The 141,070-nt window shown below is 41.8% G+C and overlaps 1 long non-coding RNA gene and 71 other non-coding genes across 72 annotated transcripts; all 72 read right to left on the reverse strand.

Moving 5' to 3' along the window:
* Positions 1-16,703: 16,703 nt before the first annotated feature.
* Positions 16,704-16,785, reverse strand: trnal-aag. Its single transcript has one exon. It is a non-coding gene; the product is annotated as a tRNA-Leu (tRNA).
* Positions 16,786-16,881: 96 nt separating this feature from the next.
* On the reverse strand, positions 16,882-16,963 carry trnal-uag. Its single transcript has one exon. It is a non-coding gene; the product is annotated as a tRNA-Leu (tRNA).
* Positions 16,964-18,010: 1,047 nt separating this feature from the next.
* On the reverse strand, positions 18,011-18,092 carry trnal-aag. Its single transcript has one exon. It is a non-coding gene; the product is annotated as a tRNA-Leu (tRNA).
* Positions 18,093-18,184: 92 nt separating this feature from the next.
* Positions 18,185-18,266, reverse strand: trnal-uag. Its single transcript has one exon. It is a non-coding gene; the product is annotated as a tRNA-Leu (tRNA).
* A 1,047-nt stretch (positions 18,267-19,313) lies between these two features.
* trnal-aag lies at positions 19,314-19,395 on the reverse strand. Its single transcript has one exon. It is a non-coding gene; the product is annotated as a tRNA-Leu (tRNA).
* A 92-nt stretch (positions 19,396-19,487) lies between these two features.
* On the reverse strand, positions 19,488-19,569 carry trnal-uag. The gene has a single exon. It is a non-coding gene; the product is annotated as a tRNA-Leu (tRNA).
* Positions 19,570-20,627: 1,058 nt separating this feature from the next.
* trnal-aag lies at positions 20,628-20,709 on the reverse strand. The gene has a single exon. It is a non-coding gene; the product is annotated as a tRNA-Leu (tRNA).
* A 96-nt stretch (positions 20,710-20,805) lies between these two features.
* trnal-uag lies at positions 20,806-20,887 on the reverse strand. Its single transcript has one exon. It is a non-coding gene; the product is annotated as a tRNA-Leu (tRNA).
* Positions 20,888-21,934: 1,047 nt separating this feature from the next.
* On the reverse strand, positions 21,935-22,016 carry trnal-aag. Its single transcript has one exon. It is a non-coding gene; the product is annotated as a tRNA-Leu (tRNA).
* Positions 22,017-22,108: 92 nt separating this feature from the next.
* trnal-uag lies at positions 22,109-22,190 on the reverse strand. The gene has a single exon. It is a non-coding gene; the product is annotated as a tRNA-Leu (tRNA).
* Positions 22,191-23,248: 1,058 nt separating this feature from the next.
* On the reverse strand, positions 23,249-23,330 carry trnal-aag. Its single transcript has one exon. It is a non-coding gene; the product is annotated as a tRNA-Leu (tRNA).
* Positions 23,331-23,426: 96 nt separating this feature from the next.
* On the reverse strand, positions 23,427-23,508 carry trnal-uag. Its single transcript has one exon. It is a non-coding gene; the product is annotated as a tRNA-Leu (tRNA).
* A 1,047-nt stretch (positions 23,509-24,555) lies between these two features.
* Positions 24,556-24,637, reverse strand: trnal-aag. The gene has a single exon. It is a non-coding gene; the product is annotated as a tRNA-Leu (tRNA).
* Positions 24,638-24,733: 96 nt separating this feature from the next.
* On the reverse strand, positions 24,734-24,815 carry trnal-uag. Its single transcript has one exon. It is a non-coding gene; the product is annotated as a tRNA-Leu (tRNA).
* Positions 24,816-25,862: 1,047 nt separating this feature from the next.
* Positions 25,863-25,944, reverse strand: trnal-aag. The gene has a single exon. It is a non-coding gene; the product is annotated as a tRNA-Leu (tRNA).
* Positions 25,945-26,036: 92 nt separating this feature from the next.
* trnal-uag lies at positions 26,037-26,118 on the reverse strand. Its single transcript has one exon. It is a non-coding gene; the product is annotated as a tRNA-Leu (tRNA).
* Positions 26,119-27,176: 1,058 nt separating this feature from the next.
* On the reverse strand, positions 27,177-27,258 carry trnal-aag. The gene has a single exon. It is a non-coding gene; the product is annotated as a tRNA-Leu (tRNA).
* Positions 27,259-27,354: 96 nt separating this feature from the next.
* On the reverse strand, positions 27,355-27,436 carry trnal-uag. Its single transcript has one exon. It is a non-coding gene; the product is annotated as a tRNA-Leu (tRNA).
* Positions 27,437-28,483: 1,047 nt separating this feature from the next.
* Positions 28,484-28,565, reverse strand: trnal-aag. The gene has a single exon. It is a non-coding gene; the product is annotated as a tRNA-Leu (tRNA).
* Positions 28,566-28,661: 96 nt separating this feature from the next.
* trnal-uag lies at positions 28,662-28,743 on the reverse strand. The gene has a single exon. It is a non-coding gene; the product is annotated as a tRNA-Leu (tRNA).
* Positions 28,744-29,801: 1,058 nt separating this feature from the next.
* trnal-aag lies at positions 29,802-29,883 on the reverse strand. Its single transcript has one exon. It is a non-coding gene; the product is annotated as a tRNA-Leu (tRNA).
* Positions 29,884-29,975: 92 nt separating this feature from the next.
* trnal-uag lies at positions 29,976-30,057 on the reverse strand. Its single transcript has one exon. It is a non-coding gene; the product is annotated as a tRNA-Leu (tRNA).
* A 1,036-nt stretch (positions 30,058-31,093) lies between these two features.
* On the reverse strand, positions 31,094-31,175 carry trnal-aag. The gene has a single exon. It is a non-coding gene; the product is annotated as a tRNA-Leu (tRNA).
* Positions 31,176-31,271: 96 nt separating this feature from the next.
* Positions 31,272-31,353, reverse strand: trnal-uag. Its single transcript has one exon. It is a non-coding gene; the product is annotated as a tRNA-Leu (tRNA).
* A 1,058-nt stretch (positions 31,354-32,411) lies between these two features.
* trnal-aag lies at positions 32,412-32,493 on the reverse strand. The gene has a single exon. It is a non-coding gene; the product is annotated as a tRNA-Leu (tRNA).
* Positions 32,494-32,589: 96 nt separating this feature from the next.
* On the reverse strand, positions 32,590-32,671 carry trnal-uag. The gene has a single exon. It is a non-coding gene; the product is annotated as a tRNA-Leu (tRNA).
* Positions 32,672-33,729: 1,058 nt separating this feature from the next.
* Positions 33,730-33,811, reverse strand: trnal-aag. The gene has a single exon. It is a non-coding gene; the product is annotated as a tRNA-Leu (tRNA).
* Positions 33,812-33,907: 96 nt separating this feature from the next.
* On the reverse strand, positions 33,908-33,989 carry trnal-uag. Its single transcript has one exon. It is a non-coding gene; the product is annotated as a tRNA-Leu (tRNA).
* Positions 33,990-35,047: 1,058 nt separating this feature from the next.
* On the reverse strand, positions 35,048-35,129 carry trnal-aag. Its single transcript has one exon. It is a non-coding gene; the product is annotated as a tRNA-Leu (tRNA).
* Positions 35,130-35,225: 96 nt separating this feature from the next.
* trnal-uag lies at positions 35,226-35,307 on the reverse strand. The gene has a single exon. It is a non-coding gene; the product is annotated as a tRNA-Leu (tRNA).
* Positions 35,308-36,354: 1,047 nt separating this feature from the next.
* On the reverse strand, positions 36,355-36,436 carry trnal-aag. Its single transcript has one exon. It is a non-coding gene; the product is annotated as a tRNA-Leu (tRNA).
* A 96-nt stretch (positions 36,437-36,532) lies between these two features.
* trnal-uag lies at positions 36,533-36,614 on the reverse strand. The gene has a single exon. It is a non-coding gene; the product is annotated as a tRNA-Leu (tRNA).
* Positions 36,615-37,661: 1,047 nt separating this feature from the next.
* On the reverse strand, positions 37,662-37,743 carry trnal-aag. The gene has a single exon. It is a non-coding gene; the product is annotated as a tRNA-Leu (tRNA).
* A 96-nt stretch (positions 37,744-37,839) lies between these two features.
* On the reverse strand, positions 37,840-37,921 carry trnal-uag. The gene has a single exon. It is a non-coding gene; the product is annotated as a tRNA-Leu (tRNA).
* A 1,047-nt stretch (positions 37,922-38,968) lies between these two features.
* Positions 38,969-39,050, reverse strand: trnal-aag. The gene has a single exon. It is a non-coding gene; the product is annotated as a tRNA-Leu (tRNA).
* A 96-nt stretch (positions 39,051-39,146) lies between these two features.
* Positions 39,147-39,228, reverse strand: trnal-uag. The gene has a single exon. It is a non-coding gene; the product is annotated as a tRNA-Leu (tRNA).
* A 1,058-nt stretch (positions 39,229-40,286) lies between these two features.
* trnal-aag lies at positions 40,287-40,368 on the reverse strand. Its single transcript has one exon. It is a non-coding gene; the product is annotated as a tRNA-Leu (tRNA).
* A 96-nt stretch (positions 40,369-40,464) lies between these two features.
* Positions 40,465-40,546, reverse strand: trnal-uag. The gene has a single exon. It is a non-coding gene; the product is annotated as a tRNA-Leu (tRNA).
* Positions 40,547-41,579: 1,033 nt separating this feature from the next.
* trnal-aag lies at positions 41,580-41,661 on the reverse strand. The gene has a single exon. It is a non-coding gene; the product is annotated as a tRNA-Leu (tRNA).
* Positions 41,662-41,757: 96 nt separating this feature from the next.
* trnal-uag lies at positions 41,758-41,839 on the reverse strand. The gene has a single exon. It is a non-coding gene; the product is annotated as a tRNA-Leu (tRNA).
* Positions 41,840-42,886: 1,047 nt separating this feature from the next.
* Positions 42,887-42,968, reverse strand: trnal-aag. Its single transcript has one exon. It is a non-coding gene; the product is annotated as a tRNA-Leu (tRNA).
* A 96-nt stretch (positions 42,969-43,064) lies between these two features.
* trnal-uag lies at positions 43,065-43,146 on the reverse strand. The gene has a single exon. It is a non-coding gene; the product is annotated as a tRNA-Leu (tRNA).
* A 1,058-nt stretch (positions 43,147-44,204) lies between these two features.
* Positions 44,205-44,286, reverse strand: trnal-aag. Its single transcript has one exon. It is a non-coding gene; the product is annotated as a tRNA-Leu (tRNA).
* A 96-nt stretch (positions 44,287-44,382) lies between these two features.
* trnal-uag lies at positions 44,383-44,464 on the reverse strand. The gene has a single exon. It is a non-coding gene; the product is annotated as a tRNA-Leu (tRNA).
* A 1,058-nt stretch (positions 44,465-45,522) lies between these two features.
* trnal-aag lies at positions 45,523-45,604 on the reverse strand. The gene has a single exon. It is a non-coding gene; the product is annotated as a tRNA-Leu (tRNA).
* Positions 45,605-45,700: 96 nt separating this feature from the next.
* Positions 45,701-45,782, reverse strand: trnal-uag. The gene has a single exon. It is a non-coding gene; the product is annotated as a tRNA-Leu (tRNA).
* Positions 45,783-46,829: 1,047 nt separating this feature from the next.
* trnal-aag lies at positions 46,830-46,911 on the reverse strand. The gene has a single exon. It is a non-coding gene; the product is annotated as a tRNA-Leu (tRNA).
* Positions 46,912-47,007: 96 nt separating this feature from the next.
* Positions 47,008-47,089, reverse strand: trnal-uag. The gene has a single exon. It is a non-coding gene; the product is annotated as a tRNA-Leu (tRNA).
* A 1,058-nt stretch (positions 47,090-48,147) lies between these two features.
* Positions 48,148-48,229, reverse strand: trnal-aag. The gene has a single exon. It is a non-coding gene; the product is annotated as a tRNA-Leu (tRNA).
* A 96-nt stretch (positions 48,230-48,325) lies between these two features.
* Positions 48,326-48,407, reverse strand: trnal-uag. Its single transcript has one exon. It is a non-coding gene; the product is annotated as a tRNA-Leu (tRNA).
* Positions 48,408-49,465: 1,058 nt separating this feature from the next.
* Positions 49,466-49,547, reverse strand: trnal-aag. Its single transcript has one exon. It is a non-coding gene; the product is annotated as a tRNA-Leu (tRNA).
* A 109-nt stretch (positions 49,548-49,656) lies between these two features.
* On the reverse strand, positions 49,657-49,738 carry trnal-uag. The gene has a single exon. It is a non-coding gene; the product is annotated as a tRNA-Leu (tRNA).
* A 1,047-nt stretch (positions 49,739-50,785) lies between these two features.
* On the reverse strand, positions 50,786-50,867 carry trnal-aag. Its single transcript has one exon. It is a non-coding gene; the product is annotated as a tRNA-Leu (tRNA).
* Positions 50,868-50,963: 96 nt separating this feature from the next.
* On the reverse strand, positions 50,964-51,045 carry trnal-uag. The gene has a single exon. It is a non-coding gene; the product is annotated as a tRNA-Leu (tRNA).
* A 1,058-nt stretch (positions 51,046-52,103) lies between these two features.
* trnal-aag lies at positions 52,104-52,185 on the reverse strand. The gene has a single exon. It is a non-coding gene; the product is annotated as a tRNA-Leu (tRNA).
* A 96-nt stretch (positions 52,186-52,281) lies between these two features.
* Positions 52,282-52,363, reverse strand: trnal-uag. Its single transcript has one exon. It is a non-coding gene; the product is annotated as a tRNA-Leu (tRNA).
* A 1,033-nt stretch (positions 52,364-53,396) lies between these two features.
* On the reverse strand, positions 53,397-53,478 carry trnal-aag. The gene has a single exon. It is a non-coding gene; the product is annotated as a tRNA-Leu (tRNA).
* Positions 53,479-53,574: 96 nt separating this feature from the next.
* trnal-uag lies at positions 53,575-53,656 on the reverse strand. The gene has a single exon. It is a non-coding gene; the product is annotated as a tRNA-Leu (tRNA).
* Positions 53,657-54,714: 1,058 nt separating this feature from the next.
* Positions 54,715-54,796, reverse strand: trnal-aag. The gene has a single exon. It is a non-coding gene; the product is annotated as a tRNA-Leu (tRNA).
* A 96-nt stretch (positions 54,797-54,892) lies between these two features.
* Positions 54,893-54,974, reverse strand: trnal-uag. The gene has a single exon. It is a non-coding gene; the product is annotated as a tRNA-Leu (tRNA).
* A 1,058-nt stretch (positions 54,975-56,032) lies between these two features.
* trnal-aag lies at positions 56,033-56,114 on the reverse strand. The gene has a single exon. It is a non-coding gene; the product is annotated as a tRNA-Leu (tRNA).
* Positions 56,115-56,210: 96 nt separating this feature from the next.
* On the reverse strand, positions 56,211-56,292 carry trnal-uag. Its single transcript has one exon. It is a non-coding gene; the product is annotated as a tRNA-Leu (tRNA).
* A 1,058-nt stretch (positions 56,293-57,350) lies between these two features.
* trnal-aag lies at positions 57,351-57,432 on the reverse strand. The gene has a single exon. It is a non-coding gene; the product is annotated as a tRNA-Leu (tRNA).
* A 96-nt stretch (positions 57,433-57,528) lies between these two features.
* Positions 57,529-57,610, reverse strand: trnal-uag. Its single transcript has one exon. It is a non-coding gene; the product is annotated as a tRNA-Leu (tRNA).
* Positions 57,611-59,437: 1,827 nt separating this feature from the next.
* Positions 59,438-61,004, reverse strand: LOC122990835. Its single transcript, XR_006405493.1, has 2 exons — positions 60,549-61,004; positions 59,438-59,737 (listed from the first exon to the last, which is right to left on the reverse strand). It is a non-coding gene; the product is annotated as an uncharacterized LOC122990835 (long non-coding RNA).
* On the reverse strand, positions 59,479-59,560 carry trnal-aag. The gene has a single exon. It is a non-coding gene; the product is annotated as a tRNA-Leu (tRNA).
* Positions 59,657-59,738, reverse strand: trnal-uag. Its single transcript has one exon. It is a non-coding gene; the product is annotated as a tRNA-Leu (tRNA).
* A 67,447-nt stretch (positions 61,005-128,451) lies between the features above and the next one.
* On the reverse strand, positions 128,452-128,533 carry trnal-aag. The gene has a single exon. It is a non-coding gene; the product is annotated as a tRNA-Leu (tRNA).
* A 436-nt stretch (positions 128,534-128,969) lies between these two features.
* trnal-aag lies at positions 128,970-129,051 on the reverse strand. Its single transcript has one exon. It is a non-coding gene; the product is annotated as a tRNA-Leu (tRNA).
* A 415-nt stretch (positions 129,052-129,466) lies between these two features.
* Positions 129,467-129,548, reverse strand: trnal-aag. Its single transcript has one exon. It is a non-coding gene; the product is annotated as a tRNA-Leu (tRNA).
* A 436-nt stretch (positions 129,549-129,984) lies between these two features.
* Positions 129,985-130,066, reverse strand: trnal-aag. The gene has a single exon. It is a non-coding gene; the product is annotated as a tRNA-Leu (tRNA).
* A 436-nt stretch (positions 130,067-130,502) lies between these two features.
* On the reverse strand, positions 130,503-130,584 carry trnal-aag. Its single transcript has one exon. It is a non-coding gene; the product is annotated as a tRNA-Leu (tRNA).
* Between the last annotated feature and the right edge of the window lie 10,486 nt (positions 130,585-141,070).

Here is a 141,070-nt window from a genome sequence, read left to right on the forward strand (position 1 = left end):
GTCCTCTTCTTCGCTGTCTTGAATGGTTTTTTGAACTTCGGCAGAGACACTGAAAACCTTTACAAAATTTGAACCATTATCTGTGGTTGTAATGGTCACCTTGTCTTTTATATTGAAATCTCTGTGCACATCTTCCAACATCTCAGTCAAAACATTCTGCGACAGACTAATGCCTCAGAGCAGATGCTTTAGGTTTCTTGGTTTATCCACTGGGTAGTCACCTCGGGTTAGCTTCTGTTACTTGATGACCATGCATCTGTTGTAGTAAATACATGGTTCTGTTTGGGCAATGACTTAGACAGTGTGCTTTTCATTAATGCTCATCTGCAAGCATTCTTCACAATGTTCTCCCTGACATCAAATGCCTGGAGGGTAAAAGCTCTCTGAATAACTCTACTCTGTACTCTGTTCTCTCCACAGTGTGAAGTGGATGAGTCTTTGATTGATGAAGTTAATGATCAACTTGTCAAATCACTCTTGGGTTATGGTGGGGGTACCACTCCTGAAAACTGTGCTACACTTATCAATTGTCACTTATCAATGCACACTTAATTCTAACATCCATGGACAATCATGCGCCTTACTACCATAACAATATCCACCTGACTTGCACTAATGTAGAGTGTACTACATTTTAGCATATTAACATAATTGAACAGTGTATACTCAGCAAGTACTAAATATAGAGTTGTCTGTCTGTCTATCTGTCTTTACTGGCAGTTTAAAATGTGGTGTTTTATTAAGCCCACTGTATACTAGTAGCTGTGTCTACATAAATGTCAAGCAAATCATTTTGATTAACCACCTTACTTTGGTTTTGTAGAGACTTGCATTTTTATTGTACCCTCTGCTGGTCAATATTAAAAACTATAAAAGTAACATTTCAGAGTAGACTAAACTTTTCAACTTTTCCTTGTAGTTAGCTAGTGGTTAGCTGCTGACAAGTTGCTAGCTGGTGTTTGCAGACTGCACTGAACTGTGATGGTTAGCTTGGTTAGCTCTGCCATCTTTCCATCAAGTAAATTCAAGCTTGCGTGTTAACTGTATTCCCCTGCAGCAGACAAGTTGTACACATCGGTCCAAGGATTGGTACGTGATATCACCATCATACAGAAGTGCTTCTGTCGGCTAGACATACAGGTCCATGTATGGTGGTGGCGTCACTTACTGATCCTTAGCGCTTGAGCTTCATCCGCTTCTTGGGAAAATGTAGCTTGTGTGGAAGCTACCGCAGCTGTACAGGCAGATTCAGCCTCTTGCATGATCACTAAGAGACAAAGTAAACAAACTTAGACTTGTAGTTTGCAAGCAATGAGCAGATAGTGTTTTGTCAGCAGTGGTGTTGAAGAAATGATTTGAACTGTGAGCTGCCGTGGACTTGTTTTCTTTGTGGACAGGCTATATAATCAGCTGACCTTTTAAGCACTGATTTCTTGACATATTCCTCTGGATCCCGCTGGTCTAAAGGAGTCCCAACCAAAGAAATGAACATCAGCGCTGAGACCTTGTTGATTTGTAGTTGTGACTGTAGTGGCATTATTATATTGCTCATTCAGAGAATCCTCTTTCAGTCAGCACTGTTAACTGTAGTGATATGTCGAAGACCTGTATAATGTGTAGGGCACAGTATAGTATGCAGCACAGAGGAATACAATAATAAAAAAAAAAGCAGAGTTCAATATGTGAACCTGTACTGCGGAGACACATTGAGTAAACATTCAGTGTGACTCTACTCTGGTTGTCTGTGTGTTGTCAATAATACTTCATGGTGGCAGCAGAAAAAGAAACGCATGCAAGTGCCACAAAACGAGCTGCTCCGTGAATAATGGCAGACATGAACATGATTGTCAGAGGATAATTTCTGTCACTGTTGAAGGTTAGCAATGCATGCTAGCAGGAGCTAATTGTGTGCAGACATAATGGCGACGCGCTTACGGACAATGAGCTGGCCTGACACTGATTTGAGTGTGGCTAATTCACTATTCTAACAAAAATGTCTCTAAAGGATGAAGAAATAACAGACGCAGACAAACAAGCAAGGTTAATATGTCGAGGCATTAGAGATGAAGGACCGAAACGGCTGAATGCTGGTTGACTAAGCGAGGATGACAAAAAAGTACTTGCCAACCTATGGGATTGTTTTGAAGGTCAGCTGAAGTGAAATCTAAACTTTAGGATCCATAGGCTCCACCTAATGCAGTACAGACCAAAACAGACAAAAGCATTGATGAGTTTGTGACCAGAGCAAGAACTTAAGCACAAAAATGCCAGTTCACTGATGAAGAGCTTAATGAATGTCTTGTTGAGCTTATTATTACCAGCATACCCCATGATGCCCTGAGGAATGATCTTTACAGCAAGCCCAGAAATTATTCTTTAGCTGATGTGCTCACAGAGGGATGGAAATATGGAGCTATAACATCAGGAAATGACCAGCCACATCAACTTGGCCTGTCACACACCGAAAAAGTCAAGCCACGTCATACAATGATGAATGTTCTGCTTGTGTCCTTAGAGGACACTGGTCAAAATGCTGCAAAAAGAACAGACAGCAGAGACAGCAACACTTCAGCTGATGCTGAAGAAGTAAGTCTCAACCACCACAAAACAAACATCACAGGCACCAGACTTCAAAAAATGACCACAGGCAACGCAATGAGTCCCACATTAAGGTTATAGACAGCAAAGAGGCTGATGATGAGTGCATGTACCAAAAACGGTTTTACTCTATCACCATCTGTGAAGAGTGCATGCATAGCATTGACTGTAAACCACCCACAGAGGAGGCATACACAACCCTGACTGTGACACCACCTGACCTACAAGACAGTGGACACACACTCCATCTGAAAATTGACACAGGGGCATAAGGAAATACACTCCCAGTACAAACATTCAGACAAATGTATGGCAACAAACCTTGCACCCAGAAGAAACTGCGAAAAAACTACAAAGTACTATCTGCATACAGTGGTCACAGGATCCCTTGCCTTGGAACTATTGACATTCCATGCCAGTGTAAAGACTCCAGGTGGGTCAATGCTAGGTTCTATGTTGTGGACATACCAGGGCCAGCTGTGGTTGGACTACCCACAAGTGAACAACTAAACCTTGTAATGTCAATGTTGACACAGTAACTGTGAAAAGAAATGACAACCAGGAAAAATCACAAAAAAAAAGCGTGGAAAAAAGACAAATCCACCAAAAAAACATCAAACAGCGCAGACCTAAAGAAAGTGCACCCAGACCAGTTTCATAAAATTGGTAACTTCAGTGGAACTGCTAAGCTAATACTGAAAGAGGACACTTAACCATTCATAGACACTGAACCATTCATAGAACCACTCATAGAGGACACTGAACCATAGAGCTCCAGGGAGAGCTGAACAAACTTGTTGAACAAGACTTGACCTAAAAACACGCCACCTTGCAAGAGAAAGTGTCTATTGGGCAAAGATGATGATCATGATGCAAGCTTAATCCAAGCTGTCACACAAAAGATGCAAACATACATGTCCTTATTTGGACGCCTTGATGAAATACTGACAGACAATGGACCACAGTACACAAAGCAAGCCTTCAAAAAGTTTGTAACAGATGGGGGAATCAAACACATTACAAGCTCACCCCACTACCCAAGAAAGTAACAGGTTCATCGAAAGGCATGTGTGATACATCAAATCAATTATGAAGAAAACTCTGGAATACCAAGGTGATTTGCAGATAGCATTACTGCAAGTCAGAGCAACACCAATTGACATTATCTTTGGAGGATCTGTCACTACACTGCTGCAAAGCTGAGCTACCCTGGGCATGGAGGAGCATCGACTGCACCTAGAGGAGAGAACAGCAGATATGAAAGACCAACATAATTATACAAGGAGAGAGGAACATGGCACCCAGCTATTGTGCTGCAAAAATGCAATGAGCCAAGAAGCTACATTGTCCAAACGCCAAATGGAAACAAGGTCAGATGCTGTAGGAGCTGTCTGCCTGAACTATACAATCCACATATGCAGAAAGGCATAAAAAAGATCCACTTTGCCGAGCCACAACTTTAAAATGAAGCTCAAAAGAGTAACAGTGACCTAGCGGAAACATCTACCACACCACCCTGTGAAAAAAACTCAGACACAGAGGAACTTAAGAGCCCAGAGCCAATACACACAAGACATGGGAGGACTGTAACCAGACCAGCCCATTACAAAGACTATGTGTAGAGTCAGAATAACATCCAGAGCAATACTATAGCACGCTATGACAAGGACTCATGTTCTTTATTTTTTATTTACACATTTCTAAATATGTTGATTTCTTTAAATAAAGAAAAAAAACAACTGTTACTCTGAAAGTCAACATATGCATTAACTGACTTCTTTCAGCATAGATACATTGATATTGAGATATTTGTTGCACATTGAAACTTTAGTTATGGTTATTACACAAAGGTTAAAGGTCATGGTCCCTCCAGCTAAACAGAGGGGGTGTAGTGATATGTCTAAGACCTGTATAATGTGTAGGGCGCACTATAGTGTGGAGGGATACAAAAAAAAAAAATACAGAGTTCAATACGTGAAGCTGTACTGCGGAGACATGTTAAGTAAACGTTCAGTCTGACTCTATCCTGGTTGTCTGCGTGTCGTCAATAATACTTCACTAACAGACAAGCAAAATAAACATTACTAACAGCAACTTACACAAAATGACATTGCATTATGAAATAAACACAAGTGCATATTTACTTGACAAGCAGCATCGGGTCCATTGATCCAGATGATGTCACACAGTTATAGACGTATGCATTTGCTGTGATCACAGAGAACCTTTTGGTTCAGATCAGGCTGGGTCTCTGTAAAGACAATAAGCACAACCCAGTGAGATTACTGGCACTAATCAGAGCAAATCACCTGTATAAAAAACATGATGCTGAACTGAAACTATGTACTCACCCAGTGTGCTATCCTTATCCTGGTACCATCAGACTTGAAGGATTAGAGGCCTGAGTGACAGCCACTGCTGAGGGTCAGAGGTGATGATGAGAAGGCTGAGCAGGTATCTGCTGTTTCTGTAGCTCCAGCTGCAGCTACTTCATCCTGCTGTCTGTGACTCTGCTTTTACCAAGAAAACATATAATCACAGATATAAAATACACTAATGCATTCACAAACATATCTATCAGTCCTGCTGCTCCACATGCTGCCTCATAGTTCTTCAGCAGCTGAATGGACCTGAACTGCACTGATTTCAGACAGAGAAAGGCAGAACTAAAGAAATCTGGATTTACTGAACCTGCAGCCTGTTATCAGAACACAGGAGACAGACAAGAATTAGGGGGTAGCGTGTAAACATGAGAGAGATTAAATGAAAATAACACATTTCAGTGTAAAAAGTCAATAACTTAGTGAAATCAAAGTGTACACATGTATTCTAAACAGGAAAAACAAACACTTTTGTCTTGTCTCAGTATAAGTCTGGAAATATTCCAGATCAGTTTCTGACACATTCCCACACAAGTCATTTATATAACTCTCACTTCAAATATCACTGAGTTACACTGTGCACACTTGTTTCATCAGAGACAATAATGCTACAGCTGTTTACTGTCAGTCAGGAGACAGAAGTACGTTCATTTGTTGTTGTCTGTTGTTGTTATTACCAGCTAATACCAATGTTATTGTGTGGAGAGATTATCAATAACGTTACATTGTGAATATGACAAAAATTACCATTCATCTGCTTCCACAGCAGAGAAACAGCTGAATAAATGTCAGGAACAAACTTACTGAAAGTCAGCAGATGAACATCAGCTCCAACAAAGTCTTGTGACTTTTATTCACTACAAACATAACAAGATATGGATATCTCATATTTTGGCAAAAGTTTTCAGCAAATTTAGTCTTTGAATCGCTGCTTCTAGAGTCTTCACCTCCCACTGAGTCAATGGACAGCACCACTCTGCCACTGCAACCTACTTTGTGGAGGGGGTTTAACTGGATGCTCATGTTGCACCCCTTCACGCAGCGCCCCCCGGTCTACAGGCCACAGCCGGACCCTTGACCACGAAAAATGTCCATTCTGGATCATTCCGGCCCACTTTAACCCCTGGCTAGAAAGCTTTAGTTGTTTTTCAAAGTCTGTGACTCTTGTGTTGTCCCTGTAGAAAATAAAGTGGGAAATGCTGTAGCAGAAAAAAAAAAAACTACTGTATTTCAGTTCAATATACTCTACTCACCAAACTTACACTTATCAAAAGCTGAGTTTCCAAATAAACTGTCCCTTTCTGAAAGAAATTTCATTCAGTTTCATAATTCATTCAAAGGATGAAAATCTGTCATGTCTCCACTCTACGACTACTTTCTCCTTTAGGAATATTTCTTTCTGCCGGCACATTTGATGTCCCCCGAGGGAAGATGCACCACTCTCTCTTCCAATGTTTTCCTTCAGTGTGTTCCCTCTATTGCTCTTCAGAGTGGTGCATTTTTCTCAAGGGGGCCATCTTTGAATAGGTGATGTTTACTGATCTTGTGGAGATAAACAAGAACCTAACCCTTTGTTAAACTCCAATGGTTGCATTCTGATAAAACTGCCACTTAAGTAAAAGCATGACAGTAAAGCACTCATGGTGCCACGTGCATGACATTTTCAAATCTTTGCCTATGGTGCAGTGCTGGGTTCAGTGTATTGTGTGTGTTAGAGTCATTCTCCGACTGTCTGCTCTGGAGCCCTTAACTGATTTGCAGTACTCAAATAAAAATTTTCATAGGAAGCAGGTGTAAAACCCATCTCTTACACTATATGTGTGCATGCTTCTATGCCTATAAACACTTGGTAAGAGTGATCAGATTTTTTTCTTACGAGTGTCAAATGGACTATAATATTTCCTGTATCTATTTTGTCCCACATTCATATATAAATCTAATAGCGATCAGATAATTGCTAATGCAATTTTAATTAAATTGCAAAGATTGGGTTGCTCAGGCTGTGGTAATGTGTTTTTTTGTCTCTCTAGTGCATTCCAACAAACACAGACGTAAGACAGTGGCGACATTATGTCATCTCTGGACTACAAAACACAATGTTTCTGCATGTAACAACAGTATTTTAAGCTTATCAAATACCTCCAGTATTTGGAGCAAGTGGCTCATAAGGTGTAACATTAAATAGGTTGAATATATTATTATAGGTAATATTAGTAGTGGTAGGCTAAAGCACTAATAAGGATACCACAAAAATCTGTAGTGCTTCTGTTTCTCAGCCAACAAATGGTGATTACAGGTGTCTGAGTTTTATGTATTTATAATTTCAATGACTTGCAAATGTTGAAAGCTAACCTAATTAGTTTCAATAAGGAATTCAAAAGGATTCAGATTCAATAAAATGACTATCACACTCCAATCCTAGAGGCAACTATACACACAGTGACATCATGTGCATACGTTCTATTTGCGTGTGCTTGTGGATTATTTATATCCACAGTTGATTCACGTGTTGGATTAGGACCTTGACATTACCATTTACATGTCTGTGTCTACATGCGTGTTTGTATGTTGGTGTGTACATGTGACGTTCCTCATGGTCACTGCGTGTGAGAATGTTTTTAAGGCTCATTGTGTGTTTATAAAAGGGACAGCCCACACTTCCTCATTACCTCTACTTATTAACAGGCATGTAAGTATGTGCTTCGATGTGAATAGACATGTGCATATATAGCTGGCACCATTTTCAACGTATCCATTATTCACCCATTTTCATGTCACTTCTCCCGGTCAGTGTCGCGATGGCAACAGGTCCGATAAGCGGGCCCACGTCACACTAATGACATCTCTCATTACTTCTATATTCATCCCATCTGTGTTTTCTTCCATTTAGATTTGAAATCAAGCAGCCATTATTCTAAACACAGGCACGCTGGCTTCAAGGACAGAGAAGTGTAAAGATAGGCGTTTCATAATTCAGCCCCTGACGCCTGCAGTCGCTCTGCTCAATGAGAAAATGTATTTCAGTCTTTATAAGAAAGCTTTTCACTCGTTTTAGCATCAGTCCTTGCAAAAAAATCTTGATGTTTTATTTGGGTTTAAGCTGAGCAAATAAGGACAAAGAAATAAAGTCTGAAAAATGTGTGAAAAATATTCTAAGTAAATGTGTCCATAAATCCTACGTCACACATAATGACCTGACTCATATTAGGGTATCATTAGCCTCCTCTTCTCTGCATACTGAAGTCAAAGTTTGGGGAGCATTTTTGTTTTAATAGTTGGTCATTTTCAATCATGTACTGTTTGACAAAATAAGAGAAGACAGGTTATAACAAGACAACGTTACATAGGTTGTTTGGATTTTTTGTCTTGTTGAATCTGTTCATTTTAATGGGGATCACACATTTGTATGTTAAAAAAAAGAATGAACAAAAAAACACATCTGTCAGTAAATTGTTCAGATTGAGAATGGAACAGACACACATTGCCCATGTTGAGGAATGGAAAAATACAGTGGAAACATGATGGTTAAGAGCAATTACTTGAAAAATGTAATACATTATGCAGTACTTTAAAAAAAGTAATTTCACGACTTAAGTAATTACTCAAGAGCAATCTAATAGCTCACTCTGGCTGCTCCTTCTTGTTCCATTACTCCCTGCTATGTTTAAGACTTATTCGCTATCGAAAATGAGCAAAATTACTGTTAATTTTGCATCGAGTTGCCTGTGAGTCCTTGACAATAAAACCCATCCGTTGAGAGAATGGTCAGGCTGACCGTTACCAATGAGATAAAATTGCAAACTGGGATGCTGGATTACACTCCGCATCCTGTCTAGTCAAATCTTCATGCGTGTGACTTGAATCCTGTGGGGAGAGTGGTGGACTCTGCCACTGACAATGAAAACTACCATACTGGTAATCACAGAATGCAAATAGAGTGAGTGGAAATTGCGGGAAAAAAAGCACTATGAATAATATCAAAAATTGAAATAACACTGACACTATTTTTGACAACAACAAAGGCTAAATGTGATTTCAGTTGGACTCTAAATCATGTACAATTACTACATTGTTGCCAACCCACCCCCCCTCCAAAAAAACCAACCTAAAAACAACAACAAAAAAAGTGTTGGAAAGTAAGATGTTGTTACCTCGGCTGTTGTAGCAGTTTTAGTTTCTCCTCCTTGTTATGCAGTGTGTTCAGGTCAGGCTTTATGTGGAAATACACTGTTAACAGCCAGCTGCTCCCTTGCATGAATCATTCCAGTCTGAGCAATCAGCCTAAATGCTGAAGTGGGACAGAGACGAGGATCTGTCTTCATTAATTAGAGTTCAGTGTTCAAGTTTTAGCTAGCTGTATGTTTGACAGCTACTTCAGTTAATTTGCCTGTTTGATGCTGTTCTGTCATTGTTTTTCTTCTCTTTCAAGTTTGATTTTTAGCATGGTGGGTTTTAAATCAGTCAGCACTACTCTTCAAAACATCACTTTTAGTTTGTTAAATATGTACAATGAAATGTTTCTGGTGCTCCTCAGCAGCCATGTTTTTTACACTACTGTTGTTGAGAGAGGAATGAATTACAGGGAATTACATGTTTCTGTTGGCATACCTCCCACCTAAATGGATACAGTATATCCCATTTATTCTAAATGTGTTTTCACAGGGGAATCTGAAAGGCAAAATGTTTGTATGATGTGCATTTTGTAGCACAACAGTGGGACATATAGTAACTGGGCTGTACTTCTTCTTCCAGGTAGCTTTCATGCTGGGTATCACTGTGTGAATGCCGTTTATAGCAATCTGCAGCCATGCTGAACATCACCATACACAGCTGGAAACACAAGGTAAGAACCCTTATTTTAAACAAAACATAATTTAAAAAGTTACAGTATGTAGTATGTCGGGTACAAAACAAGTACACAATACGATATAAGAGTGCTGATAACATATTCAGAGATATATATTCCTAAAATAAAATATAAAAACAAAATATATCAGTGAAATACAAAAAATATAAACATAAGTAAAAAGTTACGTAATTATATAAATAGAACATTTCAAAGATTTTAGTGTGCCTGCTGCTTGGTGCATATCTCAATAGGATTGGATATGGTCCTCACAAAGATAGAAACCTGCACATACACACAAACACTAACACACGCACACGCACATACACTAACACACCCGTCTAAAACTCAAATTGGTTCTCACAAAGATAGACACCCTGAGAGTTGAGCAGTGAGTTAAACTCGATCAAGACAAGAGGGGACCATAAAATGTCTATATGTGAATGAAGAATTTTCCCAATGGATTAAGAAAATGAACATATTCTAGAGACTTTTTACTCACACTGTCATAGTAACAAATTCTTAAAGATTAAACTGGTAGCTGAGTGACATTAGTGACAGAAATTCCATTATCTCACCCAAAAAAATAAATGGAAAGATGTTCATCAGTATGTCAAATTTTGACCTTATTAGGAATACAAAATTTATTAGGTAAAAGCCATGATCTATCTTATTCCTTCCAAATGTGACATCCAATAGAATTGAGCTGTCCTTTTTTTTGCTTTAAAAAGATGATGAATATGTTTATTACGTTTCTTGTCATATATATTAATGCAAAAGAAAAAAAAAACAACAAAATAGCAATAGCAGTCTGGCTCAGTGTATGAAGGGAATGACATCATCCTCCACATGCTGCCAGTGTGGGCTTCTTCTATTGTATTTCCCTGAGGCGCTCCTGAAGGCCTGAGCGTAATGCTAACACACACACATTTACTATTCACTGCATGTACACACACTCTCCCTTTCTGTCTTCCCCCCCCCCCCCCCCCAGCCCCCCGTCACACACACACACTCACACTCACACACAGACACAGATTGGTCTGCCACTGCCTTAGTCATTTAACACACACACACACATACATACTGTACACACACATACAGAGGTTAGTCATATGGCATCGGCTGAGGTTTAGAGGACATGTCACTGTGTCTGAGTCACAGAAAAACTCATCAGTCACACAGCCGGACGTGTGTGGCCTCTGCCTCCGCCTGCTCACTGTTAACTGCCTCTGAGAGGGTGTGTTGTGTGTGTGTGTGTGTGTGTGTGTGTGTGTGTGTGTGTGTATGTGAAACTGCCAAGCCATTGGTCAGCCTTCATCCTTGATTGTGCACACTCCCATCTCTGTGTTCCTGGATTTGTGTACCTGTTTAATACCTCAAAATGTGTGTGTGTGATAATGAGGGTGCCCATGCATACTTGTGTGTGCAAACACTCTGGCTTACTATTCAGTGTGTCAAATCCCCCAGTCTCCGACAGTGATACCAATTGTCCAGATTGCCATGGTGCTAATGAATCATTTAGTTAACACAAACACACACACACACACACACTCAAATATACACACATATTTGAGTGCTTGCCAAGATATCTACAGGTAGAGATGACACCTCTATTGCCACCCACTTGACACCTTTTACCTTTTTAATTATTGAACTCATCTGAACATCTGTTACTGTCACCACATATATAATTGACTGTATGTTGAGTGAGGTGGGAAAACATTGTATCTCTCCATAAATCTACAGTATGCATTTGGCATGAAAATAAATATCATTTGAAAAAGCTGATATATCATCATTAGTCTATTGGCTATTCAGTCATATTTGAGATGTTTTGGTGTGTTTGCTGTGTGGCTAACAAGGTTAGCACAGCTAAACATTCACATTTTTGTCAAAGAGCAATGAAGCAGGAGCTACAGCAGGTGTGAAGGATTTTGAAAGTAGACGTCCCACTGACTGAGCCTCATGCAAGAACCACTTGTATGAACAATTCGTTCTCAAGAGGCACATACGAGTGATTTAAAGACGCCCTCCACTTAAACGTTCATTCATCTGCTGAAGGGGAAATGTTTCTCTGTGCGGGCCAGCAAGCACGATTTGTGACATCACAACTAGTTTGGAAGCCAATCCTGGTCCAACACACAACTTACACAAATCGATGTGGAAACTTGAAACCTCCAGTGCACATACACTGAGAATTGACTTTACAGTGAATGAGGAGACATCTTGTGTCCAGCAGTTAATTTTTTTAAATTAAAATATTTACATAATAGATTCTGGATTTTTAATGAGGTAGAAGGTGTAGATGTCATTTTAAGAATTTCTAAGGTAACTGAATTTTCTTGTGGAAAAACTATTATTCAAAGCCGAGTATATTTATGTCTTAAAACATATCTGGAGGGAATCATGAAGAACATTTGTGGCATTCATCAATTTTCTTGTACTTTTTGCCCTCAGTTACGAATGGAATTTATGAGCAGTCCAGACCTGTTGTACAAGTCCTCAACAGTCTGACTTTCCTCACAGACTGTTGTGGGTGACTTTCATTCACATACATGTTAAGTCAAAACATGTATGTGAATGAAACTCACCCACAAACCAAGAGAAACATGTATCCTTATATGGCAATTTTAGGGGAGCTGATTATGTTGATGATCAGATCTCATGAATGTGCACCGACTCATGAAAAAGTGACATCCATCAGGCTGAAATGAGCGATTTATGTTGGAGCAGTTAAGAGTTTGTTAAATCAGACTTGGAACACTTGTACGACCAAACCTCACAGAAAAAAGTCAGAGTTTTAGGATAGGAATACGATGTTCTTGCATGAGGCCCATTTTCTACATGGACAGTTTTAGGTGACTGGCAGTTGGAGCACTTAAAAGAATTGGATGGACTTTAAACTCTCTGGGTAGATTTCTGAGCAAAGAAATAGCCACTGTTTTAGAAAATGAGATTTCTTGATAAAAAGTCAATGAGCCTCTGTGCATAAAAATGGAAGGAGAATGAAACTAAGCTATGGATTATAATTGGTTAAAAAACTGATAATACATTAAGCAATTTACATTTAGAGATCATTTTGGATGAATATGGCAAATGTGGCACAGTGTTTTGCTCATAATTGTAATGCCGAAGCAAAACAGTCTGAGCAGTGAAGCAAGAACTGTTGAGACTTATGGGTAATTTAGTATTTAGAGCAATCCACTATAGCAACGTAATGGAAAAAGAAGAACTTTTCTTACAAAGTATTGTAAAATTATCCAGGAGCCTTGAGTGCCTTTATTTGGGGGAACATTTAAGATATCCTGTGGATACACAATGCATTTTGGTGAGAAACACTAAATGTTAACATAATTCTTTTTGATTAAGAGAAGACTAAACAGACTGTCTACTGATATCATTAAAAGAAGACTGAAATGGGAAATCACAGTGTAGAAAAAATACATCTGCAATCCTTTTTACAAAACAGTGTGAACATTACTTTTGTAGTCTTCCACAAGGTTAGATATGATTTGAGGATCGACAGTACTGAGATTAATGACAAGCACATGTTATTGATTGTTCTAAAGATTCAATTATCTGTGTTTTAGTGCCCATTTTGTAATATGTCTTCATGTTAGACAATGCATGCCTGTCTTTATCTTGTTAAATGGTTGATGGACTATGAGAGCACCAGGGACAGGATTTAATCATTGTATCCCTGACAAGGTCTGATATGCTGTGTTTTATAATATGTTAGAGTGTAGTCAATAAACTTAAATCAGCAGCAGGAACTTCATCATCTAAGGAGAAACACATCAGAGAAAGTTTCCATTTCCAGCTTGAGCTTTTTACCCTCCAGCATTTCCACTCAATTTAAGTCTTTATCCCATCATTGTTACAAATCACACTACGCTGTTTGTATCTGTTCAAGTAAAGCTCAGGGAGCAACATGGGCTTCAAAAGAAAAAAATACTGCCAACTATCCAATGGTCTAAAAAATGATTTATACAAAGGACAAAATGTGAAATAGCTGCAACAAGCTCACATAAAGTGGATCTTACTCTGAACCACTAGACTGGATAGAAAATTACAACACTGTATCTGCATTTTCTTCCCAAATTTTGTATTTCTGATTACCTTATTAACTGTGGTTTCTTTTAAAAGATGCAGGCTGAATATATTACAAACTATGAACTGGTGAACTAAATTGGGAGCAAGTGGAGTGTAAAATATGTTTAGCATAGAAAATAAATTCTTTGTTTTGCAGTGTGGGTTCGAATATCACAAGAAAGCACAATAGCACCTCTAATAACCCAACAGGCCACAATAGCAGTCAGTGCGTGCATGTTTGTGTTGAGGTGGGGAAGTTATTGCAAAGGAAAATCTCTTATCTTGTTATTTTGTGAGGTCAGTGTCAGTGGGTATCACAGTACAAACTGTTTCTGGAGTGTGTTGGTCTGAGGGACAATTTTGAGTATTTTCACATGGGCTGAAAAACATATTTGACTAAAACACAAAGGCTCGATGGGTACATAGCTTATTTGATGTGATCAGGGCTTTGAAGCCACTCCATTTTTTACATTTATTAATGCACTATCAAGGGGTTGACTTTGTCTCAAGGTCACAATACATGTTCCACGTGTGACTACTTTATGATGGTGAGCATGTATGAGCAAAGATTTAACATGATGGTCTTGTCTGAACAAATATTATATGCTGTGACAGTAACAGATGTTAATGGGAGGACAGTAATTACGCGGTAATAGGTGTCAGGTCCGCCTGCAGATCCAGTGGCTGAGGGGGCGGCTGGTTATGATTAATTATCACGTAGATGTCATGGTACAAGATGTACAGACAGAGGTGAAAGGGATAATACATATATATATATATATATATATATATTGTGAGGGTTTCTTTAATCCCCCTCAGCTGTGTATAGATATATATTTTAATGGAGAGTACAATCAGTCCTCTCTCATCTGTTTTTTCATCCATTCATTTTGAACGACATGGAAGAGATAAAGGCTGATATTTTCATTATTAAATCATCTCTTGAATATTTTTCAATTAATAAAGTAATCATTTAGAATTTACAATTCACTGAAGGATTACACAGCTTTTGCAGCTGCTGAACCTGCACAAATGAGACAAAAAGAAAACATGTAATTCAAAAAGTACCCGCATAGGATGAAATGCACCACAAACTCCTCTTCCAAATAAATAGTATCTTGGTGCTCCTTTGCTATGTTGGATTTGGCAGGAGTGTGTTTGGTTATTAGTAATAAATAATAATTACCAGAGATCATTATTAATTATAAAATCAAGAAATTATTCATATTAATTCATAATACAGGGCACCAACTATTAGAGAGCCTCACACAGGGACACCAACTGTTGGATATGTGAGGAGCATGGCTGGTTATTAGCAATAATTAATTATTATCAGAGATAATTATTAATTATAAAAATAATAAAAGTATTCATTTGAATAAGTAATAATGGGGCACCACCCAGAAACTGGGACCAATACCCAAACAATAAGGTAGTCTCATAAAAGAGTTCACCTAGAATGCTAATATCTGAGGGATATCAACATTCACAAGTGAACTATTTTTTACAACCTGACTTTGTAGAGAGGAGAAGAGGAACAACAGGTTATGGAGAGTCCCTTGAGAGCGCTTTGCGTGTGTCAGTAGCTCAGCTTTATCTTTGGGGAACACCCCCAACTCTGGGAGTGATGTCTAAATAAGGAAATGTGCATCATGTAGCAGGTGGATGTGACTTCCCTCGTTGAGACCTGCTGATAGACGTAACAGCAGAGCAGAGGAGAGAGACTGAGACAGCAATGTAACTGACCTGTGTGCTGGTATTTGACATGTTTTTTTTTCTTCCCGAAAGCAAATAATTTAAAATATTTGTATGAAACAAATATTCGTAAAAAAAAAATTTACACTATTTGTGCTTTGCCGAGTAGTGTATTTGTATTCGGGCACAGCCCGAGTATGGAGCCTTCCTGATTGAAAACTTTGACAATTAAGAGAGGATGGTTTGAATCCACTGACTTCTGCGTCATGGCCACACTACCTGACAGGGAGGTTTCTTTAACAGGTAAGATCTTTTGTGCCTTGGACCACACTACCTCCGTTATCTAGAAGTTCTAGAAGTGGCTGGAAGTTCCAACATCCAAGAGCTGAAGGTCACAGTGGTGAGGTTTTGAACCCACACTGATAGAGACTGCAAGTAGCCTGAGACAACACTTTCAGTTGGCAAAGACTGTTTTCAAAGGTTAGCTGACAGGTGAAGTGCAAACATCCGACTGGCAGTGGTGGGATTCAAACCCACACCCCCTGGGTTATGGGCCCAGCACGCTTCCGCTGAGCCACTCTGCTCTTCGTTAAGGAAGCTAGGGCTTTCACCCGCATTTCCCTGATTTAAAAACCAATGTCAGAGCACCTGGAGACTTTCGATAAATCAAGTGGACCTCCAAAAAGGAGGACCTATGCAAATCTACTTGGAAGTAACGCACCAAAGTGGAAATGTTTCAATCTGAAATATGACCTTGTCATAAGAACGTGAATTCTTTCATTCTGAAAACACTGATGGAAAAGCGCTGAGTAGGTGCACATTCCGGTTTAAGACTTGATAGGCTTCCCTGTAATGGTATGCGCAGTCAAGCAGTTACACCCTTGCTGGGAATTTTGAATGACTTTGCCCATCTTCCGCCCCGCCGTTATCCTGTGTTTATGGCTAGAAATTCCAACTTCCAAGAGCTGAAGGTCGCAGTGGTGGGTTTTGAACCCACACTGATAGAGACTGCAAGTAGCCTGAGACAACACTTTCAGTTGGCAAAGACTGTTTTCAAAGGTTAGCTGACAGGTGAGGTGCAAACGTCCGACTGGCAGTGGTGGGATTCGAACCCACGCCCCCTGAGGGACTGGAGCCTTAATCCAGCGCCTTAGACCACTCGGCCACACTACCTGACAGGGAGGTTTCTTTAACAGCTAAGATCTTTCGCACCTTCCTGCCATGATGCCCAGTTTATGGAGAGAAACTCCAAATACCAGGAGCTAAATATGGCAGTGGTGGGATTTGAACCCACGCCTCCATAGAGACTGGAGCCTAAATCCAGCGCCTTAGACCACTCGGCCACACTACCTCCGCTTCGAAAGGGGTCATGTTTGGCCCGTGGTATTTCCAAGGGAGGAAACAGCAAATCAATCAAGTTCTTAACTGTCAGTGTCCATAGCGACATCAGAAATGTACAGTGCTGCTCTCCAACATTACTGAGCGACCAAGTGTGAAGAGCAGGAATTTCCCAGGTGTCTCTGCTTTGACCAGCACTATTTCTAAATCATGAGAACTCAAATGTTCAACTTTGGACACCACCACTGACATCGGGTTCATGATCACCAGAGGACGTTGCCTTGCATTTTGTGGTACAAGTCTAATACATACAGAGGCCCTGAAAGGGACAATTTAATCATCTTTGCCTGGCCATGTACTTGACAGGTTTACTTGAACAATGAAGGACAAAATGTCTGACTGGCAGCGGTGGGACTGCATGACATGAAGACTGCATGGAGCCTTGCTGGATGTGAAAAGGTATGATTAGCAGAGGATGGTTTCGATCCATCGACCTCTGGGTTATGGGCCCAGCACGCTTCCGCTGCGCCACTCTGCTCTTCGTTAAGGAAGCTAGGGCTTTCACCCGCATTTCCCTGACATTTAAAAACCAATGTCAGAGCACCTGGTGACTTTCGGTAAATCAAGTGGACCTCCAAAAAGGAGGACCGGATTGGCAACTGCTCTTCCTATGCAAATCTACTTGGAAGTAACGCACCAAAGTGGAAATGTTTCAATCTGAAATATGACCTTGTCATAAGAACGTGAATTCTTTCATTCTGAAAACACTGATGGAAAAGCGCTGAGTAGGTGCACATTCCGGTTTAAGACTTGATAGGCTTCCCTGTAACGGTATGCGCAGTCAAGCAGTTACACCAGACCTTGCTGGGAATTTCGAATGACTTTGCCCCGCCGTTATCCTGTGTTTATGGCTAGAAATTCCAACTTCCAAGAGCTGAAGGTCGCAGTGGTGGGTTTTGAACCCACACTGATAGAGACTGCAAGTAGCCTGAGACAACACTTTCAGTTGGCAAAGACTGTTTTCGAAGGTTAGCTGACAGGTGAGGTGCAAACGTCCGACTGGCAGTGGTGGGATTCGAACCCACGCCCCCTGAGGGACTGGAGCCTTAATCCAGCGCCTTAGACCACTCGGCCACACTACCTGACAGGGAGGTTTCTTTAACAGCTAAGATCGCACCTTCCTGCCATGATGCCCAGTTTATGGAGAGAAACTCCAAATACCAGGAGCTAAATATGGCAGTGGTGGGATTTGAACCCACGCCTCCATAGAGACTGGAGCCTAAATCCAGCGCCTTAGACCACTCGGCCACACTACCTCCGCTTCGAAAGGGGTCATGTTTGGCCCGTGGTATTTCCAAGGGAGGAAACAGCAAATCAATCAAGTTCTTAACTGTCAGTGTCCATAGCGACATCAGAAATGTACAGTGCTGCTCTCCAACATTACTGAGCGACAAAGTGTGAAGAGCAGGAATTTCCCAGGTGTCTCTGCTTTGACCAGCACTATTTCTAAATCATGAGAACTCAAATGTTCAACTTTGGACACCACCACTGACATCGGGTTCATGATCACCAGAGGACGTTGCCTTGCATTTTGTGGTACAAGTCTAATACATACAGAGGCCCTGAAAGGGACAATTTAATCATCTTTGCCTGGCCATGTACTTGACAGGTTTACTTGAACAATGAAGGACAAAATGTCTGACTGGCAGCGGTGGGACTGCATGACATGAAGACTGCATGGAGCCTTGCTGGATGTGAAAAGGTATGATTAGCAGAGGATGGTTTCGATCCATCGACCTCTGGGTTATGGGCCCAGCACGCTTCCGCTGCGCCACTCTGCTCTTCGTTAAGGAAGCTAGGGCTTTCACCCGCATTTCCCTGACATTTAAAAACCAATGTCAGAGCACCTGGAGACTTTCGGTAAATCAAGTGGACCTCCAAAAAGGAGGACCGGATTGGCAACTGCTCTTCCTATGCAAATCTACTTGGAAGTAACGCACCAAAGTGGAAATGTTTCAATCTGAAATATGACCTTGTCATAAGAACGTGAATTCTTTCATTCTGAAAACACTGATGGAAAAGCGCTGAGTAGGTGCACATTCCGGTTTAAGACTTGATAGGCTTCCCTGTAACGGTATGCACAGTCAAGCAGTTACACCAGACCTTGCTGGGAATTTCGAATGACTTTGCCCAGCCGTTATCCTGTGTTTATGGCTAGAAATTCCAACTTCCAAGAGCTGAAGGTCGCAGTGGTGGGTTTTGAACCCACACTGATAGAGACTGCAAGTAGCCTGAGACAACACTTTCAGTTGGCAAAGACTGTTTTCGAAGGTTAGCTGACAGGTGAGGTGCAAACGTCCGACTGGCAGTGGTGGGATTCGAACCCACGCCCCCTGAGGGACTGGAGCCTTAATCCAGCGCCTTAGACCACTCGGCCACACTACCTGACAGGGAGGTTTCTTTAACAGCTAAGATCGCACCTTCCTGCCATGATGCCCAGTTTATGGAGAGAAACTCCAAATACCAGGAGCTAAATATGGCAGTGGTGGGATTTGAACCCACGCCTCCATAGAGACTGGAGCCTAAATCCAGCGCCTTAGACCACTCGGCCACACTACCTCCGCTTCGAAAGGGGTCATGTTTGGCCCGTGGTATTTCCAAGGGAGGAAACAGCAAATCAATCAAGTTCTTAACTGTCAGTGTCCATAGCGACATCAGAAATGTACAGTGCTGCTCTCCAACATTACTGAGCGACCAAGTGTGAAGAGCAGGAATTTCCCAGGTGTCTCTGCTTTGACCAGCACTATTTCTAAATCATGAGAACTCAAATGTTCAACTTTGGACACCACCACTGACATCGGGTTCATGATCACCAGAGGACGTTGCCTTGCATTTTGTGGTACAAGTCTAATACATACAGAGGCCCTGAAAGGGACAGTTTAATCATCTTTGCCTGGCCATGTACTTGACAGGTTTACTTGAACAATGAAGGACAAAATGTCTGACTGGCAGCGGTGGGACTGCATGACATGAAGACTGCATGGAGCCTTGCTGGATGTGAAAAGGTATGATTAGCAGAGGATGGTTTCGATCCATCGACCTCTGGGTTATGGGCCCAGCACGCTTCCGCTGCGCCACTCTGCTCTTCGTTAAGGAAGCTAGGGCTTTCACCCACATTTCCCTGACATTTAAAAACCAATGTCAGAGCACCTGGAGACTTTCGGTAAATCAAGTGGACCTCCAAAAAGGAGGACCGGATTGGCAACTGCTCTTCCTATGCAAATCTACTTGGAAGTAACGCACCAAAGTGGAAATGTTTCAATCTGAAATATGACCTTGTCATAAGAACGTGAATTCTTTCATTCTGAAAACACTGATGGAAAAGCGCTGAGTAGGTGCACATTCCGGTTTAAGACTTGATAGGCTTCCCTGTAACGGTATGCGCAGTCAAGCAGTTACACCAGACCTTGCTGGGAATTTCGAATGACTTTGCCCATCTTCCGCCCCGCCGTTATCCTGTGTTTATGGCTAGAAATTCCAACTTCCAAGAGCTGAAGGTCGCAGTGGTGGGTTTTGAACCCACACTGATAGAGACTGCAAGTAGCCTGAGACAACACTTTCAGTTGGCAAAGACTGTTTTCGAAGGTTAGCTGACAGGTGAGGTGCAAACGTCCGACTGGCAGTGGTGGGATTCGAACCCACGCCCCCTGAGGGACTGGAGCCTTAATCCAGCGCCTTAGACCACTCGGCCACACTACCTGACAGGGAGGTTTCTTTAACAGCTAAGATCTTTCGCACCTTCCTGCCATGATGCCCAGTTTATGGAGAGAAACTCCAAATACCAGGAGCTAAATATGGCAGTGGTGGGATTTGAACCCACGCCTCCATAGAGACTGGAGCCTAAATCCAGCGCCTTAGACCACTCGGCCACACTACCTCCACTTCGAAAGGGGTCATGTTTGGCCCGTGGTATTTCCAAGGGAGGAAACAGCAAATCAATCAAGTTCTTAACTGTCAGTGTCCATAGCGACATCAGAAATGTACAGTGCTGCTCTCCAACATTACTGAGCGACCAAGTGTGAAGAGCAGGAATTTCCCAGGTGTCTCTGCTTTGACCAGCACTATTTCTAAATCATGAGAACTCAAATGTTCAACTTTGGACACCACCACTGACATCGGGTTCATGATCACCAGAGGACGTTGCCTTGCATTTTGTGGTACAAGTCTAATACATACAGAGGCCCTGAAAGGGACAATTTAATCATCTTTGCCTGGCCATGTACTTGACAGGTTTACTTGAACAATGAAGGACAAAATGTCTGACTGGCAGCGGTGGGACTGCATGACATGAAGACTGCATGGAGCCTTGCTGGATGTGAAAAGGTATGATTAGCAGAGGATGGTTTCGATCCATCGACCTCTGGGTTATGGGCCCAGCACGCTTCCGCTGCGCCACTCTGCTCTTCGTTAAGGAAGCTAGGGCTTTCACCCGCATTTCCCTGACATTTAAAAACCAATGTCAGAGCACCTGGTGACTTTCGGTAAATCAAGTGGACCTCCAAAAAGGAGGACCGGATTGGCAACTGCTCTTCCTATGCAAATCTACTTGGAAGTAACGCACCAAAGTGGAAATGTTTCAATCTGAAATATGACCTTGTCATAAGAACGTGAATTCTTTCATTCTGAAAACACTGATGGAAAAGCGCTGAGTAGGTGCACATTCCGGTTTAAGACTTGATAGGCTTCCCTGTAACGGTATGCACAGTCAAGCAGTTACACCAGACCTTGCTGGGAATTTCGAATGACTTTGCCCAGCCGTTATCCTGTGTTTATGGCTAGAAATTCCAACTTCCAAGAGCTGAAGGTCGCAGTGGTGGGTTTTGAACCCACACTGATAGAGACTGCAAGTAGCCTGAGACAACACTTTCAGTTGGCAAAGACTGTTTTCGAAGGTTAGCTGACAGGTGAGGTGCAAACGTCCGACTGGCAGTGGTGGGATTCGAACCCACGCCCCCTGAGGGACTGGAGCCTTAATCCAGCGCCTTAGACCACTCGGCCACACTACCTGACAGGGAGGTTTCTTTAACAGCTAAGATCGCACCTTCCTGCCATGATGCCCAGTTTATGGAGAGAAACTCCAAATACCAGGAGCTAAATATGGCAGTGGTGGGATTTGAACCCACGCCTCCATAGAGACTGGAGCCTAAATCCAGCGCCTTAGACCACTCGGCCACACTACCTCCGCTTCGAAAGGGGTCATGTTTGGCCCGTGGTATTTCCAAGGGAGGAAACAGCAAATCAATCAAGTTCTTAACTGTCAGTGTCCATAGCGACATCAGAAATGTACAGTGCTGCTCTCCAACATTACTGAGCGACCAAGTGTGAAGAGCAGGAATTTCCCAGGTGTCTCTGCTTTGACCAGCACTATTTCTAAATCATGAGAACTCAAATGTTCAACTTTGGACACCACCACTGACATCGGGTTCATGATCACCAGAGGACGTTGCCTTGCATTTTGTGGTACAAGTCTAATACATACAGAGGCCCTGAAAGGGACAGTTTAATCATCTTTGCCTGGCCATGTACTTGACAGGTTTACTTGAACAATGAAGGACAAAATGTCTGACTGGCAGCGGTGGGACTGCATGACATGAAGACTGCATGGAGCCTTGCTGGATGTGAAAAGGTATGATTAGCAGAGGATGGTTTCGATCCATCGACCTCTGGGTTATGGGCCCAGCACGCTTCCGCTGCGCCACTCTGCTCTTCGTTAAGGAAGCTAGGGCTTTCACCCACATTTCCCTGACATTTAAAAACCAATGTCAGAGCACCTGGAGACTTTCGGTAAATCAAGTGGACCTCCAAAAAGGAGGACCGGATTGGCAACTGCTCTTCCTATGCAAATCTACTTGGAAGTAACGCACCAAAGTGGAAATGTTTCAATCTGAAATATGACCTTGTCATAAGAACGTGAATTCTTTCATTCTGAAAACACTGATGGAAAAGCGCTGAGTAGGTGCACATTCCGGTTTAAGACTTGATAGGCTTCCCTGTAACGGTATGCGCAGTCAAGCAGTTACACCAGACCTTGCTGGGAATTTCGAATGACTTTGCCCATCTTCCGCCCCGCCGTTATCCTGTGTTTATGGCTAGAAATTCCAACTTCCAAGAGCTGAAGGTCGCAGTGGTGGGTTTTGAACCCACACTGATAGAGACTGCAAGTAGCCTGAGACAACACTTTCAGTTGGCAAAGACTGTTTTCGAAGGTTAGCTGACAGGTGAGGTGCAAACGTCCGACTGGCAGTGGTGGGATTCGAACCCACGCCCCCTGAGGGACTGGAGCCTTAATCCAGCGCCTTAGACCACTCGGCCACACTACCTGACAGGGAGGTTTCTTTAACAGCTAAGATCTTTCGCACCTTCCTGCCATGATGCCCAGTTTATGGAGAGAAACTCCAAATACCAGGAGCTAAATATGGCAGTGGTGGGATTTGAACCCACGCCTCCATAGAGACTGGAGCCTAAATCCAGCGCCTTAGACCACTCGGCCACACTACCTCCGCTTCGAAAGGGGTCATGTTTGGCCCGTGGTATTTCCAAGGGAGGAAACAGCAAATCAATCAAGTTCTTAACTGTCAGTGTCCATAGCGACATCAGAAATGTACAGTGCTGCTCTCCAACATTACTGAGCGACCAAGTGTGAAGAGCAGGAATTTCCCAGGTGTCTCTGCTTTGACCAGCACTATTTCTAAATCATGAGAACTCAAATGTTCAACTTTGGACACCACCACTGACATCGGGTTCATGATCACCAGAGGACGTTGCCTTGCATTTTGTGGTACAAGTCTAATACATACAGAGGCCCTGAAAGGGACAGTTTAATCATCTTTGCCTGGCCATGTACTTGACAGGTTTACTTGAACAATGAAGGACAAAATGTCTGACTGGCAGCGGTGGGACTGCATGACATGAAGACTGCATGGAGCCTTGCTGGATGTGAAAAGGTATGATTAGCAGAGGATGGTTTCGATCCATCGACCTCTGGGTTATGGGCCCAGCACGCTTCCGCTGCGCCACTCTGCTCTTCGTTAAGAAAGCTAGGGCTTTCACCCACATTTCCCTGACATTTAAAAACCAATGTCAGAGCACCTGGAGACTTTCGGTAAATCAAGTGGACCTCCAAAAAGGAGGACCGGATTGGCAACTGCTCTTCCTATGCAAATCTACTTGGAAGTAACGCACCAAAGTGGAAATGTTTCAATCTGAAATATGACCTTGTCATAAGAACGTGAATTCTTTCATTCTGAAAACACTGATGGAAAAGCGCTGAGTAGGTGCACATTCCGGTTTAAGACTTGATAGGCTTCCCTGTAACGGTATGCGCAGTCAAGCAGTTACACCAGACCTTGCTGGGAATTTCGAATGACTTTGCCCCGCCGTTATCCTGTGTTTATGGCTAGAAATTCCAACTTCCAAGAGCTGAAGGTCGCAGTGGTGGGTTTTGAACCCACACTGATAGAGACTGCAAGTAGCCTGAGACAACACTTTCAGTTGGCAAAGACTGTTTTCGAAGGTTGGCTGACAGGTGAGGTGCAAACGTCCGACTGGCAGTGGTGGGATTCGAACCCACGCCCCCTGAGGGACTGGAGCCTTAATCCAGCGCCTTAGACCACTCGGCCACACTACCTGACAGGGAGGTTTCTTTAACAGCTAAGATCTTTCGCACCTTCCTGCCATGATGCCCAGTTTATGGAGAGAAACTCCAAATACCAGGAGCTAAATATGGCAGTGGTGGGATTTGAACCCACGCCTCCATAGAGACTGGAGCCTAAATCCAGCGCCTTAGACCACTCGGCCACACTACCTCCGCTTCGAAAGGGGTCATGTTTGGCCCGTGGTATTTCCAAGGGAGGAAACAGCAAATCAATCAAGTTCTTAACTGTCAGTGTCCATAGCGACATCAGAAATGTACAGTGCTGCTCTCCAACATTACTGAGCGACCAAGTGTGAAGAGCAGGAATTTCCCAGGTGTCTCTGCTTTGACCAGCACTATTTCTAAATCATGAGAACTCAAATGTTCAACTTTGGACACCACCACTGACATCGGGTTCATGATCACCAGAGGACGTTGCCTTGCATTTTGTGGTACAAGTCTAATACATACAGAGGCCCTGAAAGGGACAATTTAATCATCTTTGCCTGGCCATGTACTTGACAGGTTTACTTGAACAATGAAGGACAAAATGTCTGACTGGCAGCGGTGGGACTGCATGACATGAAGACTGCATGGAGCCTTGCTGGATGTGAAAAGGTATGATTAGCAGAGGATGGTTTCGATCCATCGACCTCTGGGTTATGGGCCCAGCACGCTTCCGCTGCGCCACTCTGCTCTTCGTTAAGGAAGCTAGGGCTTTCACCCGCATTTCCCTGACATTTAAAAACCAATGTCAGAGCACCTGGTGACTTTCGGTAAATCAAGTGGACCTCCAAAAAGGAGGACCGGATTGGCAACTGCTCTTCCTATGCAAATCTACTTGGAAGTAACGCACCAAAGTGGAAATGTTTCAATCTGAAATATGACCTTGTCATAAGAACGTGAATTCTTTCATTCTGAAAACACTGATGGAAAAGCGCTGAGTAGGTGCACATTCCGGTTTAAGACTTGATAGGCTTCCCTGTAACGGTATGCACAGTCAAGCAGTTACACCAGACCTTGCTGGGAATTTCGAATGACTTTGCCCAGCCGTTATCCTGTGTTTATGGCTAGAAATTCCAACTTCCAAGAGCTGAAGGTCGCAGTGGTGGGTTTTGAACCCACACTGATAGAGACTGCAAGTAGCCTGAGACAACACTTTCAGTTGGCAAAGACTGTTTTCGAAGGTTAGCTGACAGGTGAGGTGCAAACGTCCGACTGGCAGTGGTGGGATTCGAACCCACGCCCCCTGAGGGACTGGAGCCTTAATCCAGCGCCTTAGACCACTCGGCCACACTACCTGACAGGGAGGTTTCTTTAACAGCTAAGATCGCACCTTCCTGCCATGATGCCCAGTTTATGGAGAGAAACTCCAAATACCAGGAGCTAAATATGGCAGTGGTGGGATTTGAACCCACGCCTCCATAGAGACTGGAGCCTAAATCCAGCGCCTTAGACCACTCGGCCACACTACCTCCGCTTCGAAAGGGGTCATGTTTGGCCCGTGGTATTTCCAAGGGAGGAAACAGCAAATCAATCAAGTTCTTAACTGTCAGTGTCCATAGCGACATCAGAAATGTACAGTGCTGCTCTCCAACATTACTGAGCGACCAAGTGTGAAGAGCAGGAATTTCCCAGGTGTCTCTGCTTTGACCAGCACTATTTCTAAATCATGAGAACTCAAATGTTCAACTTTGGACACCACCACTGACATCGGGTTCATGATCACCAGAGGACGTTGCCTTGCATTTTGTGGTACAAGTCTAATACATACAGAGGCCCTGAAAGGGACAGTTTAATCATCTTTGCCTGGCCATGTACTTGACAGGTTTACTTGAACAATGAAGGACAAAATGTCTGACTGGCAGCGGTGGGACTGCATGACATGAAGACTGCATGGAGCCTTGCTGGATGTGAAAAGGTATGATTAGCAGAGGATGGTTTCGATCCATCGACCTCTGGGTTATGGGCCCAGCACGCTTCCGCTGCGCCACTCTGCTCTTCGTTAAGGAAGCTAGGGCTTTCACCCACATTTCCCTGACATTTAAAAACCAATGTCAGAGCACCTGGAGACTTTCGGTAAATCAAGTGGACCTCCAAAAAGGAGGACCGGATTGGCAACTGCTCTTCCTATGCAAATCTACTTGGAAGTAACGCACCAAAGTGGAAATGTTTCAATCTGAAATATGACCTTGTCATAAGAACGTGAATTCTTTCATTCTGAAAACACTGATGGAAAAGCGCTGAGTAGGTGCACATTCCGGTTTAAGACTTGATAGGCTTCCCTGTAACGGTATGCGCAGTCAAGCAGTTACACCAGACCTTGCTGGGAATTTCGAATGACTTTGCCCATCTTCCGCCCCGCCGTTATCCTGTGTTTATGGCTAGAAATTCCAACTTCCAAGAGCTGAAGGTCGCAGTGGTGGGTTTTGAACCCACACTGATAGAGACTGCAAGTAGCCTGAGACAACACTTTCAGTTGGCAAAGACTGTTTTCGAAGGTTAGCTGACAGGTGAGGTGCAAACGTCCGACTGGCAGTGGTGGGATTCGAACCCACGCCCCCTGAGGGACTGGAGCCTTAATCCAGCGCCTTAGACCACTCGGCCACACTACCTGACAGGGAGGTTTCTTTAACAGCTAAGATCTTTCGCACCTTCCTGCCATGATGCCCAGTTTATGGAGAGAAACTCCAAATACCAGGAGCTAAATATGGCAGTGGTGGGATTTGAACCCACGCCTCCATAGAGACTGGAGCCTAAATCCAGCGCCTTAGACCACTCGGCCACACTACCTCCGCTTCGAAAGGGGTCATGTTTGGCCCGTGGTATTTCCAAGGGAGGAAACAGCAAATCAATCAAGTTCTTAACTGTCAGTGTCCATAGCGACATCAGAAATGTACAGTGCTGCTCTCCAACATTACTGAGCGACCAAGTGTGAAGAGCAGGAATTTCCCAGGTGTCTCTGCTTTGACCAGCACTATTTCTAAATCATGAGAACTCAAATGTTCAACTTTGGACACCACCACTGACATCGGGTTCATGATCACCAGAGGACGTTGCCTTGCATTTTGTGGTACAAGTCTAATACATACAGAGGCCCTGAAAGGGACAGTTTAATCATCTTTGCCTGGCCATGTACTTGACAGGTTTACTTGAACAATGAAGGACAAAATGTCTGACTGGCAGCGGTGGGACTGCATGACATGAAGACTGCATGGAGCCTTGCTGGATGTGAAAAGGTATGATTAGCAGAGGATGGTTTCGATCCATCGACCTCTGGGTTATGGGCCCAGCACGCTTCCGCTGCGCCACTCTGCTCTTCGTTAAGAAAGCTAGGGCTTTCACCCACATTTCCCTGACATTTAAAAACCAATGTCAGAGCACCTGGAGACTTTCGGTAAATCAAGTGGACCTCCAAAAAGGAGGACCGGATTGGCAACTGCTCTTCCTATGCAAATCTACTTGGAAGTAACGCACCAAAGTGGAAATGTTTCAATCTGAAATATGACCTTGTCATAAGAACGTGAATTCTTTCATTCTGAAAACACTGATGGAAAAGCGCTGAGTAGGTGCACATTCCGGTTTAAGACTTGATAGGCTTCCCTGTAACGGTATGCGCAGTCAAGCAGTTACACCAGACCTTGCTGGGAATTTCGAATGACTTTGCCCCGCCGTTATCCTGTGTTTATGGCTAGAAATTCCAACTTCCAAGAGCTGAAGGTCGCAGTGGTGGGTTTTGAACCCACACTGATAGAGACTGCAAGTAGCCTGAGACAACACTTTCAGTTGGCAAAGACTGTTTTCGAAGGTTGGCTGACAGGTGAGGTGCAAACGTCCGACTGGCAGTGGTGGGATTCGAACCCACGCCCCCTGAGGGACTGGAGCCTTAATCCAGCGCCTTAGACCACTCGGCCACACTACCTGACAGGGAGGTTTCTTTAACAGCTAAGATCTTTCGCACCTTCCTGCCATGATGCCCAGTTTATGGAGAGAAACTCCAAATACCAGGAGCTAAATATGGCAGTGGTGGGATTTGAACCCACGCCTCCATAGAGACTGGAGCCTAAATCCAGCGCCTTAGACCACTCGGCCACACTACCTCCGCTTCGAAAGGGGTCATGTTTGGCCCGTGGTATTTCCAAGGGAGGAAACAGCAAATCAATCAAGTTCTTAACTGTCAGTGTCCATAGCGACATCAGAAATGTACAGTGCTGCTCTCCAACATTACTGAGCGACCAAGTGTGAAGAGCAGGAATTTCCCAGGTGTCTCTGCTTTGACCAGCACTATTTCTAAATCATGAGAACTCAAATGTTCAACTTTGGACACCACCACTGACATCGGGTTCATGATCACCAGAGGACGTTGCCTTGCATTTTGTGGTACAAGTCTAATACATACAGAGGCCCTGAAAGGGACAGTTTAATCATCTTTGCCTGGCCATGTACTTGACAGGTTTACTTGAACAATGAAGGACAAAATGTCTGACTGGCAGCGGTGGGACTGCATGACATGAAGACTGCATGGAGCCTTGCTGGATGTGAAAAGGTATGATTAGCAGAGGATGGTTTCGATCCATCGACCTCTGGGTTATGGGCCCAGCACGCTTCCGCTGCGCCACTCTGCTCTTCGTTAAGAAAGCTAGGGCTTTCACCCACATTTCCCTGACATTTAAAAACCAATGTCAGAGCACCTGGAGACTTTCGGTAAATCAAGTGGACCTCCAAAAAGGAGGACCGGATTGGCAACTGCTCTTCCTATGCAAATCTACTTGGAAGTAACGCACCAAAGTGGAAATGTTTCAATCTGAAATATGACCTTGTCATAAGAACGTGAATTCTTTCATTCTGAAAACACTGATGGAAAAGCGCTGAGTAGGTGCACATTCCGGTTTAAGACTTGATAGGCTTCCCTGTAACGGTATGCGCAGTCAAGCAGTTACACCAGACCTTGCTGGGAATTTCGAATGACTTTGCCCATCTTCCGCCCCGCTGTTATCCTGTGTTTATGGCTAGAAATTCCAACTTCCAAGAGCTGAAGGTCGCAGTGGTGGGTTTTGAACCCACACTGATAGAGACTGCAAGTAGCCTGAGACAACACTTTCAGTTGGCAAAGACTGTTTTCGAAGGTTAGCTGACAGGTGAGGTGCAAACGTCCGACTGGCAGTGGTGGGATTCGAACCCACGCCCCCTGAGGGACTGGAGCCTTAATCCAGCGCCTTAGACCACTCGGCCACACTACCTGACAGGGAGGTTTCTTTAACAGCTAAGATCGCACCTTCCTGCCATGATGCCCAGTTTATGGAGAGAAACTCCAAATACCAGGAGCTAAATATGGCAGTGGTGGGATTTGAACCCACGCCTCCATAGAGACTGGAGCCTAAATCCAGCGCCTTAGACCACTCGGCCACACTACCTCCGCTTCGAAAGGGGTCATGTTTGGCCCGTGGTATTTCCAAGGGAGGAAACAGCAAATCAATCAAGTTCTTAACTGTCAGTGTCCATAGCGACATCAGAAATGTACAGTGCTGCTCTCCAACATTACTGAGCGACCAAGTGTGAAGAGCAGGAATTTCCCAGGTGTCTCTGCTTTGACCAGCACTATTTCTAAATCATGAGAACTCAAATGTTCAACTTTGGACACCACCACTGACATCGGGTTCATGATCACCAGAGGACGTTGCCTTGCATTTTGTGGTACAAGTCTAATACATACAGAGGCCCTGAAAGGGACAATTTAATCATCTTTGCCTGGCCATGTACTTGACAGGTTTACTTGAACAATGAAGGACAAAATGTCTGACTGGCAGGGGTGGGACTGCATGACATGAAGACTGCATGGAGCCTTGCTGGATGTGAAAAGGTATGATTAGCAGAGGATGGTTTCGATCCATCGACCTCTGGGTTATGGGCCCAGCACGCTTCCGCTGCGCCACTCTGCTCTTCGTTCAGGAAGCTAGGGCTTTCACCCACATTTCCCTGATTTAAAAACCAATGTCAGAGCACCTGGAGACTTTCGATAAATCAAGTGGACCTCCAAAAAGGAGGACCTATGCAAATCTACTTGGAAGTAACGCACCAAAGTGGAAATGTTTCAATCTGAAATATGACCTTGTCATAAGAACGTGAATTCTTTCATTCTGAAAACACTGATGGAAAAGCGCTGAGTAGGTGCACATTCCGGTTTAAGACTTGATAGGCTTCCCTGTAACGGTATGCGCAGTCAAGCAGTTACACCAGACCTTGCTGGGAATTTCGAATGACTTTGCCCATCTTCCGCCCCGCCGTTATCCTGTGTTTATGGCTAGAAATTCCAACTTCCAAGAGCTGAAGGTCGCAGTGGTGGGTTTTGAACCCACACTGATAGAGACTGCAAGTAGCCTGAGACAACACTTTCAGTTGGCAAAGACTGTTTTCGAAGGTTAGCTGACAGGTGAGGTGCAAACGTCCGACTGGCAGTGGTGGGATTCGAACCCACGCCCCCTGAGGGACTGGAGCCTTAATCCAGCGCCTTAGACCACTCGGCCACACTACCTGACAGGGAGGTTTCTTTAACAGCTAAGATCTTTCGCACCTTCCTGCCATGATGCCCAGTTTATGGAGAGAAACTCCAAATACCAGGAGCTAAATATGGCAGTGGTGGGATTTGAACCCACGCCTCCATAGAGACTGGAGCCTAAATCCAGCGCCTTAGACCACTCGGCCACACTACCTCCGCTTCGAAAGGGGTCATGTTTGGCCCGTGGTATTTCCAAGGGAGGAAACAGCAAATCAATCAAGTTCTTAACTGTCAGTGTCCATAGCGACATCAGAAATGTACAGTGCTGCTCTCCAACATTACTGAGCGACCAAGTGTGAAGAGCAGGAATTTCCCAGGTGTCTCTGCTTTGACCAGCACTATTTCTAAATCATGAGAACTCAAATGTTCAACTTTGGACACCACCACTGACATCGGGTTCATGATCACCAGAGGACGTTGCCTTGCATTTTGTGGTACAAGTCTAATACATACAGAGGCCCTGAAAGGGACAATTTAATCATCTTTGCCTGGCCATGTACTTGACAGGTTTACTTGAACAATGAAGGACAAAATGTCTGACTGGCAGCGGTGGGACTGCATGACATGAAGACTGCATGGAGCCTTGCTGGATGTGAAAAGGTATGATTAGCAGAGGATGGTTTCGATCCATCGACCTCTGGGTTATGGGCCCAGCACGCTTCCGCTGCGCCACTCTGCTCTTCTTTAAGGAAGCTAGGGCTTTCACCCGCATTTCCCTGACATTTAAAAACCAATGTCAGACCACCTGGAGACTTTCGGTAAATCAAGTGGACCTCCAAAAAGGAGGACCGGATTGGCAACTGCTCTTCCTATGCAAATCTACTTGGAAGTAACGCACCAAAGTGGAAATGTTTCAATCTGAAATATGACCTTGTCATAAGAACGTGAATTCTTTCATTCTGAAAACACTGATGGAAAAGCGCTGAGTAGGTGCACATTCCGGTTTAAGACTTGATAGGCTTCCCTGTAACGGTATGCGCAGTCAAGCAGTTACACCAGACCTTGCTGGGAATTTCGAATGACTTTGCCCATCTTCCGCCCCGCCGTTATCCTGTGTTTATGGCTAGAAATTCCAACTTCCAAGAGCTGAAGGTCGCAGTGATGGGTTTTGAACCCACACTGATAGAGACTGCAAGTAGCCTGAGACAACACTTTCAGTTGGCAAAGAATGTTTTCGAAGGTTAGCTGACAGGTGAGGTGCAAACGTCCGACTGGCAGTGGTGGGATTCGAACCCACGCCCCCTGAGGGACTGGAGCCTTAATCCAGCGCCTTAGACCACTCGGCCACACTACCTGACAGGGAGGTTTCTTTAACAGCTAAGATCTTTCGCACCTTCCTGCCATGATGCCCAGTTTATGGAGAGAAACTCCAAATACCAGGAGCTAAATATGGCAGTGGTGGGATTTGAACCCACGCCTCCATAGAGACTGGAGCCTAAATCCAGCGCCTTAGACCACTCGGCCACACTACCTCCGCTTCGAAAGGGGTCATGTTTGGCCCGTGGTATTTCCAAGGGAGGAAACAGCAAATCAATCAAGTTCTTAACTGTCAGTGTCCATAGCGACATCAGAAATGTACAGTGCTGCTCTCCAACATTACTGAGCGACCAAGTGTGAAGAGCAGGAATTTCCCAGGTGTCTCTGCTTTGACCAGCACTATTTCTAAATCATGAGAACTCAAATGTTCAACTTTGGACACCACCACTGACATCGGGTTCATGATCACCAGAGGACGTTGCCTTGCATTTTGTGGTACAAGTCTAATACATACAGAGGCCCTGAAAGGGACAATTTAATCATCTTTGCCTGGCCATGTACTTGACAGGTTTACTTGAACAATGAAGGACAAAATGTCTGACTGGCAGCGGTGGGACTGCATGACATGAAGACTGCATGGAGCCTTGCTGGATGTGAAAAGGTATGATTAGCAGAGGATGGTTTCGATCCATCGACCTCTGGGTTATGGGCCCAGCACGCTTCCGCTGCGCCACTCTGCTCTTCTTTAAGGAAGCTAGGGCTTTCACCCGCATTTCCCTGACATTTAAAAACCAATGTCAGACCACCTGGAGACTTTCGGTAAATCAAGTGGACCTCCAAAAAGGAGGACCGGATTGGCAACTGCTCTTCCTATGCAAATCTACTTGGAAGTAACGCACCAAAGTGGAAATGTTTCAATCTGAAATATGACCTTGTCATAAGAACGTGAATTCTTTCATTCTGAAAACACTGATGGAAAAGCGCTGAGTAGGTGCACATTCCGGTTTAAGACTTGATAGGCTTCCCTGTAACGGTATGCGCAGTCAAGCAGTTACACCAGACCTTGCTGGGAATTTCGAATGACTTTGCCCATCTTCCGCCCCGCCGTTATCCTGTGTTTATGGCTAGAAATTCCAACTTCCAAGAGCTGAAGGTCGCAGTGATGGGTTTTGAACCCACACTGATAGAGACTGCAAGTAGCCTGAGACAACACTTTCAGTTGGCAAAGAATGTTTTCGAAGGTTAGCTGACAGGTGAGGTGCAAACGTCCGACTGGCAGTGGTGGGATTCGAACCCACGCCCCCTGAGGGACTGGAGCCTTAATCCAGCGCCTTAGACCACTCGGCCACACTACCTGACAGGGAGGTTTCTTTAACAGCTAAGATCTTTCGCACCTTCCTGCCATGATGCCCAGTTTATGGAGAGAAACTCCAAATACCAGGAGCTAAATATGGCAGTGGTGGGATTTGAACCCACGCCTCCATAGAGACTGGAGCCTAAATCCAGCGCCTTAGACCACTCGGCCACACTACCTCCACTTCGAAAGGGGTCATGTTAGGCCCGTGGTATTTCCAAGGGAGGAAACAGCAAATCAATCAAGTTCTTAACTGTCAGTGTCCATAGCGACATCAGAAATGTACAGTGCTGCTCTCCAACATTACTGAGCGACCAAGTGTGAAGAGCAGGAATTTCCCAGGTGTCTCTGCTTTGATCAGCACTATTTCTAAATCATGAGAACTCAAATGTTCAACTTTGGACACCACCACTGACATCGGGTTCATGATCACCAGAGGACGTTGCCTTGCATTTTGTGGTACAAGTCTAATACATACAGAGGCCCTGAAAGGGACAATTTAATCATCTTTGCCTGGCCATGTACTTGACAGGTTTACTTGAACAATGAAGGACAAAATGTCTGACTGGCAGCGGTGGGACTGCATGACATGAAGACTGCATGGAGCCTTGCTGGATGTGAAAAGGTATGATTAGCAGAGGATGGTTTCGATCCATCGACCTCTGGGTTATGGGCCCAGCACGCTTCCGCTGCGCCACTCTGCTCTTCGTTCAGGAAGCTAGGGCTTTCACCCACATTTCCCTGACATTTAAAAACCAATGTCAGAGCACCTGGAGACTTTCGGTAAATCAAGTGGACCTCCAAAAAGGAGGACCGGATTGGCAACTGCTCTTCCTATGCAAATCTACTTGGAAGTAACGCACCAAAGTGGAAATGTTTCAATCTGAAATATGACCTTGTCATAAGAACGTGAATTCTTTCATTCTGAAAACACTGATGGAAAAGCGCTGAGTAGGTGCACATTCCGGTTTAAGACTTGATAGGCTTCCCTGTAACGGTATGCGCAGTCAAGCAGTTACACCAGACCTTGCTGGGAATTTCGAATGACTTTGCCCATCTTCCGCCCCGCCGTTATCCTGTGTTTATGGCTAGAAATTCCAACTTCCAAGAGCTGAAGGTCGCAGTGGTGGGTTTTGAACCCACACTGATAGAGACTGCAAGTAGCCTGAGACAACACTTTCAGTTGGCAAAGACTGTTTTCGAAGGTTAGCTGACAGGTGAGGTGCAAACGTCCGACTGGCAGTGGTGGGATTCGAACCCACGCCCCCTGAGGGACTGGAGCCTTAATCCAGCGCCTTAGACCACTCGGCCACACTACCTGACAGGGAGGTTTCTTTAACAGCTAAGATCTTTCGCACCTTCCTGCCATGATGCCCAGTTTATGGAGAGAAACTCCAAATACCAGGAGCTAAATATGGCAGTGGTGGGATTTGAACCCACGCCTCCATAGAGACTGGAGCCTAAATCCAGCGCCTTAGACCACTCGGCCACACTACCTCCGCTTCGAAAGGGGTCATGTTTGGCCCGTGGTATTTCCAAGGGAGGAAACAGCAAATCAATCAAGTTCTTAACTGTCAGTGTCCATAGCGACATCAGAAATGTACAGTGCTGCTCTCCAACATTACTGAGCGACCAAGTGTGAAGAGCAGGAATTTCCCAGGTGTCTCTGCTTTGACCAGCACTATTTCTAAATCATGAGAACTCAAATGTTCAACTTTGGACACCACCACTGACATCGGGTTCATGATCACCAGAGGACGTTGCCTTGCATTTTGTGGTACAAGTCTAATACATACAGAGGCCCTGAAAGGGACAATTTAATCATCTTTGCCTGGCCATGTACTTGACAGGTTTACTTGAACAATGAAGGACAAAATGTCTGACTGGCAGGGGTGGGACTGCATGACATGAAGACTGCATGGAGCCTTGCTGGATGTGAAAAGGTATGATTAGCAGAGGATGGTTTCGATCCATCGACCTCTGGGTTATGGGCCCAGCACGCTTCCGCTGCGCCACTCTGCTCTTCGTTAAGGAAGCTAGGGCTTTCACCCGCATTTCCCTGACATTTAAAAACCAATGTCAGACCACCTGGAGACTTTGGGTAAATCAAGTGGACCTCCAAAAAGGAGGACCGGATTGGCAACTGCTCTTCCTATGCAAATCTACTTGGAAGTAACGCACCAAAGTGGAAATGTTTCAATCTGAAATATGACCTTGTCATAAGAACGTGAATTCTTTTATTCTGAAAACACTGATGGAAAAGCGCTGAGTAGGTGCACATTCCGGTTTAAGACTTGATAGGCTTCCCTGTAACGGTATGCGCAGTCAAGCAGTTACACCAGACCTTGCTGGGAATTTCGAATGACTTTGCCCAGCCGTTATCCTGTGTTTATGGCTAGAAATTCCAACTTCCAAGAGCTGAAGGTCGCAGTGGTGGGTTTTGAACCCACACTGATAGAGACTGCAAGTAGCCTGAGACAACACTTTCAGTTGGCAAAGACTGTTTTCGAAGGTTAGCTGACAGGTGAGGTGCAAACGTCCGACTGGCAGTGGTGGGATTCGAACCCACGCCCCCTGAGGGACTGGAGCCTTAATCCAGCGCCTTAGACCACTCGGCCACACTACCTGACAGGGAGGTTTCTTTAACAGCTAAGATCTTTCGCACCTTCCTGCCATGATGCCCAGTTTATGGAGAGAAACTCCAAATACCAGGAGCTAAATATGGCAGTGGTGGGATTTGAACCCACGCCTCCATAGAGACTGGAGCCTAAATCCAGCGCCTTAGACCACTCGGCCACACTACCTCCGCTTCGAAAGGGGTCATGTTAGGCCCGTGGTATTTCCAAGGGAGGAAACAGCAAATCAATCAAGTTCTTAACTGTCAGTGTCCATAGCGACATCAGAAATGTACAGTGCTGCTCTCCAACATTACTGAGCGACCAAGTGTGAAGAGCAGGAATTTCCCAGGTGTCTCTGCTTTGACCAGCACTATTTCTAAATCATGAGAACTCAAATGTTCAACTTTGGACACCACCACTGACATCGGGTTCATGATCACCAGAGGACGTTGCCTTGCATTTTGTGGTACAAGTCTAATACATACAGAGGCCCTGAAAGGGACAGTTTAATCATCTTTGCCTGGCCATGTACTTGACAGGTTTACTTGAACAATGAAGGACAAAATGTCTGACTGGCAGCGGTGGGACTGCATGACATGAAGACTGCATGGAGCCTTGCTGGATGTGAAAAGGTATGATTAGCAGAGGATGGTTTCGATCCATCGACCTCTGGGTTATGGGCCCAGCACGCTTCCGCTGCGCCACTCTGCTCTTCGTTCAGGAAGCTAGGGCTTTCACCCACATTTCCCTGACATTTAAAAACCAATGTCAGAGCACCTGGAGACTTTCGGTAAATCAAGTGGACCTCCAAAAAGGAGGACCGGATTGGCAACTGCTCTTCCTATGCAAATCTACTTGGAAGTAACGCACCAAAGTGGAAATGTTTCAATCTGAAATATGACCTTGTCATAAGAACGTGAATTCTTTCATTCTGAAAACACTGATGGAAAAGCGCTGAGTAGGTGCACATTCCGGTTTAAGACTTGATAGGCTTCCCTGTAACGGTATGCGCAGTCAAGCAGTTACACCAGACCTTGCTGGGAATTTCGAATGACTTTGCCCCGCCGTTATCCTGTGTTTATGGCTAGAAATTCCAACTTCCAAGAGCTGAAGGTCGCAGTGGTGGGTTTTGAACCCACACTGATAGAGACTGCAAGTAGCCTGAGACAACACTTTCAGTTGGCAAAGACTGTTTTCGAAGGTTGGCTGACAGGTGAGGTGCAAACGTCCGACTGGCAGTGGTGGGATTCGAACCCACGCCCCCTGAGGGACTGGAGCCTTAATCCAGCGCCTTAGACCACTCGGCCACACTACCTGACAGGGAGGTTTCTTTAACAGCTAAGATCTTTCGCACCTTCCTGCCATGATGCCCAGTTTATGGAGAGAAACTCCAAATACCAGGAGCTAAATATGGCAGTGGTGGGATTTGAACCCACGCCTCCATAGAGACTGGAGCCTAAATCCAGCGCCTTAGACCACTCGGCCACACTACCTCCGCTTCGAAAGGGGTCATGTTTGGCCCGTGGTATTTCCAAGGGAGGAAACAGCAAATCAATCAAGTTCTTAACTGTCAGTGTCCATAGCGACATCAGAAATGTACAGTGCTGCTCTCCAACATTACTGAGCGACCAAGTGTGAAGAGCAGGAATTTCCCAGGTGTCTCTGCTTTGACCAGCACTATTTCTAAATCATGAGAACTCAAATGTTCAACTTTGGACACCACCACTGACATCGGGTTCATGATCACCAGAGGACGTTGCCTTGCATTTTGTGGTACAAGTCTAATACATACAGAGGCCCTGAAAGGGACAGTTTAATCATCTTTGCCTGGCCATGTACTTGACAGGTTTACTTGAACAATGAAGGACAAAATGTCTGACTGGCAGCGGTGGGACTGCATGACATGAAGACTGCATGGAGCCTTGCTGGATGTGAAAAGGTATGATTAGCAGAGGATGGTTTCGATCCATCGACCTCTGGGTTATGGGCCCAGCACGCTTCCGCTGCGCCACTCTGCTCTTCGTTCAGGAAGCTAGGGCTTTCACCCACATTTCCCTGACATTTAAAAACCAATGTCAGAGCACCTGGAGACTTTCGGTAAATCAAGTGGACCTCCAAAAAGGAGGACCGGATTGGCAACTGCTCTTCCTATGCAAATCTACTTGGAAGTAACGCACCAAAGTGGAAATGTTTCAATCTGAAATATGACCTTGTCATAAGAACGTGAATTCTTTCATTCTGAAAACACTGATGGAAAAGCGCTGAGTAGGTGCACATTCCGGTTTAAGACTTGATAGGCTTCCCTGTAACGGTATGCGCAGTCAAGCAGTTACACCAGACCTTGCTGGGAATTTCGAATGACTTTGCCCCGCCGTTATCCTGTGTTTATGGCTAGAAATTCCAACTTCCAAGAGCTGAAGGTCGCAGTGGTGGGTTTTGAACCCACACTGATAGAGACTGCAAGTAGCCTGAGACAACACTTTCAGTTGGCAAAGACTGTTTTCGAAGGTTGGCTGACAGGTGAGGTGCAAACGTCCGACTGGCAGTGGTGGGATTCGAACCCACGCCCCCTGAGGGACTGGAGCCTTAATCCAGCGCCTTAGACCACTCGGCCACACTACCTGACAGGGAGGTTTCTTTAACAGCTAAGATCTTTCGCACCTTCCTGCCATGATGCCCAGTTTATGGAGAGAAACTCCAAATACCAGGAGCTAAATATGGCAGTGGTGGGATTTGAACCCACGCCTCCATAGAGACTGGAGCCTAAATCCAGCGCCTTAGACCACTCGGCCACACTACCTCCGCTTCGAAAGGGGTCATGTTTGGCCCGTGGTATTTCCAAGGGAGGAAACAGCAAATCAATCAAGTTCTTAACTGTCAGTGTCCATAGCGACATCAGAAATGTACAGTGCTGCTCTCCAACATTACTGAGCGACCAAGTGTGAAGAGCAGGAATTTCCCAGGTGTCTCTGCTTTGACCAGCACTATTTCTAAATCATGAGAACTCAAATGTTCAACTTTGGACACCACCACTGACATCGGGTTCATGATCACCAGAGGACGTTGCCTTGCATTTTGTGGTACAAGTCTAATACATACAGAGGCCCTGAAAGGGACAATTTAATCATCTTTGCCTGGCCATGTACTTGACAGGTTTACTTGAACAATGAAGGACAAAATGTCTGACTGGCAGCGGTGGGACTGCATGACATGAAGACTGCATGGAGCCTTGCTGGATGTGAAAAGGTATGATTAGCAGAGGATGGTTTCGATCCATCGACCTCTGGGTTATGGGCCCAGCACGCTTCCGCTGCGCCACTCTGCTCTTCTTTAAGGAAGCTAGGGCTTTCACCCGCATTTCCCTGACATTTAAAAACCAATGTCAGACCACCTGGAGACTTTCGGTAAATCAAGTGGACCTCCAAAAAGGAGGACCGGATTGGCAACTGCTCTTCCTATGCAAATCTACTTGGAAGTAACGCACCAAAGTGGAAATGTTTCAATCTGAAATATGACCTTGTCATAAGAACGTGAATTCTTTTATTCTGAAAACACTGATGGAAAAGCGCTGAGTAGGTGCACATTCCGGTTTAAGACTTGATAGGCTTCCCTGTAACGGTATGCGCAGTCAAGCAGTTACACCAGACCTTGCTGGGAATTTCGAATGACTTTGCCCATCTTCCGCCCCGCCGTTATCCTGTGTTTATGGCTAGAAATTCCAACTTCCAAGAGCTGAAGGTCGCAGTGGTGGGTTTTGAACCCACACTGATAGAGACTGCAAGTAGCCTGAGACAACACTTTCAGTTGGCAAAGACTGTTTTCGAAGGTTAGCTGACAGGTGAGGTGCAAACGTCCGACTGGCAGTGGTGGGATTCGAACCCACGCCCCCTGAGGGACTGGAGCCTTAATCCAGCGCCTTAGACCACTCGGCCACACTACCTGACAGGGAGGTTTCTTTAACAGCCAAGATCTTTCGCACCTTCCTGCCATGATGCCCAGTTTATGGAGAGAAACTCCAAATACCAGGAGCTAAATATGGCAGTGGTGGGATTTGAACCCACGCCTCCATAGAGACTGGAGCCTAAATCCAGCGCCTTAGACCACTCGGCCACACTACCTCCGCTTCGAAAGGGGTCATGTTTGGCCCGTGGTATTTCCAAGGGAGGAAACAGCAAATCAATCAAGTTCTTAACTGTCAGTGTCCATAGCGACATCAAAAATGTACAGTGCTGCTCTCCAACATTACTGAGCGACCAAGTGTGAAGAGCAGGAATTTCCCAGGTGTCTCTGCTTTGACCAGCACTATTTCTAAATCATGAGAACTCAAATGTTCAACTTTGGACACCACCACTGACATCGGGTTCATGATCACCAGAGGACGTTGCCTTGCATTTTGTGGTACAAGTCTAATACATACAGAAGCCCTGAAAGGGACAGTTTAATCATCTTTGCCTGGCCATGTACTTGACAGGTTTACTTGAACAATGAAGGACAAAATGTCTGACTGGCAGCGGTGGGACTGCATGACATGAAGACTGCATGGAGCCTTGCTGGATGTGAAAAGGTATGATTAGCAGAGGATGGTTTCGATCCATCGACCTCTGGGTTATGGGCCCAGCACGCTTCCGCTGCGCCACTCTGCTCTTCGTTAAGGAAGCTAGGGCTTTCACCCGCATTTCCCTGACATTTAAAAACCAATGTCAGAGCACCTGGTGACTTTCGGTAAATCAAGTGGACCTCCAAAAAGGAGGACCGGATTGGCAACTGCTCTTCCTATGCAAATCTACTTGGAAGTAACGCACCAAAGTGGAAATGTTTCAATCTGAAATATGACCTTGTCATAAGAACGTGAATTCTTTCATTCTGAAAACACTGATGGAAAAGCGCTGAGTAGGTGCACATTCCGGTTTAAGACTTGATAGGCTTCCCTGTAACGGTATGCGCAGTCAAGCAGTTACACCAGACCTTGCTGGGAATTTCGAATGACTTTGCCCCGCCGTTATCCTGTGTTTATGGCTAGAAATTCCAACTTCCAAGAGCTGAAGGTTGCAGTGGAAGTAGATAGAGACTGCAAGTAGCCTGAGACAACACTTTCAGTTGGCAAAGACTGTTTTCGAAGGTTAGCTGACAGGTGAGGTGCAAACGTCCGACTGGCAGTGGTGGGATTCGAACCCACGCCCCCTGAGGGACTGGAGCCTTAATCCAGCGCCTTAGACCACTCGGCCACACTACCTGACAGGGAGGTTTCTTTAACAGCTAAGATCTTTCGCACCTTCCTGCCATGATGCCCAGTTTATGGAGAGAAACTCCAAATACCAGGAGCTAAATATGGCAGTGGTGGGATTTGAACCCACGCCTCCATAGAGACTGGAGCCTAAATCCAGCGCCTTAGACCACTCGGCCACACTACCTCCGCTTCGAAAGGGGTCATGTTTGGCCCGTGGTATTTCCAAGGGAGGAAACAGCAAATCAATCAAGTTCTTAACTGTCAGTGTCCATAGCGACATCAGAAATGTACAGTGCTGCTCTCCAACATTACTGAGCGACCAAGTGTGAAGAGCAGGAATTTCCCAGGTGTCTCTGCTTTGACCAGCACTATTTCTAAATCATGAGAACTCAAATGTTCAACTTTGGACACCACCACTGACATCGGGTTCATGATCACCAGAGGACGTTGCCTTGCATTTTGTGGTACAAGTCTAATACATACAGAGGCCCTGAAAGGGACAGTTTAATCATCTTTGCCTGGCCATGTACTTGACAGGTTTACTTGAACAATGAAGGACAAAATGTCTGACTGGCAGCGGTGGGACTGCATGACATGAAGACTGCATGGAGCCTTGCTGGATGTGAAAAGGTATGATTAGCAGAGGATGGTTTCGATCCATCGACCTCTGGGTTATGGGCCCAGCACGCTTCCGCTGCGCCACTCTGCTCTTCGTTCAGGAAGCTAGGGCTTTCACCCACATTTCCCTGACATTTAAAAACCAATGTCAGAGCACCTGGAGACTTTCGGTAAATCAAGTGGACCTCCAAAAAGGAGGACCGGATTGGCAACTGCTCTTCCTATGCAAATCTACTTGGAAGTAACGCACCAAAGTGGAAATGTTTCAATCTGAAATATGACCTTGTCATAAGAACGTGAATTCTTTCATTCTGAAAACACTGATGGAAAAGCGCTGAGTAGGTGCACATTCCGGTTTAAGACTTGATAGGCTTCCCTGTAACGGTATGCGCAGTCAAGCAGTTACACCAGACCTTGCTGGGAATTTCGAATGACTTTGCCCCGCCGTTATCCTGTGTTTATGGCTAGAAATTCCAACTTCCAAGAGCTGAAGGTCGCAGTGGTGGGTTTTGAACCCACACTGATAGAGACTGCAAGTAGCCTGAGACAACACTTTCAGTTGGCAAAGACTGTTTTCGAAGGTTGGCTGACAGGTGAGGTGCAAACGTCCGACTGGCAGTGGTGGGATTCGAACCCACGCCCCCTGAGGGACTGGAGCCTTAATCCAGCGCCTTAGACCACTCGGCCACACTACCTGACAGGGAGGTTTCTTTAACAGCTAAGATCTTTCGCACCTTCCTGCCATGATGCCCAGTTTATGGAGAGAAACTCCAAATACCAGGAGCTAAATATGGCAGTGGTGGGATTTGAACCCACGCCTCCATAGAGACTGGAGCCTAAATCCAGCGCCTTAGACCACTCGGCCACACTACCTCCGCTTCAAAAGGGGTCATGTTTGGCCCGTGGTATTTCCAAGGGAGGAAACAGCAAATCAATCAAGTTCTTAACTGTCAGTGTCCATAGCGACATCAGAAATGTACAGTGCTGCTCTCCAACATTACTGAGCGACCAAGTGTGAAGAGCAGGAATTTCCCAGGTGTCTCTGCTTTGACCAGCACTATTTCTAAATCATGAGAACTCAAATGTTCAACTTTGGACACCACCACTGACATCGGGTTCATGATCACCAGAGGACGTTGCCTTGCATTTTGTGGTACAAGTCTAATACATACAGAGGCCCTGAAAGGGACAGTTTAATCATCTTTGCCTGGCCATGTACTTGACAGGTTTACTTGAACAATGAAGGACAAAATGTCTGACTGGCAGCGGTGGGACTGCATGACATGAAGACTGCATGGAGCCTTGCTGGATGTGAAAAGGTATGATTAGCAGAGGATGGTTTCGATCCATCGACCTCTGGGTTATGGGCCCAGCACGCTTCCGCTGCGCCACTCTGCTCTTCGTTAAGGAAGCTAGGGCTTTCACCCACATTTCCCTGACATTTAAAAACCAATGTCAGAGCACCTGGAGACTTTCGGTAAATCAAGTGGACCTCCAAAAAGGAGGACCGGATTGGCAACTGCTCTTCCTATGCAAATCTACTTGGAAGTAACGCACCAAAGTGGAAATGTTTCAATCTGAAATATGACCTTGTCATAAGAACGTGAATTCTTTCATTCTGAAAACACTGATGGAAAAGCGCTGAGTAGGTGCACATTCCGGTTTAAGACTTGATAGGCTTCCCTGTAACGGTATGCGCAGTCAAGCAGTTACACCAGACCTTGCTGGGAATTTCGAATGACTTTGCCCATCTTCCGCCCCGCTGTTATCCTGTGTTTATGGCTAGAAATTCCAACTTCCAAGAGCTGAAGGTCGCAGTGGTGGGTTTTGAACCCACACTGATAGAGACTGCAAGTAGCCTGAGACAACACTTTCAGTTGGCAAAGACTGTTTTCGAAGGTTAGCTGACAGGTGAGGTGCAAACGTCCGACTGGCAGTGGTGGGATTCGAACCCACGCCCCCTGAGGGACTGGAGCCTTAATCCAGCGCCTTAGACCACTCGGCCACACTACCTGACAGGGAGGTTTCTTTAACAGCTAAGATCTTTCGCACCTTCCTGCCATGATGCCCAGTTTATGGAGAGAAACTCCAAATACCAGGAGCTAAATATGGCAGTGGTGGGATTTGAACCCACGCCTCCATAGAGACTGGAGCCTAAATCCAGCGCCTTAGACCACTCGGCCACACTACCTCCACTTCGAAAGGGGTCATGTTAGGCCCGTGGTATTTCCAAGGGAGGAAACAGCAAATCAATCAAGTTCTTAACTGTCAGTGTCCATAGCGACATCAGAAATGTACAGTGCTGCTCTCCAACATTACTGAGCGACCAAGTGTGAAGAGCAGGAATTTCCCAGGTGTCTCTGCTTTGACCAGCACTATTTCTAAATCATGAGAACTCAAATGTTCAACTTTGGACACCACCACTGACATCGGGTTCATGATCACCAGAGGACGTTGCCTTGCATTTTGTGGTACAAGTCTAATACATACAGAGGCCCTGAAAGGGACAATTTAATCATCTTTGCCTGGCCATGTACTTGACAGGTTTACTTGAACAATGAAGGACAAAATGTCTGACTGGCAGCGGTGGGACTGCATGACATGAAGACTGCATGGAGCCTTGCTGGATGTGAAAAGGTATGATTAGCAGAGGATGGTTTCGATCCATCGACCTCTGGGTTATGGGCCCAGCACGCTTCCGCTGCGCCACTCTGCTCTTCTTTAAGGAAGCTAGGGCTTTCACCCGCATTTCCCTGACATTTAAAAACCAATGTCAGACCACCTGGAGACTTTCGGTAAATCAAGTGGACCTCCAAAAAGGAGGACCGGATTGGCAACTGCTCTTCCTATGCAAATCTACTTGGAAGTAACGCACCAAAGTGGAAATGTTTCAATCTGAAATATGACCTTGTCATAAGAACGTGAATTCTTTTATTCTGAAAACACTGATGGAAAAGCGCTGAGTAGGTGCACATTCCGGTTTAAGACTTGATAGGCTTCCCTGTAACGGTATGCGCAGTCAAGCAGTTACACCAGACCTTGCTGGGAATTTCGAATGACTTTGCCCATCTTCCGCCCCGCCGTTATCCTGTGTTTATGGCTAGAAATTCCAACTTCCAAGAGCTGAAGGTCGCAGTGGTGGGTTTTGAACCCACACTGATAGAGACTGCAAGTAGCCTGAGACAACACTTTCAGTTGGCAAAGACTGTTTTCGAAGGTTAGCTGACAGGTGAGGTGCAAACGTCCGACTGGCAGTGGTGGGATTCGAACCCACGCCCCCTGAGGGACTGGAGCCTTAATCCAGCGCCTTAGACCACTCGGCCACACTACCTGACAGGGAGGTTTCTTTAACAGCTAAGATCTTTCGCACCTTCCTGCCATGATGCCCAGTTTATGGAGAGAAACTCCAAATACCAGGAGCTAAATATGGCAGTGGTGGGATTTGAACCCACGCCTCCATAGAGACTGGAGCCTAAATCCAGCGCCTTAGACCACTCGGCCACACTACCTCCGCTTCGAAAGGGGTCATGTTTGGCCCGTGGTATTTCCAAGGGAGGAAACAGCAAATCAATCAAGTTCTTAACTGTCAGTGTCCATAGCGACATCAGAAATGTACAGTGCTGCTCTCCAACATTACTGAGCGACCAAGTGTGAAGAGCAGGAATTTCCCAGGTGTCTCTGCTTTGACCAGCACTATTTCTAAATCATGAGAACTCAAATGTTCAACTTTGGACACCACCACTGACATCGGGTTCATGATCACCAGAGGACGTTGCCTTGCATTTTGTGGTACAAGTCTAATACATACAGAGGCCCTGAAAGGGACAGTTTAATCATCTTTGCCTGGCCATGTACTTGACAGGTTTACTTGAACAATGAAGGACAAAATGTCTGACTGGCAGCGGTGGGACTGCATGACATGAAGACTGCATGGAGCCTTGCTGGATGTGAAAAGGTATGATTAGCAGAGGATGGTTTCGATCCATCGACCTCTGGGTTATGGGCCCAGCACGCTTCCGCTGCGCCACTCTGCTCTTCGTTCAGGAAGCTAGGGCCTTCACCCACATTTCCCTGACATTTAAAAACCAATGTCAGACCACCTGGAGACTTTCGGTAAATCAAGTGGACCTCCAAAAAGGAGGACCGGATTGGCAACTGCTCTTCCTATGCAAATCTACTTGGAAGTAACGCACCAAAGTGGAAATGTTTCAATCTGAAATATGACCTTGTCATAAGAACGTGAATTCTTTCATTCTGAAAACACTGATGGAAAAGCGCTGAGTAGGTGCACATTCCGGTTTAAGACTTGATAGGCTTCCCTGTAACGGTATGCGCAGTCAAGCAGTTACACCAGACCTTGCTGGGAATTTCGAATGACTTTGCCCCGCCGTTATCCTGTGTTTATGGCTAGAAATTCCAACTTCCAAGAGCTGAAGGTCGCAGTGGTGGGTTTTGAACCCACACTGATAGAGACTGCAAGTAGCCTGAGACAACACTTTCAGTTGGCAAAGACTGTTTTCGAAGGTTGGCTGACAGGTGAGGTGCAAACGTCCGACTGGCAGTGGTGGGATTCGAACCCACGCCCCCTGAGGGACTGGAGCCTTAATCCAGCGCCTTAGACCACTCGGCCACACTACCTGACAGGGAGGTTTCTTTAACAGCTAAGATCTTTCGCACCTTCCTGCCATGATGCCCAGTTTATGGAGAGAAACTCCAAATACCAGGAGCTAAATATGGCAGTGGTGGGATTTGAACCCACGCCTCCATAGAGACTGGAGCCTAAATCCAGCGCCTTAGACCACTCGGCCACACTACCTCCGCTTCGAAAGGGGTCATGTTTGGCCCGTGGTATTTCCAAGGGAGGAAACAGCAAATCAATCAAGTTCTTAACTGTCAGTGTCCATAGCGACATCAGAAATGTACAGTGCTGCTCTCCAACATTACTGAGCGACCAAGTGTGAAGAGCAGGAATTTCCCAGGTGTCTCTGCTTTGACCAGCACTATTTCTAAATCATGAGAACTCAAATGTTCAACTTTGGACACCACCACTGACATCGGGTTCATGATCACCAGAGGACGTTGCCTTGCATTTTGTGGTACAAGTCTAATACATACAGAGGCCCTGAAAGGGACAGTTTAATCATCTTTGCCTGGCCATGTACTTGACAGGTTTACTTGAACAATGAAGGACAAAATGTCTGACTGGCAGCGGTGGGACTGCATGACATGAAGACTGCATGGAGCCTTGCTGGATGTGAAAAGGTATGATTAGCAGAGGATGGTTTCGATCCATCGACCTCTGGGTTATGGGCCCAGCACGCTTCCGCTGCGCCACTCTGCTCTTCGTTAAGGAAGCTAGGGCTTTCACCCACATTTCCCTGACATTTAAAAACCAATGTCAGAGCACCTGGAGACTTTCGGTAAATCAAGTGGACCTCCAAAAAGGAGGACCGGATTGGCAACTGCTCTTCCTATGCAAATCTACTTGGAAGTAACGCACCAAAGTGGAAATGTTTCAATCTGAAATATGACCTTGTCATAAGAACGTGAATTCTTTCATTCTGAAAACACTGATGGAAAAGCGCTGAGTAGGTGCACATTCCGGTTTAAGACTTGATAGGCTTCCCTGTAACGGTATGCGCAGTCAAGCAGTTACACCAGACCTTGCTGGGAATTTCGAATGACTTTGCCCATCTTCCGCCCCGCTGTTATCCTGTGTTTATGGCTAGAAATTCCAACTTCCAAGAGCTGAAGGTCGCAGTGGTGGGTTTTGAACCCACACTGATAGAGACTGCAAGTAGCCTGAGACAACACTTTCAGTTGGCAAAGACTGTTTTCGAAGGTTAGCTGACAGGTGAGGTGCAAACGTCCGACTGGCAGTGGTGGGATTCGAACCCACGCCCCCTGAGGGACTGGAGCCTTAATCCAGCGCCTTAGACCACTCGGCCACACTACCTGACAGGGAGGTTTCTTTAACAGCTAAGATCTTTCGCACCTTCCTGCCATGATGCCCAGTTTATGGAGAGAAACTCCAAATACCAGGAGCTAAATATGGCAGTGGTGGGATTTGAACCCACGCCTCCATAGAGACTGGAGCCTAAATCCAGCGCCTTAGACCACTCGGCCACACTACCTCCACTTCGAAAGGGGTCATGTTAGGCCCGTGGTATTTCCAAGGGAGGAAACAGCAAATCAATCAAGTTCTTAACTGTCAGTGTCCATAGCGACATCAGAAATGTACAGTGCTGCTCTCCAACATTACTGAGCGACCAAGTGTGAAGAGCAGGAATTTCCCAGGTGTCTCTGCTTTGACCAGCACTATTTCTAAATCATGAGAACTCAAATGTTCAACTTTGGACACCACCACTGACATCGGGTTCATGATCACCAGAGGACGTTGCCTTGCATTTTGTGGTACAAGTCTAATACATACAGAGGCCCTGAAAGGGACAATTTAATCATCTTTGCCTGGCCATGTACTTGACAGGTTTACTTGAACAATGAAGGACAAAATGTCTGACTGGCAGCGGTGGGACTGCATGACATGAAGACTGCATGGAGCCTTGCTGGATGTGAAAAGGTATGATTAGCAGAGGATGGTTTCGATCCATCGACCTCTGGGTTATGGGCCCAGCACGCTTCCGCTGCGCCACTCTGCTCTTCTTTAAGGAAGCTAGGGCTTTCACCCGCATTTCCCTGACATTTAAAAACCAATGTCAGACCACCTGGAGACTTTCGGTAAATCAAGTGGACCTCCAAAAAGGAGGACCGGATTGGCAACTGCTCTTCCTATGCAAATCTACTTGGAAGTAACGCACCAAAGTGGAAATGTTTCAATCTGAAATATGACCTTGTCATAAGAACGTGAATTCTTTTATTCTGAAAACACTGATGGAAAAGCGCTGAGTAGGTGCACATTCCGGTTTAAGACTTGATAGGCTTCCCTGTAACGGTATGCGCAGTCAAGCAGTTACACCAGACCTTGCTGGGAATTTCGAATGACTTTGCCCATCTTCCGCCCCGCCGTTATCCTGTGTTTATGGCTAGAAATTCCAACTTCCAAGAGCTGAAGGTCGCAGTGGTGGGTTTTGAACCCACACTGATAGAGACTGCAAGTAGCCTGAGACAACACTTTCAGTTGGCAAAGACTGTTTTCGAAGGTTAGCTGACAGGTGAGGTGCAAACGTCCGACTGGCAGTGGTGGGATTCGAACCCACGCCCCCTGAGGGACTGGAGCCTTAATCCAGCGCCTTAGACCACTCGGCCACACTACCTGACAGGGAGGTTTCTTTAACAGCTAAGATCTTTCGCACCTTCCTGCCATGATGAAGAACAGGGATGCCCAGTTTATGGAGAGAAACTCCAAATACCAGGAGCTAAATATGGCAGTGGTGGGATTTGAACCCACGCCTCCATAGAGACTGGAGCCTAAATCCAGCGCCTTAGACCACTCGGCCACACTACCTCCGCTTCGAAAGGGGTCATGTTTGGCCCGTGGTATTTCCAAGGGAGGAAACAGCAAATCAATCAAGTTCTTAACTGTCAGTGTCCATAGCGACATCAGAAATGTACAGTGCTGCTCTCCAACATTACTGAGCGACCAAGTGTGAAGAGCAGGAATTTCCCAGGTGTCTCTGCTTTGACCAGCACTATTTCTAAATCATGAGAACTCAAATGTTCAACTTTGGACACCACCACTGACATCGGGTTCATGATCACCAGAGGACGTTGCCTTGCATTTTGTGGTACAAGTCTAATACATACAGAGGCCCTGAAAGGGACAATTTAATCATCTTTGCCTGGCCATGTACTTGACAGGTTTACTTGAACAATGAAGGACAAAATGTCTGACTGGCAGCGGTGGGACTGCATGACATGAAGACTGCATGGAGCCTTGCTGGATGTGAAAAGGTATGATTAGCAGAGGATGGTTTCGATCCATCGACCTCTGGGTTATGGGCCCAGCACGCTTCCGCTGCGCCACTCTGCTCTTCTTTAAGGAAGCTAGGGCTTTCACCCGCATTTCCCTGACATTTAAAAACCAATGTCAGACCACCTGGAGACTTTCGGTAAATCAAGTGGACCTCCAAAAAGGAGGACCGGATTGGCAACTGCTCTTCCTATGCAAATCTACTTGGAAGTAACGCACCAAAGTGGAAATGTTTCAATCTGAAATATGACCTTGTCATAAGAACGTGAATTCTTTTATTCTGAAAACACTGATGGAAAAGCGCTGAGTAGGTGCACATTCCGGTTTAAGACTTGATAGGCTTCCCTGTAACGGTATGCGCAGTCAAGCAGTTACACCAGACCTTGCTGGGAATTTCGAATGACTTTGCCCCGCCGTTATCCTGTGTTTATGGCTAGAAATTCCAACTTCCAAGAGCTGAAGGTCGCAGTGGTGGGTTTTGAACCCACACTGATAGAGACTGCAAGTAGCCTGAGACAACACTTTCAGTTGGCAAAGACTGTTTTCGAAGGTTGGCTGACAGGTGAGGTGCAAACGTCCGACTGGCAGTGGTGGGATTCGAACCCACGCCCCCTGAGGGACTGGAGCCTTAATCCAGCGCCTTAGACCACTCGGCCACACTACCTGACAGGGAGGTTTCTTTAACAGCTAAGATCTTTCGCACCTTCCTGCCATGATGCCCAGTTTATGGAGAGAAACTCCAAATACCAGGAGCTAAATATGGCAGTGGTGGGATTTGAACCCACGCCTCCATAGAGACTGGAGCCTAAATCCAGCGCCTTAGACCACTCGGCCACACTACCTCCGCTTCGAAAGGGGTCATGTTTGGCCCGTGGTATTTCCAAGGGAGGAAACAGCAAATCAATCAAGTTCTTAACTGTCAGTGTCCATAGCGACATCAGAAATGTACAGTGCTGCTCTCCAACATTACTGAGCGACCAAGTGTGAAGAGCAGGAATTTCCCAGGTGTCTCTGCTTTGACCAGCACTATTTCTAAATCATGAGAACTCAAATGTTCAACTTTGGACACCACCACTGACATCGGGTTCATGATCACCAGAGGACGTTGCCTTGCATTTTGTGGTACAAGTCTAATACATACAGAGGCCCTGAAAGGGACAATTTAATCATCTTTGCCTGGCCATGTACTTGACAGGTTTACTTGAACAATGAAGGACAAAATGTCTGACTGGCAGCGGTGGGACTGCATGACATGAAGACTGCATGGAGCCTTGCTGGATGTGAAAAGGTATGATTAGCAGAGGATGGTTTCGATCCATCGACCTCTGGGTTATGGGCCCAGCACGCTTCCGCTGCGCCACTCTGCTCTTCTTTAAGGAAGCTAGGGCTTTCACCCGCATTTCCCTGACATTTAAAAACCAATGTCAGACCACCTGGAGACTTTCGGTAAATCAAGTGGACCTCCAAAAAGGAGGACCGGATTGGCAACTGCTCTTCCTATGCAAATCTACTTGGAAGTAACGCACCAAAGTGGAAATGTTTCAATCTGAAATATGACCTTGTCATAAGAACGTGAATTCTTTTATTCTGAAAACACTGATGGAAAAGCGCTGAGTAGGTGCACATTCCGGTTTAAGACTTGATAGGCTTCCCTGTAACGGTATGCGCAGTCAAGCAGTTACACCAGACCTTGCTGGGAATTTCGAATGACTTTGCCCATCTTCCGCCCCGCCGTTATCCTGTGTTTATGGCTAGAAATTCCAACTTCCAAGAGCTGAAGGTCGCAGTGGTGGGTTTTGAACCCACACTGATAGAGACTGCAAGTAGCCTGAGACAACACTTTCAGTTGGCAAAGACTGTTTTCGAAGGTTAGCTGACAGGTGAGGTGCAAACGTCCGACTGGCAGTGGTGGGATTCGAACCCACGCCCCCTGAGGGACTGGAGCCTTAATCCAGCGCCTTAGACCACTCGGCCACACTACCTGACAGGGAGGTTTCTTTAACAGCCAAGATCTTTCGCACCTTCCTGCCATGATGCCCAGTTTATGGAGAGAAACTCCAAATACCAGGAGCTAAATATGGCAGTGGTGGGATTTGAACCCACGCCTCCATAGAGACTGGAGCCTAAATCCAGCGCCTTAGACCACTCGGCCACACTACCTCCGCTTCGAAAGGGGTCATGTTTGGCCCGTGGTATTTCCAAGGGAGGAAACAGCAAATCAATCAAGTTCTTAACTGTCAGTGTCCATAGCGACATCAAAAATGTACAGTGCTGCTCTCCAACATTACTGAGCGACCAAGTGTGAAGAGCAGGAATTTCCCAGGTGTCTCTGCTTTGACCAGCACTATTTCTAAATCATGAGAACTCAAATGTTCAACTTTGGACACCACCACTGACATCGGGTTCATGATCACCAGAGGACGTTGCCTTGCATTTTGTGGTACAAGTCTAATACATACAGAAGCCCTGAAAGGGACAGTTTAATCATCTTTGCCTGGCCATGTACTTGACAGGTTTACTTGAACAATGAAGGACAAAATGTCTGACTGGCAGCGGTGGGACTGCATGACATGAAGACTGCATGGAGCCTTGCTGGATGTGAAAAGGTATGATTAGCAGAGGATGGTTTCGATCCATCGACCTCTGGGTTATGGGCCCAGCACGCTTCCGCTGCGCCACTCTGCTCTTCGTTAAGGAAGCTAGGGCTTTCACCCGCATTTCCCTGACATTTAAAAACCAATGTCAGAGCACCTGGTGACTTTCGGTAAATCAAGTGGACCTCCAAAAAGGAGGACCGGATTGGCAACTGCTCTTCCTATGCAAATCTACTTGGAAGTAACGCACCAAAGTGGAAATGTTTCAATCTGAAATATGACCTTGTCATAAGAACGTGAATTCTTTCATTCTGAAAACACTGATGGAAAAGCGCTGAGTAGGTGCACATTCCGGTTTAAGACTTGATAGGCTTCCCTGTAACGGTATGCGCAGTCAAGCAGTTACACCAGACCTTGCTGGGAATTTCGAATGACTTTGCCCCGCCGTTATCCTGTGTTTATGGCTAGAAATTCCAACTTCCAAGAGCTGAAGGTTGCAGTGGAAGTAGATAGAGACTGCAAGTAGCCTGAGACAACACTTTCAGTTGGCAAAGACTGTTTTCGAAGGTTAGCTGACAGGTGAGGTGCAAACGTCCGACTGGCAGTGGTGGGATTCGAACCCACGCCCCCTGAGGGACTGGAGCCTTAATCCAGCGCCTTAGACCACTCGGCCACACTACCTGACAGGGAGGTTTCTTTAACAGCTAAGATCTTTCGCACCTTCCTGCCATGATGCCCAGTTTATGGAGAGAAACTCCAAATACCAGGAGCTAAATATGGCAGTGGTGGGATTTGAACCCACGCCTCCATAGAGACTGGAGCCTAAATCCAGCGCCTTAGACCACTCGGCCACACTACCTCCGCTTCGAAAGGGGTCATGTTTGGCCCGTGGTATTTCCAAGGGAGGAAACAGCAAATCAATCAAGTTCTTAACTGTCAGTGTCCATAGCGACATCAGAAATGTACAGTGCTGCTCTCCAACATTACTGAGCGACCAAGTGTGAAGAGCAGGAATTTCCCAGGTGTCTCTGCTTTGACCAGCACTATTTCTAAATCATGAGAACTCAAATGTTCAACTTTGGACACCACCACTGACATCGGGTTCATGATCACCAGAGGACGTTGCCTTGCATTTTGTGGTACAAGTCTAATACATACAGAGGCCCTGAAAGGGACAGTTTAATCATCTTTGCCTGGCCATGTACTTGACAGGTTTACTTGAACAATGAAGGACAAAATGTCTGACTGGCAGCGGTGGGACTGCATGACATGAAGACTGCATGGAGCCTTGCTGGATGTGAAAAGGTATGATTAGCAGAGGATGGTTTCGATCCATCGACCTCTGGGTTATGGGCCCAGCACGCTTCCGCTGCGCCACTCTGCTCTTTGATAAGGAAGCTAGGGCTTTCACCCGCATTTCCCTGACATTTAAAAACCAATGTCAGAGCACCTGGTGACTTTCGGTAAATCAAGTGGACCTCCAAAAAGGAGGACCGGATTGGCAACTGCTCTTCCTATGCAAATCTACTTGGAAGTAACGCACCAAAGTGGAAATGTTTCAATCTGAAATATGACCTTGTCATAAGAACGTGAATTCTTTCATTCTGAAAACACTGATGGAAAAGCGCTGAGTAGGTGCACATTCCGGTTTAAGACTTGATAGGCTTCCCTGTAACGGTATGCGCAGTCAAGCAGTTACACCAGACCTTGCTGGGAATTTCGAATGACTTTGCCCATCTTCCGCCCCGCCGTTATCCTGTGTTTATGGCTAGAAATTCCAACTTCCAAGAGCTGAAGGTCGCAGTGGTGGGTTTTGAACCCACACTGATAGAGACTGCAAGTAGCCTGAGACAACACTTTCAGTTGGCAAAGACTGTTTTCGAAGGTTAGCTGACAGGTGAGGTGCAAACGTCCGACTGGCAGTGGTGGGATTCGAACCCACGCCCCCTGAGGGACTGGAGCCTTAATCCAGCGCCTTAGACCACTCGGCCACACTACCTGACAGGGAGGTTTCTTTAACAGCTAAGATCTTTCGCACCTTCCTGCCATGATGCCCAGTTTATGGAGAGAAACTCCAAATACCAGGAGCTAAATATGGCAGTGGTGGGATTTGAACCCACGCCTCCATAGAGACTGGAGCCTAAATCCAGCGCCTTAGACCACTCGGCCACACTACCTCCACTTCGAAAGGGGTCATGTTAGGCCCGTGGTATTTCCAAGGGAGGAAACAGCAAATCAATCAAGTTCTTAACTGTCAGTGTCCATAGCGACATCAGAAATGTACAGTGCTGCTCTCCAACATTACTGAGCGACCAAGTGTGAAGAGCAGGAATTTCCCAGGTGTCTCTGCTTTGACCAGCACTATTTCTAAATCATGAGAACTCAAATGTTCAACTTTGGACACCACCACTGACATCGGGTTCATGATCACCAGAGGACGTTGCCTTGCATTTTGTGGTACAAGTCTAATACATACAGAGGCCCTGAAAGGGACAATTTAATCATCTTTGCCTGGCCATGTACTTGACAGGTTTACTTGAACAATGAAGGACAAAATGTCTGACTGGCAGCGGTGGGACTGCATGACATGAAGACTGCATGGAGCCTTGCTGGATGTGAAAAGGTATGATTAGCAGAGGATGGTTTCGATCCATCGACCTCTGGGTTATGGGCCCAGCACGCTTCCGCTGCGCCACTCTGCTCTTCGTTAAGGAAGCTAGGGCTTTCACCCGCATTTCCCTGACATTTAAAAACCAATGTCAGACCACCTGGAGACTTTCGGTAAATCAAGTGGACCTCCAAAAAGGAGGACCGGATTGGCAACTGCTCTTCCTATGCAAATCTACTTGGAAGTAACGCACCAAAGTGGAAATGTTTCAATCTGAAATATGACCTTGTCATAAGAACGTGAATTCTTTCATTCTGAAAACACTGATGGAAAAGCGCTGAGTAGGTGCACATTCCGGTTTAAGACTTGATAGGCTTCCCTGTAACGGTATGCGCAGTCAAGCAGTTACACCAGACCTTGCTGGGAATTTCGAATGACTTTGCCCATCTTCCGCCCCGCCGTTATCCTGTGTTTATGGCTAGAAATTCCAACTTCCAAGAGCTGAAGGTCGCAGTGGTGGGTTTTGAACCCACACTGATAGAGACTGCAAGTAGCCTGAGACAACACTTTCAGTTGGCAAAGACTGTTTTCGAAGGTTAGCTGACAGGTGAGGTGCAAACGTCCGACTGGCAGTGGTGGGATTCGAACCCACGCCCCCTGAGGGACTGGAGCCTTAATCCAGCGCCTTAGACCACTCGGCCACACTACCTGACAGGGAGGTTTCTTTAACAGCTAAGATCTTTCGCACCTTCCTGCCATGATGCCCAGTTTATGGAGAGAAACTCCAAATACCAGGAGCTAAATATGGCAGTGGTGGGATTTGAACCCACGCCTCCATAGAGACTGGAGCCTAAATCCAGCGCCTTAGACCACTCGGCCACACTACCTCCGCTTCGAAAGGGGTCATGTTTGGCCCGTGGTATTTCCAAGGGAGGAAACAGCAAATCAATCAAGTTCTTAACTGTCAGTGTCCATAGCGACATCAGAAATGTACAGTGCTGCTCTCCAACATTACTGAGCGACCAAGTGTGAAGAGCAGGAATTTCCCAGGTGTCTCTGCTTTGACCAGCACTATTTCTAAATCATGAGAACTCAAATGTTCAACTTTGGACACCACCACTGACATCGGGTTCATGATCACCAGAGGACGTTGCCTTGCATTTTGTGGTACAAGTCTAATACATACAGAGGCCCTGAAAGGGACAATTTAATCATCTTTGCCTGGCCATGTACTTGACAGGTTTACTTGAACAATGAAGGACAAAATGTCTGACTGGCAGCGGTGGGACTGCATGACATGAAGACTGCATGGAGCCTTGCTGGATGTGAAAAGGTATGATTAGCAGAGGATGGTTTCGATCCATCGACCTCTGGGTTATGGGCCCAGCACGCTTCCGCTGCGCCACTCTGCTCTTCGTTAAGGAAGCTAGGGCTTTCACCCGCATTTCCCTGACATTTAAAAACCAATGTCAGAGCACCTGGAGACTTTGGGTAAATCAAGTGGACCTCCAAAAAGGAGGACCGGATTGGCAACTGCTCTTCCTATGCAAATCTACTTGGAAGTAACGCACCAAAGTGGAAATGTTTCAATCTGAAATATGACCTTGTCATAAGAACGTGAATTCTTTTATTCTGAAAACACTGATGGAAAAGCGCTGAGTAGGTGCACATTCCGGTTTAAGACTTGATAGGCTTCCCTGTAACGGTATGCGCAGTCAAGCAGTTACACCAGACCTTGCTGGGAATTTCGAATGACTTTGCCCATCTTCCGCCCCGCCGTTATCCTGTGTTTATGGCTAGAAATTCCAACTTCCAAGAGCTGAAGGTCGCAGTGGTGGGTTTTGAACCCACACTGATAGAGACTGCAAGTAGCCTGAGACAACACTTTCAGTTGGCAAAGACTGTTTTCGAAGGTTAGCTGACAGGTGAGGTTCAAACGTCCGACTGGCAGTGGTGGGATTCGAACCCACGCCCCCTGAGGGACTGGAGCCTTAATCCAGCGCCTTAGACCACTCGGCCACACTACCTGACAGGGAGGTTTCTTTAACAGCTAAGATCTTTCGCACCTTCCTGCCATGATGCCCAGTTTATGGAGAGAAACTCCAAATACCAGGAGCTAAATATGGCAGTGGTGGGATTTGAACCCACGCCTCCATAGAGACTGGAGCCTAAATCCAGCGCCTTAGACCACTCGGCCACACTACCTCCGCTTCGAAAGGGGTCATGTTTGGCCCGCGGTATTTCCAAGGGAGGAAACAGCAAATCAATCAAGTTCTTAACTGTCAGTGTCCATAGCGACATCAGAAATGTACAGTGCTGCTCTCCAACATTACTGAGCGACCAAGTGTGAAGAGCAGGAATTTCCCAGGTGTCTCTGCTTTGACCAGCACTATTTCTAAATCATGAGAACTCAAATGTTCAACTTTGGACACCACCACTGACATCGGGTTCATGATCACCAGAGGACATTGCCTTGCATTTTGTGGTACAAGTCTAATACATACAGAGGCCCTGAAAGGGACAATTTAATCATCTTTGCCTGGCCATGTACTTGACAGGTTTACTTGAACAATGAAGGACAAAATGTCTGACTGGCAGGGGTGGGACTGCATGACATGAAGACTGCATGGAGCCTTGCTGGATGTGAAAAGGTATGATTAGCAGAGGATGGTTTCGATCCATCGACCTCTGGGTTATGGGCCCAGCACGCTTCCGCTGCGCCACTCTGCTCTTCGTTAAGGAAGCTAGGGCTTTCACCCGCATTTCCCTGACATTTAAAAACCAATGTCAGACCACCTGGAGACTTTGGGTAAATCAAGTGGACCTCCAAAAAGGAGGACCGGATTGGCAACTGCTTTTCCTATGCAAATCTACTTGGAAGTAACGCACCAAAGTGGAAATGTTTCAATCTGAAATATGACCTTGTCATAAGAACGTGAATTCTTTTATTCTGAAAACACTGATGGAAAAGCGCTGAGTAGGTGCACATTCCGGTTTGGCACTCGGCCACACTACCTCCGCTTCGAAAGGGGTCATGTTTGGCCCGTGGTATTTCCAAGGGAGGAAACAGCAAATCAATCAAGTTCTTAACTGTCAGTGTCCATAGCGACATCAGAAATGTACAGTGCTGCTCTCCAACATTACTGAGCGACCAAGTGTGAAGAGCAGGAATTTCCCAGGTGTCTCTGCTTTGACCAGCACTATTTCTAAATCATGAGAACTCAAATGTTCAACTTTGGACACCACCACTGACATCGGGTTCATGATCACCAGAGGACGTTGCCTTGCATTTTGTGGTACAAGTCTAATACATACAGAGGCCCTGAAAGGGACAATTTAATCATCTTTGCCTGGCCATGTACTTGACAGGTTTACTTGAACAATGAAGGACAAAATGTCTGACTGGCAGGGGTGGGACTGCATGACATGAAGACTGCATGGAGCCTTGCTGGATGTGAAAAGGTATGATTAGCAGAGGATGGTTTCGATCCATCGACCTCTGGGTTATGGGCCCAGCACGCTTCCGCTGCGCCACTCTGCTCTTCGTTAAGGAAGCTAGGGCTTTCACCCGCATTTCCCTGACATTTAAAAACCAATGTCAGACCACCTGGAGACTTTGGGTAAATCAAGTGGACCTCCAAAAAGGAGGACCGGATTGGCAACTGCTCTTCCTATGCAAATCTACTTGGAAGTAACGCACCAAAGTGGAAATGTTTCAATCTGAAATATGACCTTGTCATAAGAACGTGAATTCTTTTATTCTGAAAACACTGATGGAAAAGCGCTGAGTAGGTGCACATTCCGGTTTGGACTTGATAGGCTTCCCTGTAACGGTATGCGCAGTCAAGCAGTTACACCAGACCTTGCTGGGAATTTCGAATGACTTTGCCCATCTTCCGCCCCGCCGTTATCCTGTGTTTATGGCTAGAAATTCCAACTTCCAAGAGCTGAAGGTCGCAGTGGTGGGTTTTGAACCCACACTGATAGAGACTGCAAGTAGCCTGAGACAACACTTTCAGTTGGCAAAGACTGTTTTCGAAGGTTAGCTGACAGGTGAGGTGCAAACGTCCGACTGGCAGTGGTGGGATTCGAACCCACGCCCCCTGAGGGACTGGAGCCTTAATCCAGCGCCTTAGACCACTCGGCCACACTACCTGACAGGGAGGTTTCTTTAACAGCTAAGATCTTTCGCACCTTCCTGCCATGATGCCCAGTTTATGGAGAGAAACTCCAAATACCAGGAGCTAAATATGGCAGTGGTGGGATTTGAACCCACGCCTCCATAGAGACTGGAGCCTAAATCCAGCGCCTTAGACCACTCGGCCACACTACCTCCGCTTCGAAAGGGGTCATGTTTGGCCCGCGGTATTTCCAAGGGAGGAAACAGCAAATCAATCAAGTTCTTAACTGTCAGTGTCCATAGCGACATCAGAAATGTACAGTGCTGCTCTCCAACATTACTGAGCGACCAAGTGTGAAGAGCAGGAATTTCCCAGGTGTCTCTGCTTTGACCAGCACTATTTCTAAATCATGAGAACTCAAATGTTCAACTTTGGACACCACCACTGACATCGGGTTCATGATCACCAGAGGACATTGCCTTGCATTTTGTGGTACAAGTCTAATACATACAGAGGCCCTGAAAGGGACAATTTAATCATCTTTGCCTGGCCATGTACTTGACAGGTTTACTTGAACAATGAAGGACAAAATGTCTGACTGGCAGGGGTGGGACTGCATGACATGAAGACTGCATGGAGCCTTGCTGGATGTGAAAAGGTATGATTAGCAGAGGATGGTTTCGATCCATCGACCTCTGGGTTATGGGCCCAGCACGCTTCCGCTGCGCCACTCTGCTCTTCGTTAAGGAAGCTAGGGCTTTCACCCGCATTTCCCTGACATTTAAAAACCAATGTCAGACCACCTGGAGACTTTGGGTAAATCAAGTGGACCTCCAAAAAGGAGGACCGGATTGGCAACTGCTCTTCCTATGCAAATCTACTTGGAAGTAACGCACCAAAGTGGAAATGTTTCAATCTGAAATATGACCTTGTCATAAGAACGTGAATTCTTTTATTCTGAAAACACTGATGGAAAAGCGCTGAGTAGGTGCACATTCCGGTTTGGCACTCGGCCACACTACCTCCGCTTCGAAAGGGGTCATGTTTGGCCCGTGGTATTTCCAAGGGAGGAAACAGCAAATCAATCAAGTTCTTAACTGTCAGTGTCCATAGCGACATCAGAAATGTACAGTGCTGCTCTCCAACATTACTGAGCGACCAAGTGTGAAGAGCAGGAATTTCCCAGGTGTCTCTGCTTTGACCAGCACTATTTCTAAATCATGAGAACTCAAATGTTCAACTTTGGACACCACCACTGACATCGGGTTCATGATCACCAGAGGACGTTGCCTTGCATTTTGTGGTACAAGTCTAATACATACAGAGGCCCTGAAAGGGACAATTTAATCATCTTTGCCTGGCCATGTACTTGACAGGTTTACTTGAACAATGAAGGACAAAATGTCTGACTGGCAGGGGTGGGACTGCATGACATGAAGACTGCATGGAGCCTTGCTGGATGTGAAAAGGTATGATTAGCAGAGGATGGTTTCGATCCATCGACCTCTGGGTTATGGGCCCAGCACGCTTCCGCTGCGCCACTCTGCTCTTCGTTAAGGAAGCTAGGGCTTTCACCCGCATTTCCCTGACATTTAAAAACCAATGTCAGACCACCTGGAGACTTTGGGTAAATCAAGTGGACCTCCAAAAAGGAGGACCGGATTGGCAACTGCTCTTCCTATGCAAATCTACTTGGAAGTAACGCACCAAAGTGGAAATGTTTCAATCTGAAATATGACCTTGTCATAAGAACGTGAATTCTTTTATTCTGAAAACACTGATGGAAAAGCGCTGAGTAGGTGCACATTCCGGTTTGGCACTCGGCCACACTACCTCCGCTTCGAAAGGGGTCATGTTTGGCCCGCGGTATTTCCAAGGGAGGAAACAGCAAATCAATCAAGTTCTTAACTGTCAGTGTCCATAGCGACATCAGAAATGTACAGTGCTGCTCTCCAACATTACTGAGCGACCAAGTGTGAAGAGCAGGAATTTCCCAGGTGTCTCTGCTTTGACCAGCACTATTTCTAAATCATGAGAACTCAAATGTTCAACTTTGGACACCACCACTGACATCGGGTTCATGATCACCAGAGGACGTTGCCTTGCATTTTGTGGTACAAGTCTAATACATACAGAGGCCCTGAAAGGGACAATTTAATCATCTTTGCCTGGCCATGTACTTGACAGGTTTACTTGAACAATGAAGGACAAAATGTCTGACTGGCAGGGGTGGGACTGCATGACATGAAGACTGCATGGAGCCTTGCTGGATGTGAAAAGGTATGATTAGCAGAGGATGGTTTCGATCCATCGACCTCTGGGTTATGGGCCCAGCACGCTTCCGCTGCGCCACTCTGCTCTTCGTTAAGGAAGCTAGGGCTTTCACCCGCATTTCCCTGACATTTAAAAACCAATGTCAGAGCACCTGGAGACTTTGGGTAAATCAAGTGGACCTCCAAAAAGGAGGACCGGATTGGCAACTGCTCTTCCTATGCAAATCTACTTGGAAGTAACGCACCAAAGTGGAAATGTTTCAATCTGAAATATGACCTTGTCATAAGAACGTGAATTCTTTTATTCTGAAAACACTGATGGAAAAGCGCTGAGTAGGTGCACATTCCGGTTTAAGACTTGATAGGCTTCCCTGTAACGGTATGCGCAGTCAAGCAGTTACACCATACCTTGCTGGGAATTTCGAATGACTTTTCCCATCTTCCCACTCTTATCCTGTGTTTATGGCTAGAAATTCCAACTTCCAAGAGCTGAAGGCCGCAGTGTTGGATTTTGAATGCACAACGATAGAGACTGCACGTAGCCTGAGACAACACTCTCGGTTAACAAAGAGAATTTTCGATGGTTACCTGGTACAATAAAGGACAAATGTCTTACTGGCAGTGGTGGGAATTCAAAACCTCGACCCTGAGAGACTGGAGTCTGATCCAGTGCCTTAGACCACTTGGCCACACCACCTGACAGGGCAGTTTCTTTAACAGCTACAGTCAAAGATCTGTCAGGTACTTAGCAATGAAAATCATGTAGTCACGGCCTGCAATAACATGTATTGCATCACCTTCATGCAACATAACTATGGTGTCAACTACACCAGCAGAGGAGCAGGACATCTGTTGAGCAATTTGTGTCATTTGTCTGAACATTTCATTATATCAGCATGCATGCTCTCTGTTCCTTTTGCAGCTGGCCGTTCCTTGTACACATGTACGGGGTTACCTCCTTTAGTAAACTGGCTCATGGAGGGAACAGAGCTTCCTCCTAGCACAGTTGCAATGGACAGGCAGAGATTTCTGTGTGCAGCCAGCACTTAAAGGGGTGGTGACGTCACGGCTGTGTCGCTGTGACCTCCTCTGATGTTTCAGCTACTCTGCCAATGGGAGACAAGAGTTTCTGAATTTAATACCAAGGTGCAAACTGACCAAAGCATGTTGGGAGATGGAGTACATTTTTGACTCCCTTTGTTTAACTTGGCACCCTTCCTTGTTATCAGGCTTTGTGACTGCATGCAGGCCTGCTTTTGTCTCATGCACATGGAATATGAAGCCCAACAGCTATTTGCATGTATGTAAATTAGATAATATGTATACGTGTGGCGCAAAATTGGCCCCTTTCTATGTAAATGAGCCTCATTTCACAGTCCAATTCACAAAACGAACTAGTAGCTACACACAGAGTGAAATCATTAGTGTCTCCTCAAATCTTCAAGCTTGTGAGACTTGAATGATATTGAATTGACATTGAATGATATCAAGGGCGAAATCTTCAGTCAGACATGGGGGGGGGGGGTCAGGTAGGTATGAGGTGGTAGGCTTATCTCAGATGTTCAGCCACTTAAAAATAAAAATGTCCTGACAGTGCTGATGGTGCTCAGGATTCATCCATAAAAGCTGCATTATTACAAACAAGTCCGCCGTATAAGCTGGAATCTGTGTGTAACACCTGACTCATATAGATGTGTAGCAGAACAGAGAACGTTAATTACCGTCAGATCCTGACCGATCTGGTGTTAATGAAGTTACTGCTGCTGTGCCGCATGCATACATGCGCACAGCCTCTTTGTAAGTTTGGAGATGCACTTAATGTTTCAGCTGCTGTGTGATGCTGCAGCCAGCTGTGACACACAGCCAGCTGTGGGCACCAAACAGAACATCAGCACTGATGTTTCCCTGAAATCCCAGATACATTCAGTGACACCTGAACAACATTTATTGATTCAATTAAGATTCAGACATTAATCTTACATGTTTCAGACCTGCCAGAGTCACATTTATAACAGTATTTTGACATTTCAGTAGATTATGTTATAGATGCCAAATACTAGAAAAGTAAATAAAAGCAAAACATATCACTCCTCTGTTAATTAAAGACATGCAATTTGAGGCTTTTGTTCTCTCTTCAGTTTTCATTATGGACCAATCTGTGTGCTGAAATATGGAGAAAAGCCTGAAACACTGGAAACCGCTCCGCTCACTCGATCAGATGCAAAAAAAAAAGGCAAATTGTGGGCGGATAGTAGTTGCAAATGATACGCAATTCATGGCGCTATCAGTGGCCACAATCCATTCTTTGTGAATTTGCCACTCAGTCTGTAAATCATCCGAGTCCAAGCAGACTTGTTCAAATTTCTTGTTTTTTCTGACCAACAATCCAAAGCTCAAAGAGTTTCAATAGAGAAAATTAGCAAAATTGTTAGCCCAATAACCAGACTGAATTACATTTTCTATTTTATTATTGAGTCTGATACTGTGTTCATGTTATGTTCATATTTTGCCGTAATTTATCAGTAATGACTGACACATATGTCCTGCCAATGTCCTTTTGATTCAGAACTGAAGCTGCTGTAACAGTTGCAAGGTGCTGTTACCTTAAAGCTACTTACTGAATATTTTTATAGTAACAAAGGATCAAATGACAACGTGAAATAAGACAGGTGTTGCTCATTGGTGATGAGCCCACAGAGAATTATCACCTTACTCTGCAGTTTCCTTCATCTCTGCAGAGCATTTCAGCATCCATCTGCTGTTTTAAATTAAGAGCCCACAACTTTATGTTTTGATTCACTTTCACCACTCTCATCAACATTGTTTCCAGCAGCATCAGGCAGCTGGTTTCCGCCAAATAAAGCTCTGATAAACCCACTGCACACTACCTGCCCAGGTGTAAAGGGATGGAAAAATACTCTGCAGAGTATGTGCTGTTGGTTGGGTTGTGCGGTGTTAGGGATTTAAAATGTTCAAATCCTTCATCTGGGCTTAAAGTCGCACTAATCACTATTTTTATGCTTGTAGCGAAGAACCAACAGATTCACACAGGTCACCCAACTCTGCAGTTCCCCTCACCTCTACAGAATGTTAAACATTTGTTATCTCATTGTTATGTTTTATCAGCCTGCAACTTTATTGGTTTGGTTTACTCACCTGTTCTCACCATCATCATTTCCAGAAGCAGCAGGCAGCTCTTTAAAACACACATAAACCCCCTTGTACACTGGTGAAGTTCAGAACAGAGCTACAGAGAGTGAATATTGGACTTGCTTTAGTCAGGTGGCCAGACACATGACTACAAAGGAATGCTAACATTGTGTGATGCCTGGATGTATTAATATGCAACTGTTTGCTAACATGATAGCCATACAACCTCAAGGTTCAGTGTTAGTTGATTTACAACAACCCCTATAACCGTGAGGATCTTATCTACACTCATCGCCATTTTTGTGGCTGTTTGTATGTCTCTGGCACAGGAACATTACATACCCTACAAAGCTCAACAGGGGTAGCAGCACAATACCAGACCTATTTGAATCACCTAAAATGGAGTTACAATTCCTTCATAACTCATTCAAGGTTTAGAGCAAGGCAGTGACACCGTCAGGATTACAAGTTCTATTCCCTGAACAGATAAAGGATGCAGGAGTCTAGTCATGCAATGAAGCAATTAACCATAAAGTGAACTTACCTTTTCTGCTGGAGATAGAGGTTCAACCAAACACAATCCAGAAGAAATTCCTTTTCCAAGTATATCTGCATGCCTGAATGGCTGTGCTTGGGTGTAACTAATATTTGAGGACTATTGCCCATGGAGGCATACCGAAGCAAGTTTTTGAAAAGATTAAAAAAAATATTCTATCAAAGTAACATATGACCTGAAATGCTCCCTTGGTGCATATTTGTTAGCACATTGACTTTTTCAAGCTAAAGCTCTCAAGGCAGTAACACTTACAGAGAAATGTGCTTTTAAAGTGATTGTGTGTGCCTATGATTTAAATACATACAGAAGCGAATACTTCTTACTTTGTGTGCATGCTGATACCATTCACTGTGTCGGAAACTGAGTTTATGCACTATTATGTGTGTGTGACGTAGTGTGTTAGTGCATTCTCATGTGTTTTCTCCTTACCTGCCATTTGCCACTTGGGACACACAGGTGATAATGGATGTTTTGTATCCCGGGAAAAGGTTTTGTCTGGAGTCCAAGGAGAGAACAACCTGCCATTGCCATTCAGCGGAGTCTACCCAACATTCACTGCTAACAGTGTGTGTGTGTGTGTGTGTGTGTGTGCGTGTGTGTGTGTGTGTGCGTGCGTGTATGTGTGTGTTTTGTATTCACCCTATTTGAACAAATTAAATTCTGCTGTTGGATATGGTCACTGGGGGGAAATCATCTCCAAGAAGGAAGACACTGCTGTCAGCTTGGTCACTTTGTTGCTTGATTTAGTGACTTTTCAAATCCCCTGACGACTTAATTTCTCCAAACTAACTGGTTCATTTTTTGCACTATTAGGGAAAATATTAATGTGATGACTCCCAAAGTATTTGGTAAGAACTCTGTAGCTGATGCTGAGTCATGCTACTTGCGTGTCTAATTCAGAGAGGTCTGATGATCACAGTACCTCCCATGAACTAACACTCAGTATAGGTTCTAGTTGTACTAGTGAAGGGCTGTAGCAAATTAATAAATATGTGAATCAGCACATACTGTAATTTTGTGACATAGTGACATATATTAAGGTGCCCTATGGAGTTTTCTCATGAACAAACACAGTTATGTTTAATTTCGGTGTTTCTCATCACAACGCATTGTTTGTATCCTTAAGATCTAATGACATTCACATTATCCTGGAAAAACATCTTTTGTGCATGCCTCCTCATTGTTGTGTATGTGGTGCATTGTGATGGTAATCAGAAAAAAGGAGGCAATGTTTAGTACAGAACTGCCTTGAGTTCCAGAGTGGTAAATTACTGTGCAGACGAACACAGAATGCACAGCACAAGACCCTTGTTTTTCTGCTGTAATATGAATATGTCTTAACAATTGTGTTGCATGCATTTCCCTCCTCATAAAACCTTTGCAAAACTCCAAATGAACTAGTTCATACAAAGTGTCTCATGTGTCTCATCTCTCCTTACTTGCCATTTGACACTTGGGATACACAGGTGATAATGGATGTTTTGTATCCTAGGAAAAGGTGTTTTCTGGAGTCTAACGCTCTGGCCACACTGCCTACCTCTACCTGTGCATGACAGCTACCTTGCTGAACTGCTGCTCAGATAGAAAAAGGTCAAGGAGCATGTGCTTAATTGTAAAAGCAACAATCTTTTACATGGCTCAAAGTAGGCCACAGTCAGAAAAAACAATTCTGTATAGCCTCTATATATAGGCCTATATATAAAGACACAGTAAAAAAGCTGTCTCTTTATTTACATTAGTTTGAGTTACTTATATGGGGTGAAAGACAATATGTCATGCATCACAAAAATATATCCAAAATTACCATCTGGACCAACAGCTGAGGCAACTGCATCCCATGCTTTTTCTTTTTTTTCTAATATCTTTACAACACTTATTCCTTGGGTCATTGAGCTCTGTGTGTTTTTCTATCTCTACAGTGAGTTTGGTGTCATCCATCCTTGATGAGGGGTCACTTCACGTGACTTGTGTTTACCCTCGTTCAGAGCAACAGAGAGAGAGGGCACACTGGGAAAATACTGCCCTTCACCTGATGTTGATGCTGACTTATTAACATAATATAATTATAGCCTAGGTGGGGTTTCTATTATGACTACCATATTTCCTCAAATAAATGCCAGTACTCAGTTAAAAGCCAGGTCTCCACTAATGTATGGAGCCGTGCAAGTCGCTTAATTTCTCACAACACAGTCCTGCAAATATTGCACAATAAAAGCCTTAGGAAATTAAGGGATTATGTCCACAGAAATGTTAGAGGGCTTTTAATTTGAAACAGATACAGGAGGTGTTGAGTTAAAAAATATATTTTTTATTATTATTATTTTTTTTCATGTCTGTAAATTATATTCTACAGATATAGACATTGACACTATAAAACTTAAAACTGTGCACCTCACGTGGAAAAAATAGGCAACACACCGAATCTCTAGATGAATCTCTAATGAAAGTAGCTGTGTGAAGAATGAAAAGAAAGCTTAAATGGGGGCATGTTATACACATTTCCAGGTCTATATTTTTAATCTGGGGCTCTACTGAAGTATCTTACAATTTTTAAAAAAAAAAACAACTCCTCATTTATCTTATACTGACTCTTCATGCAGTCCCTCAGTTCAGCTTCTGTCTGAAACAGGCAGTTTTAGCCCCTGTCTCTTTAAGTTCCAGATAAGCATACTCTGTTCTGATTGGCCAGCTCTTGTACGCTGCCCCAAGGCAGATGTCAACCAGTTTGCAGAGGCTACATCAACAAACAATGAAACAAACTACAGTAGTACGATTTCACCTCTTTTTCTTGTTCTTTTCTCGAAATGTTATCTTCTCAAATATATCCATCCATGTTTGAGCCAGAATCTCATCTGAAATATGAGAGTGGACAACGCAAACAACACATGGAAAGATTTTAACAACCGAGTCTACGGAACAGACAGTTGTTATTGGGCATGCGCGACGAGCCGACGTAAGCTCATTGGCAAGGTAGAGAAAAACGTGACAAATGAAGCATTCAGGGCAGGTTGAAGCCCGGCTTTTGACTTGCACTGAGCATTTCTACATACATGGACCTCAAATTTTGGAACTTTGCTCATGTTTAACTTGGAATATGTCTTACATCATAGTAATGTATAAACAGAAATCCAGAAAAATGCTTTAAGAGAGAACTTCAAACCCCTGCCCACTTTGTCACCTCTGTACGCCTGGCCAGATGCTGCATGAAGTGGGCCTGCTTGTCAAACTGTTGTAATGTTACAAACATAATCCAACAAGCACTTTGTTTAAACCTTTATTCTCTGAGAGCAATGCTCTCTTCTTCAAGAATGCCCTTATCACATTCACACAGTTACACAACCGCAACCACAGTCTGATCTACTGGTCTCTGTGCAGGTCTAGTGGAGCAGACCTTGCTCAAGGGCACCTCAGTGGTGGTAATTCCTCACCCAAATTTATCCTGCCAGTCCGTGGAATTAAACTGGCGACCTTCCAGTTACAAGCTTGCTTCTCTAACCTTTAGGCCACCACTGCATACTGGCACCTCAAGACATAAATTCAAGCAGTAAGTACAGTGTCCAAAAACGTGCCCTCATAGCCTCCCTCCCACCTGCCAATTAGGAAGCCAAATTTAAGACTGAGTGCACAGTGGTCAAAATTAATGACATAATGGAAATAAGACTTATAAACCTTTTGAAATCTCCCACATTCAACTGGAGCTAAAGTTGTCAAATGCAGCTTCAAGCACAATTTTGACCTGCACCACAACCCTCAGTTTCCAGAATACTAATGCATTCAGACTAAAAGCTCTGTATGACTTGTTTACCAGGGTGGGTGGCTCATCGCTGCACTCCTACAGGCACAAACAACCTCTAAAGCATTCAAAGCATTTTCTTCCTTTGCAAGCTTCATGTCCATTTCAATGGAAAAAAAAAAGTGCAAAATGTTTTGAAGTCACCATGTTTTTGACTGGCCATTTCTTGAGCATTTTTCTTGTTTAGTCCTCATTTAAGACCAATTCACAAACCTACTGAGAGCAACTTTTACTGAGGATTTTACTCACTAAGATATGAGTGAACTTATACTGTATGTTCACAGTGATTAGTTTACAGGTGACTGGTCTGTGTCAGTCAATGGAAGATAAAATATTTAGCAATACACAGAAGTGGGACAGACACACATATGTAGACAGATTTCCCTCATTTTGTGCATTCTCACTGTGTGATTTTATTGGTACTTATGCTTTTCTCATACTTAATTTATGCTTTAATTTGGTTTTTGTTTTTAATGTTATTGCTTTGCACGAGCTGGGGTAATTCTACATATGGCACCAATTTTACTGGGTAATCCAGAAAATACATGACTTTCTGTCTTTATTGCAGTTGATGATTATTGAATTTATACCTGATGAAATGTCAGCTGAAGTACAATCTTAGGAGCCCATTTTTGGTTCAATGTATAAATCAGTTCATCAGTGCATCAGCACTTCCAGCGTCCGAGTAAAAGAGTTGTACAAACCATCATCTCTGAAGTTATTGGATTGTTTACACTTGTGGCTGATCTGACTACATCCTTATTAGCTTGTCTGCCATAAAAATATGGTTTTACAAACGATTTTTTGTCATATTTTTCAAAAACACTGACCACAAGGCTCGTTACCTGCAGCAGCTGGCTGATTGTGAGTCTTTGTTACTGTGAGTAGTTGAGGGACTGCCCTTAACAGACTTAATTTGTGAATTAATCTCAGACCAAACACAAGTGTTAAATATCTTGGGTTGTGTTGCGTCGATTTTGATCTTCTTTTTTTTGTTTTTTTTATTTTTATTTTATTTTATTTTTCATCATGAGTTTGACAATGTTGATGCAATGAAAATAAATCTGTGGCATACTTCAGACACTAGACACTATTTTTAAGAGTTTCTCCTAACTTGGCTGGTTTGGAGCTACTGTACATTTAGCCTGCAGAGGTTTTGTTTTTTCAACCAATGCATACATTTACACATTGCATTAACATGTTTTCCTTATCCAGATGAACACTGCACTAGGTATGAACGAGTCACTACGATACATGTCTCATCACAGAGACAATATGTTGAAGAAGACATATTTTAGGGGCTTTGGAGGTCATTTTTATAATGTTCATTGGTAATAAACTAATGTGCTGCAGAGCCAGAATCATACTTTAAAAATAAGAATTTGCTGGCATCAGTTATTCTGCAGTAGAGCATTCTCATATGCTGTAAAAAAAAAAGATGTTCAGGTGACATAAAAGCCATGATGAGTAGTTTGGTCTATGTGCCCTCTGAGGGCTGAGACATGACTCCTCCTGGAGGTGGAGCGACTGTGCATCATTGCAGCACATGTAAAGCGGAGCTTCATCAAGTATCTCTCAGCAGATAGCTGCACACACTGGATGGCACACAGAGCTCCTGTTTTCCAAAAAAGAAACAACCTCTTCACGCCCTTCCTTCCTTATCACGAGTAAGGAGAGTAAGAAAATAAAGCAGTGTCGTGTGTGTGTCAGAGAGAGAGACAGAGCAATATCTTGGCCTGTGCCGGGTTTACCCAATTGACACGGCTGTGAGCAGAATGGGCTGTGAAACCGCCGGCAGCATTATCGACAAACCGTTGAGAGATTAGAATTTAGAACACCTCCTCCCTCTGCTGGGCCTTTCTTCTGTCAGAAAAGATAACTTCTCTGCAATCCATGGGAGGGATTACCAAACAGCTGCTCAAATCACACACACACACACACACACACGTCCTGGCAGTCATGTACATACAGTTCGAACTTTGCACACTCAGCATCTGCACTCCTACAAACACACAGGAGCCTTTGCATTCAGTGTCAAACAGTCAAATTAGTGTTTGCCAGGCTAATTGATCACACACTATCTCACTCTGCCTGGCTGAGTGGTGATGTTCGCTGGCAAAAAGAACAACTTGCTGCTGTTGAGTTTATTTTTCTTCTTTTTTTTTTTACTCTGTTATTGAGTAGATCTAATCCAAACAAGAGCTTCCTTCAAATGTATGTTCAGTATTCAGTATCTAAGCTAACAATAGGTGAGTGAGGCTGTGCTCGGTGTGCTTTGACCTCAACTAGCAAATCTAAAGTCAGTCATTCTGTAAAGGAGCAACAGTGGAGCAGTGATACTTAAAACGGTGGCCAGTTTCCAAATTTTTCTTGCTGAACATGGCATGAATGATAAAATGATCCAGCAGCTGACATTCTCCCAGTTGTCTTCCTTCCAAGATTGTGATAAAATTTTAAGGTGGTGTCGCACAGTTCTTCAAAAGAGAGAATGAGCTTTTTGTCTGTCAGAGGTTGCCTTATGTTAATGTCACAGTCAGCTCTCATCTCATTGGCTGTGACAAACAAGGTCAAAGTTAGAACTGTTTGAACTCTGGGAGCATATGTGAGGCGTAAAAGCCATGAATGTAACAAGAGAACTGGATATCTGTTTCAACATGGTGGCCCATTCATTCCAATGAAAGTTGCTCGCTGGGCACATATGCTGAAAAAATGTTTCAGGCTTCCACATTTTTTTTTAACTCCCCACACACATAAAAGACACAAAATATCTTAATGATATGGCTCTTACTGACTTTTTTTTAACCTAATGTAATGTCTGAGTTTTTGATAAACCCATAAAACCTTTTACAACTATTTTCTTTTATAAGGATTGCACTTGGACAATTAGTCTTTTAATTAATTAAGAGACTACATTAATTAGACTTTATTTTGTGAAATGAGGTTTAAAAGATCTTGATGATGAATCCATAAGCACTTTCCTAAACTTCACATTAAAATGTTGTGGTTGCCTGTGGTTCAGCTGGTTCAGTGCATGTCGTCATCCATTTATGGCTCATTGTGAGAGTGGAAATGAGGCTTGTTCATGTGTGCCCAGTTTCACAGGACTGAGATTTATGAAACAGAACCATGTGTACGCACAGCTTTACAAATCTGATGAAAAGAATGCCTCTGCATATTTCTGGCTTTGTGTGTACACACAGTTTTAGTCATGAATCTACACAGAGTTTTATGCATCTGGCCTCAGGTCTGACTTCTAAGACCTCAAGCCTTAGAAAGTTCCTCAAAAACATCTTGATCTGAGATGACATACGATAAGTTGCTTGCCCCAACGGGAGAAATGGTCTTGTACAGCAAAAGTCAATTTCCCTTCTGGGTACAATAAGTCTGATCGTATCTAGTGTATTCCACAATTCACTTGAAACGATTTCATCTACACAAGCAGAGGTCTTCTGTCAAATGAGTCCTCAAGGTCAATGAATGAAAAGAGAGGAGTGCAGACAGTTCACACTTTTTATCACATTTCTATGTGGAGTTTGGTACAGCAGGTGCAGTTTTGTGCAGTTCAGTACAGCACGTGTTAATAGCAACACAGGCTGTGTCAAACTGAAGTCTTTACAAGCCATCAGGGGGCTCTATGGCTCTGATTCTCTAACATCTAAGCCAAGTTTTTGCATTGGTGCTCACACAGCACAAGGCACATTTACAGATCGTCTGCATTGTTAGATGTGATTTGATAAAAGCAAACAGGTTTTAAAAAGATAATACTAATCCATTTTACTTTATATAAAATCAGGTTGTACATAAGATTATTTTCAGCACATTTTGCAGTGAGTAAATTGTATTTAAAGCTACAATATCCCAGAGGATGTCAAGCTCTTTTATGCCAAGGACACCCAAAATAGAGCACTGTCCTGCCAGGGCCCCCCACCAATCAAACATAAGCTACCATCCACCCACATACTGTGCAAGACGCAGGACCATCTGATTGGGAAAATAAAATGGTGTTGAATAGCAGAGATGTACGTGCATTGCCTTTTATTTTCTTAATTTTATTACATTTATTCTAATTATTCAGTTTTTTTTTAAATCTAATATTCAGTGTTCTTAGCACATCTTTAAAGAAAATAATTCATTTACATGTTTCACCTTTTATTCAGTTTGTTCATTATGTTTCAGTTTACTCTTTCAAATTTAGAAGCATTCAACATAATTTAATTAAATCTATATTGTGTTGTTTTTTAATCACTTTAGTGATTCAGCACTAGAAGAATAAAGCCATTCCACTGCACCACAGCATTGTTTTGGTAAAGATGAATAGTTTATCAGCACTCCTAGCAGCCCCATCAACTTACCAGACAATGTCTGTAGCAGCAGGAGGAATTAGATCTCCATTGACTGCATGCAGTTTCTTTGCGTGGGCAGTTTGATACAAGGCTATAAAGGATGCCTTCAGGGCTCGCTGAAGAATGGTTCGAGGGATCATTGTGTTCAGCATGTCTCTTTACTGCAGGGAAGACATCTGTGGTAGTGTTGTATTTATGTTTGTGAAGCTCATTGTTACTGCCTATAGTGTCCATCTTCAATAATCCAATCAGGTCAGTTCACTAGCAGCTTACACAGCTCACTGAAAACTAGCTTGGACCTCGCTAGGACACAAAAATGATTCTTAAAATGAGAAATAATAGTAACAACGAAAGGACAAAGTAAATGTACCAGCCTGTATGGGATATCTTTTTATTGTCAATGTCACCGTGAAGGTATTTTGGTTATTTTCTGAAAATGTCTCAATAGTTATTGGATGGATTGCCATGAACTTTCCTCACAGGACGAAATGTGAATATTTTCCTTATTGTGATGGTGCTCCCCTAACTTTTCCTCTAGCACCATCATTAAGTCAGAACTTGTTTGTTTATGACCAAATACCTGTGGGATTTGGTACCTGTGTGGCAGTGCATTTACACTGCGGGAATATGGACTGCATAGGACTCAGCAAAAAGCTGTAGTGGTGGTCTGGCAAAAAGATGAGCCAGAATCAACTTTTGCCAGAACGCAACCCAATGTCATGCTGTGTTGGCCAATCACGTAAGCTGATGATCAGACCAAAGACACTCACGGGAAGAAGAACCTTGTTTACCATGTAGCATTGTAGCATTCCACTGTTTACCAAGGAACTGTGAAGATGGAAGAGAGACTGATCGCCACCGCAATGACCTTTCCAGAGCTGTACAACCCTACCATGAGGGAGTACAAAGACGTACATTGCAGTTCACTTGCTTGGCAATGTATTGGGCTGCAAGTCAGAATTTCTGTTTAGTATTTCTATTTGTGCTATGATCAGGTACGTCACGCAATGGACCATGTAGTGACATGTCTACACCTCCACAGAACCCTGTGTGGTAGTGTTGCATTGCCTGATTTGGTCTAAACTCAGCCTAACAGCAAAAGGGATATGACATGGCCTGAACAGCCAAAGCTACAAACAAACAGACTGAACATGTAAAGAGTAATTAGTTATGAAGAAAGTGCTACTAACTACAGTTTTAAAATAATCATCTGCAATGGATCCAATTTTAAAACTAACTTTCCAACCCATGAAAGCTCCTCAGAAAGAATGAGCTAACAAAGTCGATGTTCTCTACTCCACTCTTCAAATCTACATTCTGATCATAAGAAACTTTGAAAATGTGAAACAGTGGAAACTTTTTTTTCTTTTTTTATATATTTTTTTTCTCATGTTGTGGTTTGGTATTACTAACACTGCTGTAAACTATACAAATCAAAGTTCCTCCATAAAACTCCATAAAAGCAGATTTGTTAGATGTAGATGTAGATAAACTGCACCATATATATAAGCAGACCTAGCTGAAGTTTGGCAAACACATCTATAAAATCCATCTAGAGATTGGATAATCCATTAGTATCCGCATATAGTATTTGTTGGAAAATCAAACCTGGGAGATGAAGGATGAACCTAAACTACTGTGGAGACTGCAGCTCTGCAAGATGGACTTATTTATTCCAGTTGGAGGTTTGTGACTGTCAGACAACATTCTGACTTAAAACCACTGGGTAATGCTGGCAACAAGCAGGCTCATTAGCTTGTGGCTAGCTGGAGTCATTAGTTTAAATGAGGAATGCCTAAAAGCATTAAGCACTGTTTTCAGGGCAATGAAGGATGAAATGGAAGCTTTTTGTTACTGGCAACTCAGATTATTACCATACCTTGTTTAAAAAATGTCTAAGTGATCATGGTATTCTTTTTGAGACAAAATGGACATATCCAATGATATTTGCAAAAGTTTATACTCTGGTGAAAGTACAACATGCAGATATTCTCACTCAGAAGTGTGGCTTATTTCTGGTCATTTCTGAAGTCACATGACTGTAACTGTACCTTCTACTTGCTTTTTCCACTCTTCTCCATATCTCTATATTTCTCATGGGCTTCCTCATCTGTCCCGGCCGCCCCTCCTCTCTCTTCACCCGCTCCCTTCCTCACTTTCTCTGCAGTAAAACCCTGCAATCTCTCTAATATCCACTAATAAAACCCTGGAGAATATGCTCCTTCCCTCCACTTTGGCTGCAGAACGACACTTTATATGAAAATGAACAAGTCTGAGTAATCGTGCCGGCTGGTGCACCGCATTCATCAACATGCATATGGAGAAAGGGGGAGAGAGAGACAGACAGAGAAGGAGGGAGAGAGATAGAGACCGTCATCAGGCACGGCAAGAGGTCAGTGATAAAGACGTCAAAAAGAGAAGAGAGAAAAGGTCAGGGAGAAAGAGTGGGAGAGTTGGAAACAAAGGTAGAGGAGACAGGAGAGGTCGGCGGGAGACAGCAAGCAAATGAGCAAATGGAGAAAAGAGAGGCAGAAGGGAAGAAGACAATGTAGGAGGAGGAGTAGATGAAGGAGGAAGGTCAGTGATGAAGTGGCAAAAAGGCTGCCAGACTCCCCATGGCTCTGAAACACTGACTCACAGACTGATGGACTGGGTGGATGGAAGGGGAGGGAAGATGGAAAGAGGAATGGATGACATGGAGACAGGATGGGAGGAATACTGACTCGCCAACCTAGAGAGTCAAACAGGAGGGTTTGGAGTCAAAAGCCTAGCTGTGTGCTGAACATTGTGTTAATCTATTTTCTGACAAGGCTGCTTCCAATTGTTCTTGAGCAGTTCTTGGGCAGTGCAACAATCTGTAAAACCAACATTGGCCTTTTATCACCTAATAAACTTGATGTGACAAACGTCTTGGCTAATAGTTGTCGTTTCACTCATCCAGCAGACATGTAGCAACATTAGCATTCATTTAGATGTGTGTTCCTGGTCATCTGTTGAATGTAAGTCCACTCTCCTTCTAGCTCTATCTAGCGTACAGTGTGTTTATCAGAGCTTTTTGCTGAAATCATTTGCCTCCTGCAGCTGGAAACAACACGGACAAAAGTGTTGAGACTACACAGTAAAGTTGGGAGCCGCAAAAGCAAAAAGAATGAGCTGAAAGATGCTAATATGTTCCATACAGCTGAGGAAAACTGCAGTCTTTGTGGGTTGGTCACTATGAGCCACTCTTTAAACATTAAATGTAGTCATTTGATTCTTTGCGAATATAAAATATTGACTACAGCAGCTTTAAAGAGAGTCGCTTATTCACTGTCTGAGAATGAGATGAGAAAATTGATAGTACTGATATTACACATGTATATTAGGTTTAGGGCTAGAGCCAGGAGTAAGTTGGCCTAGCTTAGAATGAAGACTGCAAGCAGCTAAGGGGAAACAGCTAGACCAGGTCTATCTATCTATCTGAAGTTTAGTATGACGTATTTACAGCATCATTCACATCAGCATAAACCTTGTCATGCTGACTGAGGAAGAGTGCCAATAAGCTTAAAACACCTTGCAAACCAGAGTAGCTGCTGATCAAAGCCCTTTCTGTGGTCTTCATGTCATTTTTTATGCATTTGATGGCTCCTTTCCTTTTTTCCGAATATCTAAAGTTCAAAAATGTTCTCATGAGCATCTCTAAAATTCACCAATTAACACACTGTTTCTCGGTTGTTTCATCCATACATAAAATGAAATGTTAAACTGTAGCTATTTCTTGAACAACAGTTTATCTATGCACAGCACAGCTGCTATGGTGACCATGCATGCACAATGATAGCGAGCATGCCAAACTGTGTTCTACTGAATAGTAAACTAATAATAATAAAAAATAACAAAAATTGAAAAAGATAGAAAAAAATCAACACAGGTCATAAGGTCATATAACACATGTAGCTGATACAGTTTTGGAAGTAAAGAATTCCAGTAAAGAAGGCAACACAGCACAGAAAGAACCGCACACATAAAGCTGCCTGCAGATCCTTTTTTTCTTTTCATTCAAATGTGGTAATAATATAATGCTGATCCTTGAGTGACCTTTGAGAACTATTATAGAAAATGTAAGAGTGAAGAACAAATTCTTCTTTCAAGTGTTTAGTAGAAGGAGGGACATAACAGAAAAAATCAGTGGTGATTCAATATATAATTGTAAGCTGTAGTGAAGGTGTATGTTTCTCCAAGGATATTGTGCCATACAGATTTACAACAAGCATACCGGGGACAAATACAAGTTCAATTCCATAAAAGTTATGAAGGTGAAATGAAAGCGAGTCACCGTGGTGATGGTCAGAGTGAATTGTGGTGTGATAGACGTGAGATGTCAGTTGTTAAAAAAGTAGTTATCCCAACCTTCAGAACTTAAATTTAAGTGAAAGGTGGCACAGCGAGACATTAAAGTTAGAGTTTTTCTTGGCTCAGTGTTCGACTAGTTTCAAAATGTACAGGAAGACATTTTCCTGGGCCAGTATTTGACATAATTATCAGCTAGATCTGAAAAAAACTAATTACTTAAAAAAGTGATTACATCTGTGTCATGAGACATGTAGTTATGATATTTATGGATATGTATATCTCTCCCTCTCAAGTGATTCTTCAATAGATTCTCTAAAATGCTGCTGACTGGTATGTTGTTTACCTCTGCACCTGTGTCAGTGTCACCCCTCTGAATGGGTGTTTTCAATAATGCTGTATGGCTATGTGTCCCTGTAAATGAAACAGTTTTTGGCTTCAGTAATCAGGAAAAGTTAGCAGCCATTTGGGAAGGACCATTATCTGCTAGCGTTACTTGTCTTGTGTTGACTGCTGCTCTTGGTAACTTAACTGTCTGTATTTATGATGCCACTGAAATGTTTTATGATACAAGTGTGTTTTAAAGATTGCAAATGCAGTGTAAACATTTCAGGCAGTGGAATCATGTCGCCCTGAAATTACATTTAAATACAACTAATTTGCAACAGCAGATACATATAGGAGAAAACAATTCCGCCCAGATTATGTTTTGTCGTATTTTTTTTAATCAACAAAACATTGTTAGTTAACCTATTTGGCAAATTGTTGATATGGAACGAATCAATAAAGTTTCACCCACAAGTGATTTAATTTGTTTTCCCACAATATCCACTCTTGCATTAGGAATCTGCTTGTAGCAAGAAGTATTCAAAGCACAAGAAGACTTTTTTATGGTAATGTATGGGAATAAACTTGAGGTTGAGGTAAGGGAAAGATTGTGGTTTTGGTTTAATACAGAAAAAGTCAGCAGTGATGTAAATTACGAGACGCAACATTGTCTTTATTTGACTGAAACCAAAAACCGTTCACTAACTTTAACCAAAGAGCTTTTGTTGACTAAACCTAATCACATGCAGGATTCAGGATAAGAGCCCTGGTCTGTATTATCACAGTTCACCCAGACCACCACCGTACAAACTCAGAACACACCCCTCACTCAAAACATTGCTACAGACCATAATCCTAGCACCCGTTACATTTTGTGATAAAACATATTTTAATACAAATTAATATTCTATAAATGTCACTATTGTGTCATTTTCCCAAAACATACTCTTCACACATAGTGGTATTACATAAAAATGGTCCTAAATCATGTTTTCGATGTGATCAATAGAATCCTTTGGCTCTTACCGGTTGAGTTATGTTGTATGCACTTGTGACTGTGAACATAACTGTTCTAATATAATTAATAACATTATAATGTCCGCAGTCACTTGCAACCCTCAATAGTTCATTTAAATTTAAATGCAAAACAAAAGTGACTGCTCATAGCCTGAAGAAACTTTGGAAATTATTCTCCAGCGTTAGTGTTCTTTCTTTTTCAGCATGGTACCGTGTTATTGCTATTAGAAAAAGCTTCACTCTGCTTGGCATCGTTCCTCCCAGGAACATCACAGTAATTCACAACCTGTCATGGCTTCTGTGGTGAGGGGCCATGGCCTCTCTCACTTTAACTGCAGGGTTAATTGTAGCATTATCTTTCTGACTGAAAGAGACAGATTTTCTCAGCTTTTATACATTTCCATCCCGAGTTACTTTGAACCAGTTGTACATGGTCAGGAAGGAAAGGTTTCTATCAGATTCTAAACGACCTTACGATGACTACATGCCACTTTACTGTATATCTTAAGACTAAATGATGTGTTTCTAGTTGACAAGGATGAGTAGACTATAAGTTATAAATCCTTAATCTCCTTAAAAATGCTTGAAACATCTTGGATACCAGCCCTTACAGATCAAAGTGTTCCTATAAATCCTGTTCCAGTCTGAATATTCATACCTATACATTAAGAGAGCACAGCAGGCATGTTAGGTTGGCTGCATGTTCAAAGTGGAGCCTGGTGATGACTTATACCGCCTGTAGTCTTACAGCCCCCGTATTTTGCTTTTAAAGGGGAGGTTACACTCATGTCATTGGAAAGAAAAAGTATATCTATTTAAGAAACCATACATTAAAAACAAATTAAAGTTTTAAATACAACAGAAGAAATGGAAATTGGCCAAGAAGTGTCAAAGAATCATTTCTGAGAGCACTGAAACATCAGTGATTTCATTTTCTTTTTGTGATTATTGCAACACAAACTGGTTCTGCAACACTTGGTTCCTAAAATTAAAGAATAAACCTTGTCATATTCTCTATTTTTCTCATTAAAAAATTCAATAAAATATCCAAATCCAACAATAAATTGGCCCTACTAAAAATGATTGATAGCCTGATATGTCTCATTCCACTGTATTGTTGCAGCTGTATAAGACAGCTGCGTTGTTGTCCAAAAAATATTAAACACTTTTCAATGAGCTACACTGAACACACACACACACACACACACACTAGTTTCTTTTGAATCAGTCCCACACACACCCTCCTACTGCCATAAATACTCACTAGAAATACTCACTAGAGCACTAAATGTGTATTAATCCGCAGTTGAAAATAGTCCCTAACAAATATGCTATATCCTCACATTTGAGTGAAGTTTGCTGAAAACTAGTGTCTAACTGTTTTAGGAAATCAATTTGCCTGTTTTAATGAATGAAAATCATCTTTTTTGACCGGTTTTTAAAAAAATTACATCGCCAGTGGAACCAATGGGCTTGGGGCTGATTGCCACAGACAGGGTAGGCAAGTCTTCTGAGATTTGTTGGCAATATGAAAACTATAGAATATTACCAGCCTTTTCCTTTTAAACAATATTATCCTAAAAACCTTTCTTTTCATTTTGCTGACCTTTAAACTCTAAAATATGCAGAAAAAAAACAAACAAAAAATCCCTCTTAGACATTCAATTCTTTCTTTCCCTGCCAGCACAACTTCACATTTCTTCTCCCACTCTCTTCTTCATGTCTATTCCTAACCCCCAAACCCTCTCCTGCCCTCACATCTCTCCCACTTTTTTTCCCTTGAAACCCCCCCACCCCAGATTATATAGCTTCATTGCCCCTCTCAGATCTCACCCACTCACACACTCAGCCAGGCTCTAGAGCATCATCTAGAGATGTTTTCATCCTCTTCCCAGCTCCTTACAATCTCTCCTGGGGTGGGACAGGTGCCAGGGGTCCTGGAGGCTCGACGCCCACGGATGGATCAGGGTGGTAGTGCATCCATCCCTCTATATATAATTATCTACTGTATGTCTGGTTTGATGGCTGTTTCATCCGTCATTCCTTTATTATGTTGATCGAACTTCTACTTATTATTCTCTAATTCTTTTAGCTAATATCTCATTATATTTGAAGGCTCTTTCTTCTGTCTCTCTATCCCCCATTGTTTTCAGTTAGTAACTTTCCTCACACTACATCATGCATGTTTCTTTTTTTGTTTTTTTTTTTCCTCTGCAAAAGCATCTCATATCTGTCGCTCTGGGCACAGTGTCAATGTGTGTGTGTCCTTGTTATCAGCATCCGCCTTGATTAGTGGTTAGTGACAGAGACAGGAGTAATTAGCAGTGTTTGTGTTTCAGCACATCAACAAAGCAGGCTGTGATATAAACTGAGTTTGATAACCGTAAATGAACCAGAGGTGGAGATAATACCGCTGACCTTTAAACAGTAATGACTATGAGGGAGTTTTACAAGACGGAACAAAAGTTGCACTTATTAGGGAAAAATTGTGCCTGACAAGGACGCATCGCGGCAAGCTGGGACTGTGTTGTGTATCCAAACACCATCACACACTCGTTCCTCAGGGATCAGTTAAGTCTCATCTTATCTTGGACAGGCCCACAGCAGCTTCTGCACATATTCACATTTTGGACCTGCCCCTGCTGTTGCTGACAGAGGCGAGTCCTTTATTACCAACAGAGAGAGGGAGAGAGAGAAATAATAAAACAGACATGAAACTGTTGACAAGACTTCAGTGCTTTGCCTGAACTAACACAATGTGCTGTATACAGCAAAAAATAGTTGGTTATAATGTGTAATACAAGAGCACACTTCAGCTATCCATCTTGTCCACACATAGGTTAGATTAGATCATCTATCTTTTGACTTTTGCATGACAACATGGATCAAGCAGTCCAATTTCAGTTTGCTCCTAGAGTTGTCTTAAAGGAATACTCTTCTTTGCAGACACTTTTTGTCCACCAGCAAAGGCCTGGACACACCAACATTTAAAACATTCATTCCAATGGAGACACCAAGATCAGTGGCTTCACTTGCAGGGGTGTTGAAAATTTGCACAAACCATTTGTGTTGAATTCAGCTTTGGTAAACTTTGGGTCATGAATTCCCATTGGAAACTACTGTAGTTTACAAGTTGTGTTGCACTATACGCTTTATTTAACCAGCTGTCAGAGCAATGGATGGTTTGCAGACATTTATGAGACAGGAGTTGATGGTACAAATATGCTTTTTGTATAAACTGTGTGAAACTATTGTATTGTTTTTATTATTTGAGTAATTTTAGTATTTGTGTTAAACTAACAGGATTGATTGCTAAGAGCTTTGTTTTTGTTCAATAAGTAATTGAATGTAATGGTGTGAAATAGTGAACAAAAATGCCAGGTGGAAGCAAACAGAACAGTAGAGAGAAAATAGAGAGGTGCTCTGGGTGAGAGAATGGTAACAGACTTCTTATGTAAAAAAAGGGCTAATAAGTCAAACAATTCCTTTATGCTGGTGGAAAAGTATAAAAGGGGCTTTAGGTAATATATATATATATTATTCACTAATTTCCTCCTTTTTACCCAATTATCATGCAGCGTTCATGTTTCCATGTCTTCTATTTTCTCAGAAAATCCAGTTTAAGAGAGAAATGACCCTAACAGCAACCTTTCAAATAGATGTAACTTTACAATTCAAAATAATGTTCTGCACTGGTGGAGGTTTGCACTCTAGTGCCATTTGTTAGCATAAGAAAGCACACAATTAAATGGTTGCTCACATGTCAGATTGTGACAAGTTAAAAAGGACAATTAAGTCCATGAATGTGTTTGAATCTATTAAAGAGGCATTTTAACTACTGTCCACCTGTAACTTTGGATGCTGCCCATGATTCCATCACCTCTAAACTTTTTTATCTGTTGTACTGGCTACAGACTGACCATAAATTACGAGCCATCTGGATAATGTTGTCTAAGCCAGGTCAGAATCACAAAGTCACCCAAAAGTGTAAGACTCCTGGATGGGCTCCATGTCATGCTGCTCTAACTAAACAGCACCCGGCCGAGCTGCTGTAAAAGACAGTAAGTAAGGGAAACTGAAAAACCTGCATGAGAGGAATGACACCCCCTGACAAGACATGACATTGCTTTGAAATTACATGTGACAGCCTCACCTCAGCACCGTCAGCATCTGGCGAATGAGGTGGGAAACGTTGCTGTGAAAAATCCCCTTATCTGGCCTACACCGAAGCCAGAAGCAAGGCAGCGGCTGGGATTTGGAGCAGGATTGTAGCCAGAGGAGGAGCTGGGCTCATACAGATGACTGGGCTTATGGTCAGCGGACAAAGCAGCCAGCACAGGATGGGAGAGGATACACCCAGCGGCCTCCAACAGCCTAGAGGATTTAAAGACAGGAAGGTGGATGGGCTCCAGCTTTATGGCCTCCTCCAAGCAGCTCCTGATCCGCTGGGCCCTCTCACGGCTGACACTTGATCAATGTCCCCCCTGTGTGGAGGTGCTGCAGTGGGAGGTGGAGGCAGCAGGGGGGATGCTGGCTCTGGCTCTGCTGATGGCAGTGGCAGCAAAAAGCAGCTCTCTTGTCACATCCGTGTCCTTGCTGGCATTCACCAAGGGTGGAAATACATTTGCTCTCCTTACTGTAATGGAGTGCAGTTTGATGTCAGTAATTCAATTTTTACTTAGAGAAGCATTAAGTAATCTATGACTTTAGTCAACCTCTATCAGGCACCAGGCACCAACAAGAACCTGGCGCAGCTGCCACTCATCCGTAATTGACGCAAATACTAATGTCATATTTTAACAATAGAGAGCAGGGAGCTAGGTAATTACAGAGGAGACAGTAAGGCAGAGGAGGTAATATCAAAATTCACAATGTAATTATAAAACTTGCTTTGTCAGTTCTTTTTTTTTTTTTACACTTTGGCATTTTGCCTTGAGAACAATTTAAGCAAAGTAAAAGTTGAGTTATGACGGCTGGATACTGTAGTTTCTCTTCCCCTGACGATGATCAGCTTTGTTCTTACAGCTGCTCTCACATGTAGATAAAATACCAATAGAAACAAAAAAAAGAAGGAGAACACCTTCGGGTTAAAGTGTCTTATTTTATGAATGCAAAGAGGGGATATTTCTTGCAGAAAAAACAATATATTTCATTAATAAATACTCACATGATTGAAGTTATTACTTTGGGTAAACAAGTTTGGTTGCTACAGACTTGTTTTTTAACTACTTTTGCGTGCTCTGGTTGTAGATACTGTGGGAGCTCACTATTGCTCTTGAAATATAGATCACATTAAAGGCAAAACGTATTGCAAGAAAAGAGTGGAATTTCTGTAAAGTTGTGGGGGGAAAAAAGAACACTATCCACAACAATGGTTAGGAATGGAGAAGAACTGACAGAGCGCAGCTTCTTAAAGAGGAAGAGCTTGCAGATTTGGATGGGGGAACACATTGTAAGTGACAACTGTAGCATTGTCCAAAGAGTCAGTGGCACAGCATGGAAAAATCTCCTTCAAAACAGCTTTTCAAGGAACACTATCTGGAAAAATGCAATACAAAAGCTTTTGAGGAAAAAACTGAAAATGGTCAGTACAGTACAAGTTAAAACAAGTGTGCACAGTCTACACACCAGACTGATAACAGTCCCATAACAGTTACATTAGCATACTAAAATGCTAATGTTTAATGAATGTTACATAGTTATAATATGCATTTTAAAAGAATGACATTTTTATTGTCCATGAAATAAGACCAACACACGACACAGCATTGGTTAATAATACATGTACAATCATACCATACATGAACAAATAGAACAAGCACAGAGGTAGAAGATTGTTTTCATTTTTCCAGGTTGTGTTTTACTTACATTCAGCCTTGAGGCAAACATAGTACACACTCTCCCACATTTACACACACATACTAATAAAAAGCTAAATAAAAAAGATGAGTTGTATGTGACCTTTTTACAGTGGCACATGTCCACAGTCTGCCTGAAGACATTTATCTCCATCATGCTTGGTTAACTGCAGAACTGCTGTTGGCGATACAAAGAAATCTGTAGTTATGTTCTTTATGGCACGTTTTTTTTTTTTTTTAGACCTGATAGAATGTTGAAAAAAGCATGAACACTGGAAAATGTTATGTTTTTTAAGGAACATTCTTAACAAATTAAGTTTCTTTAAGTAATTTTGTTCTATACAACCCTAACAAAAGACAACTTAAAGATATGTCATCATTACAGTAATACAAGTACAATTTTCTACAACTATTTTGCATTTCCTGTTGCATTTTTAGGCAACATAATGCCAACTAGAGCACATAGAGCCAATACAGGAAGCAGAACATCATAACACACCTGCCCCTGTGATACACTGTCCTAAGCTTGCGCACCAGCTCTGAATCAGTAATCTGTAGAGTTGTCATGTTCAAGCAAATGATAATTTTGTCCTTAATGATCATTTCTGTGAATCCTGTAATTGGTGTGTTAAACATCTGCTATGATGTATAAACTGGAAACCGCCATTTGGTGTGTGTGCGTGTGAGACATTCAACAGCATTTGAGCAAAAGACTTAGGAAGCACAGACTGTAGTGAGGTGCAGGTCATTTGTCCTGTTTCCTTCTCATTTCTCTCTGTTCCTCCTGTCTCCCGGTGTGACCCCTGTCTCTGCCTCTTTCTCTTCCTCTCCATCTCTGTCAGGATGGATGGCAACAGCCTCAGCCTTCTTTCTCCCAGTTAAGCATATCAGGCGGTTAAACCCCTGACATTGGAAATGCATTTATAGGCAACAATTATGTAAAGTAAGTTAAGCCCCAGCCAAATTGTGCTTTGCTCCTCTATCCCCTTATTTGCTGTGAGTTTCCACACAAATAACCCCGAAACGCACACTTAAGACGCACTCACGCACAAACACACAAGCATTGGAGAAAAATAAAACATTTACACAAGTGAATGCAAAGAGATGAAGAATGAGACAGCAAAAGAGATGTTTTGGAGGTTTGGAAGCGGAGTTTCACAGATAGAGAGGAAAGTGTGAGGTAACTGTGAGAGAAAGCAAAGTGATGGGGAAAGTTACTGAACTCGTGAGAAGAAGGAAGCAACATATTGTATCCTCGACTTTTCTTTTGTTTACAACTTTGCTCTAAAGGACTAAAACCAAATTCTGTGACCTTGGAAACTTTCACGTAGTCAGACAACAGAGATAGAAAACTCTTAGCAGGCCTTATCTGCCTGAGACATGACTAGACGAGCCAGCTGTGGCCCGTGTGACAGAATTATTACTAGGCCACTTGCTTTTTTTTTCATCTGTCATTGGTTTTTGAGGGTAGGGAGTAAGAAATCCCCCCAAAATCCTCCATTTGCCATTCTGCAGAAGACGTAGAGGATAAGAGAAGAGCAGGAGGGAAAAGAAAGCGAGTGCACTGAGAGAAGGGCGCACTGAAGCAGCAAACACCACCGAGGATCAAATTTACATTGGTAAAAAAGTAGCTGTCCATTTGCATCACATACACTTTATTCAACACTTTTCTTCATTAGATAAAAAAATGGCAATCATTTGTGACTGAAATGAAAGAATCAGCCGTCTGAGCTGCAAATAAATTGAAATGACAGCTCTGTTATCAGCCACTAAATTACCACTTCCAATGAAATGTATTGAACTAAAAAATGAAGTGACAACAGAGGAGCAGATGCTTTCTTTATGATTTGAGATGTGTTACATATTGTTGCATTCTCTGTTGACCGACTGCTGTATGTTTTTAGCAGTTTTTTAGTCCCAGTTGTCCCTCCCTATTACTAACTTGTGTGGAGTTAATCTGTCTTATTGGATTTATTGGAACTGTGTTCTCATACAGGAAATACAAATTGGTATGTTGCACTCACACACACATACACTCATGATATGTTCACATGTTCACAGTGAGATTAAATAATTGAAAAAAATACGTATTAAACTTAAATTAAAAGACGGCCAAACAACAATGCAGCAATTATAAAGAGGAATGAGAGTATACATGTCAATAAATGATGGGCAGTAAGGAGCCTGCAGAGCATGAATGCATAGTTGTGACACTGAACATCACTTATGTATACAATGACTACGGGCACTTCTCGACTCTGATTGGCGGGAGTGATTGTTATTATTTCAGATAACTGCACAGCTCAGTTATCTCAGTAATTAATACTCACAGCTACAAGGCTTCAGCTGGTTCTAGAAGAAATAGGCTTCTCCTATTGCAGTGTTGCCAGTGTTATTTAATGGTTATGGATTTTTTATGTAAAGAGTGTATTGTGCTGATATTTTAATAGGCTGGAGAGTGACACATTAGAGTTACTGTAATGTGTAATAATTGTCAAGTAAAGAAGGCAAAGATAAATGGTTGTGTTGTTGTAAGTGCTGTGATTTCCATAATGTGAGTGAACATGGTGTAAGATGTTACATAAGAGGCTATCAGACAATAAATTAGGATGATCACAGTTTATTACAACTTAATCTTATTTTTGTTAATTTATCCGTTCTTTCTTTTGGTTATGATAACATTGTACTCATCGGGTTCATTGCTTAGATATGAAAATGCAGCAAGAATCCTGAAAGATGTCAGATGGGGCAAGAAACATGTTACAGGTTGAAAACAAACCCCCAGGTTAACCAAAGTGCTATGTGCAATGACGACAACGTTTCGGGAGCTCTCTCTTTTTGGTTTTTCCTCTACATAAAGTGGTTTAGATAATCTGACAAACTGTCTGAAAATGTGACTGCTGGTGTTTATTGCCCCATCAAACTTTGCTGTAGCTATGCCGCCATTTTTCCCAGACCTGCATGATTACTTTGGCAAATAAAATGTTATGTCATGACCATTAGAAATGACAACAACAAGACTGAAGTTGTAATGAACCAAGATTTTGCTTAAAATCAACAGTCATTGCTACCTACAATGACCTGTAAGAACTACCTGTAGTGGGCAGAGAATGGTGAAATCACTAGCCTGCATGGTTAAGAGAACAGGAAATTAGCCGAATGCAGGACTCTGAGGAGTCATTTTAATGTGAACGTATGCCCCTGGTCTATTCAAAAAGTGCCTTTAAACCAAGTCTCCCTCCTCAATTAATAATTTAATAACATCACTTGGTTAAGTTAGCTTTAGTGCAAATCCGCTATCAGTGATGAGATGTTCAGGTCTCACCCAAAGCACAGAAACTAGCCATTTACAGTATGTAGTTCAAGTTCATTTTTATTGTCATGTATATTAAAAATACAATGAAATACTCTTCTGTTAAACACAAAGGACACAGCATCCCAGAACAGCAAAACCCCCCCAAAAACTACAGACTTACATAGACTATGTACACAGTGCATTCATGTATACATTATAAACACAATATACAGTACAAGATAAAAAACAAAGCGCATATGGGTGCGTCAGCTGTTCAGCATCCTGACTGCCTGTGGGAAGAAGCTGTTACCGAGACGGGTGGTGTGTGATTTGATGCTCCGATAATATTTTTTAGCTGGAAGGAGCAAGAACAGAACATGAGCTGGGTGGCTGGTGTCCTTAATGATGTTTTGGGCTTTCTTTTTGCAGCAAGGTTTGTAAATGTTATTAAGTTGTGGTAATTCCATGCCAGTGATTTGCTGCTGCTGTCTTTACAGTCCGTTGTAGCAGTCTGGTTGCCAAACTACACTGTAATACAGCCTGTCAGGACACTCTCAATGGTACAGCAATAAAAGTTCACAAGAGTTTTGGTGCTCATACCAAACCTCTTAACCCTTACATACTGTTCGGGTCAAATTTTGACTCATTTTTATATTTGAAAGCAGTAAAAACACTGTAAATCACATTCTTTAAGCCTGAAATTTTATGATTTTTCCTAATGTGACCCAGAATATACAAAAATGGAAATATTTCAAAATGATTTATTTTTGTGCAACTGTTTGGACATAGTACATGTCTGTGTATTTCTGTCATTGATTGATACTGTCACGAGAACTGCCCATGTTCCCACCGTATTGCTACATGTGCCAGGGTTCCCACCTAGGTGGACATCTGCACCTGCAAACAAGCCTATACAAAGTAAACAAATCAAATCCATCAATTTCCATGCAACCAACATAGTGGTAGTGGACAATAAAAAGTGCCTGGGCACCTATTTCACTGATTTGGTGGAGTGGAAAGAGTGATTTGATGGATCTGTTAATCCAAGATGAAAAAGGAGACAGTGACTTGAAGAGAAATTATTAACAGAAGAGGACAACAAAGGAGAAACAGAGAAAAGGTCCTTGTGACTTGCAAAGGCAACGCTACCCTCCCCACACACCAGCCACAGCAGCTGCCGCAGCACATTAGTCCAGATCTTGCTCTGATCAGTCTGAAGTACCACAGTCAATTATCACAAGGAGACAAAAGAGAGAGAGATGCAACTTCTGCACAGCAAAAAATGATTGTAAAAGTACTGTTTTTTTGCAGTTTTTGAAAATTTAAAACCAGTTTATTGTTTTGTTTTAGGACTAATACACTCAATGCAGAGTGGATTGTGTACATCTCACAGAAAAGAAGAGCATGTGGTTTGCAGGCAGTGTTGATTTAGGCTTTTAATAGTTATAATGAAACCAACCACACGACCAAAACAGTTGTTGCATTATTCACTTTCAGTCAAATTAATAGAAATAATTATGGGTGTTATGTTCTCTTGCTTTAGATAACATGAGATCAGAATAAAGTGAAGTAGTTGTGAATGTATTTCCTCTGTAAACAAATACTGTCAAACCTCTCTCTGTTCTCTGAAACATTAATGAAGGATTAATCACCCATTTATTAATGACTGATAAGGATGCAAAATACAACTGTGGTTCAAAATTTGCTACAGGGTCTAATTATAAAGGGATACTTGAGCCAGGTCAAAGTGACCCACTCCATACTATGAGTATGTAAGGGTTAAGATACCTCGGAGAGTACAGTCTCTGCTGTGCTTTCTTGAGGATGCAATCGGTGTTGAGAGGCCATGTGAGGGTGTCTGAGATGTCTAAAACTATCAACAATTTCAACAGACGACCCCTTGATGGAAATAGGAATGTGTTTTTCTCTGATCTTTCTTAAGTCAACAATGATTTCTTTTTGTCTTATTAGCAGTTAGAGAGAGGTTATTATCATGGCACCCTATGGTTAGATCTTCCACTTCCCTCCTATAGGTCCTCTAATAACTGTTGCTTATCAGTCCAATCACTGTGCTGTCATCTGCAGATTTTATGATGCTGTTGTTGTCATTTTTTGGCAACACAGTCATGTGTAAACAGAATATACAATAGGGGACGGAGACAGCAGCCCTGAGGCGTGCTGGTCCTAAGAACTAATGTAGATGAGTATGTTTTACCTATTGTCACAGTCTGGGACCTGCCTGTCAGGAAATCAAATAGTTGCCCAAACCAAGACCTCTGAGTTTCAGCACCAGTTTGGATGGTACAGCTGTATTGAAATCAGAGCTCTAATCAAGAAACAACATTCTGACATAGGTATTTTTCTTTTCAAGGTAAAGCAGTATGCAGAATAAGTGAGATAAAATCATCTACGGATCTAATGGAAAAGTAGGCAAATTGTAATGGGTCAAGGGTAGCAGGAATGTTACATTTTATATATGATATAACCAATCTTTCCAGAAACTTCACAATAACAGAGGTCAAAGCAACAAGTCAGTAATCATTAAGGCATGTGATGGGTGTTTTCTTAGGTATAGGCACGATGGTGGTTTTCTTAAAACACTGGAACCACATACAATGAAAGGGACAGGTTGAAAATGGCATTAAAAACCTGAGATAGCTGAGTGTAGCATGTCTTGAGGACACAGGAGGGGATGCCATCTGGCCCAGTAGCTTTATGGGCCTTAATCCTTTTAAAAGTTTTACTCACATCAGCCTCTGTCACCTGTAGATCGACTTTATCGGGTGGGCACTATGCTACTTTCAATGGATCCAAGTTGTAAGCTTCAAAAGTGGGCCTAGAGGTTGTTAAGCTTGTCTGGGAGAGAAGCAGAGGTGTTGGTAGCACACTGTGCTTAGATTTGTAGCCTGCAGCACCCTCCACATGCACAGTGAGTCACAGCCACTGTAATCATTTTCCAGATTGCCCCTGTATAATCTCTTAGCAGCTTTGATGGCTCTTCATAAGTCATACCTGGATTTTTTGTATCATTCCTTGTCCCCTGATTTGAAAGCAGTGGTGCACTCCCTCAACCTCAGGCGAACATCACTGTTAATCCAGGGCTTTTAGTTGGGATAGGGCCATAGTAGGATAGTCCATACTAGGATACAGTTGTCCACACAGGATCTAATATAGCCACTGACTGATTCAGTATACTCACCCAAACTGAATCCTTAAAAATTGACCATTCTGTTGATTGGTCTGTTGAGTCGTAGCCTCACCAGAACGTGACCTCCGACAGCGCTGTCTGCAGCCATTACTCCGTGGTGGTACCTGTTTGTTGTAGGCGATCATTTTTGGTAAGTCCCGTGGCTTCCAGCTGTTGGGAACATCTAATCTTATGTCGAACCTGGCGGTCATAGGCAATTGCACAGGACACGGTTTGTGCAAAAAAGCAACATATAACACGAAGAGAGCAGCATGTAACGAGTCGCCATAGTATGGTGTCATCTTGGCTCACCCACAGAGCTCACTGAAGCGATTAAGCCTGGAATGATACTCAAGTAAAGAAGGTTCCTCATGCATGTCCATGCATACAAAGACTTCTCAGCACCTCAAAGAGAAACATAGGGAGAGCAAATGCATCATCAACATGACTTTCCTTTTATTGCCTCTAGGTTTAAATTACCAGCCAATGCTTGTTTGAGAGATAACATATTTTTCAACTACTTAAGTTTTAAGGTGCAGAGGAGTGCATTCACATACATACAGGATGACAGGTTTATGTGTTAAGTGTGTGTTTATGTGCACATAAGGATGCTAATTTCTGTCTCAGCAGGAAATCTTTTTCTAGACTTTGGTACCTGTCATTGGAGCCCGGTTTTTCTCATAGCAGGACACACACATACACAAACACACACATACAATAGTATTGAACACAGAAACAGACACAATGATGATAACCACCATGCTGCAACAACAGAATAACTAAGGAGAAGAATATCACAGGTTACAGGAGGGTCTATTTGACAGTTTTTTTTTTTTTGAATAGAAAAAGCTCAGAAAAACACACAGTACACTAACTACCCAGCTCCAAACAGCAGACAGACAAATCAATGTCTATCAAACATGTACCTTATAATGCAAATATGATGGAAATGTATATTATTACACACTGTGAAAGAGTCAATTTTAAGTTGTTGATTTACTCATATTACATCAGTCTATCAGAACAATTTTTCTCCCTGCTGTGCGACCAGGGCAGGAGAGGTTAAAAAAAAGCCTTTTATAACCACAGTAATGATCAGACCAGCACACCTTGTCTTTATTTTCAATTCTCCTTTATGCCAATGAATATCCGGCAAAACACTTCACATGCAGCATGTGGGCAAACAGGACTTAAATGAGAGTGATGTCTGCAAAGCTTGTGGATGTTAGACTTCATAGAACAGCAGCAAAATTGTCTATCTAAAAATGTTAAGTGATGAAATTGATGCACAAATGTGTCAGTGGATTCATTGTGAGTAGTGGCTCTCTCTTGTACCCACATTAGGGCTTCAACAACAAAGGTTTTAAAACCCATCACACTCTTCTTTCTTTGCTATCATAAAGCTGCTTCCTCTCGTGCACCAGGTGCCAAATATCCCATAAGCAGTGTGGCTCTTTCTGTAAATGTCCTGTTGAAAGCCATATAAAACATTTATGTAAAAGACACCCATGTTTGACTGACAAAAATCCATGACTTTAACAGATAGATGAAGCCAACAATGTTACGTAATCCATGCCTGAAAAGTTAGTAAGTTAGCGACTAGCAGGTAAACATAGTAAAAAGCATTTAGCAGCTAAGGAGAAATATTTCCCAGTGCCAGATATCTAAAAGGAGAGTGATTGTTAAATACACTTAATTTCTGATCTCTATCAACCATAAATCAAGCTTTAACCTCAGACTGAAGACTAGTTAATTGGGGGTGGCTTGTCCAATTTGGGAGAAAAGCCATGTCCCCAATTGGGAAGAAGCTGATTTCAGTGGTTATGGTTAGGATTAGGGTAAGTCACCAGGAGAGGAATGTAAGTCTATGTAATGTCCTCAAAAGTAACCTAGGTCAACGTGTGTCTCTGTGTGTGTGTGTGTGTGTGTGTGCGTGTGTGTTTGGGGGGTTGTGCTTGGGATCATATTTTCCTCATGCCACTCTAAAATTTATTTCAAGTCAATACGCTTTCTTAGCATGAAACATAATTTTAATATTATTACACAATATTATTATACTATTTTTGTAGAATTTCATTACTATTATTTTTGTTTTGTTGTATTTTTGTTATTCATGATGGTTTGGCATCATTTTATATGTATTTCTCTGCATAAACAACCCATAATTACTACCGGGTCAACATAAATTACTTTTTTTTTTTATGAGCATTAAAAAAAAAAAGAAAAAAAAAAATCAAAATATGTTTTATCGTATTCTGTAGGCCATGGTAGAGGATGTAATGACGCCTTGTTTTGATCAGAAAAAATTAAAAGTATGTTTCACACATCAATACTTGAAAACAGGTCAAATTTGACCCTAACACAATAGAAGGATTAATTCAATTTTTGTTACTGGGGCATCAAAACACACATCAAACACCCATTTAACTGAGTGCAAATCCTGTTTGTTTTCACAGTTTACAATAATGCTAATTCAAAAATAGAAAGTACATAAAACAGTATAAAAAAGGCAAAGTAATTACAGTTAAATTGCTCCTTCCTCTCTGCTGTTAAGCGGTCAATTATGTAGTTGGGGGGGTTGAATAACTTAATAAGTAAATGCATAAATTAAGATGTTTAAGATGGTATGTGTGTGTGTGAGAGAGAGAGAGAGAGAGAGAGACAGAGAGAGAGCATGTGTGTCTGTAAACGCAAGTGTCGGTTATAAGCTGGATTGTGTGTGTGTGTGTGTGTGTGTGTGTGTGTGTGTGTGTGTGTGTGTGTGTGTGTGTGTGTGTGTTCGTGTGTGTTAACGTCACAAGTGATGGTTATATGGGGGGTTAAATGACGTTACGTTAGGTAGACAATTTTCATGTCATTTTGACTCATGGGTCTTACATCTTAAGAGTGTGTAGCTCAGATTTTATTTCTTTGGAATTACATTTATCCCTCCATTCACTACATAGATTTAGTCAGCAAAGAGGTGATGTGTGAAAAGAGTATTTGTAAGTGAGAGCCTGGAAGCATATAACCAGCATTCTACTTCATTAACTTTTAGGGTTATTTGAATCATCATTTCAGTGGTCTGAGAAAACATTAATGTTGTTATCATTATGATTATTATGGGTTTTGTGATGTGACTGCGAGGCTCATTGACAAATCCTGAATGTTTCCAATTATATTTAGCCATTAGCTTAAATCGAGCTAAATCTCTAATTTCACATTAAGGGCCTTGTTTTTATGTCTGAGTCATCACTCTGACTCAGGTTTCCTTCTATAACTCTGTAGCTATGTTTGCCTCTTTGTATCTCTTTACATCTTTCTTATTTAGGGGACTGTTACATGGAGAAACTTTCACAGCCTGACTGTTCATAAGCTAAACGTTAGCCAACAATAGCCTGCTTTACAGTTTTAGTTCTGTCTTGCTACTCTCATTAACTTTGTTTCCTGCTGCATCAGCCAGCTGTTAGACAAAAAACTCTGAGTGTGTGCTACCAACCCAGCATCAAATTACTGACAGGAAACTTTAACAACTAGCTGGTGAACATAGTGGAGCATTTAGCAGCTAAAGAGTCAGAAATTTCCCTCAGGAGTCGGTGGAGATCAAAACAGACCTAAAAGGAGAGTTTATATGGGACTTACATTTCCTAGGTGGCCAGAAACAAGACTCAGAGGGAATGCTAATTTCTGTCTTCTGAATGTATAAAGAGGCACCTGTTAGGTAACACCTAAGCCATATACTTTATTGGCCGATAACATTTTAGTGATGTATTTTCCACTTTTTGTGAAGTAGCTAAAAAAAGATTAAATGCAGCTTTAAGTATAAAATAATCATGATAACACTTGTGATATCAGGCTCTATGGCAGCACTTTAGCATTCTTGAATTTGAGTGACAGTTTAGAGCTAAGCTGTCTTGGATAAGATGTACTCAGACATGATGTGAAAAGATATAAATGTTGTGTTTACAGCTTGTTGTGCTGCAACATCAAGAATAAAGTATTGCTGGTTTAAGAGATCACAAATAATATGAAACTATTATTCCCCATGTGGATATTTGTTATTTCAGTGGTAAAAAATAATTATCTGGTAGGTAAGAGATACATAATAATTATGATATTAAAACAAACAGCAATGAAAAAAGATTATAATAACTCACACAACATACTGCCCATATTTACAACATATGAAGTAACCTGCAGATGAAAGATATCTGAACGTAACATTATGTGAATAAATTGTGTGAAAATGGCCACTTTTTTAAAGCTATCACTGGTGGTCATCAGGGCATAGTGGTCAAACATTTTATTAATACATTTGTGAGTTTATCAAACAAATAGTTCTATTCACAAACACGGCTCATATTATACTATGATGGACTGTGAATGCTACAGTCTATACTAGGGATGTGCAGAGAGCCCAGTATTTGTATCTGTATCTGTTTTTGTTGAGGCAACAAAATTATTTGTATATTTATTTGAATAAAGGTGGAATCCTGTTTTTGTTTTTATTACGCTATTAATTTTAGAAAATAAAAGTGTTACAATAAGTGGTCATGAATAAACTACCTTATGAAGGAGGTCCCCACACCGGGTCTTGAACTGAAGTCTCCCAGATCATAGATGACTGCGCTGACTACTGAGCTAAATCTTTACTCATCATCTTATTGCAGACAGACCTCTACCTATTTATACACCCATAACACAGAGACAGCACAGCATGTAATGTGTAGGGGAGAACTTCAAATGCAATTCTTGCTTTGAACTTTTTCATTTATTGCCTATTTTTTACAACCTAACTTTGTGGAAAGGAGAAGGGAAACAACAGGTTATGGAGAGTCTCTTGGGAGCACTTCATGTGTGTCAGTAGCTCAGCTTTATCTCTGGGGAACACCCACAACTCTGAGAGTACTGTGCAATAAGGAAATGTGCGTCATGTGGCAGGTGGATGTGACTCCTGTCGTTAAGACCTACTGATAGACATAGCAGTGGAGCAGAGGAGAGAGACTGAGATAGTGATGTAACCAACCTGTGTGCTGGTATTTGACATGGGTTTTTTTTCTTCCTGAAAACAAATCATTCTTGAAATATTTGTATGAAACAAATATTCATAACCCCCCCCCAAAAAAAACCCCACTATTTGTGCTTTGCCAAATAAGGGACACACCCCTAGTCTATACATGTACTGTCAGGAATACAATGAAGTGGTCTCAGAACATGTACTTATAGACATCATACAAAAGTCAGTAAGGGCATATTGCATATTGTAATATCTACTGACTGTATTTGAGTGCGTGTTGAAACACATTGCTTACAACAAAATATACTAAATGTTTTGAGGCTGTGTTGAAAAGTTTACTCTTCCCTCATACTCGTTCAATGACTTTCTCTCTTCTCCCTCCCTACTTGTGTCTTCCTTCCAAAGAACTAGAGCATCTCTTATTGACATGTTGTATGCATGGTCAACTCTATGGCACTGGTGAAACGCCCTCCTGTCATTGTTTCCATCCAGAGAGGCCTCTGACCCAGGCAGCAGCCCAGATATTATATGGGTCAGTGGTGGAAGGCAACGGCAACATTTACATCACTGTCAAAGAGAGCCTTCCTTTGTGGAGGAAACAAGCAGGCAGCCAAGCAAGCATGAAAGCTTGCAGAGATGCAAACACATACACACTCACTTAGTGAACAACAGATGTTTATGACATTACACAGTGGCAGGAAGGAGCTATTCAGAAATGGCCAGTTTCCATTTTTTGAAAGGATAATCTATGAGAGCTTTCTCAATGAGTATTGTAGAGTTTCTTCACTACATGATGTAATTTCTTGTCTACAGGTGGTGAATTTGCACACTTTCACTTTATATCAACCATAATTGTGTTTTGTAGAATAGTTTAAATATTGTGTTATTTGACTGCAGATGTAGTATATAAGATAGTCTAATAACAGTGCAGTGATTTCTATTATAAACTAGTACAGTGCTTGTCCAAAACGTTCCTGTGTGGAATGGGCCAATTTCTCATTACCTAGAGAGAGTTGTGCCCCTCCCCTAAATGCCTCACATGTAGACTATCGGCAGATGCTACAATTTACTGATGCTCCCTGAATGCTTTACATGCAGAATATCTGGAGACTACAATTTTGAGTTGAGCTGAAGTTGATCGGATGAACTGTAGTGCCTGTTCAAAATGTGCCTGAGACATCCTGCACTATGTCTTGAACATACATACAAAGTTCCTGCATGTGAGGAACGGGAATAGAGCTTAACTCTCTACACTTTTTCAATTCATTCTCTATGGTAGTTCTCATCAATATGGGTGTAATCCCACATCTTACCACAATGTGGGTTGTAATGGCAGAGTGGCGCTGTCTGTATTTCCCCTCGTTGAATCCACATGCAGAAGAAGAAACAGAAACAACGTTGTTTATGAGGTATTTTTTATATATTTCTGAAAGTGCCTGAGACATCCAGCACTAAGTCTTGAATGGACATGCCAAGTTTCGTTCACAGCAATGTTATGCAGTTCAATAGTAGAGCTTAAGTCTCTTAAATGATTTCAAGTCATTAACACTATGGATGTAATCCCACCTCTGACCACCGTGTGAGATGCAATGGCAGAGTGGCACTGTCCATATTTCCGCTTGCTGACTACACGGGCAAAAGAAGAAGCAAATCAATGTTATCAACATGATTTATGAGGTATTTTTATATATTTCTTAGAACCACTCATCCAAACAACTTCACACATCGACATTGCACTTCCCTGTTTCCCCAGCAATCCACCTGCCAGGTATGAAGTAGATCAGATGGACGGTTCTCGCGATATGCGAAGGACAAACCCACATACATAGATACATACATACATATAGACAGAGATTCCTTGCTTTATATAAAGAGATGGCCATTATGTATTTTGAAATTGCTTTAGTGCTTTGAATGGAGTTTTGACTGTCTTGGAAAAAATATGAAAATTGTGGACAGTGGTGTAACAGCTCACTGATCAATCAATCATAGCTAATCCTTGGAATAACAATTTTTGCTAGTAATATAAAACTGTATTAATATATTTTTGGCCAGCAGGGGTATAATAACATAAAAACATGGTACACAGCCAATACCATATCACAGGCTTATAAAATTGTTTTGGCCAACTTTTATATCCAGCAAACACAGAGTAATATTAGTAATAGTTTAGAGCAATGTTTTGTTTCTCTGTTTAGTTCTCCACCCAACAAGGTCTGAGTCTGTAAGAGCACAATATGTAATATCTGCCGCTAGGGGTCTCTCAATAAAGACAATAACAGACAGACTTTGATGACATTGTGAAGTAGTGTGGGATCATGGGAGATGTTGTTAAATAACCACCATTGTCATCATTGCAGTCAGCTTCTCCCGGTTAGCATTCCTTCAGTGTTCGTTGTTCAGGCATTTTTTACCAGGAGATCCTCAGAATTATCTGCAGAGGTCTCCTCCTCTCCAAAACAAACTGATCTGGTGATTAAAATAGGTAAAACCACTGAATAAAGCAGGTTCATGTTAAAAATCAGTGTTTCTCTGATGCTGTTTGGCAGACACAGGATGTCTGGAGAGGCTGTGATCCAAGCTGCCGCTAACGTTTACTCAGCTTGTTTATCTGATAACTCAAGATCCAGACATCCAATGACTAAAATCCTTCATCCGGTTAAAAGATATATTTAAAAATGATCATAAAAATATGACTTAAAACTGGATGAAAAATCAATTTATGACAGCTTCTGGCGGACAACCATGACGCCAACACGTGCGCACAATATGATCATCATCCTGTGTGCGAATACTCTTTGGTAGAGGGGGTAAAGAGGATATGACACCATTGACAGGTGACCAAGTGAACAAACTGTTACCTTGATTAAAATTATGGATTTCTCTGGGCTTGAAAATTGATTGAAACAATTAGAATAATGTAAGTACACAAGTCAACAAATATATAACATAGGTCTAGTTGTTTTTAGTCATTTTAATGCAGAAAAATTACATATTATACCTTTAACTTGCCAAACGTTTGAATATATTTATCAGTCAGTGGAGCTGGGTCTGTGTGTGTGTGTGAAAGAGAGAGTGTGACTGAGAGAAGTGTGAATTGATGTGTATGTGTCCTGCTGTGCGGAGACCAAACATTGGGGAGGGACACTGAAGTCTCTTCAGATATTGCCTGCTGAGATCCAATTTCCAGCTTCACATACACACACATACATGTATTTATTTTCAATAATAGGGCCAATCATGCATCCATTAGATCCATCTCCACTGAATTCATCCTTTTCTTATTAAGTTCAAACTGCTTGAACTTTGTGTACCATTTGGATGATCTATATTCATGTAGAATCTAGAAGTGCCACCACTCTAGATCCTGGATGGATGTACCATTATATTAAAAGGATATTTAAATGGAAGGCTGGTGATATTCATGTTTTCTTTTAGGCAACAACAACTAAAAACACCTCAATGAACCACACTATTGTATTGGCAGACATGTTCATCATAACATTGGAAACTATGGATGTGCAGAGGGCCCAGTATTTGTATTTGTATCTGTATTTGTTGAGGCAGAAAAATTATTTGTATTTGTATTTGAATAAAAGTGGAAACAGGCTTAAAAGTCTCAGACCTTAAATTGTATTCATCACCTCACTGCAGACACACCTCTACCTATTAATACACCCATAACACAGAGACAGCACAGCGTATAATGTGTAGGGAAGAACTTCAAAGGCAATTCTTGCTTTACACTTTTCATTTATTGCCTATTTTTTACAACCTAACTTTGTGGAGAGGAGACGGGGAACAACAGGTTATGGAGAGTCTCTTGGGAGCACTTCATGTGTGTCAGTAGCTCAGCTTTATCTCTGGGGAACACCCCCAACTCCAGGAGTGATGTCCAAATATGGAAATGTGTGTCATGTAGCAGGTGGATGTGACTCCCCTCGTTAAGACCTACTGATAGATGTAACAGTGGAGCAGAGGAGAGAGACTGAGATAGTGATGTAACTGACCTGTGTGCTGGTATTTGACATGTTTTTTTTCCCCCTGAAAACAAGTAATTTTAAAAATATTTGTATGAAACAAATATATATATATATATATATATATATATATATATATATATATATATATATATATATATATATATATACACACATACATTTTTTAATGATATACATAAATAGTGTGTGTGGGTGTGTCACCCGGTGATACATCATACAATAAATTATACAATAAATTAAAATAATAAATAAATAAATAATGACAATTTTACAGTACTGACTTTGATTATAAAATGTTGTAGTAATTCTGAATTAATAGAAAAGCGTCTTTCATATTTGAGCAATAAGGTCATATCATAGTCGATTAATGTGATGTTACGTGATTATTGTATCATTTGAAAACATACCACCCCACAGCCACCAGAGAAATAAAAATAATTATCTTTTATTTCAAAATTCACTGGTGTCAGCTTTCAAATTCAGAAGACTCTTTTATTTTTCTGTCACATGGTCTTTTATTGCATTCAATTCCCATTCAGGTCAGTGAGTTCATCAGATTCTCTTCATAAAATTACCAACTTTTTTTTAGGCTTTTATCAAATCTACAAAGAACTGACAGTAAGTGAAAGTGAAAATTCCATAATCATTGTGTGAGACGTAGTTTCTTTTGACATCTTCTACTGTGCCAACTGCATGTCAGTTGAAAGTGAATTGAGACCAGGTGAGGTGGAAATAAAGAGTTTTTGGCAGACATCAAAGGTGGATGTCCTGCAATCCCACAGTTTGATAAGAAGATGATAAAACAACTTGCTCTGCATCAGTGAATAGATGCCAAATGTATTTTACCTTTCAGATTTTCTTCTCTACTGTCATACCTTCATTCATTTTAGTATATAAGACACTCCGAGATAAAGACAAGTTGGATTTTTACTCCTGCTCTACCGCTCTCTTCCTAAATCAAAGTCCATGCTTATGTTTGTAAATTAAGGAAAGTGTGAGCAGCATGCATATCTGACTGGCATAACCCCAGATCCTGACACCATCACACTTTACACCATCAGAAAGCGAGAGGAAGAAAAAGAAAAAAAAAAAAACATAAAGTCTGTGTGTGTGAAATCAGTCGTAACGAAGCAGGCTGCACAAGACAGCACTGTCAGGGCCCCTTTGACAAGCTCACACCATGGCAGCAGTGAGGGGACAAAGTAGCACCCTCCACACTACATGGTGTAAAATCCACAAAGTGTTATACTGCTGTCTCGTTCCCCGGGGCACTTGTTCTCTGTGGTGGTGTTAATTCTACAGGGACGATCTGAAAGAAAGGTTTGTCCAAGAAGCACAAAGCGCAAGTGGAGAGTCCAAATAAACAAACCTCAGTATTGCTGTATAGTATGGCAGCAGTACAGCAGGGCTGTATTTTCAGCCTAAAGAATTAAGCCTGCTTGCATCTGTCACATTATTAGGGCCCGAGCTTGAAAGTGCCAGGGGCCTAACGGTGCCTTTTACACTGTGATGATCCCTGTCATCTTGAGATTGCTGTTTATTCACTTGTCTTTCCACTTTGCGCCACAGGTGGCTCGTTAGCCAAACTGGGAACACCTGGTGCTAGTGTTCCCAGGTAATAAAGCCTGGCTGCAGCTAGCAGCTTGTTCTCACTCTCCTCTGACTGCTCGTTGCTGCTGCTGCTGCTGATTGCAGCTCTCTGCTCTCAACCCTCCAGTTACACGTTTTGGTTTGGTTTAGTTGTGTTGCCTTAGTTTTGTTATACTTTGCTTTTATGCACCGTATAACACCCACACACACATCTACCACCCATGCATGTTACATAACTGATTATATTGACATCCACACCCAGAAAGAAAACAATGTGTCAACAGAAATGATGGTGATCCTTCTCATCACCTCTGCCCACAGCACCGGCAGAAATATTGCGGAGTGAACTTCTTCCAGCCATTTCGTGACAAGAAAATAAAATTTTAAAAAACTGGGAAGAAACTTTAAAAGTAATTTAAAGTAAATCTGCATTTGAATTATTTTAAATGTGAAATTTTAAATATCCTCTCCCGTCCCATAGGTCATCTGTAATTTCATCTCACCATATTGAAGTGACTGGACATTGGTCAATTTATCATTTGCCTCATTGAAAAACTGTGATTTTTGACTCAAAATGAAGAGACCTCATATCCCTCATCTATACTACCCTTTAACATTCAATGATAATACAAAGAAAAAAGATGCAGACATCATATGCCAAATTGAACTTAAAGCTGCACTAATCCATATTTTCATATTAACAATGGATCAGATGACTACATTTAACAAGTAAAGTACCACTTGTAGTCACCAACCAGAATTTTTACCAAAATGCAGATCCCCTCAGCTCTATGCAGCGTTTTAACAACATTCAACTAATTGTTTAGGTTTTACATCCTGTAACTTTAAGTCTTGGTTTAGTCTCGGACTAATCCTCCTGCTGCAGACTGCTTCCAATGAAAAAGCTCTGATAAGCTCACTGTACGTGACCTGCCCAGCATCAAACAGACAGACAAGGTTAGTAACTAGCTGGTGAGCAAAGTGGAGCATTTGGCAGCTAAAGAGACAGATGTTTTTTCTCAGGAGTTGGTAGAGACCAAACAGAGCTAAAAGCAGTGAACACTGGATTTACATTCACAAGGCGACCAGACACACAACTCCAAATGAATTCTACTATTGCTCCATGTCTGCTGGATGTGTAATCGGGCAATTGTTTGCCTTAATAACTGCCCCCAAGTGGCAAAAAAGCAATTATGCAATTTCATTCAACATGTTGTGTGACATAAATGAAACAAAGACAGTGGGTTTTACACTGAGCTGATCTCCAGAATGTTGACAATGGTTGTCACACACCTGCTATTTTTTTAAAGATCTCAGATGCTGTCATGTGATGCTACCTTGCTACATTCATGAAAAATAGCAAAAGAAAACAATGACAAGCGTGGTTGAGATAGCTGTACTTGTGCAAGATGTTCACTGACCTACAGAAATAAAAACTATCCACACTACATCGTCCATTCTGCCCCAGATTTCTCATGCTTGATACACATGTCAGTGCTGAGTCATAGTCATAGCGCCACCTACTGACAACAGGAAGCCAGACTTATGTGACAAATATCATCCCATTTACATGAAATTTACATGGTGTGGTCTACACATGATATACAGCAACATGATGTATAAATAGTGAGTGTTCTCTAGTGCCACATAGTGGACACAATAAGTGATATTTAAAATCTTTGTGCAAAGTCCAATATTCATGAAAATGTATCCATGTGAGTTGCCCTCTGGTAAATTATATTATATTACTGCATTAATATTTCACTTACAGTTGTAAGTAAAAGTTTGGGCACCCCTTGAAAAATAACATTGCTGATTCTTTTTTTTTTTTTTTTTTAATTGAAAAGATGTAAACAGTCTATCTAGGATATGGGAAAAAACAGTATTTTCTGCGAACATTAATGCATAGTTACTTTTCATAAATTGAAAATATATTTACAAAAAAAAAAAAAAAAAAACATCACTGTGGTATGTGCAAAAGTTTGGGCACCCTAAGAGTTGTGAAGTCTCAGATTATTTTTACAAGGTCTCAGACCTTAATCAGCTCATTAGGCCTGAGGTACGTCATCAATTGTCGTTAAGAAATGTTATTAAGAACGTCAAAGCTTTATAAATACTCTTATGACTCTTCAAACCTTGTGCAAACACTCAGCAACCACAGGTTCCTCTAAACAGCTGTGTAAGACTCTGAAAATGAAAGTTATTGATGCCCACAATGCAGGGGAAGGCTAAAAGAAGATAGCAAATCATTGTCAGCTTGCAGTTTCCACAGAGTGAAATGTAATTAAGAGATGGAAGTTTAGGGCAACTGTGGAGAGCAAGACAAGATCTGGAAAAACTGAGAAAAAACCAAGAAAACTCTCGGAGAGAACTGTTTGTATGCTGGTCAGAAAGGCAAATCAAAACCTCCATTTGGTGAGCAAAAAACCTGCAGGAAGATTTAGCAGACTCAGGAGTGGTGGTGTACTGTTGCTTGCACAAACAAGACAGTAGAGAGTCAGTAGAAGAAACTCTTACCTGCATCCTCATCAAAAATCTGCAGAGGTCTGATACATTTTGGAAACAAGTGTTTTGAACTGATGAAGTTAAAATAGAACTCTTTGGCCACAATCAGCAAAGGTATGTTTGGAGAAAAAAAAACAAGGAGCAGCATTTCATGAAAAGAACACCTTGCCAACTGTTAAGCATGGGGGTGGATCTATCATGCTTTGGGGTTGTGTTGCAGCCAGTGGCACAGGAAACATTGCATGGGTGGAGGGAAGAATGGAAGCAAACATCACACCATCTGTAAAAAAGCTGAATCTGAAAAGAGGATGGCTTCTACAACAGGATAATGATCCTAAACATACTTCCAAATCCATGGACTACCTCAAGGGACTTTGGAATGGCCCTCACAGTCCCCTGACTTATAACATAATTGAAAATCTGTGGGTAGATCTTAAAAGAGCAACAAAAAGCATTTGCAAGCTGTGATATCTGCCGGAGGGGGTGTTACTAAGCACTGACTACGTAGGGTGCCCAAACTTTTGCACATGCCACAATGATGCTTTTACTTTATTTAATTTTTTTTGTTCAATTTATGACTCATAAAGTATCTATGCATTAATGTTTGCTGAAAAATATTGTGTTTTTCCCATATCCTAGAGAGACTGTGTTTACATCTTTTCAATAAAAAAAAAATTACACAAAATATGTTATTTGTCATGGGGTGCCCAAACTTTTGCATATAACTGTATGTAGAATCGCAACGGGCAACAGGAAGTGAAGCCTAAATGACACATAATTAATCAAATATATAAACAATTTCCAATATGTCATCTCCAGCACCATGAACTGCACACAGGAAATGTTTTACCTGTTCACACAGTGTCCAGTAATCCTGACAATTCAGAGCCGTGTCGACAAACCTCCAGTAGCTGTACCACGGCTGCCGCTCCCTCTGACACGCGTGAATGCGAGGGGCCCCATTCACTGCTGCTAGCAGCTTTAATTGTTTATGTAGCTTTCGTTGTCTTTTAATTAGGTTTTAACATGGAAGTAATTTACTGTGTATCACAGCTGAGGTGACAACAGTGTTGTCAGTCACCAATGAGGTGAGCTAACACCGCTAGAAGCTACTGATTCAATCAGTGACAATGGTGATTCAGTAGGCCTATAGTCAGTTCAGTTAGATTTGTTTGTACATGTACTTCAACACCTCTATAGTCTTGTCTGCTAACACATAGGCTGAAGCAAGTCTTAGTATCAAGCACTTGACAGAAATAAGTTATGTAAAAAAATAGCTGTGGAAAAAATGAGATTAACCTTTTGATGGAATATAATCCTGCAGGGTTTTGCATCTGCTGTTAAGTGACTTTTGTTATTTTGAAATGAATACAACTAGTTGAGAAAGAGAATAAGTAAAATATATTACAAAGAAGATAAAGCGAGCATGTTGACATACTGTCTGTGTGTATGTCTGACCATTTACAAAGGTGAAAAGCACATTCTCAATGGTGTAAAAATCATCAATCATCAGTCACAGCTTCAAATGCCACACACTCACACACACACTCACTCACACAGAGACAACACCCTCAGCTTTGCCTTGCCAAAGAAGCTTTTTCCTTTTTAATCAGGAGATCTCTCCTAAGATGACTAAGCCCGTACTTAAATCTGCTGTTCACTTCCGACAAACACACACGAACATGTGCACACTCCCACACACATACATTTAATGCCTTTTGTTTATTTCCCCTCCCACACAGATTGCACAGACTTACGATATGCAGTTTTTCAACCCGATGATCATTTGAGCTTTTTAACATGCACGCACTCTCAGGCTGTGACAATGAGAGTGGGCTCTGACACAAACACATTAAATCAGTCATTTCAACCTTCAAAGTTATATTCACCTAAAATTAAAATGTTTTCCACTCCTGCTTTGATGTTTTCCTATTTTAACTTTGGTAGTATGTAAAAACGACAGATTGGTTGTTGACCACTGTTAGACCTTTTTTAGTATGTAAAATATAAATTTGAGCATTGTGTTCACAACATGGCCCAGGTGTCTGGTGTCAAAGCTGAGCTAAAGGCCAAATGTTGGATTGACTAGCAGTCTACAAGGCCTCAACATCATGTATGTATACATTTACCTTGACACAAAAGGCTATGACATAAAATCACCTTGAAATACAATGTGATTTTAGGGGGATGGCTGTTCATGTCTGGTAACAGCAGTCCTGAGAGACCTAAAGCTCGGAGTTACAACAAGATGTGTGATGTTTTAGCTTTTACCTGGCAAGGTGACAGTGTAGCAAAGCTCTATCCAATTTATCCAAACTTTTACTTGCAACTGGGAGAAGTGAGGCTAAACAAACCAAGTACAGAACAGCAGTCAAGTAACTTTTTTTATGCTGCAATATTCTGCTTTAAAAAACAAACAAACAAAAAAAACAACATACATTTATATACCATATATTCTTATAATCTCAATCAGTGTTTTGGCAAGTTACTTGAAAATGTTGTACCAATTACTCATGACATAATATTGATTAAAAAAGTGATCACATTATTTTACTAATTGCTTAACAGCAAAAGTAATTGCTACATTGCTACTTGTTTACTTTTGTTAGGGCATAGCTCTGTCAAAGGTGCCTTTTAACAACCCCAGATCCTCTACACACATGCAGTGTTGCCACATTAGCGACTTTTAAGACCCCTTAAGCGACCAAAAAAGCGGCTAGCGACTAATCTAGTGACTTTTTGGGCCGACCTTAATTCCCCTCCTTGAAAGGAGTCGCCAGTATTTCTCAGTGAATGAGTGCTAATGTGGCTGTCTGGACTGACTGTGTTCAGTGGGCGGGACAGAGCAGCAGCACATTCATTTTTACATTTACATTTTACCATTAGGCAGACGCTTTTATCCAAAGGGACTTGCAAGTGAGGCAAGACAATCAAGCGTTAGAGGACAGTGACTCCAAAAGAGCCGTGATACAAATTCTCAAGTAGCTGACCAGGTACATATGCAATGAGAGAGGGCTAGACAGAAGGTTTTTATTTTTATTTTTTAGAATTATTAAAGTAAGAAACAACTGGAAGAAGAAATGTGCATACCATAAACAACAACACCATTCAGTTGACCAATCATCAGTCAGACAGAGATGTGAATGTGCGTACCTAATGACCAGTCACTGATCCCCATTGTTTGACCTGTGGACTCCTTCTCCTTTGTTATTCTAAACAATTAACTTGTCTTGACTATTTAGATTTTTTACAGTTTACAATAGTTGAGTTTATTCCAGTGTGTTTTTCCAGTTTGACTTCATTTTCTTTACTTTCAGTTTCAAAAATCTTGTATATATGTTGTTAGCCAGTTCATGATGACACAGATATGCAAATTATATCATTTATCATCTAGCTATTTTATGAGCAGGTTTTAGCTACTTTCCACTGAAAATAGTTGGCAGCACTGCACACACGTCCCATCTTCTGTATTTAAACACATGTAGAAATAGAAAACAAGACATTGTTTTTCAACAAGCAGCCAGCCTACAGTTTGGAGGTAGAGCTAGCTTAATATTAGCCCCAGTGTTTTAGCCTCTCTGTTTGAAAATTAAAAAAGATGTTTCCAGCCTGGTTATTGTTCACCACTTAATTAAATATTCACCACTTTATTACATTATTCTAGACTATGGTCCATAGCAATAGTCAAAATTAAAACCATAAAACAAGCCGTAATATTCACCAACACTCACATCTCAGATGTATAACGTGTGCAGCCTTAGGTATGATTTACCAGTGGATTCATTATTTCGTTATCTACCTTTTCCAATCTGCACATGCATTTATACATAGAAAATACTGAGACCACAGGCTACTATGAAATTAGAACTTATACGCATATTGGTGCCACTGAGCTCAAATCAAGATAAGATAAAGTCAAGGAGCATGCAGGTGTTTGTATTAAAATCACATCAAATGCACAGTAACAGTGGGCCCAGTCACAACACATACAGTCAGACTGATACACAATGTCTGCGTGTTTCCATGGTTACAAAAATACTCCTGTGTTCTTTGTCTCATCATTATTGGAGAGATGAGTCTATGTACAGTACCCTTTAATTAGTTCATGTTTAGCTTTCAACTGCTTTTTTTTTCTTTGAAACACATGTAGGTAATGGATACATTGAGTAATGGATACATTTATACTGCATATAGTACAGGTGGGTAAAATAAAAGGAAGAGAGGTCAACTTTTATATTTTCCATGCCTTAGTGTGCAGTTTTTTATTATTCAGGGACATGCTATGATGCACAGATATGTATTGAATTATTTATGTAGTGATGCCTTTGATTTATGTGAATTTCAGAAGATTGATATATATGAATACATGTAATATGTATGGAGAGACAGAACACATTGCTAATTGTAAGGAAATGGCTAATTGCTGCCTCCCTGCACCATTAAATCATTAAAACATGAAAATCATTAAGCTCTCATTTGCCATGCTTTATTGATTGTGAAGGACAGAGGCTGTAGGAGAAGACATGATTTCTTTTTCACTTATTATACTGGTTTATTAAGTTTAAACAGAATAGTACAAAATGATTTATAAATTGACAGTGATAGTGTTGGTAAAATGTTATTAGACAAGCCAAAAAGTCTTGGGCTTATTTTGTAGATTTCTGTGTGATTTAATGTTTCTTTTCTCATAATATCAAACAAATTGATTGTGTGATTAACAGCACAGGCAGTAGCAGCTGTGGTTTTATAAAGACAGTTAGTTTCATCTAGATAGCTAGTGGACTTGATTTTTGTCCCCCATAGGGAAGCAGTCCTCACCTGGTAGAAACAAACACAAACTTCAGACCAATCACTTATCTGGATAGATATGGACACGTCCATCTGTGTCATGAGCATTAAAAAAGTGAGAAATATGGTGGGGAAAAGATGGATAAAAGATAGATAAAATGATTAAATGTAAGCCAAGGACTGGTGTGTCAGACCACCAGGGCCTTGAACTCTGCAACGGCAAAGCTAGAGGCTCTAGTGGTTATGGTGGATGGATATGGTGATGGTAAATGTTGCTGGTAAATTTTATTGTTCAAATGTTTTGCCTTGTTGCTAGCCAGTTTATGGCAAGCTACTTATTTCTCACATTTTACATTAATCCATGTAGCTTCTCAATAATTACCAGCAGCTCGCTTCATGTTAGCTAGTTGGCTGACCACCACCAGCTCGCCAGCCAGCTAGCATAATCTTGGTAACGATAGCTACTCTTTCTGACATAGGGTCAACTAATACCCTAGTTGGTATTGGCCAATTTGTGAAGACAAGTGCTAACATTGTATAAAGAGTTGTGGACAAGTTTGTGTTTTGTTCGTCTTTCAAAGAATAAACAAGTTGCTTGCAACAGCTAGATTGCGCTAGTGCTTTAATCCCAATATAGTTTTCAACATGCTACATTTTCACTCCCACAGTTCCCTACTTCCTGGTTACACACCACATCAACAAATCTTTACTGACCTCTACTGGCCAAATCTGATATGGTATACAATTACAGATATGATAGTTTCTTTAAAAAAGTTCTCATGTCATTCTTGTTGTGTATAGAGTTGTCTGCTATCGACAACGTCAATGCTGATGCTGAGGTGGAACTATCCCCACCACTGGCCAGCAGCTCGCCTGGGAAGTCCGATAGCTCAGGAACTCAACAGGCCAGACAGGGTAAGATTTGTTGTGCTAGTAGTCTGTCACACCAGACGCTATGCAAGCATTGGGATATATTTACATAACCATCAGGCTCTGACGCCAACTCAAAGTGCAAAAAACTAGCTATCCAGTATGTAACAGCACAAGTGGAAATGTGGGATATAGAACAGAGCCTTAATCCACAACAATTCAACAGGAGCATACTTCATTCCCTGTAGAAAACCACACAGTGAAGATCAGTGTTAATTATGTTCTTGTGCACAGGAAAGAGGAAGCGAGACGACAACTCAGAGCTGCTGCAATATTTCGAGAGGGTGGATGAGCAGTTCTAATTAATTGGTTGGAAATAATAAACTGACATTTCTTTTCAGTAAATAAGTTTATTTTGGAAAAATAAATAAATTAATTAATTAAATACATTCATAATAAAATACAAACATCACTATAACAATGTTAAAGTAAACAAATTAGTGCAGTGCAATCAAATACAAGGACTGAACAAACCAAGTAAACAAATGTGCAATTTAAAGAACAAAACAAGTAAATGTGCATTATTTGTTTGATTGAGCCTCCATAACCACCACCATGCACCACATGAGTCCAAGTTGACCATTTGTGTCTGCTTCCATTTTCTGGAAGGCCTTACAATTTTACGATTTTACAGTGTCATTTGGCACACTTTTATCCAAAGCAACGTACATCTGAGAGCTGATACAACACAAGCAGGGATCTAGTCAGGAGAGAACAACACGAGTAAGTGCTATAAAGCTAAGTTTGAGTTCAATAGGACGGAGATGCCAATAGGTTGTGCAGAGAGGCAATGCATAGAGTGCATAGATTGACCCTTATTCAGGTCTCTGCTGTGCTGCATTATGGAGCACAAAAACTGACATACATATATAAATAAATAAAATAAATAAAGATTTTGGCAATGAAAAAGGACATGATGAAATTAATGACTTGGATTTCTTTTCTACATTTCCATAAATCTTTTATTTAGGGTATTTCTGAATTTCTACATTATTGATTTATTTATACATTTATTTATTTATGCAGTTCTACAAGTATTCATTTATTTATGTATTTCTGTATTTCTACATTTATTCATTTATTTATCCATGCAGTTCTACATTTATTTATTTCTACATTTATTTATTTATCTCTACATTTCTTTTATTTATTTCTGTATTTCTACATGTATTTATTTCTTCATTTCTTTTATTTATTTCTGTATTTCTACATTTATTTATTTCTACATTTCTTTTATTTATTTGTGTATGTCTGTGTCCGTATGTTAATGAGGTAGGCGGTCCTAACTTCAGTGTAAAGCCAGATTGGTTACAGAGCAGTGATCGTTTGGTTCTACTATTGCTGACTTGTCTTGATGTCGGCCCTCAAAGCTCCGTCTGAAGCGGCAGACGAGCTGAGTAACCGCAGCATCTTCTGAAGGACGACACTAATATATGTCTTCATTTGTGATTCACCAGCAGTATTGTTGAACCGTTGTGGAGCTGCTGTTCATTGTTGACTGACTACAGATACTGAGGGGTCATCAGCTAACCTGTGTTAGCTAGTTAGCTAACCTTAGCCTACTATGAAACTTACAGCCTGGTAGAGCAACATATTATTAACTTATTTATAAATTAGATTTTGAATTGGCAAGACCATACTCAATAACTATTAAACCCAGCAAAATCATATTTTAATGTAAATATTAAAATGATCAGCCAGCCATAGTTCTTGAAAAGCTTTGTAAATATCATATAAACTAGTCAAAGGACAGACAGCGATGAAGCGTCTGTTAAGCGTGAAGAACAATCATTTAATGAACTTTAGTTTATAATGAATTGACAATAATAATCATACAGAACAAAAGAGGAACGTTGGTTATCTTTTCTATTTTAGTGCTCACATAGACTTACATTGAGCTCAAACTGATATGAACACATATTTAGCTAGTGCTAAATATTAGCCAGTTAGCTTGAGTGAGTTACACGTTCAGAATGAAGCTCTGGGTGCAAACTGGTGCAACACACGTATTTACAGGGGTTACCCATGCAAAACTTATTTAAAACTGTAGCTCACTTTCTCTCTGCAGCTCTGTATTGCACTAAACTCTAAACCTTGCCCACTTTTTAGCAGTGCTTGAAGTTGAGGTTAGTGATGCAAGAAAACCGGAAGTGTGTACAGCTATGTAATGACTTGGCTCTCTAGCCTGTGGAGGAGAAAGTTGGTTCTTAAACGGTTCACTAGTTGAACCAACTGTGAACTGGTACCAGCACCAGCCCAGAACCAGAACCAGAAGTAGGTTGGACCTGGTGGAAAGGGAATATCTGTGAAATCCAAACAAAACTTGAAACTACCACAACAGCTAGCAGCATCTTTGCTCAGTTAATGATTCCATAATTGTCACTTTGAGGAACAGAAAAACTTTGTTTGCACCATGCATGCAGTAATAACAGCACTAAATTGCATTTTCTATCTTCCATCTGTCTTGTGCAACCAAAAGATTAGAAGTAATAAAGTGTTGATATTTTCCTAAAGTTTGCCAGAAAAGCACCAGGCATGTCTGAAGTGTTGACAGGTGTTTTCATAATGTGGCATATTACATTTTCTGGTGTGTGTTTGTGTGCAGCTTTAGACTACTTATACTGTTCACTAATACACCCAGACAATTTCCTTTTATTCAGGATTATCAGATATTTGAAAACAGTGTCATCTGCCACTGATATGATGGATATGCTTGGTTTTCTAATTTAAAGTTGGATACATTTAAAGGAGAATATTAATGCAAGATACAGGCGGCTTGGGTTAAATAAAACCATCCTTCATAAAGTTTTCTCTCTCAAACTCTGTACAGTATATTCGCTATTGTCTGAGCATTATATAACTACAAGGACATTTTCTAATATCATTGTGAAAAGCAAAGGATGCCATACAATAAATCTGATTTTACCATTAATCAGCTGTTGCCATGTCTTTGTTTCTCCACCTACATTACTCCATTAGTATTATCACAGTGATGGTAATTTCTCTGAACTTAATAGCAATATGCAAGAATCAAGTAACTGTCTGGAAAATTCAGATCATTTATTCAAATATTTTGAACCTATTAGTGCTGGAATCACAACTTGTTCATTAGTTTGAGGGAAATGTTGATGAGTATAGGAATGGCTACAGAAGTTCAATTTTAGGCCTATTTAACCTCCAGCAATTATTCAGAACCAAAGATATTCTATTTTATTATAATCTTTTTTTTTGTATGGTTCTTAAGTTTCAAATGATCCATTCACATAACCAGAGCAAGTGCCCCTTTTCCACTTTTTCTTTCTGTGTCTATATGAAAGGGAAGTTTTTATTTTTTGTGCCATGTGCTCCCTTAATTTTTGAGACTATGCAATCATTTTAATAATTTTTTTAATTTATTTGTAACCTGCACAAGGACTCTTTAGGAGGCAAATATATAAGTGTTGCACCATTTCAACTAAACTTGAACCTTAAAACTAATTGTACATCTTACCCTTACATCTTTTAAATCTAACACCTTTGAGGAATTGTATTCAAAAATCTGTCTTTTGATTGGATATTAATAAAGTTTGTCTACCATTTCCTACAGTTTACAATGATAACAGGGTTATCTACCAACCACCTGGTCCCCAGAATATCTGACTGGAGTTTTGCATGTTTTAGAGACTGTGAGTGAGTGTATCCAATTAAGTGCAGGAAATGTGTTTCTTCTTAGTGTCAATCAGAATGTGCCTGTGTTCTCAAATCAAGACTCCACCCAAAAATCATGTTATTTTAGTATTATAAACTCTGTAGGCTAAAATGATGGCTGTAAAATGTTGCAGTTTTGCCCTTCATGGAGCATACAGGCTGTGGTCTGCTTGGATTGTCTTAACAGTGTATTCCATCAGTGACCAGTTTTCACTGTGAAAACCTTTTTTTTTTTTTTGTAGAAACATTAATTATATAATCCATCATGCACACTCAGTATGTTTCAAGCATCCACTAGTTCACCAAAATTTTCCAAATATACTACTTCAATTTCAGTTTTCAAATTTTAAAGAGCAACTTTACAGCTCATTTTAGCTTGAATACCCTTTCTCAACTTAAAAAAAAAAACAAACAAAAAAAAAAAACATTCTGAACCCTGATACCCCACTGCTGTCAGCTGACTGCTGTATTTATATATTAAGGGTGGGGGGGCGGGACATGACTTCACCTCATAGTTTGGGTGTGGAGTGTTCAATGGTACGTCAAAGATTTTTCACAGAATTACTGGATTTTCTCTTGAAAAAGTAAAATAACTTCCGTTGTGGAGAATTATATAAAATGGGACCAGGATCAGTAGGTACTTTATTTAAGTGATTTTTATAGCTGAGAGCAATTCTTATTCGGAAATAAAATGGTTCAGATAATCTGTCTAAACTCTTAGTTTAAAAACTGATCTGATTGTCTCACCACTTGTGTTTCTCGCCTCATCATTCGATGTTGCTTACTATTTAAGTAAATACTCATGACTGCCAGTGACAGCTGCAATTAATGGCTTTGGCTTTCCAATCACTTCTTATAATCCATACTTTAACATGAGCTGGATCATGTATAACATCCTCTCCCTCCTCCACTCTTTTTGTTGTCTTGTTAATTAGCTGCATTGCCAGAAATGGTGGAAAGCTTTCAGAGTCACAGTTAGTTGCTCCAGTGCTCCTCAGCTCCAAGACGCAATCTGTTCCCTTCAACAGAGAGTGACATGCTGCAGTTATACCAACTGAATCTGTCTGGGTACTAATACTGTATATGATATGTAAAAACGTAAATTATTTCTTTTAATATGAATTCCTCAGTTCTAGTTTAACAGTACACAAGAACACAATCTACCACGGTGTTATCAGTAACAGAGACTGATGCTCTTACATGAATCATGGATGTGATATGGGAGCAAGCTGAGAGATTTCGGATGATGTTTGGCCATAGGGGAGTGGAGAAAACTAATTAGCCCTCGTAGCGGACTGCACCAGCTGGGTGGAGAAAAAGTAGGTCTTAACTCTTACGTCGGTCTTAGCTGCGTCCAACTTTGTGATATGAGTTTACATCAAGTGCACCGAGCCTGACTGACCATGGTTGTAGTTGCGCCTAGTCTTATGATGCGTGTCCATGTGAATACACGCACAGAGATGATTATTTCCAAGCAGCACACTTCTATTCAAAGCGCACTCTTACTTCTTTCAAACAAGCTATGGAGGATATGGATAATGCAAACCAAAAGAAAAGGAAAATAAATTTCACTGATAGAGAAATAAGAAAACTTATAGAGTTGTATGAAGGGCACAGAAACAGTCTCACAGCTAAAATTGACAGCACCAACACAACAAACAAAAACTATCAGCATGGAAATCAATCACCAGTGCAATCAATAACGAATGCAATGGTGGACTGCGGACAGTTGAAGAAATGGAAAGATCTTTTATCAAAAGCCAAAAAGGATTCATTGGCTCTTAAAAATCAGAAAATCAAAAATATAAGAATTTTTGAGAGGCAGCAGCACAGATATAACTTGTCAGAACAAGACAATGTGTCATTCATGACTTGTCTGCCAAAATGAAACCTCTCAGTCAGCTCACTGTCTGAATAGATGTCTGGTGGATTTGTTCAATTATGGACGACTCATAACAAGATGCGCTGCCATCTTTGTTTTTCTTTTCTGGTTGTGTGATCATTATTTTTTCATTATTACCATGGATACTAGTCTGATTTCCAGCTTACACCTGCTCCATACTAGGTAAAGTTTATACCCAGGCGCAACACATACAGGGCTTATGTCTAAATGCTGCACTAGTCATAAGTCAGACGTAATGTTACACCCAGGCATGCGCCCAGCTGGTGCACTCCACTCTTGGAGGTGTCATGGGTCGCATTCAGCCATATATGTATGATTGATTGATAACCTCTACCCGTGGTTACCTGCCCACCCAGAGGGAAGAGATACACACACAAACACATACAAAATGGTACTATCAGATTACATAACATTTCAGAGAAGAGGGCCACTCATCTGTACATTTAAAACACACTGAAGTGTTAATAGTGACTCCTCATTTTGATTTAGTTTTCACATGTTCACAAGGCTTATTAGCGTCTTTTAGCTCATTGTTTTGGTTCCCACAACTTCACTGTAATGATTCACTCCTATCAACTTCATTTCCATCAGCAGCAGGCAGCTGTTCTCGCAGAACTTTCGCGAGATCCCACAAGATCTCTATGATGTTAGCTAATGTTAACAATCATTGCTTTCCTGCTCTAAGTTATGCCAGTCCAAGAACCACACATCACTAGGGTTATAATGTTAGATGTTGTAAAAATTTACTTTGCTTAATGTCGAGCTGTGTTTTAAAAGTGGTTACCACCACTTTGAACTCTAATTGAATACTTCTATCATGAAATTGTACTTTTGTGACCACCTTGCCTGTGATTTATTAGTGACTACAAATACTAAAGAGAAAACAATATACAGTGTGGCAAATTTTGAGGTACCGTTGGTTAAAAGAGGAAGGCTTTGATTTTGCCCATCCTAGTGATGGCTACATGAACAAGCTTTGCGCAAAATAGAATTTAACAAAGCAACTCTTGCCAGTGATCATACTTAATGTGAAACCAAAACTACACCAAAACAACTTTGCAGGGAATTGGATCAACTGACAGATCACTGACAGAACACTGTCTTTTGCTGAACTGTCAGCATGAACATCTTTCTGCAGCAGAATAAATAAATGTGCTGCCACTTGTAAGGCTGATCATTTACTACTAGACCGGAAACTACACCTAATTAATTAAAAAGAAAACAAAACAGATTTCTGCAGAATACAAATAGATATAATGGACTTTGTTTGAGGTAAGCCACCTTTCTATCTGGCGTCTCTATGTACAATCTGGATGTAGCTGTATTTTGTATGGTCACACCATTAGCTGAGTAATTAACACTGTTTATGTCCAGGGGGTGGTTACCACAGAAACACTGGAGATATTTTAAATAAGGACATTCCTGGCTTTGGATCTTTGTTTGTGTGTGTGTGTGTCTGTGGATTTATCATTCATGTTTAAAGTAAGCATTTTAAGTATTTCTGATATTTTGTTTGCAGGTTGACAAGGCAGTACTAACCATCATGACTGATGAGCAAATGGCAAAATATATCACTTCATATGGTGACCGAGTAGCTGTCCTCTCCTTCTGTCAACAAATTAATTGCAAGGGATAAAATAGGGACACGGAAAATGAGATGAAAGACAAAAGGAGTGCTGTGTGATACATCAGGAGTGTGCTAAAAGCAAGGTGAAGGTATGGCAAGACAGATAAATAATGCAGGAGAAAAGAATTCCAGGAAAAATTGAAATTGGATGGCTTGGATTTTAGCAGTAATGAATACCATCAAGTGAAGACCAAAAATGGCGGAGGAAAAAGACATGCACTGGTGGAAAAAAAAACGACAACTGCTCAGATTTTAGAAATAGGAAAGGAGCTATTTTTCCCAGAGGGGCACTCAACAAAAGGGCGAGCTGAAGACTTTACCTTTGAAGTCTGTGATTTTATGACTTATGACTTTATGAACAAACCAAACTGAAGCTGCTTAGATTTTACATCTGCACAAAAAGAGAACCTTCAACAGATCAATCCTCATCTAAAGTGGATGAATATAGTGAAGATTTATCTGTCAGCATCACTGCAGATTCACAGTTGACTAAACACTGATGCCGATGATTTGATTACAGATCTAGTGGAGCATAGACATTCGTCTGACAATGACATTAGCGACCAGGTTTGTGGCAGTAGGAAAAATATTTAATAAATATAGTAATGATAATGACAGGGACAGATGGAAAGAGATGGTGCTTGAAGATTAAACCAAGGTAGTAATGAAAAGCTAATGCACATGTATTTCATAATTCAATTCAATTTTTTCCAGGACTTTTAAAAGATGTAAGGGTAAGATGCACAGTTAGTTTTAAGGTTCCAGAACTTTTGTTGTTGACATGTGTGGTCAAATACATTTTTTGTTACATCTTTTGTTGCAACTTAATACATTTATTTTTAATGTTTTTTTTTTTTTTTACTATATTTGAACAAGGCCTACTGGTTTGTATTCATTAACGCATTGGCTGAGTGTAGTACACACCTTTTTTCTCACCAGTAAGAAACATTTTATTTATGAAAAATATCACATATATACTGTATATATATGTTTGCTGCAATGTATCATAGAGACTTTGTAAGAAAATCTAAAAAATATTGCACAAGTTGTCCTTTATTCTTAATAGGCTTTAGTGAGCTTCTTTGAGCTGTACGTATTTTCTTGCGCATCATTTAATATTAAATGTGAAACATGTATTTCTCCCTGCCATTATTTGATATTACTGCTGACAACATTGAAAACGTGTTTTTTTTTTTATTTTATTTGTTGCAGAGTGTGCATTTCCAGATGCAACCAAGATCCAAAAAACAAAGAGCAGTATCTGAGGCTTTTACAGCACAAGGTCCAGGAAGATCCCATCGCTCTCATTCAACCCCAACAGACATTTAAAAAACTCACATTGGCCAGGGACAGGAGGAAAACGTAAGTGATCATGATGGTGATGAAGTTTGGAATCTTCTCCAGCTTTCTAATGATTTCCCTGACTCCTGCTTTTAAATAATTGATCTGACCAGTGCAGTTCCTAATGACTCCCCACAAACAGAACCTGAGCACATCTGTCATTAAAGTTTGGAAGATGTTCCATAAGTAGACAAGGAAGATGACCTTGGAGGGGCAGATGGTGATGAGACAGTTGTGATAACATGGAATTATGTTAACAATGAAGATGTCACACAGGTAATGTGATAAGATCAGGAACTTTTTTGGGTACGGAGGTAGAAATACTAATACAGGTATTAGAACCAATAAAAACTGACAAAATAGAGAAATGTACTGCTACTTAAGTTCAATAAAGTACATAGTTTTTGGTTAGATTTTAATAGTAAATTTGATTCTTTGAATTAAAAAAAAATTCATTCCTACTTTGGAAAAAATGAACCATGTCATATATGTTTATGGCATATGCACTGTTCTGTTCCCCCATTATTCTATGTGCACACAAATTAAATAACCTACAGTGCTGTGAAAGACTTACTGTACTTGTTGTAATCTTAGTTCACCCCTTGTTTATTTAGAGCTTCATTTACTGCAGCAATAATTGATTAACATTTCATTGCTTATGCTGCTTTAGAACCTTTTAAATTGCAAAAAATCAAACAAGAGTGGATGAAAACATGTGGAATTCCACTGTAAGATATCATTGTACTCTCTTAAGCCAGATATGATGGCTTCCACAACTTCAAGATTCTCCCCTTTTTATAGCAAATTTCTATATCAAAATATTTTTTCCTGAACTTCCATTTCTATTGTTTAGTGGTATAGCAAAGTCATGCACAACTGCAGAGTAGTAATCGAAGACAACAGTCCTTTTGACTTGATTCCTGGGATTGTGCAACAGTTTTTATGAATACTGATTTGTGACTTTATTAAACTTTTCTGTCTCTGAAACTTGAGGTTTTTGTTTTTTCCATTTTTCAAATATATACTCACTAACGTATACTTAATTAATCCTCCAGAGTGCCAAGCTGAATGGAGCACGTATGCAGGATTCACAAATCCCATTGTCTTCAGCTAATGGCCGGCCTACCCTACATGTGCAGTCCATACATGAGGAAGCAGCACAAATTGCACAGGTAAGATGCAAGACTGCAAGCAACACTGATCACATCCTTTAAACTAGTGAATGCTTTTACATAACTGTAAAGATGTGATATAATGGAGCTATTAAGCATTCCAGGAACTCTGTCAAGTCTGAAAAAGTAACTGTGATGACAGGGTTAACTTGGCTTGGGATTCGTGACAACAAATGTTGAATAGAAAGCCTATGTTATAAACTGGAGGTGTACAGTTTGAAATGTTATGAAGAAATGCTTTTGATTCAAGCAGCCACCTTTCCCCATTAACCTCAGCTGGCAAATCCAGAGGGCCCACAGTTTGCATCAATTTGCAGGAAAAAGGTAGTTGGAGATCTTTTGGCTCTATTTATGGACAGCGGCATGATGAATTTGACTCTAAAGATGGACTATGTAAATGAAAAAGCTATTGATGATGCTGGTGTGTCAAGGGAGGTTTACACTGCATTCTGGGAGCAATGCTTGAATACTGTGAGTGGGAAACAGAGCTAGTTCCAAGGCTGAGGCCAGAGTTCTGTAAGGCTGAATAGCAAACAGTTGGACGGATCTGGGTGAAGGGATTACTAGACCATGGTGTCATGCCTGTGAGGCTATCAAAGGCTTTCATTTTAGCCTGCATCCATGGAATTTACTGAGTTGATGTAGACATTCTGATAACATCGTTTCTCAGAGAAAGATCAGCCGTTGAGAAGGCTCTCCGGGGCACAATGGAGGAAAGTGATGAAAGGACTTGCTCGACCTTTTTTACAAGAATGGGTTCACATACCCTACCTCCAAAGAAAAACATGGAGCCTGCAATCAAAACTATGGCTCATAAAGCCATTCTCCAAGAGCCAAAATATATAGTTGATTGCTTCTCCACACCCATGGCACTTGTACAGCTGAAACTGTCAGACAAGGAAAGTATGTTGAGTCAAAGAAGGCCACAGGCAAATGAGTGTTGCAATTGTTTGAAGCAACAAAGGCGGTGCTGTCTCAGAGAGAACTGGCAACCTTTAACCATCCCCAACATTATGTGAAAAATGCTGACCCAAAGCTGAAAAAATCCTGAGTTTCTGCTCTGGTCCTTTTGTCATATGTGTTGACATAGTTATGGTGTACTTTAAGGCTGAAACTGGGCTCAACAGAAGGCCTGCATTTCACATTGATTTTGACAACATCCTGTCCAGCAACTACTTTGAAATTGACATCCTTTGAACTTGAGAGCAGTCCTTATCAGGCCTAATAGTAACAGGCATCATTATTGTATGGTTTATTATATTTTATTATATATTCTTGTTTTTCTGGTTTTGTTGTTTGTTCTGTCATTGTCGTCTGATGCACTGAACAATGTGGTGAGCAGTCTGCAAGTCTATTTTCTGTTGGTGCAATAGTACATCACCATAGTTTCATGAGGATGGTCTTATTTTTTAATATGCACTAAAAGTGACTGCAGCTTTTATTTCCATCAGTTTGACCCTAACCCAGCTTCAAGGCTGAGCTTAATATTGTGTTTTTGTTGCTATTAAGAAAGATTACAGACTTGTCCATCACTGGTGGAATTAATTGTTGATGTTAAGGTGTTGAAGAGTCATACCTTTTTGATTATTCAAGGAAAACACTGTTTGAAAGTTAATGATGAAGATACTTATGTGAGATCCTTTTTACAAAGTCTACAAGCTGATGTGGCCAGTGTGAAATATGGCCTGAAAAGACCAGCTTCTAACTATAAGCCCTAATATGCTCAAATCTGATGCCATCGCGGTTCATTTTTCAGAAATAGAATGTTTATGTATTTTGCCATGAGGTGACATACACATAATGTGCATTTTAAAAAATATTTTTAAGTTATCAATTGTCCTTAATTTATTAACAAACCAAACTCATTAAGCAAATTTTATTTCACACTAGATAACAATACAGAATCATTATTAATAAAAATATTTCCACATTGTTCACAAAAAGATCAAGTACTTCTGCTGTTATTTTCTACTCCTCTCTAACATTACAGTGCTTGGCAACACAGATTGTTCATGCACAGATATTTTCACTGTGCTTTTCTGTCAGTTACATGTCACTTGATGTTTGTACTACTCAGTTCTAGAAGTAGTAGAAGTCCTATTAATTTCCACAGAGACAATTTTTGTGGCCCAGTTCTAAAACACATGCCATCACATGTTCACAAAAGTAAGGAGCGATGTTGACAAAGTAGTATTTGAGTTATCTTACTGGTTCATAAAACCTCAACAGGACACACACACACACACAAGGAGGCTTTTGTCCAGAAACCCACCATCAAAGAACCTGTTGCCTCTGAGGTCTGCAAACAAGAATAACCAGAACTCCATGCACTGGCTGCAAAGAAAACCCCACCAATATTCAATATCTCCCTCCAAGTAACTATCAAGGGTGCCATTTGGGTGAGTGGGGAGGAGGAAATGCTGAAAGCCTCTAACATAGCCATTTTCAGTTCCAAGATCGCCTCTCACTACTCTAGGGCAGCCCCCTAAACACTGTACTGCTTCTGTGTAATATCCTCCAGTCAACTTTGGGGCACTGCTTGTTGTGTTGGCTAAGCCAAATTATTTTCCTTGAAAAACCACCAATACTGCCATTGACACAAATGCCATTTGGCTTCAGTTTGTTATATGAGTCCAGGTGCCAGATGAAGTTCGGCCCTTTTGAGAAGTAGCTTCATCATCTGAGATGTCTTGCTTGCCTTAATGACACTCCTCTGAGATCTGGCTCCTTCAACACCAAGCACATATCCTCTTTCCTCACAAGTAGTCCATGTCCTCTGCATTTAGCATACATCCACCAGTACCCATGAAGCTGTCCAGAATACTGCATTTGGTTGCTAGTGAATTCAACCAGGACCACCAGGTCAGAGTACACTTTGCAATGAGAGTGTCCCCTTGCACTAAGTATTATCTTCAGATGTCTCTCACTTATGTAAAAGCTGTGCCTACTGCCAAGCACTGATTCGGTGTCTTTATATTTGAGGCCAATCTCAAAATAAAATTCAATGAACCTCTTCCACAGGTGTGTGCACTCCATTATTGTGGTTGCTTCCATGGTGCTGAACTGACCCCGAAGTACATTGACCTAAATGAAAAACCTTAACTGTTCTGAGATCTCGCGAAACCTTTGTGAGATCCCACATAACTTTTATGAGCTGCCACAAAACTTTTGCACAAAGAACATCTTTCCTTTCTTTTTCCAACTTTCAATTTTTTTCCTCCATAACTCATAACAAAACATAACTCAGGTCTAGGACTTACAGTCAATCATTTGGACCATGGCCCCATTTCTTATATCCTGGTTTTGTGATTCACTTCACTATTATATGCTAATGTAAAAAAAAAAAAAAAATGCTTCTAGGCACACACATTATTTAGAAACTTTTGCATTTATGCTGGAAAAATCATTGCCAGGTCAACAAGACCACCATAGAACTCAGTTTTGAATGGCAAGGCTTTTGATATCTACACATCTATAACATTTATAGGCATTTGTTAGATTACCAGGTTTCCACAGTGGCAGAATGCTGCTAATTATTTAGTGAACAGAAAATTACATAGAGATGTACCCTTTCAGTGTTTATCTGCAATAACATGAAGCTGATGACTTGTGACACCACAGCTTACGTCTTCATCATTGGCTCTAATGAAGCCGTTCATTCAACATCAGGCCCTATCAGCTTTATGTTGGCGGGTTAAATACTGAGCACATTAACCGCAACTGAGGCTGATGAGAGAAATTATAAAATGGCTTCATTAGACAAAAGGAAAAAAGTAATGAAATACGAACTATATAATAATTGGCTAAAACATTGTGGTCGGTTGCCTCTGTTGCTGTCAGGGTTGCATCAGAGTTACATCAGCAACAAGCTGTCAGAGTCGACAGACAGCATCATCAAAAAATTCAATTGGTATGTTCTTGGTTCTCACACTGTTTGAAACCACCCCTTCTGTATCTGTTACTATGGCTCCCATTAGTCATTACATGTTGGTAAGTGGAGGACACAGTATGCAGTGCATGTATTTACTTTGCTGCAAGTCCATGTCAGTGTTTTGGTTGTGGTAAAGAGGTCAAAACTATTGTGGAGGCTGTGATCAGAGATTAAAAAGTGAGGAAGGATTCTGTTTTTCCCTCAAGCTGGATTTATTCTTTGTAGACCTTACAGTCAAACTGACAGGTTTACAGTAATGGCCCTTTGAAATACTATACATACTATACTGTATGTACTTTTAGTCATGCTAGAAGTGGTGCTCAAGGGATGGTAATGTCAGTCAGTCCACCACATTGGTCTAGACTGAAATCTCTAAACAAATACTGGATGTACTCAATGTAATCATTTTGGTCTACAGAGGATACATCCTTATGACTTCTCTGACGTTTTATCTAGCACCACCAGCAAGTTGACATTTTTGGTGTGAAATATATTGACAGCTATTTGATGGATTGCTATGAATTTGCCACATTCTTGTTTCCTACAGAATGAATTGTAATAACTTTGGTGATCCCACAATTTTTTATCCTGCCCATCATCAGGTAAACTGAATCTAAAAACTAAAACTAAACTAACTTAAAACACAAAACAACACTGTTTGTAGATAAACCAAATTATTGCACAAATTTAATACCTGATGTGATAATGGCCCAAAGGGAAAAGTCATTAGGATCCATCCTCTGGGGACCATTAATATCTGTACCAAATTACAGGGCAATCCATCCAAAAGTTAAGAAATTGCACTAAAAACCCAAACTGTCAGTCTCATGATAGCGTAAGGAAAAGGAATAACAAAAGTCATTAGCCTTCATCTTCTGGGGACCATGAATGTCTGTACAAAATTTCACAGTAATCTATCCATTAGTTGGTAGACTGACCAATTGAAAGACCATGGCTGAAAAATATGTGTCCACCATTTTGCTTCATGACCGAATACCTGCAAAACTAATGACATTCCATTCCAATGACATTCCATCAGCCTCAGCCGTACTTTGTGCTCAGTGCCAATTAGAAAATGATAGCATGCATACAGTATATGCTAAATTACATTGGTGAACATGGTAAACATTATACCTGCTTTGTATTATCATGTTAGCATTGTCATTGTGAGCATTTTACCATGCTGTTAGGATTTAGCTCAAAGCACAGCTACAGCCCCACAATTCTCTCACTTCTCTACTTCTTTAGTGACTGATAATCCTAATAGCCATATGAGACAAAACAGCTGATAAAAAGGGCAAATGAGTAAAACTGAGTGAGGTTATTATTGTGCACTTATATGGATAACAACAAACACAAAAAATACATTTATTGAGAACTGGATAGTTTTTGTTCTTTGTATGACAATAATTTCTCCACGAAATTTAACCCTGTGCATGCAAAAAATGTTTTCCTGTACTCAAAATGTCCCATTGTGCACTCTGAATTGAAACACAAATAGAATCCCATACTCTCTCTGTACCTTAGTTTGACTCACTGGGTTGTGTTTATGGTTCGAACCAAAATGAAAATGATGCTGAGTGGAATTTTGAGTTGTGTATTTAGTTTGTATGAACTGAAGTGGACTGAACTAAACTGTTAGGGCATACAAGGTAGAAAATAGAATGGGGACTTGCTTTACCTTGCTCAGAATTACAGTATTAACTTTTATAAAACACAAAGGGAGAGACAGAAGGGAAGAAAGGAAACAATGAAGGATTGCAGTAGCATAATGTATCATCCTACCTGCAGCTGTTTTAACTGGAACAGGCTGGAGAGACAGGAGGATATATCAGAGATAAACAACACTTAACACCCACACACTCGCTGAAAGGTACAGAAAATGTTGACTCGGAAACACACAGTGCACATGCACACACAGACACGCATACATGAACACACAACATGAATAATCACAACTCTTTCCAGCTCAAAAGCACGCTTTTGCACATTGTTTTTTTTGCCTTTTTGTGCTCACAGATATAATGTATTCACACTTTGATATATGTATACAATGCTTCACACCTTCTGTCTGTCTCCTCTCTTACTCACATAAACATACACTGATTGTTCTCTTGTGATGCCAGTCACAGCCTGTAGTGTTACTTTGACCATTTAGTGTAGTTAAAGCAGCAGTATGAAACAAGGTCAGATTAATTGTGGTACCTTGTTAGTACCATTAACTAATGACAGCACAGTCAATATGAGTGGTGGCCTCTTTTCATCACCAGTGTAATTGTTATTCATCATAGTTTTTTTGTTTTTTTTTTCTCTTTAACCTCTGCATGCTTTTGTATAGGGAATATTTGCCTCTTCTAAGGACTGCCCCTACTAGTTGTAGAGGACATGGATGGTAATGACAACTGGTGGGTTGGTCTGTCCATCTATTTTTCTCCTGACCAGATTATTGTAAAATTGTGTGATTCATTCACATAGCAGAAAATGATTTCAAAACATTGAATTCTTGGTTAAGGGACAAGCACATATTGTGTTAAATGGCAGTGGGGGGATTTGAGCCCACAGCTTCAGAGAGACTGGAGCCTTAATCCTGGGCCTGAGACCACTCAGCCAACCACCTTTTGATCACTCTTCCTCACTGCTATGGTCACAGCTCTTGCAAAGCAACTCTTTTTGTTTTCTGAAAACTTAAAGCAGTCAACAGAGGGTATGATAAACTTGCTTGGGATCTTGAAATGGCATCTACAGCAGCATATAATAAATAATATAATAAACAAATCCACATTATTATTAAGCTGTTATTCTGTGATTACATTATACCTCATTACATCAATTAACTTACACAACAAAAATGAAAAAAGCTAATGTCCTCAAAAGTAAATATTTTACATAGCCTATTATTGTAATTATAATTATTATTATTTAAATTATTGATATGAATATATTCTAAATTATTATTATTTTTATTTTCTTTTATATTGTCATTTCCATATTGCTGTGGATGATGGGGAACATGCCAGTTAAGTCTGCGAGTCTGCAAGTACACTGAAGTCCATACATTTGGATTGAGCATAAGAGAAATGTAGTATACTTTGAATAGAAACCACCCCTGAGCTCAATTTACCTGGTCTCCATACATTCTGTCCACACAACACACTCTCTGGTCTGCACCATGTTTGATATTATCTAAATGGTGTCAAATGGCAGTGGTGGGAATTGAACCCATGCCTCTAGAGAGACTAGAGCCTTATTCCAGTACCTTAGACCACTCAGCCACACTACCTTTTGACCACATGTCTTCACTCCTATGGTCACATCTCAAGTCTTGACAAATAAAAAACAGCAGACTATAATCAAGAAAGTATTGCAAATTATAAAATTGGCAAACTAAAAACCAATCAACAGAAGGTATGACAAACTAATGACCAAACACTATAATTGGGTTGGAGAGAGAGAGAGAGAGAGAGAGAGAGAGAGAGATTTATGGAGCCTTGCTGGGTGGAAAAGTTTACATTGTGCCCACAGTTAACTATTTGTAAAACTAATGCTTTACATTATTCATGTGGTTTTGCTAAGGTGTGTACTATAGGTGCTGCACTATTTTTTGGCCTGGCATAGTAACATCCTGGAGACTACTTTGGTTACTGTGTATGTGTTGAGTGAACTTCACTTGTGTCCTTGTGATCACTCAGTCACCACACCAACATTTCACAGTTGTCTCTGTTTTGTCTCCTGTGCATATCCAGCTTTCCAACCAACCAAATTATTAGTAGCAAATGGCAGGGGTGGGATTTGAACCCATGACACCTGAGTGACTGGAATCTTAACCTAGCGCCTTAGGCCACTGAGTCACAGCACCTGCACTTTTGCCACACATTGAGCATCATTGGGTCGAAATCACTTTTGCAGAGGATTCTGTCAATCCATCAACCTCTGGGTTATGGGCCCAGCACATTTCTACTGCGCCACTCTGCTCTTGAAGACCTGACCAGGTGCTTGCACCCATAATTTGGGCTTTACAAAATGAAAAAATTATCTGCAAGGACAATGATGCAAACTGAAATGAATATGCAAAGCAGGCCCAGATTGCAACCATTCTTCTTAGATAAAACAACTGGGACAAAATTCACCAAAGTGCAAAGTTTATGTGAAGGCTGAGCTTGTCACAACAATTTGAGTGCTTTCCTTCCATGAGGAGCACAATGAAACCATTCTTTTATTCACAGATTGCTAGGTGACTCAAGTACCAGGCCCTTGGCTCTTGCTATGGATTTGGCAGTGACCCTCTGGCATAATAGTGCAGTAACAGCCAGACAGTATGAAGAAATATGGCAGTGGTGGGATTTGAACCCACGCCTCCTGAGAGACTGGAGCCTTAATCCAGCGCCTTAGACCGCTCGGCCACACTACCTGTACTTTGAGTGTTTCATATTGATGAAAGACATTTACAGCAAAGAGCTGAGCAGGGTAGAAAATCCTACCCCTAACAGGATAGTTTCAATCCATCATCCCATGGGTATTGGGGCCAGAACACTTCTGCTGCACCACTCTACTCTTGAACACCACCTATTAGGCTTGTGCCCACAACTTGTGGTTCATAATAAAAGAACGGATAAAATTCACCAAAGTGTAAAGTTTATCTGAAGTCTCAACTTGTTACAAGAATTTGAGAGCTTTCCTTCCATGATGAGCACAATGAAGCCATTCTTCAATTCACACATTGCTAAGTGACTCAAGTACCAGGCCCTTGGCCCTTGCTATGGATTTGGGTGTGACCCTCTGGCTGCCAACACTTCTGCATTTCTTGCCATAATAGTGCAATAATGGTCAGACAGTATGAGAAAATATGGCAGTGGTGGGATTTGAACCCACGCCTCCTGAGAGACTGGAGCCTTAATCCAGCGCCTTAGACCGCTCGGCCACACTACCTGTACTTTGACTGTTTCATATTGACGAAAGACTTTTACAGCAAAGAGCTGAGCTAAGTAGAAAATCTTACACCTATCAGAGGATGGTTTCAATCCATTTTCCCATGGGTATTGGGGCCAGAACACTTCCGCTGCACCACTCTACTCTTGAACACCACCTATTAGGCTTGTGCCCACAATTTGTGGTCCATAATAAAACAACTGGGATAAAATTCACCAAAGTGCAAAGTTTATCTGAAAGCTCAACTTGTCACAACAATTTGAGTGCTTTCCTTCCATGATGAGCACAATGAAACCATTCTTCAATTCACACATTGCTAAGTGACTCAAGTACCAGGCCCTTGGCTCTTGCCATGGACTTGGCAGTGACTCTCTGTCATAATAGTGCAGCAATAGCTAGGCAGTATGAAGAAATATGGCAGTGGTGGGATTTGAACCCACGCCTCCTGAGAGACTGGAGCCTTAATCCAGCGCCTTAGACCGCTCGGCCACACTACCTGTACTTTGACTTATTCATATTGACAAAAGACATTTACAGCAAAGAGCTGAGCAGGGTAAAAAATCCTACACCTAAAAGGATAGATTCAATCCATCATCCCATGGGTAATGGGGCCAGAACGCTTCTGCTGCACCACTCTACTCTTGAACACCACCTATTAGACTTGTGCCCACAACTTGTGGTTCATAATAAAAGAACAGATAAAATTCACCAAAGTGCAAAGTTTATCTGAAGGCTTAACTTGGCAAAATAATTTGAGAGCTTTCCTTCAGTGAAGAGCACAATGAAGCCATTCTTCAATTCACACATTGCTAAGTGACTCAAGTACCAGGCCCTTGGCCCTTGCCATGGATTTGGGAGTGACCTTCTGGCTGCCAACACTTCTGCATTTCTTGCCAACATAGTGCAATAATAGTCAGACAGTATGAGAAAATATGGCAGTGGTGGGATTTGAACCCACGCCTCCTGAGAGACTGGAGCCTTAATCCAGCGCCTTAGACCGCTCGGCCACACTACCTGTACTTTGACTGGTTCATATTGACGAAAGACATTTACAGCAAAGAGCGGAGCAGGGTAGAAAATCCTACACCTAACAGGATAGTTTCAATCCATCATCCCATGGGTATTGGGGCCAGAACGCTTCTGCTGCACCACTCTACTCTTGAACACCACCTTTTAGGCTTGTGCCCACAACTTGTGGTTCATAATAAAAGGACGGATAAAATTCACCAAAGTGCAAAGTTTATCTGAAGGCTTAACTTGGCAAAATAATTTGAGAGCTTTCCTTCAGTGAAGAGCACAATGAAGCCATTCTTCAATTCAGAGATTACTATGTGACTCAAGTACCAGGCCCTTGGCCCTTGCCATGGATTTGGGAGTGACCTTCTGGCTGCCAACACTTCTACATTTCTTGCCAACATAGTGCAATAATAGTCAGACAGTATGAGAAAATATGGCAGTGGTGGGATTTGAACCCACGCCTCCTGAGAGACTGGAGCCTTAATCCAGCGCCTTAGACCGCTCGGCCACACTACCTGTGCTTTTGCTGTTTCAAATAGATGAAAGACACTGACAACATAGAGCTGAGCTGGGTAGAAAAACAGACTTAGCAGAGGATGGTTTCGATCCATCGACCTCTGGGTTATGGGCCCAGCACGCTTCCGCTGCGCCACTCTGCTCCTACAGGCCTCACCTAGCACCCACAATTTGATCCTGCTCTTGATTTTATGGGGAAAATTGGGTGCAGAGAAGTTGTCATGATGGAACATATTATGTTTTAAAATGGCTCAAACCTCTTTTAAGTATTGCCTTATCAAATGAATGTGAGTGCTGTCATTTGAAAAATGTTGTTGCAGTAGCATTGAGGGAAAGGGAAGTGAAAACTGACAGAATCAACCAAATGGTGTCAAATGGCAATAGTGGTGTTAAGACCACTATTTCACAACAACTTGAGCCTTAATACAGAGCCTTAGACTTCTCTACCACACATCTTCCACCTTGCATATTACTACAACACTGTTCTGTATTGCAAGTTAGGAGGGAGCATTGAGAGAAATTGATAAGCTTTGAAACCAAATAGCTGTCAGCATAGTTTATAAAAAAATAGTAGTTTATTTGAAACCTGCATTGTTTACATCTATGTTTGCTAGCAGCAGTCTTAGGGCACTATTTTAACAATCTATCGCATGGTCTGAAGCGCATGGTACAAGTGCATTTAGGGCATGTCCAAATCCACCTTTGCTAGTTAAATGGTGGAAAAAATGGTCGCAGTACTAGGCGCATGGTTCAAAAGGGTTGTAGTTTCTTAGTTAATCATGGGTGTGTTTTGGGCTTAACATGCGATAAACCAATCAGATTGTCATCTCCCATTCCCTTTAAAAGCCAGGTGCACTTGCACCTTGGAGGATTTGCGAGATAGTAAGAACGAACGCTTCTCTGGAGAGGAAATTAATCTGTTTATGTGCGAAGTGAAAGTGCGCAAGCGGACCATCTAAGGCAACAGCAGAATTCCATCAAAGCTCCCTGAGGTGACACAGTTGTGGGAGGAGGTAGTGATGAGCAGCATGTTCTCATCTTCTGGCGTCACCAGAATGACCGCTCAATGCTGAAAGTGGTACAATGATAGGAGACAGGGAAAACAAAAGTTTGCTGCTCACTGAAAACAGCTACTAGAAACAGGAGGAGGACCACCTACGACCACCAAGGATCTGACGTCAGCGGAGGATGTCACTGCCTCTACTCTCAGTGCTGAAAGCATTGAGGGTTTTGGGGGGCAAGAGGTGGGCGTCCATGGATAACAATATATCAATGTGTACAAACCATGCAGGCTTCTTGCAAAAACTGTTTATTTTACATTAATACCTGTAACAAAGCCATTCAATAAATGAACCATAAATGTCATGCAGCTCTGTTGGCTGAGAATCCTGAGGCCAGACCCAGTAGGCAGAAGCAGGGGGTAGTTGTGGAGGGAAAAGGGACGGTGGAACAACCATCATCGAGGTCGAGAGGAGAGATGAGCTGATCCAGATCACAAATAGGGAACATCATCTGGCAGGAGGACCACCTGTTCCTGGAACTCCAGCAGGCTGGATTCAACATGCTGGAGTGAGAATTTGGTGGAATCAGGCGAAGAGTGTTTGGTGCATAAAACACCGGCCTGAGCTACATTGAGATGTTGCTGCAGCCCCTGGGATGATACTTGCAACACCTCCTCCTCTGACCACGTTATTTCCTGCCCGCCTGATTCATTATGAGCACGCTGGCCCCTGCTGCTCTTTGCCCCATTGTGGTGGTGAGAAAGAAGACCACCAGTTCGAGATCCTGTTCATTAATTTGTGGCAAATTTGTTTTTGTTTGTTTTTTGAAAAGGGTTTTTTTTTTAATTACAGCTTTGGTTCTTTTTAAAATTGTTTTGTTCTGTCATGGAGTAACAGGTAAAATAAGCTTGGTTTTAATTGCTGAAAGTACGGAAACCTGATAACTGTAATCTCAAAAATGTTAAAGCGTATTTGTTAAATATTGTTCAAAAATTGCTTTAATCATGTAAAAAATCATTATAAACAGTTGTCAGGATTATGCACCGCAGCTTTCTCCAAGGTGCTGATCCTGCTGCTGGCAGCAGTGAGGAGCTGTCTAGAGTTCTTTCTTTCTCCCCCACCCACGGTAGTGGAGGATCCTGCCAGCTGGAGCTTCCAGCCAATACCTTCTTTAATCATTGTTTTCATCTGTTTCCTAGAGCATATATACACCCTCTGTTAGTGTGTTCTGGTTGCTGAATTTGGATCTTTTTTGGCTGTAGTGTTTTTATTGTTTGTTTGTTTGTTTTGTTTTGCCAAGTGAATAAATCCCACAAAGAATTTTATGAGGGTTGTATTGTAATGTTCCACCTGAAGGACATCTGAAGCGCGTTTTCAGCACTCCACACAATTCATGCACTATTGTAGGCATGATAAACCGTGTCATCAGCCATGTCTTTAATGGATAGCCATTGTACCCTAACAGTCACCCCTCCAGGGGGGGATCCCCCTGGAAGACTACAGGAATGGCAGAGTTGGCCTGTATAAAGGAGCCATGGTTTGATCCAGGATAATTTGTGAATACATGTGTAACTTTACACGTTGCATTGCAATGGATGTTGATGGAATGGGTTCTCTTATGGTTGTCATATATCAGAGGGTTCTCTGATGGGGCACGTAATTGCGCATGCATGTAATCAATTGCACCCAGGACCCCAGGGAACCCAGATTTCCCCCAGAAATCCTGTTTGACTTGTTCTTGGCTGGCAGGTGTCATTGGGAATTTAACAATTCACTGGCATGTCGAACTAGGGCTGATGTTACAGCGTGTATGGCTGAACTTACGGCAGATTAGGATATGCCTCCAATTGAACTCAAGGGATGCTGGAATGTCCCACTGGCCAAGAAATGTAGCACAGCAGTGACTTTCACAGCAATGGGGAATACATAAGGACAGCTGGCATTAGTCTCCAGCTCATCTGCCAGGAGACTGCAAATGTCTGTTACAGCCTGGTGGCAGGCATTCCTCTTTGATGAGGGACAGAAATGGGGTCCTTGGCTTGTGGACCCTCTGTCTGCACTGTCTCCCAATCCTCTGTCCCATCAGGTACTCCATTTCGCTCTGCGGATCAAAAATATATGAGCAAATGCATCGGTTTTTAATTGAGGAGTTCAACGAGTGATGTTTTGTTCAACTTACATGGTCTTGTATTAATGCAGCAGCAAAGTCGTTTGTGTGTGATCTGTAATCGTTTTCCGGGTCTTGACAGACACCCTCAACCTTATGGGTCTGTTTAAATACCTATGTGTACTGTCACGATTGGTCAATAATTAGACACTTTCATTCGTCATTACTGCAATTAGCTAATTCTGATAAATATTAGGACTAACCGTTATGATGGGTTTTTTTTAAATATATTGATGTACACTATAGTAATCTTTCACATCGTAATCCTTTTATTTGTAATCTTTTGCATGTTTGTGCGCTGCTGTGGGTCCATGTGTGTAACAAGAAGAGTGTACATGGGTTGTGCACCCACCTATGTAAGTGTATATTACTATCTTGATAATACACCATTAAAATATCAGTGAAACACTGCACCATTGACTTCAGACCAGGTTTTTTGGTCAATTGTGCAATCACTTCCCAGTGCCTCAGGATAGCAGTGTGCTAACAATGCACCTGACCACACCTCATTTTAAGGCTGACACGCCCATGGGCACTCAGATGGGTGCAAGTGCATTTGCTATTTAAACAGTGTGGGTGCTGGATGGGAAAATGACAACTGCGTCTGTCTTACACTAGCAAAGACACTTGCATTGCACTTGGCGCCGCTTTGCGCCAGGTGTAAGATAGGGCCCACATCGCTTAAGTGGTGGTGGCACAAGATCATGAATTAATTTATACATCAGACACATATCAACAATGCTAGCTCACCCGATGACTGTCTGGTTGGGGGCTATCTTGTTATCGCTTTGATTGCCCCCCTTGATGGCTAATCCCTTGTAGGTTCTACCCAGGGACGTCGGAGCAATCCCTGATGGGCGTGATCTAATTCCAGAGGTAATCAAAGCATCTGCCCACCCAGGACCTCGACTAGGAGCCCAGAAAAGAATACCGTAGGCTGGAAGCCTTTGATTGACTCAGGTCAGTATGTTGTTCCTGCGACTTCATCCCTCTAGGTCCATAGTCTTAGCCTTTAATTTAGCATTGTCATTGGGTAGGGCAGAGCAGGTCATCTCCAAAGCCTCAGTGCATTTGCATTTGATTCGAGGGATATAATTTATTGCTCTTGGTCTTTTACTTTTGAATGAACTGTGTCTGGCTTCATCTCGAGGGTCGAGAATGCAGATCTGAATTCGGTTGACAGGGTTGATTCCATAGCACAATATATGGCCTCATAAGTTATAACAGTAGCACCGCATCTCTAATTTAAACATTATATCATGAAACTAGTTTTCTTCCAAATATACTGATATTTTAGTGTCCACTTTTTCCTATTGCTAGCAAGAAGACAACATGGTGGACGGAGTGTTTTGGGAGCCCCCCCCTTTCCCAGTCTTTGAAGGCACCACTACAAAAAATGAGGAAATGTACAAGGAAGACATTCATTCATTTATAGGTACTATCCACATTAGACCCATAGGAATCAACTTGAAAATCAGTGAGGTCATCCTTTCAAGCCTCTGTGTAGAGACTCTGAAATTTTCAAATCCCCACTCCATCCACAATATATGAATGGGCTGAAACCGGCACATAGACATTTTTCACAGTCTCTTTTTCTAAATGACTAAATGTGTAAATCCATGCCATGAGAATAATAACATTTAAAACCTATTAAATGAAATATATGCAAAATATTGTAATAATCAATATGTATGACCAATAACGCCTATTGTGTATGCTTAATTAATAGTGTATGTCACCTGAGGGGGCATGTGGATGGTTTTAGTATACATTTTGGAAATGTGCTTCATGCAATTATACATAACAGAAAAAATGTCCTGAACAAGATAGATAGATAGATGGATAGATGGATGGATAGATTGTGTCTTTTTTGGACAAGAAAAACTTTTTCAAAACCCATTCAGTCTAGATCAAATTAGCATTTATCCAGAACACAGAGAACCTCTGGTAGAGATAGGAAATAATAGAAACAGTTTACATAATGGGTATTAATTATTTTGGGAAAAAATGAAACTTGTTGATTATCATAAAATGTAAGCCTACTTGTAAGGATAAAAGGCTCTGTGTGTAAAGTTATCATTAAAATGTCATGGGACCTGATACTTCACAGTGCTGCAGGAACAGAAATAGGCCACGCTGCACCAGCCTGGCCTGGCAGACATAAGACAATGATAAATAAATCAGGATTGAGATCCGGCACTCTCTGCTTGGCCATACGGTCTGCCATGGTGGCCGATTCACAGAGCCCAAGACGCTAAATCCAACCTGACAAGAGCCGCATCAAACTTTTACAGCCTTGTAAGCGATCCGCTGCTGCACTGGGGAACTGTTTTATTGGACAGATTAAAATTGCATGGTTCATAGTGAAATATATACACACACATACACACACGTCTCCTAATGTTTCACAGTGAAAACTGTGCACACAGAGCTTCGTCCTGTCAAATACTTCACCTTACCATTCATCTTCTCATTTTTCTCTCTCTGTCTCTCCCGCACTTCCACATTCTTCCCCTTAATTACTCCATTTCCTTACTAGACAATTCCTTGTGAATTTTCCAAATAATTCCTCCTGGGAGGTAGCAACAGTGCAGCCATAATTAACCAGTATTAGTTCACTGGTGTGCAGTCAAAAAGTGGGACATCTACCATGGCTGTGTCTGCAGATGGCTTGCTGGTTAATTATGCTGCTATATTATTGGACTCTCCCGAGAACAACATTCATAAGATTACATTTTCTGTTTCTGCTTTTTTAGTTTCTGTCTGGCAATCAACCTGCATGAGGGAGTTAATGGACGAATTAAGTTATTGGTGAACTACATCTAAAGATCTCCAATTGTCAATGTGTATCCAAATGGGTAACATGGGTAACAATATTGTTAGCCATGTGGAATTTCTTACACAGTATCACTATCAAAAATGTAATGGTAGCAACCAGTTGAATCTTGCACATTTGTGTTTCTCACCAAATTACAATAAACCATATGCATGGAAACATGCTCACCACTTGTTAGTTTATTTCAAAGAGCAGTACTGAACTGTACACACATACTGTATAAATAGTTGAAATGAAAGTGTGCTTGGAGAGTTCCCAGTGAATGAATTGGTTCAAGCAGACTGAAGTCTTGGTCTTATTTGCTTTGGCATGAAAAGCAATCTGCAACTGCATAAACCATATGGATCAGACACATGAAAGCTGTTCATATACATGACTAATTTATCAAGTATATGCTACACACACACACAGATTACTCAATATAAAACACATCTCAAGAGGCCTTATGGATAAGTTTAGTATGGCCTCCTAAGGAAGGGATTGTGGTTTTAAATCCAATCTGATGCACTTGAACCTGTGGTGATATCGTCAATTTAAGGTGTTTGACACATCGGCTTCAGACCCATTGAGTATTTGTACATGCACATCAGTATTTTGGTTTTGAGTCTTATCCTGGTTTTGATCTTATTCAGGATGTGACTTTTTCATGAAACATGAGAAACCTGGTTATTCAGATCCCTGTACACATGATGATCGCAGTATCTAGGTTTATTTTGTTTTGATTCAGTCACTTATTTCTGTACCAACAGAGATTAGTCAGGAACCTTGATAAGGTGCCACTGTATCCTGATTTCTACTGTAGTAAGGGCTTATCTAGGCCTCTGAAATCAGGATATGATGTTTACATGTGCATAACATACTCCAAAAACCCAATCATACCTGGGATACTAGTGAGCATCTTTGGCAATCAGAAATGTTTTATTACCCACTCAACAACTTTATCTAAAGCTCTCTACTCTGACACAAATCAAACCAAACTAATTGAAGCTAACATATAAATTATCTGGATTAATTCAAATGAATTCATTATTCAAAAGCAATCCCCATGGTCTAGTCCTAAAAGACGTCGACGTGGCTTTGTTCATTTGTGGTGCCCCACTGCCTTACTGTTGAGTGATGACCTAACATGTGACTTAAGAATTTGTTGTGGTGGTAATGTTACAGTGAGGCAGTTGCATTTTTAAAATAGCGAAAAGCTGTCTCCTGTACATCAATTCTCAGACAGTGTGGTGTCATCATTATCCATTCAGCCTGGCTTTAAGGTTAATTTTGCATTAATGAAAACAGCCTTTTCCTAGTTTACTCACTGGGCAACAGGGCATGCAAATCAGGGCATGTAAATCAATGACAGAACCTTCAACAAATGCGCCCCAGATTCTCACTGAGTTTGTACAGATCATTACAGGTAGAATTTTTGAATGGTAGTTAAATTCTGAATTAAAAATTGACAGACCTTCTCTCTATTTAGGATTAGCAGTATGAGTTCGTTACCACAAAGTCAAGGTGGATAGCACAATGCAGAGGCAAAGTGCATCTTAGGTTTAGGCCACCAACACATGCCAGGAAGTGGCAAAGCCCTGGGCAATTAATACACAAAACAAGCCTAACAAAGACTGGTTATGAGTTGTGTATTTTAGTTTACTTCAAAACAAGGCACCTGCAATTATCCTTCTTGAGAACAGAAGACAGATAAGAAGGAACCAGAACACTTTGGGGGCGTGAAACTTTTTTTTCATCCATCACAGGTCACTTGCAGGGTAAGTTGTGAACAGTCATGTTTAGAGAACCTTACAGTTAATTCATGAAGATCAAAAGTTTGGTATACAAGCTACTGCCATTTAGGGAGTCAGCACATCTAAAGCTTGAGACAGTTACTGGATAAATGCACATTGAAGGCCTGTGTCACTCTAGACAGTTTGCCATCTGATTGTTTTCCATCTGTTAGTCGAACTTTCTTGAATAAACTTAGATTTATCCAAGAACATGCCACTAATCTAAGGGATATTCTTGTAAGAGCGGATGATTTTGCACCTCCTCAACACCCTCCCCTCAGGCAGTTCCCCTTGTTGAAACTGTACCAATTGCAAAGCAGTGATTAAGGGGGATTCTTTTCTCAATCTTCATTCAGGTAGGAAGATGAAAGTCTGGGGCTGAATAACCTGTACTACTCAATTCACTTTTATTAAACTACTTTGTTGGAAAATCAGAAGCATGAATCATAATATGTCTTATGGAATATAATATCAAAAACTATGATAAAATATCTCCAACACATAGAAATTGGGTCAACAGTAGGTCTCTAAGTGTTACAATTAAGGATTCATTAGAATGAGTTGGACACCTTAGAGGGAGATGGAAAGAAATTGCTATAAAGAGAAGCAGTCTGGATCTAAACATTACAGACAGCAAACCTATGAGAACTAAGTAAGGTATACAATTTCAGTTTTCTATGGTTAAAAAAATAGTAAGGTTAAAACACACAACACAACAGTTCATTTTAAGCTTTTAACACTTTGCCACAGTAAGGAGTTTTACTTCACATGTTACTATCACATGCTGAGAGAAGCTGGTGATGAAACTGTGAATGTTTTCATGAAATCCTCTCAACTCGTCTGCTATATGTCAGAGTTTTTAGAGTCCCAGCAAATTTTCATTTGATCTGTTCAAACTGTCTTTGGAATGTCACATTTCACAACGCAACAGTAGAGGAGTTTAAAGCTGCTGTGTAATAATTTGCAATTGCAGAAATGTAGGGAAAACAGAAGTTAACTAATGAGGAAAGAAAAATATTGGAGCACAGTCCATTTTCATGTAAAATTTTTCTGTGTATGGTTTTTGTATTAGCATATTTTCCTGTAGTAGCACAATCCTGACCTTTTAACCCTACCAGCTAACATTAGGGTATGTTACTCAGCATTATTCCACAATAGAGACTGGATCTTACAGCAGCACTTCTGTGTTTGGCTACTCTCTGTAAATTTAACATTGTCATATTATCTTATAATGTTTTGGCTAACATGATAGCAAATTGTTGGCAATTTACTCATCCAGCAGAGACAGAGCAACATTAGCATTTATTTGGAGTTGTGTTATTGGCCACCTTGCAAATGTTAGTCCAATATTCACTCTGCTTTTAGACTCTGCTTTGGTCTCTACCAACTCTTGTGCAGGAAATATCTGGCTCTTTAGTTGCTAAACGTTCCGTTCTCTAGCTAGTTGCTAACTTTAGTTGCTAAAAAGCTTGATAGAGCTGAGGGTAGAGCTGTGGAGGTAGGTGATAACTTTTTGTGGTTTATCACTACAAGTGACACTTTCACATTACATGTAGTAATTTTAATATTGTTAATATAAAAATATTGCTTAGTGCAGCTTTAAAGTACTACTGTTTAATTTTCAAATTTTATAAATGAAGTCATTACATAAGCATACTGTCACAGTGAATCGTAGTCCAGACAAGTTAGTTTTCCATTTGATGGAGATTATTTCTTATTCCATATTTTTAAAGACTTTTGCATTAGTGGGCAGCATTCTGTGACGACTAAGGCGATATGTGATAAAACCATGTGAGATGAATGTAAATGGCAGGATGCAGTGTGTATTTTAAAACGTTCCTTTAGCTTTTATCTGATCAGGCAGGAAAAGGCAATCTACACATGCACTGATACAAAGTAGCTCACATGAAGGTGCATGGCCCCATTGCAGTCTCACAACAGTACACATAAAAGGATTAGTTGTTCGCATGGGAAGATGAATCAGATTAAAGGGAAGCAAGCAAGCAAACAGGTCCTGCCTGTTGATCAGGGCTTACTGTGGTCCCTGTCCTATCTCCATACCTCTGATATGCAGTAAACATTCATATATCCTTGTTATAATCTTAATCATTCACCTGCTGATTTGGCTACTAATTTTACTGATGGGTCTTCATTTATTACAGTTGATTTAAATACTTGGGACTTTGGATTGATTCTGAATTTTCTTTTAGGCCTCATATTGATTTTATTAGAAACAAAATAATTGCTAGTCTCAGAATAATATTGGTCAATTAATTGTTTTACTCTCCAAGCAAGAAAACAAATTATTTCCCATCACTGATTATCATGATATCATATACCAGAGCACCTCTGAAACACATCTACATCCTTCAAATGTAGTTTACAATAATATCTGTAGATTTATCCTGAGGTGTCCTTACAGCACACATCGTTTCATGTATGACACACTGAACTGGCTACAACAGCACTATAGGAGACATTTTCATTGGTTGCTCTTTGTTTTAAAATGTGCATACTTTAACTATCCTTTATACCGAAAACAGCTTTTAGTTCCATTCAGATCGTCATATTCACTAGATAGATAGATAGACACACTCAACAACCTTTTTTATTGTGCTTAGAATCTTTAGAGGAATTGGGAAATGTGCTTTGAAGTTTAAAGCACCATCAGACTGGAATAATTTGTCGAACTCACTCAGATCAGTGACTT

The sequence above is a fragment of the Thunnus albacares genome, chromosome 10, assembly GCF_914725855.1.
Source record: "Thunnus albacares chromosome 10, fThuAlb1.1, whole genome shotgun sequence".
Taxonomy (NCBI): Eukaryota; Metazoa; Chordata; class Actinopteri; order Scombriformes; family Scombridae; genus Thunnus; species Thunnus albacares.